Here is a 142,835-nt window from a genome sequence, read left to right on the forward strand (position 1 = left end):
GCCGGCCCCTTCCCGGGAGAGCAGCCTGCTGCGGCCCCCTCCGCTCCCTTTACCCACCCTCTGGGCACCCACTGCTGCTGGCCTGGCTGTCCCTCCTGTCTCCACTCCCAGGGTCAGCTCCATGAGGTCATCAAAGTCCCCGAGCAACAGCACGTACCTGACAAACCCCATGGGAGGGCCGTGCAGACAGAGACCACGGCTGCCTCTGGGGACAGCTTGGCGCTGGTGGGGAGAAGGTGGACTCTTCCTACCTACCTCTAACACCCCTTCATCTCACACCACGGACATACATGACTAAGAACATAAAAAACTGTTTAAGAATATGTCAGTAGCGAATTATGCACATGAAAAGCATGGCAATCACCCTCTAAATCAAAGTTATATGGAAAGACATGCTATCAAATACACTACCTGTTTTTTTGCTTTTTTTTTTTTTTCAGAAAACGTATGTACAAAGTTAATGTGATGAAGACCAACGACTGATTTAAGCAGCAACACAGATGCCTGGGTTGGTGGGAAAACGAGGGGCAGAAGGATGGAAAGAGCCCCACCTCCTTCTGTTAGCGCAGCAAGCAGTTAACCACTGAGGTGAAATGATGCAAAAGCATAATTTACTCAATAAAATACTTAAGATGGAGGCAATTCCAGAAAAAAAAGAAAAAAAAAGGTAAGAGAATTGTTTCGAGGGCCATGATCACAAAAATCTAAAAACTGGATTTTTTATTAATTTATTTGGCTGCACTGGGTCTTGGTTGTGGATTGCAGGATCTTAGTTCCCTGCCCGGGGATCAAACCCAGGCCTCTGCATTGGGGGCACAGTCTTCACCACTGGACCACCAGGGAAGTCCCCCCTTTTTTTTACACAAGCCTTTTGGTACTGCTTACTTTTTCAACCACCCACAGAACGGCTACTTAAACGTTAACAAGCAGGAAGCACCAGTAGCCAGGCCCAGCCTGGCCGCCGCGCCCCCCACGCCTGCTCCCTCTGCGGCCGGCCACTCCCACCCGGCGGCGGGTGGTGCGGAGAACAAAGAGCAGGCAGCACGTCCTGCTCCTCGTGGAGGCGAGACCTGACCCTTACAGCTGAGGAAGGCCGGTGTGCTGCTGGCGGGAAGCACTCTCCCTGGAAACCTGTAGGGGTGCTTTTCCTCAGAGCTGAGCAAGACTGGACGTGCTCAGACAGTCGAGACACAGCCGCGCGGCCCGGCACACGCGTGCCAGCAGGCTTCCCGGCTGCTGGCCCGGCTGACCCGCGGAGGCCCAGGGCAGCGCCGGCCAGGCCCCAGTTTACAGAAGTCCTCCCCGCGCCGACGCGGGATGGCTTCCGAGTCCTCCACATGAGCTCCTGGTCACGAGCCCACCATCGGACCAAACCCAAGTGCTTCTCGTGTTTTCTCACCAGCCGCGAGCTGTCTCCCTGGAAGCCCCACTCAGGAGGACCCTTTCTCCTACCCGCCCGCTGGCCGGTCCAGACCTTCCCTCCAGCTGGTCACACCCGCCTGAGAACTAACTCAGATCTCGCTGGCTGCTGCCTTTACAGCAGCTCTGCTTTGCTGCTCAGCCTCTCATAAAAGTCACGGCAGACAGATGGGGAAACAATGCAAACAGTGACAGACTTTATTTTGGGGGCTCTAAAATCACTGCAGATGGTGACTGCAGCCATGAAATTAAAAGATGCTTGCTCCTTGGAAGAAAAGCTATGACCAACCTAGACAGCATATTAAAGAGCAGAGACATTACTCTGTCAACAAAGGAAGCTCTAGTCAAGGCTATGGTTCTTCCAGTGGTCACGTATGGATGTGAGAGTTAGACTATAAACAAAGCTGAGCTCCGGGAGTTGGTGATGCACAGGGAGGCCTGGAGTGCTGCAGTCCATGGGGTTGCAAAGAGTCAGACACGACTGAGTGACTGAACTGAACACTGCTTTATCATTTTTATAAATCTGGATTATTATTTTTAAGAACAAAATATATTTTAATCTCCTCTGACTAAAACTGTCAGAAACAAACTCGGTCTAATACTTTTATTAGATATGCCAGTGACCAGGTGATCTCTCTCATTTCCAAAACGTGGAGTAAGAATTGTAACTTAAGGAAAAACCTGAGATACACAAAACGGAAGTATTTTTACCGAAATTAGATATTTCCCCTCACGGAAAAAAGTCAGAAAAGGTCACATGGTTTTGGAAAAGGACACCCAGCTTTCCCCTTGTCATCAGCTGGGAGCACTGGTCTCCCTGGGCCCAGGCATTTAAACCACGGCAAGAACGCGGAACACACGCTGGATCCAGAACCTCACACCCAACACTACCTATGGATATCTAACAACAGAGCAAAAGAGAACCTTTTTCCAAATGAAGTCTTCCTTCAGAACAATTTTTCCCAAAATGTTTAATACAGTGATTTTCTGTTTCTAGAGAAGACCAGCCTTTTCCCAGTTCTTCCCACATGAACAGAAACACCACCCTCCAGCCCCCAGCAGCGCGCGGCTCGCAGGGGCAGGGCGCCCGCCCTCTAGGAGCTGAGCACGATCAGCTTGTGGAGCTGGTACAGGAAGGTGTTCTTGCCCCTGCTGCTCTCCCGGTCCGCCTGCTCCATCACCAGCTTCGGATCGACCTGTTGGGGCAAAAGGGCCAGTCAGGCTCTGCAACAGCGCTTTTCTAGACATAAAGTAAAACAAAGTTACAACACACACAGACCTTGTGTGTGTGTGTGTGTGTACAGAGAGGGCAGAAGCACTCCTTCAATGTCCCAAGAATATTTATAGAATGCTTCTCTACTCTCACAACACCAAATACTATACATCTGCTGTGCCATCTTTCAATTCGTCTTAACAGTACAGTAACCTTTACTCAGACATCTCCCATGCATTCTTTTACGTAAACATGAACAGTAACTTCACAGAGGCATTAGAGCACGTGTAAGTTTTCTGAAACCCACCAACCCCAGAGTGAACCTCGGCTTCCTCACACCCCCCATGGAGGCTGTGGGAGAGGTGGCCGGCGCACCCTCCACGCCCCTCCCCGAGGGCAGAGCTCGTGCACGTGACGGAGCAGCTCCAGTGACTGGTGCTCAGCGCTCTATCAAGGGACCCCGTCACGGAGCACACGGACCGCAGGAACGCTGCAGCGGAAGTGACTGTCAGACTTGGAGTAGGAAACACCGTCTCCAGGGGCAGCGTCTCCCTCCCCCTGCCACAGGGATGAGGAACCAGTGCCCCAGCTGGTTTATTTATAAAGACAGCCCTGGCTCTAGGATTGTTGCTGTTCAATCACTAAGTCATGTCCGACTCTTCGCGACCCCATGGACTGCAGCACGCAGGCTCCTCTGTTCTCCACTATCTCCGGGAGTTTGCTCAAAGTCACATCCATTAAGTCAGCGATGCCATCCAACCATCTCATCCTCTGCCGTCTCCTTCTCCTCCTGCCCTCAATCTTTCCCAGCATCAGGGTCTTTTCCAATGAGTCAGCTCTTCAAATCAGGTGGCCAAAGTACTAGAGAGAGATTCAGCATCAATCCTTCCAATAAATATTCAGGGTTGATCTCCTTTAGGATGGACTGGTTTGATCTCCTTGCAGTCCAGGTACCTTCTCCAGCACAATTCAAAAGTCTGAGTGCTTCCTTAAGTCTCACATCCATAGATGACTACTGGAAAAACCATAGCTTTGACTAGATGGACCTTTGCTGTCAAAGTGGTATCTCTGCTTTTTAATAAGCTGTCTAGGTTGGTCACAGCTTTTCTTCCAAGGAGCAAGTGTCTTTTAATTTCATGGCTGCAGTCACCATCTGCAGCGATTTGGGAGCCCAAGAAAATAAAGTCTCTCCCTGTTTCCATTTTTCCTCCATCTATTGGCCATGAAGTGTTGGGACCAGATACCATGATCTTAGTTTTCTGAATGTTGAGTTTTAAATCAGATTTTTCACCTTCCTTTCACTTTCATCAAAAGGCTCTTTAGTTCTTCTTTGCTTTCTGCCATAAGGGTAGTGGTCATTTGCATTTCTGAAGTTGTTGATATTTCTCTTGGCAATCTTGATTTCAGCTTGTGCTTTACCCAGCCTAGCATTTCTCATGATGTACTCTGCATATAAGTTAAATAAGCAGGGTGACAATATACAGCCTCGACGTACTCCTTACCCAATCTGGAACAAGTCCGTTATTCATGTCCAGTTCTAACTGTTGCTTCTTGACCTGCATACAGGTTTCTCAGGAGACAGATAAGGTGGTCTGGTATTCCCATCTCTTTAAGAATTTTCCATAGTGTGTTGTGATCCACGCAGCCAAGGGCTTCCCTTGTGGCTCAGCCGGTAAAGAATCCACCTATGATGTGGGAGACCTGGGTTTGACCCCTGGGTTGGGAAGATCTCCGAAAAGGGAAAGGCTACCCATTCCAGTATTCTGGCCTGGAGAATTCCATGGACTGTATAGTCCACGGGGTTGCAAAGAGTCAGACACGACTGAGTGACTTACACTTCACTTCACACAAAGGCTTTAGCGTAGTCAATGAGGAAGTAGATGTTTTCTGGAATTCCCTTGCTTTTTCTATGATCCAACAGATGTTGGCATTTTGATCTCTGGTTCGTCTGCCTTTTCTAAATCTAGCTTGTGCATCTGGAAGTTCTCGGTTCACATACTGTTGAAGCCTAGTTTGGAGAATTTTGAGCATTACTTTGCTAGCGTGTGAGATGAGTACAATTGTGCGGTAGTTTAAGCATTCTCTGGCATTGTCTTTCTTTGGGATTGGAATGAAAACTGACCTTTTCCAGTCCTGTGGCCACTGCTGAGTTTTCCACATTTGCTGGCATATTGAGTGCAGCACTTTCACAGCATCATCTTTTAGGATTTGAAATAATTCAGCTAGTATTCCATCCCCTCCACTAGCTTTGTTCATAGTGATGCTTCCTAAGGCCCACATTCCAGGATGTCGGGCTCTAGGTTAGTGGTCACACCATCCTGGTTATCTAGGTCACTAAGATCTTTTTTGTACAGTTCTGTGTATTCCTGCTACCTCTTCTTAATATCTTCTACTTCTGTTAGGTCCATACTATTTCTGTCCATTTATTGTGTCCATCTTTGCATGAAATGTTTCCTTCATATCTTTAATTTTCCTGACGAGATCTCTAGTCCTTCCCATTCTATTGTTTTCCTCTATTTCTTTGCACTGTTCACTTAAGAAGACCTTAGGTCTCCTTGCTATTCTCTGAAACTCTGCAGTCAGCTGGGTGTTTCTTCCCCTTTTCCTTTGCCTTTGATGTCTCTTCTTTTCTCTTGGCTCTAGGATTAGAGCTTACGATTCCTCCCTGGGCTCCTTTCCTGCAATCACATTTTATTCTCTTCTCTAAATCTCATGGGCAGGAAATGTCACGGTGCCCGGTGTGGGCCCTGCCACACTTCACAAATGCTGTGGGCCTAACCGTGCCATCCAGACCCCCAGGGTCACAGTATTAGGAGGCAGGCCTTTGGGCAGTAGTCGGGTTAGACGGAGGTGCGGGGGAGGCTCTCACGATGCATTAGTGCCCTTACAGGAAGAGACCCCAGAGAGTGTGCCGCCCACTCTCTGCCACGCAAGGGCACAGTGAGAAGGTGGATGTCTCCAAGCAGGAGGGCCCTCGGCAGAACCCCACCGCGCTGGCACCCGCAGCGCCACATCCAGCCTCTATCGCTGTCACAGAATAAACTGCTGCTGCTTTGGCCACCCCGTGGATGGCACATCGCCACGACAGCCAACAACTAAAGCAACAGCAAGCCCCAAGCGCTCGCCCACACACCCGCACCTGCGTTATCTAGAAGTAAAGGATGATCAGCCTGGGGCCTAACTTTTCACATACAATGTACTATCCAGAGGGCTACCGGTGGCTCAGCGGTAAAGAATCCACCTGCCAATGCAGGAGACTCGAGTTCAATCCCTGGGTCAGGAAGACCCTTGGAAGAGAAATGGCAACCCACTCCAGTATTTTGTTGGGAAAATTCCACGGACAGAGGAGCCTGGAGGGCCACAGTTCATGGGGTTGCAAAGAGTCAGACACACCGGAGCGACCGAGCAATGCACTATTCAGAAGTGGCAGGCTGCCTGCGGGCGCCGCCCGCTCCTCCGTGCGCCTCTCTCTGCTCTCCCGCATCCTCCACCCTGAGCCCCTCTGAGTCTCTCCTGAGCCCCTCCGAGTCTCTCCATTAAGCCCCTGTGAGTCCCTCCCTGAGCCCCTCTGAGTCTCTCCCTGAGCCCCTCCGAGTCTCTCTGCTCTCCCGCATCCTCCTCCCTGAGCCCCTCTGAGTCTCTCCCTGAGCCCCTCTGAAGCTCCTCCCAGTCCGTCCTGGGGGCAGGCGGCCCACACCGCCTCCGGTTTCTCACTTACCTGATTCCACTCGTACGGCTTCTCGTACCACTTAGGAACAACCTTCTCTCTTGGTTTCAACTGACAGAACAAACTAAAATTTTAAAAAAGAGAGTTTAAGTCATCTTAATTATATGTTAGTAACTGAAAACACTACTACGATATTTAAAGAGATTTAAATTCTATGTACTTTCGCTCAGGATTATAACGCCAGTAAGTTTTTTAAAGGTCAAAATTTATGTAATTGTGATCAGAAAATATTTTAATCCACTATACATTCAAAAGAGCTTCCCTGATAGTTCAGTTGGTAAAGAATCTGCCAGCAATGCAGGAGACCCAGGTTTAATTCCTGGGTCAGGAAGATCAGCTGGAGAAGGGATAGGCTACCCACTCCAGTATTCTTGGGCTTCCCTTGTGGCTCAGCTGGTAAAGAATCTGCTCCCAATGTGAGAGACCTGGGTTTGAGCCCTGGGTTGGGAAGATCCCCTGGAAAAGGGAAAGGCTACACAGTATTCTGGTCTGGACAATTCCATGGACTATACAGTCCATGGGATCACAAAGAGTCGGACACAACTGAGTGACTGACTTTCACTTTCATACATTCAAAAGCAGGAAAAGAATGGAGTGATGCGGTCTCGAAGGCTGACCGCTGTGGTCTGTGTTCCCCTGGCAACCAGTGGAGGCAGCTCCATTACCGAACATCCCTGCATCACTGAGTCAAGTTCTGGGAAATGTAACAGGAACTGTTATACCATTTACTCTTAAGCAGCTGTGACAAGCTGGAAATGTCAAAAGGCTGAGATAGAGAATTCTAGCAATAAGAGAATAAAGTTTGCAAATCTTCTTGCACCTCCTTCCTCCCCAACAAGTATAAAACTGGACACGATTGTCCAAGGAACACATATGAAGGCTCTGGATGTTAACCAAAAGCAAACAAGTTCAGAAGCATTCATCCAAGAAAAACTGCTGAACTCTAGGCAGCAAGACTGGAGTCTGCGGAGTTCAAACCTGGGGCTGCTCCCCGCCACACTCACACCCACCCCAGCAGCTTGACCTGGCACTCCAGAGCTCCAGGGGAGCTGGCTGTGAGAACAGGCATGCTTGTGGCCAGACTGCGTTCACTTGGTGTGCAGCAGAGGGTGAAGCCTCACGCCTGGCAGCACAGTCAGACGAGTCCAGGAGGAATCGAAGGGAGAAAGCCTCCAGCTCTGCGAGCCTTTGGCCTTGGTCCTGCTTGGGGCCAGTGCAGACCAGCAGACTCCCCGGAAATGCCCGAGGGAGACCCTGGGGCTGAGAGCGGCAGAGGCCAGCGGGGCTCCCAGACGACCCCAGGGTGATGGAGAAGCTGCACACACAGGTGCAGAGGAGCCCTACGAAGGCCCCCAGGCTGCCACAGGGCCCTGGCAAAAAATACAAGCCAGGAAAGAGTTTAACACTGCCTGAACCCTAGAGGTACTGTCAACCCCCACACGGACCCACCAGCACAGGGTGGAAAACTTAATGATTCAGAGGTCCAAGCACAACTTCTGATCCATCAATGGCTGAGCACTGAGCAATGCAGACACAAGGACAACCCCTAACCAGCCAGGCTGAAAAATAAAAGGAGAATTAAAAAAAAAAAAAGGTACCAGCAGCCTTACAACATGGTAGGGAAACCCATTCTGCAGAATTCTGCAGGGAAGAATCAAAACCCTACATTAATATACTACATTACCTAAAATACTCAATCTTTAGCAAAATATATGAGAAACAGAAATGCGTGACCCATACTCAGGAATAAAAAGGAGAGCAGGCAACAGAGGCTGAGTGGGTGGGCTCGGACGTGGGTTTAGCAGGTAAAACTTCAAAGAGGTCCCTGCAAGCACACACAGAGACTTAAAGCAAACCGTGTGTAAAGAGATAGAGGAAAACACGATGACAATGACTCAAAGGAAATCTCACTAAAAGTTTAAAACTATACACGAGAACCAAAGAGAAATTTTAGAATTGAAAGGTACAGTAACTAAAATGAAGAAGTCCTTATAGGAATCTGTCGGTGTGAGATGGACGAACAGAGAGTCAGTGAACTTAAGGACAGAGCAACGGACGTTCCCTAACTGAACAGCAGGGAGAAGGAGGAGGAAGAAAAAATGGCAGAGCCTCCGAGACCAGCGGGACGACGTCAGTTGTACCAAACACCATACAGTGGAGTCCCCAGGGAGGAGAGAGCACGGCAGGGCAGAAAGAAGGCTTTCAAAGATGCAAAGATGCAGGTGCCCTTTCAACTAAAAGGGCGGGAAAAGATACGTCATGAAAACAGTAAGCAAACAGTAACCAAACCAAGCAGAACAGCTATGTCAGACAAACCAGACTTTTAAATAAGATTATCAGAATAGAGATTTCATAATGGTAAAAGGGCTAACACCTCAGGAAGATACGACACTTATAAATGTACACGTGTCTAACAGAGCCCCCAAAAGACAGAAACGGAAAACTGACAGAGAAGAGAAATACTTCTATCTCAATAATTAGAAACTGTAATGTCCCAGTTTTGATTTTCATAGAACTAGAAAGAAAATCAGCAAGCATAGTGAATCCTAGGCCACCACCCACCATGGACCCACCAAGCATCTACAGAGCACCCCACCCAACAACACATGTATTCTTCTCAAGTGAACAAGGAACACTTTCCAGGAAAGACTGTGTGCCAGGCCACAGAGCAAGTCCCAGTACATGTGAGAAGGGATTATGAAAGACTGGGGTCATTCATTTCTGTGTAATGCCTACAATGGAAATGCATTATATAGTAACAACATAGAATATTTGGAAAATCTCAAAAAATATTTGAAAATTAAACAATATGCACCTCAATAATGCATCAAAGAAGAAATCACAAGGGAAACTAGACAGTACTTTTAAAAGAATTAAAATCAAAATACCACTGATCAGAAAGTATGGGACGCAGCAAAAACAGTAATGGAGGGAATTTTACAGGTTTAAATGTCTGTAACAGAAAAGTTCTCAAAATAATAAAGCTTCTAAGTTAGGAAATTGGAAAAGGAGCAAGTTAGGCCCAATGCAACCAGAAGTAAGGGAATAATTACAATGAGATAAACATTGCTACTGCTAAGTCACTTCAGTCGTGTCCAACTCTGTGCGACCCCATAGACGGCAGCCCACCAGGCTCCCGTCCCCAGGATTCTCCAGGCAAAAACACTGGAGGGGGTTGCCATTTCCTTCTCCAATGCATGAAAGCGAAAAGTGAAAGTGAAGTCGCTCAGTCGTGTCCGACTCTTGGCGACCCCATGGACTGCAGCCCACCAGGCTCCTCCATCCATGGGATTTTCCAGGCAGAGATAAACATCAACGAAACAGAAAAGATAAACATTAGGGGGAAAAAAATCAACAAAACCAAACATTAGTTCTTCGAAGAGATCACTAGAATTGATAAACTTTAGCTAAGCTAACCCAGAAAAAAGAGAGGCAATACACACAAAATCCAAAGCAAGAAAGGGGGACGTGACTTCTGACTATACAGAGGAAAGGGTTCCTGGAGAAGATTCTGAACAACTGTATGCCAACTAGTTCATTTACACGAACTGAGCAAAATTCTTAGAAAGACACAAATTATCAAAACTGACTTAAAAAGAAATAGAAACTCTGAATCGACCTAAAACACAAGAAATTGAAGTAGTAATTTAAAATCTCCCCACAAAGAGAAGTCCAAGTTCAGATGATTTCATTGGTAAACTCAATCAAATATTTAAAGAGATAATATCAATCCTATACAAACTCTTTCTGAAAACAGAGTGGCAGGAAACTCTTCCTAAACTCGTTCTGTGAAGCCAGTGCCGCTCTGATACCAAATTTGACAAAGAGATCACAGGAAACTTCAGACCAGTGAGTGAGCCTCAGAAACACAGAGGGAAAACCCTAACAACAGAAACAGCAAACGAGTTTATCAAAAGAATTACACACTAAGTGGAACTCACCCCAAGAACGCAAAGCTAGTTATAACATCCAAAAAGCAATTAATGCACTATATAAATTTAAAAACACAATTTTCTCACAGACACAAAAAAAGGCATTGGCAAAATGTGACATCCTTCCCCAATCAAAGCTGCCAGCACACTAGGGACAGAAAGGAGCCCCTTCAACCGGACGGAGGGCCTCTGCTGCTGCTGCTGCTAAGCCTCTGCTGAACGCCTCCAGCCACCCCCACACTCAGCGAGTGACAAGGCTTCTCCCTGAAACTGGGGCCGAGGCAAGGACATGTGCTCTCATCACCTCTGTTTAACAACATATTGAGGGTTCTAACCAGCAGAATAAAACGGGAAAAATTACGAGCATACAGATTGGAAAGGAAGAAGTAAAACTGTCTTTACTCATAGATAGAACCCTGTATGTAGGAAATCCTAAAGGATCTATAAGAACTACTAGCACTAACCATATAGTAAGGTCACGGGTAAAAGACCAGCATATAAAAATCAATTGTTCATTTGTAGCAATGAACAATGCAAAAATAAAGAAAATTATTTAAACTCGCAATAGCATCAAAAAGAGAAAAATATTTAGAAATAATTTAACCAAAGTGCAAGCACTGCACACCAAAACCGCAGAAAGTGTCAGGGGAACTGAAGGCCACCTAACAGGCATTCCATCCTGGTGGCCGGACAGCTCAGTACTGTTAAGATGGCCATTCTCCTCACACTCATCTGCAGATTCACCGCATCCCCATCACGATTCCTGCAAGGTTTCCTGTATATATTGACAAGCTGAGCCTAACTTGCATATGGAGAGGAAAAGGATCTAGAAAAGTAAAAGCAACACTGAAAAAGAAGAACGAAACACAAGGACTCACTGCTCAATTTCAAGAATTACTATTAAAACACACGTAAGTCAATAGAACAAAATAGGAAGTTCACAAATAAACCTTCACACTCATGGCCAGTTTATTTTTGACAGGTGCCACTGTAATTCAATGAGGGAAAAGAAAGTTCTTCAGCAAATTATGTGATAACATATAACAAGTGGATGTTCGCATGTGAAAAAACGAACTTCCAAGCCTCTTACTGTCACACCACATTCAAGTATCACCTCAAAATGGATCAAAACCTGAACACAAGAAGGCGCTGCAGCGGTAAAGAGCCGCCTGCGGACGCGGGAGACGCAGGAGACACAGGTGCCGCCCCCAGGCCAGGAAGACGCCCTGGAGAAGGAAATGGCCACCCACTCGCTCTCTTGCCTGGAAAAGCCCACGGACAGAGGAGCCTGTCCATGAGGTCACAACGAGTTGGACATGACTGAGCAACTGAGCACAAACATGAGAGAGGGAAACAGAGGAGAACACTTTTGTGACACTGGATAGAACACCAAAAGCATACGCCACACCAAAGATGAAGCAGACATCATCAACATTAAGTCTGTGTGTTCTTCAGAATATGAAAATAAAAGGGAAAACGAAAAGACAAACTACATGACGGGGAAAGTATCTGCAAATTACATCTTCATAAGAGACTTTCAGCAAGCATTTAGAAAGAATGCCTACAACTCAGTAATGAGATGACAATCAACCCAATTAAAAAAATGTGAAAGATCTGAAACATCGATAACCTCAGATGTGCAGATGATAACAACCCTTACGGCAGAAAGCAAAGAGGAATTAAAGAGCCTCTTGATGAAGGTGAAAAAGAGTGAAAAAGCTGGCTCAAAACTCAACATTCAAAAAACAAAGATCATGGCATTGGGTCCCATCACTTCACGGCAAACAGATGGGGAAACGATGGAAACAGTGACAGACTTCACTTTCTTGGGCTCCAAATCACTGTAGATGGTGACTGCAGCCACGAAATTAAAAGACGCTTGCTCCTTGGAAGAAAAGCTATGACCAACTTAGCATATTAAAAAGCAGAGACGCTGCCGACAAAGGTCCGTCTTATCGAGGCTATGGTTCTGCCAGTAGTCATGAATGGATGTGACAGTTGGACTGTGAAGAAACTGAAGGCTAAAGAATTGACGCTTTTGAACTGTGGTGTTGGAGGAGACTCCTGAGAGTCCCTTGGACTGCAAGAAGATCCAACCAGTCCATCCTAAAGGAGATCAGTCCTGAATGTTCACTGGAAGGACTGCTGCTGAAGCTGAAGCTCCACTACTTTGGCCACCTGATGCAAAGAACCGACTCACTGGAAAAGACCCTGATGCTACCAAAGACTGAGGGTAGGAAGAGAAGGGGATGACAGAGAATGAGACGGTTGGATGGCATCACCAACTCGATAGATATGAGTTTGGGCACACTCTGGGAGTTGGTGATGGACAGGGAAGCCTGGTGTGCTGCAGTCCATGGGGTCGCAAAGAGTTAGACACGACTAAGATACTGAACTGCGCTGTCAGGCCACTAGATTAACTACAATAGAAAACCCACAACCAAGCGCAGGCAACGATGGAGAAAAGGAAACGGCCACACGTTGCTGGCGGGGATGTGATATGGGAGTCAGCTTGAAAACCAGTTTGTCCATTTCTTAAAAAATTAACAAATTTACCATACAACCTACCACTTCCACTCCTAGATATCTACCCAAGAGAGAAGAAGATACACATCCATTCAAAGGCTGCGTGCCTTTCCAGAGCAGCATTACTCAAAAAGCCTAATACTGCAAACAAGCCAAGCATTTCAACAACCAGTGGATGGGCGGACGAAGCGCGACATACGCACACGGAGGAGCACCAGTCATTAAAGAGGATAAACACATCACAACACGGATGAGCCTCAAAATACACTCGGCTGAACAAACGAAGCCAGGTTTTTAAAGTCATTAGGCCAATTATAAATAATTTTCAGAGAAGAAAAATCTATGGAGACCGTAAGAGGCCAGTGGTTGCCTGGAGTTTGGGCGGGGACAGGAGATGCTGACAAGTGCACAGAAGCACTGCTGCTTCTAAACCAGCTTTTTTGAGGTCATTATAGACCATAAACTAGTTACTCCTAAGTATGCAATTTAATAATTTTAGTAGATTTACAGCATTGTGTGACTATCCCCACAATTCTGTTCTAAGGTTATTTATAAGTAAGCTTTGGGGATGACTGAAACATTGGAACAGAGTTGTGTAGTGCTTAGCACAACTCCACAGGCTTACTAACAACCACTGAACTGCACCCGACCTCCCTCCCTCCATGCGGAGCCCAGCACGTCAGGACCGGCTGCCCGCCCTGGGGGTGGGGAGGTGCCCTCAGGACACGCAGGGCAGAGCACAGCTGCAGCGGGACAGTCCCGGGGCCTCCGCCACGTGGGGACGTGCCGTTCCTCCACGCGGATCTTGCTGGGGGTCTCTCAGCTTTATGAGGACCTCCAGTGTTTTACAGCACGGCGTCACTCCGCTGCTGACCACGTGGTGCATCCGCCGGGGCGCACACACTGAGACGGCCTCTGTGCTGCGTGTGTGTGAACTTTGATGTAAAGCGCACCTCAGCCTCTGTCGCGGTTGCCCTGCTGCTCGCTGTCCTCAGCTGGCTCCCGGCGGCCCAGGCCACCGTCCCGGGCCGGGCAAGGGGTGAGGCCAGCAGGGAGAGAGGCTGAGAGTGGCTCGTGGGACCCCACGTGCCGAGGGCCTCTGTCTTCTCCTCCCCACCGTGTCCTTCCCCCTCGGCCTCCTCTGAGCCCTCCAGGCTGACCTGACCTCACGGGCGGGCTGCCCCAGTGAGGGCCCTGGTCGCAGGGCTTCTGGCTGGCCTTGGTCAACGGGGAGTCCAGCAAGTGGCAAGCCTGAGCCAGCTGGGAAGCTCACAAGAGGGGCCCAACTCCTGTGAGGTGGTCCTCAAGCCTGGGGCCCCTCATCTCTCTGCCCTCAAGGTGCCCACTGTGGACTCCCTCTGCCCTGCCGGTGCTGTTTGAAGGGCTCTCTTTATTACACTGTTTTCAAACCACCCTGCTTCCTGCCCGGCTCCCAGTGGCCACCCAGGACACAGCCTGCTGCTCCCAGGAAGCTGAGGCCTCTGTCCCGGCACTTTGGAGACACGTCCCCACTTCAGAGCCTTAACCCAGCACACTGCATCGTGTCACAGACAATGAAAGACACCCATGGTCCAGACGGCTAAGAAGGAAGCCCGCGTGGCCACACAGCTCACCCTAAAAGTTTCTGGCGACTGTTATCCTGTAACTGCGCGATCCTTTCTGGCCCAAGACACTTTGATCCATTCGGTCCATCGCACACAAGCTTGTTGACAGCAGCTCTGAGAATATTAATCTGTAAATAAACAGCAAGGTACATGCTCACACCGTTCTACCATGACTGAATCTCAATCCACATTTAAGTAATTCATAGACATTCAACTTAATATTTTCACAATTATCGTCGGTATGGTTTCTGGAACAAACGATCAAGGCAAAAATGACACCAGTGAAGTGAGTGTTGGCCCCTCAGTCGTGTCAGACTCTTGACGACCCCGTGGACGGTGGCCCTGGACTGGGCTCCTCTGTCCATGGGATTTCCAGCAAGAACATTGGAGTGAGTTGCTATTTCCTTCTCCACGGGATCTTCCCAACCCAGCTATTGAACCCGGGTCTCCTGCACTGCAGGCAGATTCTTACTGTCTGAGCCACCAACTATCATAATTTAAGAAACAATGACAAAAGGGAAAAAAAAACCAGTAAGGAGGGTTCAGACTTTTCCGTTTAAGCACACTCTTTAAACTTCTGTTCTAGAATGTAATAGTTTAGCCCATGGGGCTATACTGTTCAAAACCTACTTGTATCTTCTACACAGGAAGCCCCTATATCTGTGAATTCAACAAATCTTGGATCAAAAACACTCAGGAAAAAAAAAAAAAAACTCCACAAAGTTCCAAAAAGCAGAACTTGAATTTACTGAACACTGGCAACTATCTCCAGAGCATTTACACTGTGTTAGGTGTTACGGGGGAGAAGGCAGTGGCACCCCACTCCAGCACTCTTGCCTGGAAAATCCCATGGACAGAGGGGCCTGGTGCGCTGCAGTCCATGGGGTCGCTAGGAGTTGGACATGACTGCGCGACTTCACTTTCACTTTTCTCTTTCATGTATCGGAGAAGGAAATGGCAGCCCACTCCAGTACTCTTGCCTGGAGAACCCCATGGGCAGAGGAGCCTGGTGGGCTGCAGTCCATAGGGTCGCGAAGAGTCGGACATGACTGAGCAACTTCACTTTCACTTTTCACTTTCATGCATTGGAGAAGGAAATGGCAACCCACTCCAGTGTTCTTGCCTGGAGAATCCCAGGGATGGGGCCTGGTGGGCTGCCGTCTATGGGGTCGCACAGAGTCGGACACGACTGAAGCGACTTAGCAGCAGCAGCAGCAGCAGGTGTTACAGGTAACCTAGAGACGACATAGAGCACTGGGCTGGCTGGGAGGCTCGCTCATTCGCGGCGGCGCTGGGTCTTCACTGCTGTCTCGGGCTCTCTCTAGTCGTGGCGCGGGGTGCCTCTTGGTTGCGACGCCCAGACTTCTCATCGCCATGCTTCTCTCGCTATGGCGAGAAGGCCCCAGAAGCTGCGGCACGTGGGCTCGGCTGCTCCGAGGCATGTGGGATCTTCCCAGGCCAGGGGCTGACCCCGAGTCCCCTGCACTGGCAGAGCGATTCTTACCCACTGCGCCACCAGGGACGTCCCTTTGTTTTCTAAGTAAAAATAAAAGACACCTTTTTCATTTTCACCAAGAACTTTGTTCAGTGTATTCACTGTTCTGTTCCACTGCCTTCTGTGATTTTTTAGGCAACTTCGTAACTCCGTCTTTCCAAAAACTTTTTATCTTTTTGAGAAAAGAACTGTTCCAGGCGCCTTTTACAGTCTTAGAGGGAACTGAAATTTTTCCCACTAAGAGAATTCTGTAAAGACCAAAATAAATGGACATCCAATGGTGCAATGTCTGCCAAATACGGTGGATGAACTGGAACTTCCCAGCCAAGCTGTAACAGCTTTTGCCCGACCACCAAAGAAACATACTGTCTGTGTTATCGTGATGGAAGATTAAAGGTTTTCTGTTGACTAATTCTGGATGCTTTCGTCAAGTGTTGCCTTCCCTTGGTCTAACTGGAACCAGTACTTGCTGGAATTAATTGTTTGGTTTTCCAGAGGGAGCTCATAATAGAGGATGCCCTTCCAATCCCACCATAAATACACCATCGCCTTCTCTGGGTGAAGACCGGCCTTTGGTGTGGTTGGTGATGGTTCATTTCGCTTGCCCCATAATCTTTTCTGTTCCACATTAATGCACAGGAGTCACTTTTCAGAGCCCATCACAATTTGTTTTAAAAACAGAATGGTTTTGTTATGTCTAAGTAAAGAATCACATGCAGTAATACAATCAAGGTCTTCTTCACTTACATGGAACCCAAATATCGTAGTCATTAACATAACCAAGCTGGTGCAAGTGACTTTCAATGCTTGATTTGGATATTTTGAGTATGTCAGCTATCTCCTGCATGGTATTACGTTGATTCTTCTCCATTAAGGTCTCAATTTGATCACCATCAACTTCAACTGATCTACCTGACATGGAGCACATCCAGAGACGAGTCTCCAGCACAAGACTTTGCAGGCCACTTTTGCCACATTCGCTCGGCCACAGCACCTTCTCCATGTGCTGCACAAATTTTGTTTGCATTTCAGTTGCATTTACTTTTCTCGAAATAAAGCATAATGCACCAAAAATGTTGCTTTCTTTTCCATCTTCAGTATTAAAACGGCTACACAAAAATTAACCAACTTTGATAAGCTTTTTTTAAAAATGAATGCTGATACTGACAGCCGTCACAACACAATCTAACAAAACTGTTTTGGATCAAGTCAAGGCAACGCACTGCTACTGGAGCCACCTTACAGAAAAACCTAAACGAACTCCTGCGCCCCCCACCACCCCCGCGCCACGCCCCCGCGGCCCACCAGTCACAGCCAAGGACTGACCTGAGCACTACACTGTTAACTAGACACCGGGCTCTGACAGGCTTCTCCACTGGCGTCCTCTTCCCATTCCTGGACCCAATCCACGGCACCTGCAGTCACGTCTCCCCCGCCTCCTCCTGCTCCCAGGCAGATTCTCAGGCTTTTCCTGTCTTTTGAGACCTTGACAGTCCTGAGGAGTCAGGTATCTTGGGAGATGCCCCCCAGTTTGGGCCTACGTGATGCTTCTTGCATGACTAGGTTGGGGTGGTGAATTTGGGGGAGAAGCCCACAGACACGGGGGCCCTTCTCACTCCATCACATCAGGATGTGCGTGCCATCACGACGGGTCACCAGCGAGGCTGGCCTTGGCCACTGAGCCCAGGCAGTCTCTGCCAGGCTTAGTGAAAGCCGGTCACTAAGTCTAGTCCACTCCTAAAGCAGGGGGAGGGGGAAGGGGAGGTTTCAGCTGCACCTCTCGAGTGCTGTTGGGAATCCTCCAGGACAGAAGATTGGTCTCTTCTCCTCATTTGTTTATTCAATCACTGGTTTATATCCCTGGACACTCTTGGGTTATCATCCAACACAACACCATTTATTCTGTGGCTCTAACAGCTCCGGCCCTGGCACCGGTGGGCCCTTGTTTCCTGAGGGCATCTTCACTTCCCGGCACTACAAGAAGCCCCGGGCTCACGTACTTCCTCTGCCCATTTCTTTGGGGAACCCCAGATCCTCTTACTGGAAAATCCTATCAGAAACTACCGTCAGGCCCTGGGTTTGTTCATGGCTGACTACTGGCTGCCTTTGTTTCTGGCTCTCAGAGCGCTGGGGAATTCAGGCACAAGTTTGAGATCAAGTACTGTGGCTCAGCTGGTAAAGAATCTGCCTGAAATGTGGGAGACCTGGATTCAATCTCTGGGTTGGGAAGATCCCCTGGAGAAGGGAAAGGCTTCCCATTCCAGTAGTCTGGCCTGGAGAATTCCATAGGCTGTATAATCCATGGGGTCGCAAAGAGTCAGACACGACTGAGCGACTTCCACTTTTCATGAACATGTAACTCACCTGCATGCAGTTAGACACGAATACCCTGGAACCATGCCTCTCAGTCATCCTGCTTCACAGGGTGTGCCCAGCCTTCCTCTCCTGCCCACCTCCAGGCCCTGTCCCACAGTAAGAAACTGGTGCCCACATCCCTCACTCACCTGTTCAACTCCAGTAACATGCTGAGCCATTTCAGAACTTGCACTCCTTGAGAATAACTTTACCAAGGAGAAAAGTGTTGTGCATTTTCTTTTCATCTATAGCCTAACTGTTGCCAGTCAAGCACTGTTTTCCAAAATTCCTTTTCCCTCACCTGCTTCAATGCAATTATCCCCCAAACCCTAGTTGGTGTGTGTACGGGCACACGTGCTCACTTCCTCAGATCAGATCAGATCAGATCAGTCGCTCAGTCGTGTCCGACTCTGTGACCCCATGAATTGCAGCACGCCAGGCCCCCCTGTCCATCACCAACTCCCGGAGTTCACTGAGACTCATGTCCATCGAGTCAGTGATGCCATCCAGCCATCTCATCCTCTGTCGTCCCCTTCGCCTCCTGCCCCCAATCCCTCCCAGCATCAGAGTCTTTTCCAGTGAGTCAACTCTTCGCATGAGGTGGCCAAAGTACTGGAGTTTCAGCTTTAGCATCATTCCTTCCAAAGAAATCCCAGGGCTGATCTCCTTCAGAATGGACTGGTTGGATCTCCTTGCAGTCCAAGGGACTCTCAAGAGTCTTCTCCAACACCACAGTTCAAAAGCATCAATTCTCATGTCCAAATCTTTGCGACCCCATGGACTGTGGCCCGCCATGCTCCTGTCCACAGGATTCTCCAGGCAAGAATACTGGAGTGGGTTGCCATGCCCTTCTCCAGGGAACCCTCCCGACCCTGGGATTGGGCCCACGACACTTATGTCTCCTGCACCGGCAGGCAGGTTCTTTACCACTGAGCCACCTTTCTGATCCTCATGGAGCTCAGTACAGTCTGTGAAAAGGTTCTCATCACAGAGAGACCAGAGGTATAAGCCTGTGTTAACAGCACCATGTCAGACACAGCGTGTTGAACGGCTGTACAAGCAAAACCGGAGTGAGGAGGAGCTCCCACACCATGATAACCGCAGCCTTACCTCCACAATATCCTCCACGCTGAACTGCACATCAAACGCAAGCTCCATGTCATGTTCTGGCAGGACTGGGGCCCCTGTGGTCGGATTGCACCCCAAGCCACACAGGACGCCAGTATAGCATCTGCCGTCTTGATCGACTCTACACAAAGTTTTGAGAAAAGTTAATTGTTAAGCTACTCGATTTTTTGTTTTCAAGAGGTAACCTGAGTTTATTTTATATATATATGCACATATATAAAATATTTATTTATTGAAGTATAGTTGACTTATAATGTCAAGTTAGTTTTAGGGGTATGGCAGTGATTCAGGCACACACACACACACACACCTGAATATATGGATATACAGAATATATATATTCCTCTTCAGATTCTTTTCCCTTACCGAGGTTATTAGAGCACTCTGCTGAGCTGAGTCCCCTGCGCTGTTCAGTCCCCTGGTGCTCGTCTATTTTGTATCTGGGAGTGTGATATGTTAATCCCACCCCCCTAACTTATTGCTCTTCCTCCTTTCCCCTTAACCATGTTTGTTTTCTGTATCTGTGAGTCTGTTTTGTAAATAAGTGGCATATTTCTCCATCTATTTGTGTCATCTTTGATCTCCTTCATCAGTGTTTTATAGTTTTCTATATAGGTCTTTTGTTTCTTTAGGTAGATTTATTCCTAAGTATTTTATTCTTTTCCTCGCAATGGTGAATGGAATTGTTTCCTTAATTTCTCTGTTTTTCTCATTGTTACGTGTATAGGAATGCAAGGGATTTATTTCTCTGTGTTAATTTTATATCCTGAAACTTTACTATATTCATTAGCTCTAGTAATTTTCCGGTGGTGTCTTTAGGCTTTTCTATGTAGAGGATCATGTCATCTGCAAACAGTAAGAGTTTTACTTCTTCTTTTCCAATCTGGATTCCTTTTCTTTTTCTTCTCTGATTACTGTGGCTAAAACTTCCAAAACTATGTTGAATAGTAGCAGTGAGAGTGGGCACCCTTGTCTTGTTCCTGACTTTAGGGGAAATGCTTTCACTTTTTCACCACTGAGGATAATGTTTACTGTGGGTTTATCATATATGGCTTTTATTATGTTCCTTCTATGCTTGCTTTCTGGAGAGCTTTTATCATAAATGGATGTTGGATTTTGTCAAAGGCTTTCTCTGCATCTATTGAGATAATCATATGGTTTTTATCTTTCAATTTGTTAATGTGGTGTATCACATTGATTGATTTGCAAATACTGAAGAATCCTTGCATCCCTGAGATAAAGCCCACTTGGTCATGATGTATGATCTTTTTAATACGTTGTTGGATTGTGTTTGCTAGAATTTTGTAGAGGATTTCTGCATCTATGTTCATCAGTGATACTGACCTGTATAGTTTTCTTTTTTATGGCCTGGTTGTCTGATTTTGGTATTAGGGTGATGGTGGCCTCATAGAATGAGTTTGGCAGTTTACCTTCCTCTGCAATTTTCTGAGTTTGAGTAGGATTGGTGTTAGCTCTTCTCTAAATTTTTGGTAGAATTCACCTGTGAAGCCATCTAGTCCTGGGCTTTTGTCTGTTGGAAGATTTTTTTATTACAGTTTCAATTTCCGTGCTGTGATGGGTCTGTTAAGATTTTCTATTTCTTCCTTGGTTCAGTTTTGGAAGGTTATACTTTTCTAAGAATTCATCCATTTCTTCCAAGTTGTCCATTTTATTGGCATATAGTTGCTGACAGTACTCTCTTATGATCCTTTGTATTTGTGTTGTCTCTCGTGATTTCTCCATTTCCATTTCTAATTTTGCTGATTTGATTCTTCTCCCTTTTTTTCTTGATGAGTCTGGCTAATGGTTCGTCTATTTTATTTATCTTCTCAAAGAACCAGCTTTTAGTTTTGTTGATTTTTGCTATAGTCTCCTTTGTTTCTTTTTCACTTATTTCTGCCCTAATTTTTATGATTTCTTTCCTTCTACTAACTCTGGGGTTCATTTCTTTTTTTTTCTAGTTGCTTTAGCTGTAAAGTTAGGTTATTTGATTTTTTTCTTATTTTTTGAGGTAAGCTTGTATTGCTATGAACCTTCCCCTTAGCACTGCTTTTACTGAATCCCATAGGTTTTGGGTTATTGTATTTTCATTTTCATTAGTTTCTATGCATATTTTGATTTCTTTTTTATTTCTTCTGTGATTTTTTGGTTATTCAGAAGCATGTTGTTTAGCCTGCATGTTTGGATTTTTAATAGTTTTTTTTCCTGTACCTGACATCTAATCTTACCACATTGTGATTAGAAAAGATGCTTGGAATGATTTCAATTTTTTTTAATTTACCAAGGCTAGATTTATGGCCCAGGATGTGATCTATCCTGGAGAATGTTCCGTGTGCACTTGAGAAAAAAGGTCAAATTCATTGTTTGGGGGTGAAATCTCCTACAGATATCAATTAGGTCTAACTGGTCCATTGTATCATTTGAAGTTTGTGTTTCCTTGCTAATTATCTGTTTGGTTGATCTATCCACAGGTGTGAGTGGGGTAGTAAAGCCTCCCACTACTATTGTGTTACTGTTAGTTTCCCGTTTCATACTTGCTAGCATTTGCCTTACACACTGCAGCGCTACCGTTTTGGGTGCATATGTATGTATGACTGTCACGTCTTCTTCTTGGATTGATCCCTCGATCGTTACGCAGTGTACTTCGTCTCTTTTCACGGCCTTTATTTCAAAGTCTATTTTTTCTGACGTGAGTATTGCTACTCCTGATTTCTTTTGGTCTCCATTTGTATGAAATATCTTTTTCCAGCCCTTCAGTCTTTATGTGTCTCTTGGTTTGAGGTGGGTCCCTTGTAGAAAGCATATGTAGGGGTCTTGTTTTTGTATCCAGTCAGCCAATCTTTGTCTTTTAGTTGGGGCATTCGACCCATTTACATTTAAGGTAATTATTGATAAGTATGATCCCATTGCCATTTACTTTGTTGTTCTGGGTTTGAGTTTATAAACCTTTTCTCTGTTTCCTGTCTAGAGAAGATCCTTTAGCATTTGTTGGAGAGCTGGTGTGGTGGTGCTGAATTCTCTTAGCTTTTGCTTGTCTGTAAAGCTTTTGATTTCTCCTTCATATTTGATTGAGATCCTTGCTGGGTACAGTAATCTGGGTTGTAGGTTTTTCTCTTTCATCACTTTAAGTATATCCTGCCATTCCCTCCTGGCCTGAAGTTTCCATTGAAAGATCAGCTGTTGTCCTTATGGATCCTTATGGATCCCCTTATGTGATATTTCTTGCTTTTTCCTTGCTGCTTTTAATATTTGCTCTTTGTGCTTGATCTTCATTAATTTGATTAATACGTGTCTTTGGGTGTTTCGCCTTGGGTTTATCCTATTTGGGACTCTCTGGGTTTCTTGGACTTGGGTGGCTATTTCCTTCCCCATTTTAGGGAAGTTTTCAACTATTATCTCAAGCATTTTCTCATGCCCTTTCTGTCTGGTTCTTCTGGGACTCCTATGATTCAAATGTTGGGGCATTTAACATTGTCCCAGAGGTCTCTGAGGTTGTCCTTATTTTTCTTTTTTCCTCTCTACCTCATTTACTTCCACCGTTCTACCTTCCACCTCACGTATCCTCTCTTCTGCCTCGGTTATTCTTCTGTTGGTTCCCTCCAGAGTGCTTTTGATCTCAGTTATTGCATTATTCATTACTGACTTTTTTATTTCTTCTAGGTCCTTGTTAAACATTTCTCACATCTTCTCAACCCTTGTTGCCAGTCTACTTATCTGTAACTCCATTTTGTTTTTAAGACTTTGGATCATTTTTACTATCATTATTCTGAATGCTTTTTCAGGTAGACTCCCTATCTCCCCCTCTTTTGTTTGGTTTCGTGGGCATTTATCATGTTCCTTTACCTGCTGAGTATTTCTCTGCCTTTTCATTTTATTTAAATTGCTGTGTTTGGGGTGCCCTTTCTGTAGGCTGGAAGTCTGTGGTTCCTCTTTATTGTGGAGCTCGCTCCCTGTGGATGGGGTTGGACTAGCAGCTTGTGAAGGTTTCCTGGTTAGGGGAGCTTGCATCTATGTTCTGGTGGATGGAGCTGGATCTCTTCTCTCTGGAGTGCAATGAAGTATCCAGTAGTGAGTTTTGGGGTATCTATGGGTTTGGCATGACTTTGGGCAGCCTGTCTTTTAATGCTCAGGGCTGTGTTCCTGAGTTGCTGGAGAATTAGTGTGGTATGTTTTGCTCTGGAACTTGTTGGCTCTTGGGTGGAGCTTGGTTTCAGTGTTAAGTATGGAGGCTTTGGGGTGAGCTCGTCTATTAATGTTCCCTGGAATCAGGAGTTCTCTGGTGTTCTCTCTGGCTTTCAGTCTTATTCTTACACTAGCCTCAAGACTTCTCCACCCATACAGCACAGATGATAAAACATCTAGGTTACTGGTGAAAAAATTCTCCACAGCAACAGACACCCAGAGAGGTTCACAGTTACATGGAGAAGAGAATAGGGAGATAGAGGTGAACAGGAGGAGAGGAGGGGGAGTCAAAACGGGAGACAGCAATCTAGCCAGTAATCAGTTCCCTCGGTGCTCTCCATAGTTTGAAACACCCAGAGAGGCTCACAGAGTTACATGGAAGGAGATAGAGAAGAGGAGGGAGGGAGATAGAGGTGACCAGGAGGAGAAGACAGGCAGTCAAAAGTGGAAAGACCAATCCAGCCAGTAATCAGTTCCCTAAGTGTTCTCCACAGCTCGGAATACCCAGAGAGATTCACAGAGATAAGTCAAGAAGAGAAGGTGGAGGGAGGAGACAGAGGTGACCTGGGGGAGAAAAGGGAGAGTCAAAAAGGGGAGAGAGCAATCAAGCCATTAATCACACCCCTAAGTGAAAATGAATACTAAAGATTCGATTCTTAAAGGTACAAAGTGTGTTAGTTGCTCAGTCGTGTCTAACTCTTTGCAACCCCATCGACTATACAGTCCATGGAATTCTCTAGGCCAGAATACTGGAGTGGGTAGCCTATCCCTTCTCCAGGGGATCTTCCCGACCCAGCAACTGAACTAGAGTCATCTCCTGCATTGCAGGTGGATTCTTTACTAACTGAGCTATCACAAAATTGATAACAAATATCAAAAAGCAAAGATTAAAAATCTAGAATACAGGTTAGACTCTCAAAAATATTAAAAATACAGAACAAAATCAATCACAAAAATGATAAAAAATATATATATGAAATTTGCTTTAAAAATAGGGTCTTTTTTTGCAAGGTAATAGGTTATAAAAATGAAAATTAAAGGAGTAATAAAGAACTTAAAAATTTTTTTTAATTTAAAAGTGATAATAGTAAAAATATATTTAGGAATTTCCCTGGGGCTGTTGTGCCAGCCCAGTATTTTGGATGATGTACTCTGCAGAGAAGTTAAATAACCAGGGTGACAATATACAGCCTTGATGTACTCCTTTCCCAATTGGGAACCAGTCCATTGTTCCCTGTCCAGTTCTAACTGTTTCTTCTTGACCTGCATACAGATTCTCAGGAGGCAGGTAAAGTGGTCTGGTATTTCCATCTCTTTAAGAATTTTCCACAGAGCATCTTCTTGACCCAGGGATTGAACCCTGGTCTCCTACATTGCAGGCAGATTCTTTACCGTCTGAGCCACCATGGAAGCCCATGGAAGTCTGTAAGCCCTGCTTGAATGTTAAAGGAAGTGACCAAGAAAATCCTAAATTCTGCCAACCCCTAAGGCAGCAACTAATTTCATTTTTGCATTTTCTCCTCCAGTTTTTATATCAAAAAGAATAGAGTATATCTAGTTATAAAAAGAGTAAAGTATTTTTACTAATCCATTACTTAGGTTTCTAATTCTCACTGCATGACAAGACAATGTAAAGAATATTTTATCACATATAGTTTTCCCCCTACTTTTGAATTCCCTCCCCAGTGAAGTCTTATAAGTGATATTTCTGGAGAAAGGGTTATAAACTCATGTGTGACCTGTGAAAGAAGTCTAGCACCCAGTAAAAGCTTCAAGATGTTTGTCCCACCTTCCCACTGCAGAACAATCACACACACCAAGAATACAGAGCCCTGCGTCCCCTTTGCACAAAAGCCTGCTGCTTCCCGCCGCTGCCGCCGCCGCCAGCTCCTGCCACTCCCATCTCCCAGAGCTCTCCTGAACCCACGCACCCTCTCCATCCCAACAGCCACCGCCTCGTCCAAAGCGCTGCCATCGCCCACTGGGCAGTCGGCTTCCGACCAATTTACCCCGCATCTATTCCTGCTTCCTCTAGTCTGTCTTTGCTGGCTTTTCACAACACGTCCGCTCATCTTGCGTCATGGCTCAAGGGCTCCCAGCGGTGTCCGCAGCATCCTGACAACCACCTCTGCAGGGCTCCATTGCATAGCATACTCCTGGCCAGGCCCCTGCTTCTCTGGCTTCCCAGAAGGAGGGGCTCAGGCTCCTCCAGCAGGAACCCTGTTCCCCCCGACACTCACACCCAGGACCCTCAACCCCAAGCTCCCTCGCATGTTACAGGCATTAGTTTAAAACACTACTGTCTCAGCCCATGACAGGCTCAACAGATTATCAAATGAATGAACATTTTGAAATACTGATATTATCAAATGAATAAAATATTTTTGACATTTTATTTTTAGTTGGAGAATAACTGCTTTATAATACTGTGTTGGGTGTTGCCATATACCGACATGAATCAGTCATAGGTATACATATATCCCCTCCGTCTTGAACCTCCCACCCCATCCCACCCGCTCCACGTTGTCCCAGAGCACCAGATTTGACTCCATGCATCATACAGCGAATGCCCACCAGCTGTCTGTTTTACACATGGTGGTGTACGCGCTCCCAGGCTGCTCTTTCCATCCATCCCACCCTCTCCTTCCCTGCCACCCCATGTCCACAAGGCTGTTCTGTCTGCGTCTCCACTGCTGCCCTGCAAACAGGTTCGCCAGCGCCATCTTTCTAGATTCCACGTATATGCATGCATGCTAAGTCACTTCAGTTGTGTCCAACTCTGTGCGACCCTCTGGACTGCAGCAGCCCGCCAGGCTCCTCTGCCCAGGAGATTCTCCAGGTAAGAACCCTGGAGTGGGTTGCCGTTTCCTCCTCCAGGGGACCTTCCCGCTCCAGGGACTGAACCAGCGTCTCTTACGTCTACCTGCATTGGCAGGTAGCCCAATGTATATGTGAGTATAAAATATCTGGTTTTCTCTTTCTCACTCACTTCACTATGCATAATAGGCCCTAGGTTCATCCACTTCATTAGAACTGACTCAAATGCATTCCTTCTTATGGTTGAGTAATACTCCATTATATATATGTAGCACAGTTTCTTTATCCATTTATTTGTTGGTGGACATCTAGTTGCTTCCATGTCCTGGCTACTGTAAATAGTGCTGCAATGAACACTGGGGTACGTGTGTCTTTTCAATTATGGTTTCCTCAAGGTATATGCGCAGTAGAGGAATCACTGGGTTATACAGTAGTTTTATCCTTAGTTTATTAAGGAAGCTCCATGCTGTTCTCCATAGTGGCTGTACCAATTCACATTCTCACAACAATGCAAGAGGGTTCCCTTTCTCCATACCCTCTCCAACATTTATTGTTTGTAGATTTTTTGATGATGGCCACTCTGACTCGTGTGAGGTGATATTTCATTGCAGTTTTGATTTGTGTTTCTCTAATAATGAGCAATGTTGAGCATCTTTTCCTGTGTTTATGAGCCACCTGTATGTTGTTTTCGGAGAGATGTCTGTTTAGATCTTCTCACTTTTTACAAATATTGATATTAAATACCTGTTAAAATATTTTGGTAATTTTATTTGACTCAATCAATGCAGACCTTTCCCATCATCTAGATCAGTGAAACTCTGAGGAAAACACTCCAGGCAGACAGGGTTCTTCTTGGTCCTAAACACATACGTTCACACACACACTTTTCCCATCGCTGTAATAAAAATGGAAGAGAATCACATTCTAAGTAAACTCAAAGAGACTCAGATTCACTTACACGTTAGATGTTGAGTACATGCTTTACACAACAGTCACCAGAATGTTTCCTTAAATGGCAAAGCTCACCCACATTTGTTTTTAATGAATGTAATTTATTATTTCAGTTTATACAAAACCTTTCCAAAACAGAATAACCAGGGCTCAGCACAGTGAAGGACGACAGCTTCATCACGGCTTCAACGAGGCATCACGTCGCCTGCATGTTCCTGCAGCTGTGACGAGACTGAAACTGACCGCCCGCCTGTGAGGACGCACAGCGTGAGAAGGGCGGGCCCAACACGCTCAGCCGGGAACCAACTCCCACTGGGGTAGCAACTCCATGCTCATCGACTCTAAATCTTAAATTAATAAAGGAAACCAAAGCACTGGGTTTTATTCCCTTCTAGGGATCCTAACACCCTATGCTAAGTCACTTCAGTCGTGTCCGACTCTGTGCGACCCCATAGATGGCAGCCCACCAGGCTCCCTCGTCCCTGGGATTCTCCAGGCAAGAACACTGGAGTGGCTTGCCATTTCCTTCTCCAATGCAGGAAAGTGAAAAGTGAAAGTGAAGTCGCTCAGTCATGCCCGACTCTTAGCGACCCCATGGACGGCAGCCTAACAGGCTCCTCCGCCCATGGGATTTTCTAGGCAAGAGTACTGGAGTGGGGTGCCAGTGCCTTTTCCGGTAAACACCCTATGCGCACCTAAGAAACAGTGATTAAGACCAAAAAAATACTTTTACTTCCTTTATGAAGCATGTTCTAGATTCAAACCGAAAACTGCAAAAATCAAGACAGGAACAAAAGCAAGTCCAGTCCTCATAGCATGCAGCAAGGGCACACTATGGAGGCCCCAGCCTGCAACAGAGCGCATGGAAGGAGCTTCAGTTCATCTGAGCATACCACAGCCATCTGTGCAAGGGCCGACTTCTCTAAACAAGGAGGTTTAAACTTACGTTGCAATATGTTAAAATGATGTTGAAACAGAGTTCCTGCGGGTGGAACTTTTCTTGCAAGCTAATATCCTAGAACTCCGCAAATGTGCCAGATAAGGAAATCAGTTCAGTTCAGTTGCTCAGCCGTGTCCAACTCTTTGAGACCCCCATGGACTGCAGCACGCCAGGCCTCCCTGTCCATCACCAACTCCTGGAGTTTACTGAAACTCATGTCCATTGAGTTGGTGATGCCAGCCAGCCATCTCATCCTCTGTCGTCCCCTTCTCCTCCTGCCCCCAACGCCTCCCAGCATCAAGTTCTTTCCCAATGAGTCAGTTCTTCACAACAGGTGCCAAAGTACTGGAGTTTCAGCTTCAGCATCAGTCCTTCCAATAAATATTTGGACTGATTACCTTTAGGATGGACTGGTTGGATCTCCTTGCAGTCCAAGGGACTCTCAAGAGTCTTCTCCAACATCACAGTTCAAAAGCATCAATTCTTTGGCGCTCAGCTTTCTTTATAGTCCAACTCTCACATCCATACATGACCACTGGAAAAGTCATAGCTTTGACTAGATGGACCTTAGTTGGGAACGTGATGTCTGCTTTTGAGCACGCTGTCTGGGCTGGTCACAGCTTTCCTTCCGGGAGCGCCTTTCAATGTCATGCTGCAGGCACCATCTGCAGCGATTCTGGAGCCCAAAAAATAAAGTCTGTCACTATTACCCCAACTATTTGCCATCAAGTGATGGGATCAGATGCCACGATCTTAGTTTTCTGAATGTTGAGTTTTAAGCCAACTTTTTCACTCTCCTCTATCACTTTCATCAAGAGGCTCTTCAGTTCTTCTTCACTTTCTGCCATAAGGGTGGTGTCATCTGAATATCTGAAGTTATTGGTATTTCTACAGGCAATCTTGATTCCAGCCTGTGCTTCATCCAGCCCAGAGCGTCTCATGATGTACTCTGCATGTAAGTTAAATAACCAGGATGAAAATATACAGCCTTGACATAGTCCTTTCCCAATTTGGACCCAGTCTGTTGTTCCATGTCCAATTCTAACTGTTGCTTCCTGACCTGCATACAGATTTCTCAAGAGGCAGGTCAAGTGGTCTGGTATTCTCATCTCTAAGAATTTTCCAGAGCTTGTTGAATAAGGAAATATATTTCCTCAAAAGGTAAATGTTAAATCAATCTGAAGCCTCCATAAAAAAAAAAACAACGCTGTTAAGTACTTTGTAATGCATATACTGTATTAACCTTCAAAGTGTTAAGAGCCTAACAGCATCTCCAAACGCTGCTCAGGCTGTCCTCTGCCCACCTCCCTGCTCTGCTGCCAGATGCGAGCAGCCAGGCCCTGAGTCACGGTGGGGGCTGAAGTGTCTGCGAGTCTCCTCCACTGTCCTGTGAGCCCAGGAGGGCCCCTATGACAGCTGGGGAAGCCCAGACTTCAGCGAGTGCCAGGCACGGCCAGAGAGCAAGCCCAAGTCCTTTTCTTAATGTATATTCTCAGCACCCAACCTGCTTCCAGTACTTGACAGGTCCCTGCTTTGGTCTCCTGTTTCCTAAGGCTTCTTTAAAATACGGGTACAAAAACAGTCCATGAATACATTGGTCAACAACAGAGACTGTCTGTGAGCACACAGGGTGGAGACATGAGCCGCTCCCCACTCCCGTGCTGCTCGTCCAGGGCAAGTGGGTGAGGATGCTCGCCTGGGGGGGTATGGAGCACTGGAGGTGATGGGGAGAGCTCCTCCACGGGAGGACAGGCGGCAGCGCAGCAAGACAGTGCGTGCCGGAGCTCCTCCTGCTCAGGCTCTGAGTGCCTCCAAATACCTCACTGTCCAGAATTCTTAAAGAGGAATTCATCCTGGGTAAAACAAAAATACACTGCATTACTCAAGTCCTCAAGAGGTTTATATTGAAAAAAGAGCTGAAGCAGGAGCCTGGATGGATGCAGCAATACACCCACCGCCTCAGAGCCCCGCCCCTGCCCCGCGTGGAGCTCTCTGGCTGCAGCGTCGCACCTGGTGTGTTAATTCCACAACTGCCTCCCCTACAAAGACCCAGGAGATGCCTTTATTCTAGAGATGTCTATCACACCATTATTACAAAACTAGAGAGAAACCAAATTCCAACATACAAAGGCATGTTAAATTCCTTCAGGGTCAGAGCAGGTCAGAAACAAACACAAATGTAAACACAACAGGGAAGAGTTGATAAAAGCCACTCTGTGTCCACTCAGCAGTGTGTGATGCAACGTGTACAGGGAGTATTTACAAAGATGCCGTCGTACTATGAAAATGCTTATAAAATGTAGTACGAAAAAATTTAAAAACAAAATAAAACGTGTACAACACTGTAAACCAACTATACTTCAATTTTTTAAGTGTATATATTTATCCAGGTGAACACTGAAAATAAATATACTGATAACGTTCGTTTTTTTTCCCATACAGTCTTTTTTTTCTAGGTAGCAAATGTTTTTATAGTAAGGGGAAGAGACATATACAATTATTATTATTTCTTAAAAGCACTGTGTATCTGAGACGTGACAGCAGATTCTAAGCAGCCCGCACAGAGGGCTGAGGCACGGCACAGGGCTACCCACCCTGAGCTCTACCAGCGAGGCTAGTCGACGGACCTGTGCGTGCTCCCAGGAGACGTGGACGGGGCACAAGCCACGGGCACAAGCCCTCCTCAAGCGCGCGCAGGCCCGCCCCAGTGTCTGGGGAGGCCGTCCATCTCACCCTCCAGAACGTGGGCTCCCGAAGGCCCAGCTGCATTCCTTTCTTGAGTTCCCCCCACCCCACAACCCGACAAAGCCCAAAAGGGCTGCCTCCTCGGTCGTGCCCTGCGAATCCTGCTATTCCAACACAAGCCATGCAAAGGGCGGTGTCTCGGGGCTGCCTGCTGTCTGGCTCGTCCTCACTCCACCCCAGGGGCTCCAGCTGCCTTCTCTGCTCGCAGCCCATAACGAGCGGGGACCCACCGGTGTCCACTGACTCCGATGCCAGGGAACCTGGCGTCGCCCCCTGGCTATGGATGCGCACCGCCACGGCACCGCTCTGAGCCTCCGCTCTCCCTCCCGAGTGCTTTCGCTGCACTGTCACCGGGCCCCCATGGGAGGCTGTGTGTCCTTGCCGGCCCGCTCACTGTCCTTATGAACAGGATCCAAGCGCAGCCCCACAAACCACCATAAACACTGAAGCTGGCAGGCTTGCCGGCAGGCAGACCCCAGGGCCGTTTCCATCAGCGCGCTCTCACATGAGGACGCCTGCTTCTCCCGCTGGTTCGCGTCTCACCTGCGAGCACTCCCTACCTGAGCTCCATGACGGGTGCGAACAGCATGCTGAGGAGCGCGGGGAGGCCTGGGATGTGCGGCATCAGGGAGGTCTCCCGAAGCAGCATGGTGGACCCTGCGGAAAGGCCCGGCAGGGGGGCAGGTGGTCACTGCGGGCGCCCCGCGCTCAGGCCTCCCGCCCTGCGTGCAGCCATCCCACAGACGCCCGGCAGGGCAGAGCTCCCCGGTGCGGGTCCCCCAGCCCCCCAAGGGAAGCCCACCGCCTAAGGCCCTGGCTTTGACCCTGTCCTGTTTGGTTACTCCTCCTCTCCTTCCTCCTCTGGCCAAGACCTGGGATTTGCCCTCCTGTCCGGCCAAGATAACGGAAAGCATGGACGGCAAAGGAGTCCATCCCTGCGCCCCTGCCCCTGCGCAGGGAGCGGGAAGGCTGGGACTCTCCGGCTCACAAACTCACACCTGCCGATGCACTCAGAAGAGAGTCCAGGAGCCGGGCCGCAGGCGTGTGGCTGCTCCCGACCTCAGGACAGACGTCCAGGCCCTGGAGTCAGGCGGGGAGCAGGGCGGTCGGCGCGGCCCCTCACTCACCGGTGGTGTTCACGGAGAGGGACGCAGCGACCAGCAGCCGCTGGTGTGCATCCTCGGGGCTGTCGCTGATGATGACCGAGTTGATGCTTTCCTTCTCGATCCAGACGTACCTGGAAGCAGAGCTCCTGGGAGAGGCGGCCCCTGTGTGAGGCAGCGCCCGACGCCAGGCCAGGAGGGGCCGCTGCAGAGACAGGCCGGCCGCAAACGCAGTGACCGACCGACCGCTGGGAGGCCGCGGCCCGTCTCCGCCAAGTCTCGGCCATGTCCAGACCCACGTGCTGCCCTGGCGCAAACCTCCACCTCCGCCGCCCGTGCTGCCCACCTGCAGCGGCTGCCGCCTGCGTCCCAGCAGGCTGTCCCTGACACCCGCCTGGGGGAAGCCCGGTCTAGCCCACCTGCCCCTGCTCACAGCAGCCCAGCAGGGCCCCCTCCACACCTGCTCCTCCCGAACCTTTGACTCTAATCGCAGGCCAGGCTATCAAGTCCACACCGAAAGCTCTCATGAGCTTTCTGCTCCTCCTACGGTAGACACAGTCCATGGTGACCCGCCTGGAGCGCAGAGGGAACGGCCTCCAGAGTCTCTCCTCTGTGTGGGTGGGCTCCACACCCTCTCAAGTGCTCACCAGGCACCTGCAGACCCTGGGGCTCTTGCTGCAAACCGGGGGCTGAGCTCTGCGTTTCTAACAGGCTCCTGGGGACATGTCTGCTGCTGGTTCTGGAGGAGACTCTGGCAAGCCAGGGTTTTTCCTCTGCAGCCCAAGCGATTAAGATGCACAAAATGAGGCTTCCCATGCTTCTCAGGAGGAAGCGACTTGTGAGGCTTGGCGACACACGCCTCCCAGCAGTCCTCCGCTCTCACTCCCCGTCCTCAGGGGAGCACTCACTCCAGACCCGGCCTGCACCCTCTGCTGCCAGGACCCTCCTGCAGCCTTCACCCTGCCAGCACGATGCTCCTGGTCTTCACTCCTCCGCACACTCCGGGTCTCAGACTTCTGAAACCCGACGGCCTTCCGAGTGTGGTCAGGGTGCTCTGAGACGCCTCCATGATGTTCCAGGAGCCCATCAGGAGCCGCAGCAACCCACCGTGAAGTCAGAGGCTTCCTCTGTCCTGCCGCTGTGCCCACTGGACCCATGATGTGGGGGCACACCACCTGTGCTGTGGACACTAGCGCTCTCCCTAAACCCCTCCCAGGACACAGCAGGCATGACAGACCTGCTGGACGAATGGCGATGATGCTGAGAACAGAAATGACGAGGGCCCTGATGAAGCCCAGGTCTCAGCAGAACGGCTTTCACCTAAGAGAGTGTGGGCACCTCAGGTCTACAGCAAGCGCAGAGGCCAGAGAACTTAGCAAAGGCAGCAGGTTCCGAGAGGTTAGACATAAAAAAGCTTAGTTTCTGATAAGCCCTGTGAACCGAGGAGCAGAGAAAGAAGCTCCATGGGAATCTTAATCATACCTGAACTTGGATGTCCTGGTCAGACTATGGCACTTCAGTTCGTAAGGGTTGAAAGGCCCGTGAAGTGCCGCCTGCACACAAAACACACAAAATGTTACCGATAAATAAAATGTCACTTCATTTTCATTTTAAAAATCCAAAAGTCAGCTCGCAGTTTAAAAGAAAGAAAAAAAGCTACGTCTTAGTCCTAAGGTCTTGAAGATTTAATGGGGAAAAAATGCCTTAAAAGAGGTATTCTCCTGGAATGTATCTGTTTCCATCAATGGAAACCTTCATATTTTGCATATAAAATATATCTACACACACACATATGTAAGATAGCCTTTGGTCAAGAAAAGGAAACACTGTCAAGCACTTCTGTGAAAGGCCTCTCCTCACTGCAGCAGCAGCCCAAGACCACACAGCCAGAGGCCAGGACAATGAAAGCCGAGTCCCTGCCTGGGGTGAGGGGGACACGTCCCAGCAAACCCTTCCCGCCAGATGCCACCAAGGGACGAAGCTAAGCCCTGCCGCTGGTCCTCCGACCCCGCAGCCGTGCTCCCCTCCATCTGACTAGCAAACACTGGTCACCGTGACTGGAAACGCAGCCTGCCACCCAACTGCCCGGCTTTGCTGCAAAGCTCCCGTCGTCTATCCTGCCTCCTCAGAACTGTCTGAGAGGCTGCCTCCCGGGCTTGAGTCCTCAGCAAGTCCGCCAAATATAATAAACATAACCCTCAGCTTTTAGGTTGTGCAATTTTTTCCACATGGTATCACCTCTGGAAAGGTTGGCTTAAAAAAGAACCACTCAAAAAAAAAAGAACTAGCCAAAAGCCCGTCTCTACACTAAATTCTAGGTTTTTCTCACATTAATACAGGCTCCACAGTGAGACAAGTAACAGCACTAAAAACCAAGAACAAAAAACCACTGTGACTTCCAGCTACAACGCAGCTTTTAGCTGCAGAGTGATTCAAAGTTCTTAACTGGACTGTAGAACACTCCTATAAATTACCTTGCAGTTTGGGTTACCCAGCTTATTGGAAGAAAAGCTCTCCAGCAAAATCCGGATCAGGTGCTTTTCGTCATCTTTCACAGGAGACGCCATGGACATGTCTGTCAGGTCTTCTACTGATTTGGAAAAGAGACCCTTGAGAACTTCGTGGCTTTGCTAAACAAAATAAGAAAAATTCATTTTGCTAAAAGAAAAACCAGTATTAAAAACATTTTATTCCAAAGTAATCAAAGCATTTCATAGGCACGACCTTATCATTAGGTTACCTTTAGATCATTAAGATGTCAAAAGATAATTTATTGATTCAAACAAAAGAAGAACTCACTAAAGGCTCAGCTCATTAGCCTTTACTAACTTTCAAACTGAAAGTCGCTCATTCGTGTCTGACTCTTTGCGACCCTTGACATACATAGTCCATGGAATTCTCCAGGCCAGAACACTGGAGTGGGTAGGCTTTCCCTTCTCCAGGGGATCTTCCCAACCCAGGGGTCGAACTCAGGACACCAACGTTGCAGGAGGACTCTTTACCAGCTGAGCCACCAGGGAAGCTCTCAGCCATCAGAGAATCGAAGAGTGACACAGGTTTTGTACACAGAATGTCAGCTTCATCCTGTGACTGTCACCAGGACCCCCGGTGCGTTTTCTCAAGTGGACACAATCCCAGCTGGCTCTGTGGTGACGTTTCCCTGCTGGTTTGCCGCCTGCCCAACCCAGTACCTCATCCCCAGCAGAAATTATAGAAGGGACCACCTTCAACATGAGCCTCAAAGTGGCATCTCAAACTTTCAGATCAAGAAAGGCAGCTTCAGAAATGGTTTTGAAATAAACAGTTGAAAGACATTTTGAAATGTTTCAAACGCTTGAAACAAATATCTTATAAAGGAATTATAAAATTCATTAGGGAGATAAATCTTGGAATCCATTTTTTAACAACTCCCCAAAGAGAGAACATTTTCACATTCAAGTTTCGTTCCAAGAACAACAGCAACAAAAAACCAACAGCCTCATAACCGGAAACCACAAGAACTGTACCTGGCCACCATGATTTGGTCTCAAAGAAACTAGAAGACATTTAGGAAGGAACCACAGATCTCAACACACCAATCACTGTCCGGCTCTGCAGCCCTTGAGATCCTGAGAGCGGGAAAGGCCCCCTCTGCCTCCCTCCCCACCCCGCCCACGGGCGCGCACACACGTGCTCCATCCACGGGCAGCACACACCTTGGACTCGTAGGGCTCCTCAGCTGGCTCGGCATAGCCCTGGCTGATAAGGATGCCCCGTACGCTGACTGTGTCCTGCAGCCCTGAGGGGAGGTAGGCATCCACGTGCAGGACGCTGTGCACCATGGAAAAGACCTTCACCAGGAGGGTGCGGCCGCCTACCAGAGAGGAGAAGCGCTGGCTGGCCCCGCCACTCCAGCGCTCGCCGCACACCAGGCACCTCGCCGATGGCCGCATCTTGCAGATCTTGAACTCCAGGGCCTGCAGGGCAGAGGGCAGGGCCAGACACTCAGCTCAGACACTACCCAAAGTAGACTTGGGCAGAGTCTGCACCAGGGACCATCACAGATCCTACTGGAAGCATGTCAGGGTGACCGAGGACGTCTCAGGTAAAATCACATGGTTCTGTCAGTCGATGACAAAAAAGCTTAGAATGACTTTTACAAAGCACAGGTGGAAAAGCATTATAAACTTCACTAAGTTTGAAACCCTCCATGTACTTTAACTTGCTCCAGAAGCACTATTAGCAAAACCATCTACAGCAATATATCTCAGGGAAAAAGCAGAAACCAGACTTGGGGAGCACAACAAAATGAATGCCTTTCTGCTCTGGGTCTTGGCCCATCTGCAAGCTGAGGGGCAAGCCCTGACCTCCAAGACCCCTCCAGCTTTACACTCTCAGGCCACAGCAGTGCGTCCCCCTCACCTGAAAGGGCAGCTCAAGGAACTGGCAGGGCATCTCCATGAGGACGCCCAGCGCCACGCGCGCTCTGTTCCCGTAGTCCACGAAGAACACCTAGAGGAGGCCGGGTGTGCGTCAGCGCAGGCCCGGCCAGGAGCCCAGACGCGGCCGCCCCAGCCCAGCCCGCTCCTCAGGACGACTCCCAGGACGGGGCGAGTCCTCAGGCCACTGAGGGAAGGGGCTTTCCGACTGCACCACTTCTCTAATTGTCACTATTTTATATTTAATTTCCACGTGAAAAGACAAAAGGCTTTCTGTCAACTGCTGTGAGTCTGCCTCATTTCCGTTTGCAAGATTTACTACAGAAAAACATACCTCGGCCGAATTTCCAGAAACATAGAGGACCTGAGCTCTGAAGTAGCTTTCTTTATCACTGTCGGCAAAGGGAGCCAGGCAGACCTGGTCGGGGTGGGGGTGGACAGGCAGGGGCACCAGCGTGAGGCGGTTTATCTCAGCGGTCAGACTCTTCAGAAACTCCCAGTTCTTCTCATCGGTCCTGTACCCCCAGAAGTGTCCCACTTCAACCACCTAGAGGGGAGGAGGAGGAGACGAACCCTGGAGAGGATCTCCGTCCAGAGGGACAGGCGCGCCCGCTGCAGGCCTGGCGTGCCCCGCTGCCGACCGCCGCAGGTCACAAGCTATATTCCCTGGTCCCTAAGGTCCTCCAGGCTTTGAGTCGGTGCTTATGAGAAAATGGGGGCTCCGGTCAAGTGAGGTGAGGGAGCGTGACGCACGCCAGCACTGCAGGCCCTGGGGCCACGTGAGGTCAGGGCTGTCCCATCCGACCAGCCCCCAGGACCGCCGAGCCCACAGAGCCCCCACGGAGCGGCCCCCACAGCAGCGCAGGGCGGAGTGCGGACGGCCTCGCCCGCTGCTGCCTCCACACGGCCCAGGCCGCGCCGCTGCGGCCCTCCAGGCGGCAGGAGGCCAGGCTGCTATGCAGTCTCCCAGGGAAGGGGACCATGCATTTGCCAGGAAGCCTGCGGCATTTTAACTGAGATTTTATTTTGAAGAAGTAAAAACTACACTCCAACGAATGCTGCTGCCAATGCTGCTCTGCTGATACCACCGAATTACAGGCAAACAGCGCCACGCCAGTGACGTTCTACCTGTGCCCGTTGCTAAACTGGTATTTTTCGGCATTTCAAAGGTGCTACCATTTTAAACATTACACTTTGATTCTAGGATGAACATCTGTGTTTCTTTTTCTGTTACAGCCACGTTTGAATTCGCCGAGTGAAAGTGACTTGAGCTCACCCAGACCGACTCCTGGTGGCCTTTAGCGATGCCCTTGATGACGCTGGTGTGCGCCGTGAGGGCCCCTCACCGGAAGCCTCCTCCACTGCAGGACACAGGACCACACGGTCCACGGCCGGTCGAATCTGAGGATGTGAGGAGCCATGGACAGAGGGCCGACCCTAAGTTATCCAAGGACTAACCCCTCGTTGCTCACGGGTCCAGCGTGGGTGACTAAGGTACACAGGCTGTCTGCGGCTGCATCTCCACGTCCACTGCCCCATGTATTCAATGGGACGACTCTAGACAAAGACGACAGAAGAGCTCGAACGCCTGGGTTGCACCGCTCTCACCTCTGTGACTTCGACTGTTAGGAGGAGGTCTGTGATGGTCCGCGATTTGTCCACCATGTTAAAGGAGACTTGCACGGGATCAACTGTCTTCTTCTGGAAGTCCACGTTCACCCTGTTAGACACCACTTATCTTAAAAGGCAACAGAGGTGTTACAAAGAACATGTGCATGCTTACATATGTGAGGTTATTGCTTGAACTAGTCCACAGTTACTACAAGAAAAGAAGGTTTTAATGAAATATAGCCAGTGATGGCAAACTGCATCTCATCTCACACAAGAGACTCTGCCGGTGTCCTGCGCTCCCTGGGGCAGGGGGTGCACCCCACAGTCACACACCACCCTCTACAAACACATGCTAATGCTCAAGATCATCACGGAATTCTGCTTTCAAGGATATAAATTCTAAATCTGGGAACTGCAAGGTCTCCTGACTTGTGGGTTCAGAGGTGAGTGACCCTGACCTTTAGAAAACCATAAGAATCCACGGCTGCATCATGTCACTAGGAAGTCCACACCTAGGTCATGAGGTCATGTCATTAGAAAACACATACGTGGTTTCTAAAACACCCAGTTATCATTCATCCCTTAAAGCAGCAACACAGCAAATGCTAAAATGTGAGGAGATACAACTCAAGGTTGAGAAAAGGTTTCCTTTTTTTCCTAGTGATTTTATTCTTCCGTGAAGAGGAAGGATGATGAGAGACCCTGACCCGCCTCTCTGCCCCGTCCGCAGACCCGTCTGGTAAGTAAGGTGCCCAGGCAGCCAGGCAGCGGGACGGGTACACTGCCCGTGGCCCCCGACTCAGCGCACCCAGCTGCCACCCTCAGAGTCAGGTCATCCCACACCAGCCACACTCGGGGCCACACTTCCCTTTCTCCCCACTCCTCGACTTCGGGTTGGGTGCCTCGGGGGCTTACAAGATGACTGAGAGGAAAGACACGGGACTGCAGCTCTGCGGGCACAACCGAAAGTGCTCCCACCGGGAACGCCGAGGGCATTCAGGTCGGTCTAAGGCACGCAGAGCCGCCAACCGCACGGCAGCGCTCTGGGCCGGGCGGGACCCCTGCACTGCCTGCCAGGAGCTCCCAAGGGCGCCGCCATTCGGTGCCGAGTCAGCTCCGCTGAGGACAAGGAAGACCCTCTTGTGCTTGAGAAAAGGAGCGACGGGAAGGAGGAAGAAAGGGGGCTGGCACCAGGCTCGGTCCCCTCGACTCAACTGAAAATGCCAGTGACTCCGCCCGCTGCCCGGCAGCCTTGGCAACAGGTGCCACAGCCCCCGCACGGACGCGAACGCTGAGGCTCAGAGAGGCCGAGAGAGCTGCGCGAGCGCACGCAGCCCCAGGCCAGCGCGAGCGCTGTCAACTTGAGCACAGCTAAGCAGCTGTTCAAAAGTGGTATTTGAGGATGTGTAGGCAGCAGGACAGAGTCGTGCCCACCAGCCTCCTGAGCCTACCTCGTGTTCCGGAGCTTGGACACGGCCCCTCCTGGCACCTTCGCTTCAATCTCCTCTGCAGAGTGAACACTGAGTTCAAGGGACACTTTGAGCTGAGACATCTTGATGGCCATGTACACGGCAGGGAGCGTTTTAAACCTCTCTGTTGGATTGCGTGAAAACTCCACAAAGGCTCTGCTCCACAAATACAGATAAAAAATAAGCTTATGAGGCGTCTGAAACAGAGGTAAGTGTATATTAATTTCTCTCAAGTTCAGATAAAAGATTTTCAGCTCCTCAAAACTACCTAATAACTAACTTCTCATCACAGGGTTAATCAAGAAGATGTATTTAAGAGGAAACTACTCACTCAAGAGCAATAAAAATTACAATGACATACCATTAAATTAAAAGCCAGTATCGTCCTCACGTATCATACAGTATAGTGTGAAATAAAGACCGACCTCACGTGGAATGTCCAGCTAAGAAATCTTAATTGTCATCATTGGAACAAAGTGATAGGTCTGGGTTTTGCTAGTTTATTGTAGAATAAAATGCAGAGAGAGAAAAGCACACAGCTGAGCAGCTCAGGGATCTTTCTGGCCCCCCTCAAACACCCAGTTTATCACAGTGACGCTAAGGCACGGCCTCCACCGCTCTGCTCCGCAGGGTCCTGCTAGCCCACCCCTCCCCAGGGGTAAGAATCAAACACACAGTGTGGGCACCCACCAGGCGCTCCCTGGTATAAATGGGAAAACCCTCTCGTTCATATTTGCTGGTGAATGAATGTCAAAACTGCCCAGGTCAAACATCACACTCAGAAACAGACTCGTGACCCTCCAGCTGCTGTCCCGGAGAGCGCAAGCCCGGGGGAGCCGGAGCCCTGAGCTGGTAAAAGCGGCCGGCTCCACTGTCCTTCTACCCCTAGTCCCCCTCCCCACTCCACTGTCCCACCTCAGCTCCCTTTCCGCCCCCTCCACTGACCCCCACCTGCCCGGGGCTCCCTTCATGCACGTCCATTCCACTCCCACCAGCTGTCTCTAGAAGGCGCCCAGGTCTCTCCTTAGAGATCATTTCTTTCGAAGACTCTAGACCACCATGATTCTCCTCTTCCCTGAGTGTTCCCAATTCAAGAGGTGGAACAAGCTGAGCCCACAACATCCCTCACCTGCCTCCCAGCCTCCTCCCATTCCCTACCCCCGTTGGCTCCTCGCTCTTTGTCCCCCAGGTTCTAATTGACTGAAGCAGACAAAGTCTCCTGGGGGCATTTCTGGCGGCTGGCCCACACGTGAAATCTCAGCCAGACACACCCCAGTGCAGTGCACCCCCCGAGCGTCAGCCCACACCCCTCACACTATGGAACACCCTGGGCATCAGACCCGGGACCACACAGCTCGGCTCCTTTAGGAGGAACTCGGCTGAGAGCAGACACACAGCTACGTGAACCGCAGCTGCGCTTTGAGAGCTGTCCACAGCGGCCCTCTGACGTGTGGGCCCATTCTCCCACACACCCAGTTTCAAGAACCGGCCCCTGTAAAAGTGAAAACCTCGCGGCTCTTTGGCAACTTCAGTGGATTACAAAAGCGCACCACTTACTTTGCACCGTCAAACACGATGGACTTGACTTGGCCACACTGTCTGAAGAGCGACTGCAGCTGTTGGTGGTAGAGAAATCCGTAGGGAGGGATATGCTTCAGCTGTAAAACACGGCAGGCATTAGCAGGGGCAGACCTGGAGCCCCCGAGAGTCACTGCGTTCACAGAGCAGAGCGCACCGTCTCTAACCAGAGAGGTGGACCCCACAGCAGGGCACAGAAGGACTAACAACCGCTATGGGTAATAACTAAGCTTTAATAACACACATTGGACAAAGGCCAATTCTTCCACATTGTTCAGTCACTCAGTCGTGCCTGACTCTCTGTGACCCCACAGGCTACAGCACAGTGGGCTTTCCTGTCCTTCACACCATCTCCCAGAGCTTGCTCAAACTCATGTCCATCAAGTAGGTGATGCCATCCAACCATCTCGTCCTCTGTTGTCCCCTTCTCCTCCTGACTTCAGTCTTTGCCAGCATCAGGGTCTTTTCTAAGAAGTCAGTTCTTTGCATCAGGAGGCCAAAATATCGGAGCTTCAGTTTCATCATCAATCCTTCTAATGAATATTCAGGGTTGATTTCCTTTAGGATTGACTGGTTTGATCTCCTTGCAGTCCAGGGACTCTCAAGAGTCTTCTCCAACACCAGAGTTCAAAAGCATCAATACTTTGATGCTCAGCCTTCCTTATGGTCCAACTCTCACATCCATACATGACTACTGGGAAAAACCAGAGCTTTGACTAGACAGACCTTTGTTGGTAAAGTAATGTCTCTGCTTTTTAATATGCTGTCTAGGTTGCTCATAGCTTTTCTTCTAAGGAGCAAGTGTCTTTTAATTTCATGGCTGCAATCACCACCTGCAGTGATTTTGGAGCCCCCAAAAATGAAGTCTCTCACTGTTTCCATTGTTTCCCCATCTATTTGCCATGAACTTCATTTTCTGAATGCTGGGTTTTAAGCCAGCTTTTTCACTCTCCTCTTTTACTTTTCATCAAGAGGCTCGTTAGTTCCTCTTCAATCCCTGCCATAAGGGTGGTGTCATCTGCATATCTGAGGTTATTGATATTTCTCCCGGCAATCTTGATTCCAGCTTGCGATTCCTCCAGCCCAGAGTTTCTCATGATGTACTCTACATATAAGTTAAATAAGGAGGGTGACAATATACAGCCTTGACGTACTCCTTTCCCAATTGGGAACCAGTCTGCTGTTCCATGTCCAGTTCTAACTGTTGCTTCTTGACCTGCATACAGACTTCTCAAGAGGCAGGTAAGGTGGTCTGGTATTCTCATTAAGAATTTTCCAGTTTGTTGTGATCCACACAGTCAAAGGCTTTAGCGTAGTCAATGAAGCAGATGTTTTTTTTCTGGAATTCTCTTGCTTTTTCTGTGATCCAATGGATGTTGGCAATTTTGATCTCTGGTTCCTCTGCCTTTTCTAAATCCAGCTTGTACATCTGGAAGTTCTCGGTTCACATACTGTTGAAGCCTAGCTTGGAGAATTTTGAGCATAATCTTGCTAGCATGTGAAACGAGTGCAATTGTGCAGTAGTTTAAACATTCTTTGGCATTGCCCTTAATTTGGGATTGGAATGAAAACTGATTCTTTCCTGTTAAAATAGTCCAAAAGTCCAATACACAAAAGACTTCATTTCACCTTAAAATAACAGAGTAGCCTATGTATCTTTACCAAACATGGTATGTCTACACAGGCAGTGGTGGGAATGCACCCTGAGAGGTGGGAGTGGGTCCTCACCCTGCAGGCGGCACCCAACCAGGAGGCGCTGGGCAACCCCTCCTTCCCTCTCCCCACTCCGCCCCCTCCCCACACCCACCCTGCCCTCCCCACAGGGCCATCTGGGTTCTGAGCTCTGACTCTGGTATGAAACCCGGAGCCCCTGCCCCACGCCCAGCACAGCTCCACAAGAGGCAGCAGGCAGTGAACAGCAAGGGCTGTGGATTCGGGTCTGAGTTCAAGTCCTGCCTTGTTCAGTCTCTTTAGGCAAGTCACAGAGCCACCCTTGGACCCCCCAGCCACGTCATGAATTAAGGGCGATGATCAATCTCTCACTCGAAGGGTGAAATGCAAAGAAAAATGAGTAAAAAGCAGCTAGCAAAGGCACCCTCAGAGGACAAGCAACACGTCCATACTAGCACGAGCTCAGCTGTTACAAAGCACACAGGGGGAAATTCTGGCCCGCAGAGCGCATGGTGAACAGGCTGCCTGGCGGCTGCAGGAGACAAACACAGTCTCACATCCAAAGAAGTGCGCCCTGGGGTCCTCCCCCAGTGCACAGGGGAGGAGAGGCCACTGCCAAGCGCACTTGGTCCACCACGGCCATCAGGAAGAGCAGAGGCCCAGCCAGGCTTCTCCACCGCGAGGCAGAGCCGATGAGCACCTCCGTGGGACAAAGCGCGGTGCTCCTCCGAGACAGCTCCCCACCCCCGCAGTGTGAACTCTGCTTCTTCACTAGCAGAGCACGGCCCCAGCCGGGGAGGAGAAGCCGCAGTGCTGTGGGCTCGCCACCGCCGGGAGCCTCGCCAGGTCTCCGCGCCCTTTAGCAGATGCAGGCTGAGGTCGCAGCACGAGCCCACGAAAGCCCGACTCCCAGATGCCAACCCTGAAGTCACCCTGGGCTCAGGTTTGATTAAACACAGAGTCCACCAACGTTGATCAGTGGTGAGTGCTGTGACTGACCATGCGATTCACCCAAAGCTCATGTTATTTAAACACTAATTTTCAGGCCACACTTCTAGTTCAGATTCTGTGGCACAGGGCCTCAAGTCTGAATTTCAAAATAAACAAACACTCTCTAGGCGATTCTGTTACGTGTGAATGGGGATCCGAGTTTAAATCGCAGTACAAAGTAGCCAACCAAATAACCCTTTACACTTTGCGTAAAATGAAGTTATTAACCATCTGCTCTTAAATTTATGGAGAAGTATGTTAAATCCTTCAAAACGAGATGGGGCAGGCAAGGTTAGCCTGACTACTGCACTCCACAAGGCTTTCTTTCTTCGGGCCCCGTCTGTGAGACAGGAGCCAGTGGAGGCATGTGAAAGGTCAGACAAGCCATGAAATTCACTTTAGGGGAAAAAACCCACTAAGCATTTACACAAACAGAGACAAAGGGGAAATAAAATGTTCCATACTGGCCACACTGGAATGATGCCTGCCTGAAAACCGAGTGCCCAGTCTCCCCCAGGGCCGCTGTCTCCCCACCTACCACGACGGTCGTCTTTGGGTCTTTGCCTGCCAGCTCCCTCGTGGCTATCTCTTCATCAGGCTGCCCGAAAGTAAAGTAATTTGGATAAAAAGCACCTGCCAACACAACCTGGGAGACAGATGTATTTTCATGAAGTAACAGCATGATTTTATCACATTGTCTCATTAATACACTAATCTCATCCCAGAATGACATCCATAATGTAAAAGATGAGTTAATATTTTTAAAAAACCTGGACCTTTAATCAATCAACTAGAAAGTCACGATTCTGGTTACTTCCCTGTAACAGAAACACATTCTATAAGATCATTGCTCCAAAGAGCCTGACTATTTCTCAGAATGAGGTTTAGGGACTTCCCTGGCAGTCCAGTAGTTAAGACTCCACTCTCCCAATCCAGGGTACACAGGTTCAATCCCTGGTTGGGGAACTAAGATCCCACAAGCCACACCGTGCAGCTAGAAAAAAGAATGAGGTTTAGAAAACAGTGGTGAGTTGAACAAGGACACGAATGAATGCACACACAGGGCCGTGGGGGCTAGCCAGCATTTTCTACCTTCTCCTCAACGTACTTTCTTCCATGGGTCAAGCCTTCTCCAAAATGTTCAGGTAAAGTTACAACTGGGGCAATGTAGACCCAGGGCAGCAGGCCTGCCTTCAATGCTCACTTCTAAAAAGCACTCTGCAAAGAGCCACTTCGTCAGTTAAAAACATGCCATTTGAAACCAACACCCAAGGAAGACTGTCCCAACCTTAAAGTAATTTGACATTGGTTTCCCAGCAGCCTCCAGGTTATAGGATCCCAACTCTGTATGCGTCAGCCAACACATGGGCACAGGACAAGACCTCCTCCTCCTCTGAGCCCTGAATTAGAAGCACTGGCTGCCTTTCCAGGATACACTTCCCTCTACACATGCCTAGAAGGCTCCATCCAACAAGGGAATCTGATAATGGCCTCCAAAGTTAAAATAACTTTTTGATGCAGGGTAAAAGCAACGTAATATTAACAGCAATTTTACTTTCTTAAAAGCCAAAATAGAAGGATCTCTCTGGAAGCAGTAAAGACAGCAGGCTTCAGAAACACACCTCCAGAGATCAGAACTGGGTCTGGATCACCAACTCAGTGACACAGAAACCTGAACGTAAGGGCGGAGTGTTTCCTGTTCTCCAGCACAGTGTGAGCACTGCGCATCTAAGATCTTCTGTGAGGCACAACTTGTACCAGAGAAGGGGAGCAAGCACTCTCACAACCGTGAGACCAGAGGAGTAGAAGGAACCAGGAAAAGACGTTCGGGTGCTCCCATGTACCTGCAGGATGAATCTCTGCTTGTATGTGTACTCCTGGTCCATGACAGGCCGCCGGGAATCAACATACATGTTGAACTGTGAGATCCTAGTCTTCAGTTCTTCATATAACTCGGCCACCTAAGAAGAACACAGTGACAGATGGTGTCTCCAGGTGACCATGCCATTCAGGGTAGTGGGAGCACCAGAAAAGCAGTCCACGCTGGGAAACATTGCTACGCCCGTGGGTGAAACCCCGCAGCTGCTGAGAGCCATGATACTAGAGGCTGATTAGCAAAGGATGGAAAAGACACACAGTGCGTGCGACAGACAACAGGACCCAAGCTGCACACGCTTCACAACCCCAGCCTACAAACTCTCAGGAAGCCACTGCAAACGCGCACCCAGGCAGCAGCCGCGTCCGAGCTCGCGGGCCTCCGTGGCCACAGCCCTTGCCTCAGGCCCTCGGAACACTCCCAGAGTCTCCTGCCAGAAGCATTTACTGCTGCTTTGTGATTAAAATCAACGGCTACACAGTCACCCTCAACAAAAAACACCTCTTTATAGTTTAAATAGAATCGTCTCACATAAAATTATTTCATCACACTTCAAATGTATACACACAAGAATACACAAATCCAAACACCTATGAACGCATCATAAATTAACTTACCACAAACTTATCTCCCAGGAAGCAACAGTTAGAACCGGACATGGAACAACAGACTGGTTCCAAATAGGGAAAGGAGTACGTCAAGGCTGTATATTATCACTGTTTATTCAACTTACATGCAGAGTACATCATGAGAAACGCTGGACTGGAAGAAACACAAGCTGGAATCAAGACTGCCAGGAGAAACATCAATAACCTCAGATATGCAGATGACACCACCCTTATGGCAGAAAGTGAAGAGGAACTCAAAAGCCTCTTGAGGAAGGTGAAAGTGGAAAGTGAAAAAGTTGGCTTAAAGCTCAACACTCAGAAAATGAAGATCATGGCATCCGGTCCCATCACTTCATGGCAAATAGATGGGGAAACAGTGGAAACAGTGTCAGACTTTATTTTTTGGGGCTCCAAAATCACTGCAGATGGTGACTGCAGCCATGAAATTAAAAGACGCTTACTCCTTGGAAGAAAAGTTGTGACCAACCTAGATAGCATATTCAAAAGCAGAGACATTACTTTGCCAACAAAGGTCCATCTAGTCAAGGCTATGGTTTTTCCTGTGGTCATGTATGGATGTGAGAGTTGGACTGTGAAGAAGGCTGAGCGCCGAAGAATTGATGCTTTTGAACTGTGGTGTTGGAGAAGACTCTTGAGAGTCCCCTGGACTGCAAGGAGATCCAACCAGTCCATTCTGAAGGAGATCAGCCCTGGGATTCCTATGGAGGGAATGATGCTGAAGCTGAAACTCCAGTACTTTGGCCACCTCATGCGAAGAGTTGACTCATTGGAAAAGACCCTGGTGCTGGGAGGGATTGGGGGCAGGAGGAGAAAGGGATGACAGAAGATGAGATGGCTGGATGGCATCACTGACTCGATGGACGTGAGTCTGAGTGAACTCCGGGAGTTGGTGATGGACAGGGAGGCCTCGAGTGCTGCGATTCATGGGGTCGCGAAGAGTCGGACACGACTGAGCGACTGAACTGAACTGAAGGAAAAAAACTATACAAGCCACAGTTGTAAAGGTAACTGGAAAAAGACTACAAAAAAGAAGGGTGAGAATGGAAACTCTTACAAGTCCTGACCTATGAGGAAAGGAGGAGAGCCTGGGGACACAGGAAGGGCCCAGCCTGGCCACTTCCACACTCACTACTGAAATCACCCAGAAGGCTGCAGGAAATACAGCCTGTCTAATTAAAAACCAATTTAAAATTATGCAAGTCACCTTTTCTGACCAAATGCAATAAAAATCAAAATATTAACAACAAAACAAGATACCTAAAGATATTTCTACCTAGAAACTCAAACACTCTTCTAAAAGACCCTGACTCAAGGAGAAAGCCAACAGTGAAAATAAGCCTCAGACAGGGATAGCAGTGAGCTCCCTATAGTGGGGAGGGAGCGTGCATCCCCACATGGGATGTCAAAGAGCAACGGACCCAAACTGCTCACAAGAAAACTCGCAGCTTTAACTACTTTTAATTAGAAAGACTGAAAGTGCATCCCACTCCAATATTCTTGCCTGGGAAATCCCATGGACAGAGGAGCCTGGCAGGCTACAGTCCATGGGATCTCAAAAGAGTCAGACATGACTTAGAAAGACTGAAAGTGATAGTAAGTTAAATTCTCATCTCAGTAACACTAAAAAAGTAAACCAGAGAAAAACTAAATTAATGGAAAAAAGCCAAAGTCAATCCATTGAAATCTTTTACCTTTCCTCTCCCACAAAACACCTGAACAGTAAAACTGTCAAATCAAACCAAGAGTAAGTTCTCTGAAAATACAATAAAACAGATACAGCATCTTGCAAACCGGTGCAGTAAAGGACTTGAGTCACCAGGCCCGGCTGTCCACGTCCTGGACATTCCAGAGGATGGTCTGGCTCTGAGCAGGTCAGCTCTGGGTCCCTGGTATACTGCCCCTAAGAGCGTCTTTGTTCAGCTGAGGCCTTGGTTCAGCATGAACGCAACAAGCAGTTCATGGAGCAAAGCAACATCGTGGGGGCGGGGGGCAAGAGGCCTGGGCCACATGGTATCCATGTGACCTTCAGAGGTGCTGAAAACCAAGCAAGTAAGGTCAACCAGGTGAGCACCCCCAACCATGTAACCAACCCTCAACACAAGCTTGCAGGCCAAGGCCTGGCGAGCCCCCCGGCCTGCAGTCTCCTGCTCAGCACCCATGCTGCCCGGAGGCCCTGCCGTGAGAGGCCGACTGCGGGCCGACGCTGGTCTCTCCTGGCCCCTCCCCGCCCGCCTGGCACCTCTGCTGGTCTCTCCTGGCCCCTCCCCGCCCGCCTGGCACCTCTGCTGGTCTCTCCTGGCCCCTCCCCGCCCGCCTGGCACCTCTGCTGGTCTCTCCTGGCCCCTCCCCGCCCGCCTGGCACCTCCGCTGGTCTCTCCTGGCCCCTCCCCGCCCGCCTGGCACCTCCGCTGGTCTCTCCTGGCCCCTCCCCGCCCGCCTGGCACCTCTGCTGGTCTCTCCTGGCCCCTCCCCGCCCGCCTGGCACCTCCGCTGGTCTCTCCTGGCCCCTCCCCGCCCGCCTGGCACCTCCGCTGGTCTCTCCTGGCCCCTCCCCGCCCGCCTGGCACCTCCGCTGGTCTCTCCTGGCCCCTCCCCGCCCGCCTGGCACCTCCGCTGGTCTCTCCTGGCCCCTCCCCGCCCGCCTGGCACCTCCGCTGGTCTCTCCTGGCCCCTCCCCGCCCGCCTGGCACCTCCGCTGGTCTCTCCTGGCCCTCCCGCCGCCGGCACTCCGGGTCTCTCTGGCCCCTCCCCGCCCGCCTGGCACCTCTGCTGGTCTCTCCTGGCCCCTCCCCGCCCGCCTGGCACCTCTGCTGGTCTCTCCTGGCCCCTCCCCGCCCGCCTGGCACCTCTGCTGGTCTCTCCTGGCCCCTCCCCGCCCGCCTGGCACCTCTGCTGGTCTCTCCTGTGTGCTTTCGCTGTAACAAACCGTAACTGTGCCCGCAACACATCGACTCTACTAACGCTGGACACAGGATGCACTTCCTGGAAGGCTCAGCGCTACCCACGGGGTTGCGAAGAGTCCCCCATGACTGAGCAACTAAGCACAGCACTGTACAGCAGCCTCGGCACTGCCGGTACTTGATAAACGTCACCTTTACTTGTGTTCAAAGAATATACAACTTACCTCTCTAATCCTCTTGATCTGAATGTAATTTAACCGTCCCCAGTCAAGTTCATCCTTTAAATGCACAAAAGCATAATATTCAATATTAATGTAACAAACCAGAACTGATACACCTATGATAATACATACATCTCACGAGGAAGAATATAAACCGACAGGAAAAACACTGGCTGGCTCTTTGTTCAGTCACACAGTCGTGTCCGACTCCTTGCAACCCGAAGGACTGCATCACCCCAGGCCTCCCTGTCCATCACCAACTCCTGCACTATGCTCAAACTCACATCCATCAAGTCGGTGATGCCATCCAACCATCTCGTCCTCTGCCGTCTCCTTCTCCTCCTGCCTTCAATCTTTCCCAGCATCAGGGTCTTTTTCAATGAGTCAGCTCTTTGCATCAGGTGCCAAAAGTATTGGAGTTTCATCTTTAGCATCAGTCCTTCCAATGAATATTCAGAACTGACCTCCTTTAGAATGGACTGGTTGGATTGCCATGCTGTCCAAGGGACTCTCAAGAGCCTTCTCCAACACTACAGTTCAAAAGCATCAATTCTTTAGTGCTCAGCTTTTTCTGTGGTCCAACTCTCACATCCATACATGACCACTGGAAAAACCACAGCTTTGATGATACAGACCTTTCTTGGTTATGTCTCTGCTTTTTAATATGCTATCTAGGTTGGTCATAGCTTTTCTTCCAAGGAGCAAGTGACTTTTAATTTCATGGCTGCAGTCACCATCTGCAGTGATTTTGGAGCCCAAGAAAATTAAGTCTGTCACTGTTTCCATTGTTTCCCCATCTGTTTGCCATGAAGTGATGGGACCAGATGCCCTGATCTTCATTTTTTGAATGTTAAGCTTTAAGCCAGCTTTTTTACTCTCCTCTTTCACCTTCATCAAGAGGTTCTTTAGTTCTTCTTCATTTTCTGCTATAAGGGTGATGTTATCTGCATATTTGAGGTTATTGGTATTTCTCCGGCAATCTTAATTCCAGCTTGTGATTCATCCCACCTGCATTTCTCATGATGTACTCTGCATGTAAGTTAAATAAGCAGGGTGACAATATACAGCCTTGACGTACTCCATTCCCGATTTGGAACCAGTCCAGGGTTCCATGTCCAGTTCTAACTGTTGCTTCTTGATCTGCATACAGATTTCTCAGGAGGTAACTAAGGTGCTCTGGTATTCTCATCTCTTTAAGAATTTTCCAGTTTGTTGTGATCTACACTGTCAAAGGCTTTAGTGTAGTCAATGAAACAGGTGATTTTCTGAAATTCTCTTGCTTTTTCTATGATCCAACAGATGTTGGCAATTTGATCTCTGGTTCCTCTACCTTGTCTAAATACAGCTTGTGCATCTGAAAGTTCTCAGTTCGTGTACTGTTGAAGCCTAGCTTGGAGAATTTTGAGCATTACTTAACTAGCGTGTGAGATGAGTGCAATTGTGTGATAGTTTGAACATTCTTTGGCATTGCCTTTCTTTGGGATTGGAATGAAAACTGCCCTTTTCCAGTCCTGTGTCCACCGCCAAGTTTTCCAAATTTGTTGACATATTGAGTGCTGCACTTTGACAGCATCATCGTTTAGGATTTGAAATAGCTCAGCTGGAATTCCATCACCTCCACTAGCTTTGTTCATAGTGATGCTTCCTAAGGCCCACTTGACTTCACATTCCAGGATGGCTGACTCTAGGTGAGTGATCACAGCATCATGGTTATCTGGATCATTAGATCTTTTTTGTACGTTTCTTCTGTGTATTCTAGCCACCTCTTCTCAATCTCTTTTGCTTCTGTTAGGTCCATACTGTTTCTGTCCTTTATTGTGCCCACCTTTGCAGGTCAGGAAGCAACAGTTAGAACTGGACATGGAACAACAGACTGGTTCCAAATAGGAAAAGGAGTACGTCAAGGCTGTATACTGTCACCCTGCTTATTGAACTTCTATGCAGAGGACATCAAGAGAAATGCTGGACTGGAAGAAACACAAGCTGGAATCAAGATTGCCGGGAGAAATGTCAATCACCTCAGATATGCAGATGACACCACCCTTATGGCAGAAAGTGAAGAGGAACTAAAAAGCTTCTTGATGAAAGTGAAAGTGGAGAGTGAAAAAAGTGGGCTTAAAGCTCAACATTCAGAAAACGAAGATCATGGCATCCGGTCCCATCACTTCATGGCAAATAGATGGGGAAACAGTGGAAACAGTGTCAGACTTTATTTTTTGGGGCTCCAAAATCACTGCAGATGGTGACTGCAGCCATGAAATTAAAAGACGCTTACTCCTTGGAAGGAAAGTTATGACCAACCTAGATAGCATATTCAAAAGCAGAGACATTACTTTGCCAACAAAGGTCCGTCTAGTCAAGGCTATGGTTTTTCCTGTGCTCATGTATGGATGTGAGAGTTGGACTGTGAGGAAGGCTGAGCACCGAAGAATTGATGCTTTTGAACTGTGGTGTTGGAGAAGACTCTTGAGAGTCCCTTGGACTGCAAGGAGATCCAACCAGTCCATTCTGAAGGAGATCAGCCCTGGGATTCCTATGGAGGGAATGATGCTGAAGCTGAAACTCCAGTACTTTGGCCACCTCATGCGAAGAGTTGACTCATTGGAAAAGACTCTGATGCTGGGAGGGATTGGGGGCAGGAGGAAAAGGGGACAACAGAGGATGAGATGGCTGGATGGCATCACTGACTCGATGGACGTGAGTCTGAGTGAACTCCGGGAGTTGGTGATGGACAGGGAGGCCTCGCGTGCTGCGATTCATGGGGTCTCGAAGAGTCGGACACGACTGAGCGACTGAACTGAACTGAACTTGCATGAAAAGTTCCCTTGGTATCTCTAATTTTTTTGAAGAGATCTCTAGTCCTTCCCATTCTATTGTTTTCCTCTATTTCTTTGCACTGATCACTTAGGAAAGCTTTCTTATCTCTCCTTGCTATTCTTTGGAACTCTGCATTCAGATGGATTTATCTTTTGTTTTGTCCTTTGCCTTTCGCTTCTCCTCTTCCTTCAGCTATTTCTAAGGCATACTCAGACAACCATTTTGCCTTTTTGCATTTATTCTTCTTGCGCTGACTGTCTACACAATGGCTTTCATGAGTAACTCAGACAGTTGCTCTAAGGATGCATCTGGGCACGGCAAATTTACACACACAGACCTACCAGCAACCTTTTGAACACACTCAGTTTAGAAGGAGAACAAAACCTGCCTGCGCCCACCCCAAACAACGAAGGCTAAAGGCTGGTTTTTCCAAGCCGACTATGGAGCACACGGCTGAAGCAGCAGACGGAAAGCCCTGAGCCCCTCCGCTCTTGAGCGGCAGCCCAGGCGTGGCCCTCAGGCCTGCGGTCCCGGCAGCTGCCGGGGCTCCTGACACTGAAGGGTCCCCGGTGTCGGAGGCGGGCGGCAGGCAGCACGGCCGCACACAGGCCCGCCACCTCCAGGAGCGGGCGCTGCCGGTTCGCATGCGGCGATGAGGCTGAGCGCGGGGGCCCAGGCAGCTCCTGCGGCGCCGGCAGTCACAACAGAGAGACTCGGGAATGGCCACTGACCTTCGGGTGCCGCAGCTCCCCTCTCTGTCTGCAGGTCTGCCATGCCTGCAAAGAAACCATCAGGGTCAAAACTCTCTCCTGACCACAGACAATTTACAGATTTGTTCTTTCTTTCTGAAAATTATCAAAGTTAACATATAGTTCTACTATATACTAAAATTATTCTTTTAAGTGGGTGAATTAGGATTTTCAGTTGGGAGGTTTTTTTCAAGTCAACTTCATAGACTCAGACTCCCATCCTGACATACTTCTCCCAACAGTTTCTTTAGTCTCAGGGGTCGGTAACACTAAAAATACTCCTGACAAAGACAGGCACAGGGTGTGAAAGTGTCCTGACACCCGCGGTAGCTGCTTTCGGAGCTGGACTTACTCTAAAGGCTTCAACAAGTGCGATGCAGTCGCTCCTGCTGCTGCCAGCGAAATTCACCTTGTTCCTAGAAACAGACAACAAAGGGCATCACCTGCTCCCAGTAAAACACAGCGGCTTAGAAGCATGAGAGTTAAATACCTGTATCCATCAAGATGCTGCCTGAAAGGCATTGCAAAAAAATTCTTCAAGGAAAGAGATGCCGCTATCAAGAGAATAAACAAAGACAATGTGAGATTCTCAGAAGGGCCTCGCCTTGCACCCTCCGTCACCGCCTGGCCGCTGCACACGCACCGATGATGAGACACTCGTCCAGACACCCGAAGACGTGTCCGAGGACTATGAGTTTGCCGAGCTGCTGACTGACAGGAAGCTGGGCTAGAACCCTTCCTAGGAAGGTCAGCTCACCGTCGTGGGGGTTGTCGTCTTCTCTCCGCCCGCTCACCGCAAGTGCTCCCACCTTCATGAAACAAAGCAGGGCCGTCAGCAAGCGCGGCTTTGCCCACGCCCTTCTTCCCTCAGGCAGGGAGTTTAAGACAGGGACCAGCTGTGGATGAGCAAGGTTCCACAGGGCCTCTGAGTCAGCTTACTAAAGACTGAGACTAAAGGTTTTTTTGAAGCCGAGAACGCCATTTCATTATTTCCACGTAATTCACAGGCTAACGAATGTGGCAGGCCCAATCCCAAATATCCAGCTGCCGCATCATTCACAGCCAGATGGAGCAGACCCCATGCGGAGAAAGATGTCCTCAACTGGATGGGGCGTGTTTTACGGACACCCAAGCAAGTACGAGAGGTACCCCAAGGCCGAGGGCCGGAAGCAGACACGCACAGCCTGCAGACGGGGGCGCCTGGCCAGGCTGCCCACCGCAGGGGCAGAGCCGGAGCCTACCGCAGGGGCAGAGCCGGAGCCCACCGCAGGGGCAGGGCCTCCAGCACCAGGAAGGAGAAGGCTGGCGGGGGCGAGGAGCAGGACTCGAGGGCAGGGGAGAGGGCTCCTGCGGCCGAAGCTGGGGAACAGGGCTGCACTGCGCCCAGCGGCCCTGCCAGGGCTTCTCAGCCTGACCAGCAAACAGCAAGCCTGGTGGGGGGTGGGTGACGGGTGGTGAAAGAGCAGGAGCGGCTAACAAAGCTGGTCTGAACTACTATATAAATCTGGGATCAACCATTAGTCATGAATGCCTAGCCAAGCAAACACTATTTACAACCATCAAAATACCTTAAAGATATCCACATTATGAAACCTATAAAATTCACCCAAAAATCTTAGCTTTTCCAGCACGAACAAGTATGAGAGGGTCCTACCTCCTTGAGCAGAAGGATGGTGCGTTCAATGTCACTCAGACTAGGTGGAGAAAGGGCCGTGGCCAGCAGAGCCCTGGGCTCACCCATGTCAAGTAACTTCAGCTTCAATATCGTGCTTCCTAACGGACAACGCTGAAAAGAAGAGAACTTGAGTTTAGAAACAGAAAAATCAGTAAATCAACTCGCCTACTCACATGACTAGTACTCCAGAGGAAGCAGTGCAAGAGAGGAGGTGAAGAGAATTAAGAAAGGAAAACAGAAAGAGGCAGAGGGCTGGGCGGAGGAGAGAGAGAGAGACCGGGGATGGAGAGACGCAGGAGAGGAGGAGCGGGAGACAGACGGAAGACGGATGATGGAGGGGGTCAGAGAGCGAGGAGGGGAGGGCGGGGGCAGCGGAGCGGCAGCGGCGACGGCGCGGACGGAAGGCGCGCACGGGGCGGCTGGGCACAGCGCTCCTCGGGCCAGCGCCTGGCGCGGCGCGGCCCCTCAGGGGCCCGGGCGGTAAAGCCAGTGCTGGCATTCAAGGCGGCTCTGGTCGCGAGAGGTGCTTCCAGGGCCAGAGTCATATGGCACTCAAAATGCACTCCTTAGACTGCTGGGTAAAACTGCCCATAAAAACCAACTATGAAGATGACCAAAGTTCGTTACCAACATCTCAGGGATGACATGGTTGGGGATGGAGTTGTCCCAGAAATCCTTGTGCACGAGTCTGTAACAGTATCCTTTAGACACCCGTCCAGCGCGGCCTTCAAAGGGGGAACATTCGAATGCTGGCATTAGTTACTTTAACATAAGCATAAAGACGTGTTTCAGAATAACCATTAAATACTAAGGAAAGCTCTGTTATCCTCTACCAAACCAGGTCAGTAAAAACTTCAGAATAGGTCAGTGTTAGAAGCAACCTTATACACAGAAATTAAGTGCTAACTTGTACTCAGTACAGTATCAAATGCACATTTCCAAAGACTACCACATTGGCCCCAGAATGCAACAGCAATCAGAACATTATAAACACCACACCTCTCCTGCAAACACATAGTTCACACTGATAATCGAGCTGACGAGAGAAGCCACGCTTCCCCCAGCGGATGGGCTGGCTGTGCCCTGTCCCCACACCCGTGCGGAAGCGTCCGCCCTTCATGACGACTTCACATGACCTGAGTGTGCAGAGCTCAGACGCAGGCCTGGCCCGTGGAAACTGGCCAATCAATGGCTTTTCTCTTGCGATGGTATCGCTTGTGCAATGAAAACTGCTTTATCCAAAAACAGGATAAAATCTGAGAGCGCGGAAGGCGGGGAGGGGGCTTCTTCATGAATACTCACTTTTAAAAAGTGGGGGCAGCCAGGGAGGTGCCTGTGGAGCCTGGACCCCTGCCCTTTCTGCCCCCCCAACCTGGGAATCCGCCCCCCTTGCCACCAGGAGACTGAGTGGAGTGTCCAGGGTTCTGCCTCCACCCCCACCCCACCCACGTATCTTCAGACAACAGGACTGCACGCAGGAAATCCCAAGGTAATGACAAAACCAAACGCACAACTCCTGGAACCAACGAGTGAAATTGGCGAGTCACCAGACTCAACAGCAGCACAGAAAATAAACCACGTCTATACACTAGAAACGAACGTGTGAAAACCCGAGTGAACACGCCCTCACAATCACTGCAATCCCGCCAATTAAACTGAATCCTTAGATACAGATCTAGCGAAATGGATTCCCTGGTGGCTCTGATGGTAAAAAATCCGCCTGCAATGCAAGAGACCCAGGCGCGATCCCTGCATCGGGAAGATCCCTGGGGAAGGAAATGGCAAACCACTCTGGTATTCTTGCCTAGAGAATTCCATGGACAGACAAGCCTGGCAGGCTATGGTCCATGAGATCACATGACATGACTGAGTGACTAACACTTTCTAGCAGATCACATGCAGAGTCTGTCTGCTGAAAATAACACAATGCTGGCTGACGTCAAAGACACCCTAATAAAGGGAGACACACACACTCAGCGATAGGCGGACTCAGGTCTCCATAAACTCGTGTTCAGGGTTAACCATGTCCTAGCAGCACCAGGGGCAGCTTCTGTGTATGTGTACACAACATCATTCTAAAGTCTACACAGAAAGGCAAAGCCTAACAGAACAGTTAGAACAACCTTGAGAATGAAGAATGGAGGGGTAGGAACCCATCTGCTTCATGTTAAGTTTCACTATGCAGCGATCAAGACAGTGTGTTCTTGGTGAAGGAAAAACAGACGAGAGAACGTAATGAAGAAGCAGAAACAGCCCCAGACAAGCGCAGCCCGTGGTGCGCGCAGAGGTGCGCACGCCCTTCACCAGGAGGAGGACGACGGCGTGGGGACACTGCGCCCAGACAAACCTCATGTCAGCGACGAGAACGGACTGCGTGGATCAGAGACACGGAGGCAAGAACCAGCCGATGCAACTCCAGAGGAAACACGCAGAAACACCTCACAGTCTAGGCTAGGCGAACTGCTCTTATCTGAATCTTAAGCATGATCCATAAAAAGAAAAGCTGATACAACCCAAACCACACCAAAATGTAACTTTTTCTCTATGAAATACCCTGTCAAGAGGAGTAAAGACAAAATACACTCTGGGGGAAACACAGGAAGTCCTCTACATACGACCCTTCAAGCTGCAAGCTTTCAAAGGTGAGAACGTGAGTGCCAGCTTTCGTACCCTGGCACTGTGAAAAGGTGACCACACGCTCCTGGCGGGCATGCCAACACACTCAGCTGCTCAGTGGAGAGGAGGGTCGGGCATGGAAACAGAGTCTGATGCTGTGAGATGCTGTTGCTTTATACGTAAAACTGGTTCCAATAAAGGTAATCTCTGATTAAGACTAAACATACAAAGAGCAAAAACCTTCAAAGGACCCCCCAGTGTGTCGCCAGGCCCCGGGGCTGTGCTGGAACACAAGCACCTTACCTTTCCTCTGCTCACAGCTGGTCTTAGAGGCCCAGCTCAGCCGCAGACTCTGGTAATTCGTGTCTTCATCACAAACCAGAGTTCTGGTCAAACAAAAATCTATAACTGTCATAAAAAAGGGAATGTAAATACCAGGCTAGCAAGAAATAACCGTGACAATCACAGTGCAGAGTGATAAGTCAACTTATGGAACACACAGCCTTTAGAACCGATGTACAAACAGCAGCCTCTGGAAAAGACCAGCCACTCCCGACTGCCCAGGACAGGGCAGTGGTGGTCATGCTCTCCTCCTACGGACTGGGCGTCCGGATGGAAAGAAGACTGCCAGTCAGAGCCCCCGCAGCACAGGGAGCCGGTGCGGGCTGCGCCCCAGCCTCCCAGGACTCGCGGCCACGCAGAAGCACAGCTGAGGCGGGGACAGTCAGGTCTCAGCCGTGTGTGTGTGTGTGTGTGTGTGTGTGCGTGTGTAAGTCAGGTCTCAGCTGTGTGTGTGTGTGTGTACAGTCAGGTCTCAGCCGTGTGTGTATGTGTACAGTCAGGTCTCAGCCCTGAGAGTGTGTGTGTGTATGTGTACAGCCGGGTCTCAGCCGTGTGTGTGTGTGTGTGTGTACAATCAGGTCTCAGCCCTGAGTGTGTGTGTGTGTGTGTGTACAGTCAGGTCTCAGCCCTGAGTGTGTGTGTGTGTGTGTGTGTATACAGTCGGGTCTCAGCCGTGTGTGTGTGTGTGTGTGTGTGTACAGCTGGGTCTCATACGCGTGTGTGTGTGTAGTCAGGTCTCAGCCCTGAGTGTGTGTGTGTGTGTGTGTGTGTGTACACTCAGGTCTCAGCTGTGTGTGTGTGTGTGTGTGTGTGTGTGTGTACAGTCAGGTCTCAGCCGCGTGTGTGTGTGCGCGCACGTGCGTGCATGCTGGGGGGCTGGGGGCGGCTGCTCCGTGTCTGTGTCAGGGTCCTCCCCTCTAACACCTGGGGACAGGGCCCGTGCCGCTCTCCCCATGCCCCAGGCCCAGCACAGAGCAGGCAGGCTCCGTGCAGGAAGAGGGTCTCTCCCCGCCGCACGTGCGCGCCCCTCCTCAGTGCCCCCCCCCACCTCTGGGAGACCCTCTTGCGCGTCCACGACACCACGTGCCCCCAGCCCGTCCTGATGGCTCCACCAGGCTCCAGACACTCCTCCCACCATCACCCGCGGGGACCTCCACTCCCAGACACGGGGCAGGCGGCATCCAGGACCCCGTCCTGTGCACATCCTGCACCCACCTCGCCTTCCGTGCCCCCACCCGACATCCCCTCAGGCTCCATCTCCAGCCTCTTCTCTGGAACTAGAGCCGCCCCCCCCCCCCCCCCCACCACCGTCTTGCAACCCTCCCCAGCAGCCCTTAATCCCCACACACGGACCCACGGTCTGTCCATCTGAGGAGCAGCTCCCTCCTGCCCCTCGTCTAACGACCTGCCCTTCCTGCTGACCAAGCACAGGCCCCCAGCCCCTCTGCCCGCTCCTCACCCTCCGGACACCCACAGCCCACAGGGCGGCACATGGTTACTCATCTCATCGCCCGTCTGTCAGTGCCCGCCCGCCCCCGCATCAGGAGAACAGAGTCACGCTGTGGTCGGCACTGTCTCCCTGCCCCGGGACGGCCTGCTGGCCTGGCCCCACGCCGGCGCCCTGCAGCTCCTCCACACGCGGGCACCCCCAAGTCAAGCCCCCCTCAGCTGTCACCGCTTCACAGAGGGGGCCCCCACGGCCCCAACCAAAAGGTCATTCCTCCCAATTAATGGTAACCCCTTTCTCTGGATGATTGTCCCACGTAACATCCACCTCGACCTGGAACCACACACTTTTTTACCTACCAACTGTCTCTCACCAGACAACACGTCTTGCCCATCCTGCAGGCCTCCCATCGAGAACACTGTCTGGCACGTGTCAGGCTCCCAAACTTTTTCTTGGCTGTGATGCTCCGCGTGCGGAATCTGGTTCCCCGACCAGGGACGCACCCCACACCCCCCGCACCGGGAGCACAATCTGAACCACTGGACCGCCAGGAAGTCCCTCTGGCTCCCAAACATGAACCCACAGCCTCACAGAGTCATCAAGGACACACACGTGGGCGCCCAGCCTGAGTGCCCTCACCCCTGCGCTGACTCGGGGTCCTTCTCAACCACCCTCAACAACGGGGAGGACTTGGGGTCCTCCCTCCAGTCACGATGTCCGGCGGGGCAGCCCCAACGCTCTACTGCCCACAAACCCCTGGCACGCCCCGGATCACTTCCTGTGTAAGTAACCATGCCCAGAGGCTGCCCACGTGAAAGGACGCACGTGCTCGGAGGCCAGCATGGAGCCTGCACCTCCAGAACAGGAGGAGACAGCGACGGGGAGGGGCCTCCCGAGGGATGCACAGGCCACGACTGCCCCGGCCACGCTGGGGGAGACGGGGACCTCACCGTACTTGACGTCTGGAACCGTGACGGAGCTCTCTGCAATGTTGGTGGACAGAATGATCTGGCAAACAAACAAAAAAGAGCAATCTGACTCACTCACACGTATGGGAAGGCATCAGGCAAAGCGAAAATAAAGCAACTCAGAATCACTGAAAGGCAAAAACACTGGACTCAAATTTTAAAATTAGCCATTTTTCTATTTTACACAAAAGTCCACAATCGGTCAAGGGTCTCGGGGTGAGGCGAGGAGGAGGAGTCAGTGCAGGGGGCTCTGCTCCACACCAGTGTGGGACCCTGGACCACTCACCTCATTCTTGTCGTCTGTAAAATGGAGATTACAGCAATACCCACTCGATTATTTGAGTTAATAAATACAGAATGCTCAGAACTGCTCCCGGCCTAAACCGAGCGCTCAGTCAACAGCAGCACGCCCTGCAGCACTGCCGTCTGGGCACTGAGCACCTCCCTGTGTCGGGCCGGCAGCACCACCACAATTCAAGGACAGACAGACATTATCATAAGTAACCTTCCTAACAGCTCTGCAAGGTGGTTTTATTGCCTCTACTTTCAAACAGTAAAATTAAGCCTGGGAGAAGCGAGGGGCCCAAAGGCACACACCTACAAGGGACAGAGCCTCGCGTCATCGGTCCAGTTCCACATGCACGCTCTTAACCCTTCACCTCTATGTAAAGGCACAGCTTTTCCTGGTGGACTCGCTCTCAGGGGTCCGGAGGAGTCCTCAACAGAAACCCAAGCTGCTGCACACAGCAGGCACACAAATGCAGTGGGCAAGCAACGGGGCAAAGACAGCTCTCCTGACCCCAGACTCCTAAGAGCCCTGAGTTGCCGGCAAGGCCTAGGCTGCCCCAGAGACACAGACCCTCTCCTGGAATCAAAGGGGCTGCGCTGCACGTTCGGGGCCCCTGATGACCTGAAGCCACACTCAAAGGGCTGTGATAATATAATCCCATCACCCACCCATAAAGGATGAAAGAAATGCTCTTAAGCAGGATCAAGAGTGTGGGCTCTGACCACAATCTCCAGGGCAGTGCCAGGGACAAGAGGCCCCGAGCCCACGAGAAACAACGCCCTGAGGCTGGGGAAATAACAAACCTTAGCAAACTGACTTACAAAACAAAGGCAAAATGAAATCATACACCTGGCTCATCGGCACGCATGCGTGTGGGTGACTAACCACCAGCTACAGAGCCCGCCACCCACTGGGCTACCACGCTCTCATCAGCAGGGTCTCTAAGGAGAGGGTAGAGTGCAGAACGGGTGCCCTGGCTGTCCCACCTTTCTGTACCCAGGCACTGGACTTAAAAACACGTTGTTCTGTTCCTCCAAAGTCACACTTGAATGGAGTGGATAGACTTGCAACCTAGAAAAGAAGTAAAACATCCACAAACGGAAAATATATACAAAAATTAGTAACTACTCACTAAGATAATTAAAACGATTTAGGGCAGAAACAACACAATGCTTTACAAGTAAAACTCTACAGGTTATCATTTTAAACACACCTTTTATGAACCATGTTTGTGAGAAGTTCGTGCATATAGTTTATTTCACCCAGACCTAGGGAAGATAGTGGAGGAGAAAAAAAGAGATTTGTATTCATTTCTAAAAAACAACCTTTAAGACGACATCTTTTTCAAAGATGGTACTAGCGATTCATTTTCATTGACTTTTTTATCCTCTTCACCTAAAAACATCAGCATTACAAGTGACAAGGGTGTGACGCTGTTTTTGTTGTCGTTCAGTCACGAAGTCGTGTCCAACTCTTTGCAACCCCGTGAGCTGCAGCACACCAGGCTCCCCTGTCCTTCACCATCTCCTGGAGCTTGCTCAAACTCACGTCCATTGAGTTGGTGATGCCAGCCAACCGTCTCATCCTCTGCCGCCCTCTTCTCCCCCTGCTCTCAATCTTTCTCAGCATCAGGGTCTTTTCCAATGAGTCGGCTCTACCAGTAACTCAAAACTATGAGAAGAACTGTATTCTTCCAATGTTTTCCTTTCCACAACAGCGGCTGCCTGTGAGTGCTGGCCCTATGAGTAACTTTACATTTCCTGCCCCCTCCACTGGTTTTCCAAATGCCTTACATTAATTATGCAAAAATCTTACAATCAAAAACTAATATTTAAAAAGTATTGGTCACAAAGATGTGCTACATCTTTTTTATTAGGTTCAGAAACGCTTGATATATACACAGCTTGCATGTGATTTGCCACACCCTGAGTTGTCAATATTTGAACCTCTATGGGTTGAACTGTGTCCCCCAAAGGACGTGGAAGTCCCAACCCCAGTCCCTCAGAATGAGACTTTATTTGCAAATAAAGCATCACTGCAGATCTAATTAGTTAAGAGGAGGTCACACTGGAGAAGACTGGGCCTTTATTTCAATAGGACTGTTCTCCTTGTAAGAAGACACACACGCAGAAAACACCGTGTAACAGTCAAGGCAGGAGGAGAAGTATCGCAGCCTCGAGACAAGGGGGGCCAAAGACTGCCTGCCAGGAGGAGCAGGGAGAGGCCGGGGAGGAGTCCAGCTGGAGCCTCGGGGGAGCAGGGCCCCGAGACACTTTGATTTTTTGCTTCCAGTCTCCATAACAGCCAGAGAATAAATGTCTGCCATTCTAAGCCTTCGTTACAGCAGCCCTAAAAGCTCTAACACAGAACCATTCCCAAAAGATCAATCAATGAAGTGAGCATACTGTCAGACCTGAACTCACATAAACATGTAACAGAAAGACAACAGACTCAACTGTGAGGTGTCACTCGCAGACACCTTGTTCCGGTGACGTTCAGCGGCGAGGAAGCACGCGCCTCGAGTCGGGTGTTCCAGGCGCGCGCTGCCCTGGCTCCACTCCGGCCCTTTCTTCCCACAATGTTACGCACACAGAAAGCTCTAACAAGTATTTATATGGGCAAATGCAGCTCCACACCACTGCCAGCCAACGGTTGTCTTCTGGATACAAAACTAATCAGTATCAACTTAAGCAAAACATGATCAGAGCTTTCAACCCACATGCTGTGTTCCAGAGTAAAATAAGTTACCTTTATTCATGCTTTTTGTTCTCCACCAAAACTAGCACAAATACCCATATGTTCTATATATTACTTTCCAACAACAAAAAAAATACATGAATTGTCATAAGGTTTCATCAAGCTATATCACTTGATTAAAAAAATCATTAAAAAACCATCATTTTGAAAAAGTACAATTTTAACATAAATTAATCTTGTCAAATTAATAAAAGATGCTTGCTCCTTGGAAGAAAAGCTATGACAAACCTAGACAGCATATTAAAAAGCAGAGACATTACTTTGCCAACAAAAGTCGATCTAGTCAAAGCTATGGTTTTTCTAGCAGTCATGTATGGATGTGAGAGTTGGACCATAAAGAAAGCTGAGCGCTGAAGGACTGATGCTTTTGAACTGTGGAGAAGTTCAAAACTGTCAGAGAAGACTCTTGAGGGTCCCCTGGACACCAAGGAGATCAAACCAGTCAATCCTAAAGGTTATCAACCCTGAATATTCATTGGAAGGATTGATGCTGAAGCTGAAGCTCCAATACTTTGGCCACCTGATGCCAAGAAATGACTCATTAGAAAAGACCCTGATGCTGCGAAAGATTGAAGGCAGCAGAAGGGGACGACAGATGATGAGATGGTTGGATGGCATCACCGACTCAATGAACATGAGTTTGAGCAAACTCTGGGAGTTGGTGTGAAGGATAGGGAAGTCTGGCATGCTGTAGTCCATGGGGTTGCAAAGAGTCAGACACAACTGAGGGACTGAACTGAACTGCATATTGTCAAGTATCTTAAACAGATTATTTTCTCAAATACTAAAGAGAAAAGAACTTGAGGACTACCTTGATTATTTTCATGGTATTACAATAATGACGTTATTATTAATAAACTTTAAATACAGTTCAGTTCAGTTGCTCAGTCGTGTCTGACTCTTTGCGACCCCATGAATCGCAGAACGCCAGGCCTCCCTGTCCATCACCAACTCCCAGACGGATGACAATTACTTCAAAAATAGCAAACTTAACATAGTCGATTTTTTCCCGAAGCGGGTCAGACTGCCCTCAAAAATAAGATTAAATTCATTATTAATGTTTTTAGAAACACAAAGGGTTATAGCAAGAAGTCAAACTAAGAACCCCATCCATTCCCATCCCCAGTGTCCCACAATAAACCTACTCTACAAATAACCATATTTCACCATATGTGCTAGACACAAACCAGCCTCCATCCTAAGCACAATTCCACATCATGGAAGGACGGCACTCACCTGGCAGAAACACCAGCACGCTGCTCCGCTCTGACAGAAACGGGCTGCCTGACTGGGTCTTGGCCCTGTTAACAGGTGAGGTGCACAAACATTAGTCAAGGTGAAGTAGCCATAGTTTTTTAGAGTCCTGGTAGTACAGGCTTCTAACCATGAGAGGCTCTTACCTCCAGGTCACCCACTGCAACATTCTGTCCTTTACATAAGACAACACAGGGGCCCCAGGACGGGAGACACAGCCCAAAGCCCCACAGGGAACCAAGAGGCCTCCAGCCTCCTGACTACTTTGTTCCATTAAAACTCATCATCAGCAAAAGTCTTTGATGTTTAGTTACTGTAATCTAGACCCTCAAAATACAAGAGATTTAGAAAAACTATTACAAACAAAACTTAAACTTATAAGGAATTGAAACAATTATCATTTTTATAGACCAAGATCTCAGACCATCCCCTTGCCTCCTGCCTCCATCAGCCCGTCCACTTCGTGTGAACTCAGAAGTCTGATTCCTCCACAAACCCCCGCGGCCCGCCCGGGTGCCAGGCGTCCCGCACGCGGGCCGGCACAGCAGCGAGACAGTCCGCTCCCTGCCCTGCTGACACCCCAGCTGGAGAGACCTACAAGAACAAGGAAGTGGGAACCTTCAGCTCCGCAATGAGAGCATGACGGGAACGGGCAGGGCCACAGAGCTGCAGCCACTGGGCTACCCCCTCACCCTGCCTCCTTCTCTGTGGCTACTATTCCCAGGAATGGCGGGGACTGTTGTTTCTTAGCTTTTCCAAGAATTAAAAAAAAAAAAAAAGATTAGAGTGGAAATTAATGAAATAGTGAAAGAAAAGCAACAGAAAAACAAAAACCTAGCTCTTTGAAAAGACAAACTGACAAATCTACCTACTTTGACCAAAGAAAACCAGAGTCCAATTACTACAATCGGAAATGAAAGAGGGGCTTCCCTGGTGGCGAGGTAGATAAGAGTCCATCTGCCAATGCACGGGACATACGTTTGATCTCTGGTGTTGGAGGATTCCACATGCCATGGGGTAGCTAAGCCCATGCGCCACGATGACTGGGCCCACGTGTGGCAGCTACTGAAGCCCATGTGCCTGGAGCCTGTGCTCCACAGCAAGAGAAGCCTGCACTCACAGGAGGAGCCGCGCTCCGCAACGAGAGACAGCCTCAGCACAGCCACTAAGACCCCCAGCCAAAATGAATAATTAATCAAACTACTTTCTGTTAAAAAATAAAATAAGGTGCTGCTATTAAAACAAAAGAAATGAAAGAGAAGACACCCCTGCTGACTTTACGGAAAGGAAAAGGACCTTAAAGGAGAACCACAAACAACCAAAAGCCAACAGATTAGAAACGGACATGAAATGGACACAGTCCTAAAAGACACAAACCACTGAAACTGATCAAAGGAAACAGGTAGCCTGCACAGCCGGCGGCACTGCAGGAGAGCTGGCGGCACCCAGCCTCCCCGCGCCCCAGAGCCGCACGTGGCTGCAGGGGAGGCGGCCGCAGCTCTTCAGGCAACCACACCGCACGGTGTCAAAGACCAGGACCGCAACTGAAGGTTAACCAGGCAAAGACACATTTACCTGCAAGCAACGGCTGAATCAAAAGGTTCTCACCAGAATAGGACAAGCCAGAAGATTATGGGAAAATATCATAAAATATCTGAGAGAACAATAAAAATGGGTGCATTTGATATATGTAAATTACATATCAATAAAGTTATTTAAACTAAAAAATTAGAAAAAGTACAAGTAAGGAGAGAAATAGCAACCAAATTTTACATGTAACAAAACTGTTTCGCAAATGTGACACATTTTTAGCCACATAAAAACTGAGAAGGTTTACCAGCAGACTCAAACTTTTGAAGGACATGCTTTGGGAAGAATGGAAACAATCTAAGAAAGTCTAAGATGAAAGAATGATGCATAAAATGACATGTATTTGAGTAAGTGTAAACACACTGATCATATAAAAATAACAAAAAACTGCGGGAGCTTAAAAACAGTTAAAGTAGTCCTCGTTTGCACGTAAGCTGTACTTTCCAACTCGGGTGCCAAGCACTGCTCAAGCCCCAGCGCACACGTGGTCCTGGCACACCCCTGGCCCTGTTGCCGGAGCAGCGGAGGAGTCCGGATCCAGACAGACGCAAGTGCAGTGTCGGCAGAAATCTATTCTGAAGGCACGGAACACGGCTGCCTCCCTCCACGGCAAGAGGGCAGGACAACAACACCTTGATGCTTACTGCACATTCACAGCACACAACCACCAACTAAAGAGAAGGCCTGTGCGTGCCTCGGGTCCACAGAGAACAGCCTTCCCAGAAGCCGAGGGCTGGCTACCATGAGGACGTGGCATCTATATTCTGCTTGCTGTTCCAATACATAAACGGTAAAAGTTTTTAATGCAGTGCAATATCGTGGAAGACTCTAACCACCCCTGTAACCTAAAACTGCCCTTAAGGGAAAATACCTTCTAGGTTTCAAAGAGCCAGTCAATGAACAAGCATGGGCGACTGCTTAGAATCAGGAATAGAGCTTTGAGATAAATGGAATCCAAGGCCAAGAAAGCGTTCGACAGCCTCTCCCACGGCGTCCTGAGAGTTTCACCTTGGGCGTGCAGGGCACGACCTCTGCATGTCTATCTTCAGCCTACTGTTTCCAGCTTGAAACCTGTCAGCCCTAAAACTGTACTTAGTATGGTTTTAGCTACTTTAAAATAGAAATTTCCAGTAAAACATTTGTTAGATACTAACTTTAATTTTAAAATATATAGAGTGACCACTGAAAAGATATCTACAGTTAATATTATAAAAACATTAAAATGCTTCATAATGAACAAAGACTTCCCAATCCCACTGAAGTTCACTGCCCACTGGAGGATCTCTTACCCACTCTCCTTCATGTCCAAGTCATCAAACATCTGAATCAGGGAGATGGCAACTTCATAGACAGCCCTGGTTATCACTGGCTCCTCCAGGAGGTGGGGAGAAAGCTAGAAAGAGGAAGAAGGGAAGCTGGAATACCAGACAGGCTCACCAAGGGAGCTCGTAACAAATGAACACGGTATTGCTGGCAGCCAGGATCCAGGCGCCTGCTAAACAACAAGCCCCCGACACACAGCCCCCACCAGCACTGCCCTGACCCGTCGCTGGGGCCGCGGAGCAGTCAGGGTGCACACAGGCGGACGTCAATCATCGGGCAGGACATCTGTTCTGAAGACATGGAAATGTCTTCATTTTCAATGCCCGCAGAGCCAAGAGGAGCCTCCCGTGCCCTCTGTCAACTGCCCTCGAGAGCCGAGGACTGAGCCCCCCGGGAAGCCAACCAGAGCCGGGAAAGGAAGCAGCCCGTCTGCACCTGCGACAGCAGCCACTGCACCCCAGGCACCAAGGCTCTGCGGGGCGACGCCTGCTCGCGGCTGCGTCAGCACCAGCCAGGGAGCCCAGGCACCAAGGCTCTGCGGGGCGACGCCTGCTCGCGGCTGCGTCAGCACCAGCCAGGGAGCCCAGGCACCAAGGCTCTGCGGGGCGATGTCTGCTCGCGGCTGCGTCAGCACCAGCCAGGGAGCCCAGGCACCAAGGCTCTGCGGGGCGATGTCTGCTCGCGGCTGCGTCAGCACCAGCCAGGGGGCCCAGGCACCAAGGCTCTGCAGGGCGATGTCTGCTCGCGGCTGCGTCAGCACCAGCCAGGGGGCCCAGGCACTTTAAAACTGCCCTTCAGGTAGCCTCTCCGCAACAATGGGGTTCAGCCACTCCCACCACCCCCGGTGAGGTCAGGACCACCGGTCTGAGCTGACAGCGTTCACATGGCAGAGGCCGTCACTGGGAACGCATCTCCCCAGAGTATCCACCATGACATCGTATCACAGTTTCCCTAAGATCTATTTTATAGCCATGCTGCAGTTTCTCACCAAGAATAAGAAGGCTTTTTTGTTTAACAATTTTACTTATCAAGTACTGTATAAAAGACATAGCATTTGTTTGTGTGCAGAACACATCAGAAAAAGACTTCAGAAGTTAGCTACAAATACAAACTTTTTTCCAATTTTTAGAGTAAATTAAGTCAGTTACTACTTAAATAATCTGTTTCATTATTACAATTCTACTAATGTAAGTATGACAAATTATCTTCTGTTTAGTCAATTAACTCTGAATAAACATTCTTGATGTTTAACCTTTACCTTAAGTGCTCTTCTACTTTATCCAGCCACCAGTACTTACCACACTGCTGCTGCTGCTAAGTCGCTTCAGTCATGTCCGACTCTGCGCGACCCCACAGACAGCCTCCTACCGGGCCCCTCTGTCCCTGGGATTCTCCAGGCAAGAACACTGGAGTGGGTTGCCATTTCCTTCTCCAATGCATGAAAGTGAAAAGTGAAAGTGAAGTCGCTCACTTGTGTCCGACTCTTAGCAACCCCATGGACTGCAGCCTACCAGCTCCGCCGTCCATGGGATTTTCCAGGCAAGAGTACTGGAGTGGGGCGCCGTTGCCTTCTCCATTTACCACATTACAGCCATACAAAGAAGGTACAGAGAAAAGGTACACTCTTCAAACCTCCAACAGTAACACCCACACCCGACTAGAGCTGCTTTCCTACAAACAAGCTGTGGGAAAAGCACAGCGCTGGCTGCCAAGGTCTCACTGAGCTCTAGAATCCAAGCCCAGAGAGCACCTCGTGAATGGGATCTCCAAGCCCATGTGACTCAGGTGCCAAGGACGCAAGCGGCAACCTCAGCCTCCGTTTGCACAAAGGAGACCCAAAGACGACACGGGCGCCGGGCCTCCCACTGCTGGCGAGCCTGGGGCAGGCAGGCAGGCAGGGCGCCCCGCAGAGAGCAGGACCCACCACACCCCAGTCAACAGTGTGGGAAGCAGCGGGCAGGAGCACAGAGGGAAGCGTGGATGCTCACACAGGTGCAGCCGGGGCGACTCCATCTGCCCCCCGCCCCACCGCATTCCCGGACCATGACCCTCGGCAGAGTGGGGCAGAAGCGCCCGTGTCTCTGTTCCCACCTGAGGTCCAGGACCCTGAGTGTCTGCCTCCATCTGAGACGGCCTCACCCAGGCCTAGGCAGCAACTTGAGGAGGAGAGCAGGGCTTCTATGAGTGAGAGACTGAGCAGGTGGGGGAATATGGATGGACGGGGGAGTACAATATGGACAGGGGAGGGTCCAATTTTATCCTGTCTCATGCCATCCTGCCAAAATGACCAAAACAACAGAATGATCTCTGTTCGTTTCCAAGGCAAATCATTCAGTATCACAGTAAACCAAGTCTACACCCCAACTGGTAATGCTGAAGAAGCTGAACGATTCCATGAGGAGCTATAAGCCATCCAGAACTAACACCAAAAAAAAAATAATGTCCTTTTCATCATCAGATCAGATCAGTCGCTCAGTCGTGTCCAACTCTTTGCGACCCCATGAATCGCAGCACACGAGGCCTCCCTGTCCATCACTAACTCCCGGAGTTCACTCAGACTCACGTCCATCGAGTCGGTGATGCCATCCAGCCATCTCATCCTCTGTTGTCCCCTTCTCCTCTTGCCCCCAATCCCCCCCAGCATCAGAGTCTTTTCCAATGAGTCAACTCTTCACATGAGGTGGCCAAAGTACTGGAGTTTCAGCTTTAGCATCATTCCTTCCAAAGAAATCCCAGGGCTGATCTCCTTCAGAACGGACTGGTTGGATCTCCTTGCAGTCCAAGGGACTCTCAAGAGTCTTCTCCAATACCACAGTTCAAAAGCATCAATTCTTCAGTGCTCAGCCTTCTTCACAGTCCAACTCTCACATCCATACATGACCACAGGAAAAACCATAGCCTTGACTAGACGGACCTTTGTTGGTGAAGTAATGTCTCTGCTTTTGAATATGCTACCTAGGTTGGTCATAACTTTCCTTCCAAGGAGTAGGCGTCTTTTAATTTCATGGCTACAGTTACCATCTGCAGTGATTTTGGAGCCCAGAAAAAAAAAGTCTGACACTGTTTCCCCATCTATTTGCCATGAAGTGATGGGACCAGATGCCATGATCTTCGTTTTCTGAATGTTGAGCCAACTTTTTCACTCTCCACTTTCACTTTCATCAAGAGGCTTTTGAGTTCCTCTTCACTTTCTGCCATAAGGGTGGTGTCATCTGCATATCTGAGGTTATTGATATTTCTCCTGGCAATCTTGATTCCAGCTTGTGTTTCTTCTAGTCCAGCATTTCTCATGATGTACCCTGCATAGAAGTTAAATAAACAGGGTGACAACAGACAGCCTTGACGAACTCCTTTTCCTATTTGGAACCAGTCTGTTGTTCCATGTCCAGTTCTAACTGTTTCGTCCTGACCTGCATACAAATTTCTCAAGAGGCAGATCAGGTGGTCTGGTATTCCCATCTCTTTCAGAATTTTCCACAGTTTATTGTGATCCACACAGTCAAAGGCTTTGGCATAGTCAATAAAGCAGCAATAGATGCTTTTCTGGAACTCTCTTGCTTTTTCCATGATCCAGTGGATGTTGGCAATTTGATCTCTGGTTCCTCTGCCTTTTCTAAAACCAGCTTGAACATGAGGAAGTTCACGGTTCACATATTGCTGAAGCCTGGCTTGGAAAATTTTGAGCATTACTTTACTAGCGTGTGAGATGAGTGCAATTGTGCGGTAGTTTGAGCATTCTTTGGCATTGCCTTTCTTTGGGATTGGAATGAAAACTGACCTTTTCCAGTCCTGTGGCCACTGCTGAGTTTTCCAAATTTGCTGGCATATTGAGTGCAGCACTTTCACAGCATCGTCTTTCAGGATTTGGAATAGCTCAACTGGAATTCCATCACCTCCACTAGCTTTGTTCATAGTGATGCTTTCTAAGGCCCACTTGACTTCACATTCCAGGATGTCTGGCTCTAGGTCAGTGATCACACCATCGTGATTATCTGGGTCGTGAAGATCTTTTTTGTACAGTTCTTCTGTGTATTCTTGCCACCTCTTCTTAACATCTTCTGCTTCTGTTAGGTCCATACCATTTCTGTCCTTTATCGAGCCCATCTTTGCATGAAATGTTCCTTTGGTATCTCTGATTTTCTTGAAGAGATCCCTAGTCTTTCCCATTCTGTTGTTTTCCTCTATTTCTTTGCATTGATCGCTGAAGAAGGCTTTCTTATCTCTTCTTGCTATTCTTTGGAACTCTGCATTCAGATGTTTATATCTTTCCTTTTCTCCTTTGCTTTTCACCTCTCTTCTTTTCACAGCTATTTGCAAGGCCTCCCCAGACAGCCGTTTTGCTGTTTTGCATTTCTTTTCCATGGGAATGGTCTTGATCCCTGTCTCCTGTACAATGTCACAAACCTCATTCTATAGTTCATCAGGCACTCTAAGAAGGAAGTCAAGAGATACCTGGAATAAGAGGCAAGTTTGAGCTTGGAGTACAAAATGAAGCAGGACAAAGGCTAACAGAGTTTTGCCAAGAGAACGCACTGGTCATAGCAAACACCATCCTCCAACAACACAAGAGATGACTCTACGCATGGACATGAATAGATAGTCAATACAGAAATCACATTGATTATATTCTTTGAGCTGAAGATGGAGAAGCTCTATACAGTCAGCAAAAACAAGACTGGGAGTTGACTGTGGCTCAGATCAGTTCAGTTCAGTTCAGTCGCTCAGTTGTGTCCGACTTTGTGACCCCATGAACCGCAGCACACCAGGCCTCCCTGTCCATCACCAACTGCCAGAGTCCACCCAAACCCATGTCCATCGAGTCGGTGATGCCATTCAACCATCTCATCCTCTGTTGTCCCCTTCTCCTCCTGCCTTAAACCTTTCCCAGCATCAGGATTTTTTCAAATGAGTCAGCTCTTCACATCAGGTGGCCAAAGTACTGGAGTTTCAGCTTCAACATCAGTCCTTCCAATGAACACCCAGGACTAATCTCCTCTAGGATGGACTGGTTGGATCTCCTTGCAGTCCAAGGGACTCGCAAGAGTCTTCTCGAACACAACAGTTCAAAAGCATCAATTCTTCAGCGCTCAGCTTTCTTTATAGTCCAACTCTCCCATCCATACATGACCACTGGAAAAACCATAGCCTTGAGTAGACGGACCTTTCTTGGCAAAGTAATGTCTCTGCTTTTGAATATGCTGTCTAGGTTGGTCATAACTTTCCTTCCAAGGAGTAAGCGTCTTTTAATTTCATGGCTGCGATCACCATTTGCAGTGATTTTGGAGCCCAGAAAAATAAAGTCAGACTCTGTTTCCACTGTTTCCCCATCTATTTGACATGAAGTGATGGGACCAGATTCCATGATCTTAGTTTTCTTAATGTTGAGCTTTAAGCCAACTTTTTCACTCTCCTCTTTCACTTTCATCAAGAGGCTCTTTAGTTCTTCTTCACTTTCTGCCATAAGGTGGTGTCATCTACATAGATCATGGACTCCTTATTGCCAAATTCAGACTTAAATTGAAGAAAGTAGGGAAAACCACTAGACCATTCAGATATGACCTAAATCAAATCCCTTACAATTATACAGTATACATGATAAATAGATTCAAGGGATCAGATCTGATAGACAGACTGCCTGAAGAATTATGGAAAAAGGTTTGTAATATTGTACAGGAGGCGTTGATCAAAACCATCCCCAAGAAAAAGAAATGCTAAAAGGCAAAATGGTTGTCTGAGGAGGCCTTACAAACAGCTGAGAAAAGAAGAGAAGCCAAACGCAAAGGAGAAAAGGAAAGATGTACCCATCTGAATGCAGAGTTCCAAAGAATAGCAAGAAGAGATAAGAAAGCCTTCCTAAGTGACAATGCAAAGAAATAGAGGAAAACAATAAAATGGGAAAGACCAGAAATCTCCTCAAGAAAATCAGAGACATCAAGGGAACATTACATGCAAAGATGGGCACAACAGAGGACAGAAATGGTATGGACCTAACAGAAGCAGAACACATTAAGAAGAGGTGGCAAGAATACACAGAAGAACTGTACAAAAAAGATCTTCACAACCCAGATAACCACTACGGTGTGGTCACTCTCCTAGAGCCAGACATTGAGGAGTGTGAAGGCAAGTGGGCCTTAGGAAGTATCACCAGGAACAAATGTAGTGGAGGTGATGGAATTCCAGCTGAGCTATTTCAAATCCTAAAAGCTGATGCTGTGAAAGTGCTGCACTCAATATGCCAGCAAATTTGGAAAACTCGGCAGTGGACACAGGACTGGAAAAGGTCAGTTTTCATTCCAATCCCAAAGAAAGGCATTGCCAAAGAATGTACAAACTATCACACAATTGCACTCATCTCACATGCTAGCAAAGTAATGCTCAAAATTCTTCAAGTGAGGCTTCAACAGTACGTGAACTGAGAACTTACAAATGTTCAAGTTGGATTTAGAAAAGGCAGAGGAACCCAAGATCAAATTGCCAACATCTGCTGGATCACAGAAAAAACAGGAGAATTTCAGGAAAATATCTAATTCTGCTTCATCGACTACACTAAAGCCTTTGACTGTTGTCAATGACAACAAATTGTGAAAATTCTTCAAGAGATGGGAACATGACACCACCTGACCTGCCTCCTGAGGAACCTGTGTGCAGGTCAAGAAGCAACAGTCAGAACTGGACATGGAACAACAGACGGGTTCCAAATTCAGAAGGGAGCACGTCAAGGCTGTATATTGTCACCCTGCTTATTTAACTTCTATGCAGAGTACATCTGGGCTGGGCTGGGCTGGGCTGGAAGAAGCACAAGCTGGAATCAAGATTGCAGGGAGAAATATCAATAACCTCAGATAACGCAGATGACACCACCCTTATGGCAGAAAGTGAAGAGGAACTAAAGAGCCTCTTGACAAAGGTAAAAGAGGAGAGTGAAAAAGCTGGCTTAAAACTCAACATTCAAAAAATGAAGATCACGGCATCTGGTCTCATCACTTCATGGCATATAGATGTGGAAATAGGGACAGTCTTTATTTTCCTGGGCTCCAATATCACTGCTGATGGTGACTGCAGCCATGAAATTAAAAGACGCTTGATCCTTGGAAGAAAAGCTATGACCAACCTAGACAGTGTATTAAAAAGCAGAGACATTACTTTGCCGACAAAGGTCTGTATAATCAAAGCTATGGTTTTTCCAGTAGTCATGTATGGACGTGAGAGTTTGGCCATAAAGAAAACTGAAAGCCAAAGAATTGATGCTTTTTAACTGTGATGTTGGAGAAGACTCTTGATAGTCCCTTGGACTGCAAGGAGATCCAACCCGTCCATCCTAAAGGAAATGAGTCGTGAATATTCACTGGAAGAACTGATGGTGAAACTCCAATAGCTTGGCAACCTGATGCAAGAGCTGACTCATTGAAAAAGACCCTGATGCTGGGAAAGATTGAAGGCGGGAGGAGAAGAGGACAACAGAGGATGAAATGGTTGGATGGCATCACTGACTCAATGAACGTGCGTGTGAGGAAGCTCGAGAGAGGGTGAAGAACAGGGAAGCCCAGCGTGCCGCAGTCCATGGAGTCGCAAAGAGTCAGACATGGCTGAGCGACTGAACAAGAAACACCCTCCTCCCAAATCCCCTCAATGGACTAAGCTGTGCTCCCGGGCGTGGGCCGTCCTCCAGAAGGAACCCACAGGCAGGCCCAGGGAGTGGGACCCACTCTACTTCCGGCCCAGGTGCAGGTCACGGTGGCCACAGCTCGTCTCAGGGCACGGTTACATTCGTGAACTTCCTGGGGCAGGGTTGTAAGCAGCCTTGGCAATTAAAACAAGCTGAAAATCAAGCACGAGAAAGACGCTTCAAAGGAGCCTGGAGGGAACCGCAGAGTTAGTCACAGAACAACCAGGAGGGCTCCACGGGCCACGGGACGGGTCCATTTCCAGACGCGTGGTGCCAACAGCATCAAGAATCGGGGCCGGCGACGCGGCCCGAGCGCCCCGGCCTCGCGAGGTGGCTGCTGCAGACGCAGGCCAGTCAGGCGTGGCGCCAAGCAAGCAGTGCGAGTTGGGTCTGGCGAAAGCTGTGAGCAGCAGGGCACCGAATCAGGGGTTCCTCAGGTGAGAGACTCAGGGCTCTTTAAATGTGGACAAGACGCTGGGAAAGGGGTGGGGAACAGGGCCGTGGATACGCTGAGGCCCCTGCGTAGGAGGTGGGAAGGGACGGGACTGACACGCGGAGGAGAGGCTGCCCCCCAGGAGGGTCTCGCGTAGACTGCACAGCGAGGGACCACGACAGCACCGGGCATCTCGGTGAGAAGACCGTGTTAACACAGGTCCTCTGAGTCCTAGGGTTAGGAGAGAAGCTACACGAAGCACGTAAAAATTAATCCAGAGCTACGTCTTGCGTGTCCATTCACTGAAAGAGTAACTGACAGCGACCGGGAGATGTAAACACAGCCGGGCCCGGCGTCCTCCCAAAGGAGCACGACCCAGCAGCCCGCCGGGGCTCACACCTGGGTCCAGGCCTGACCCCTCCTCAGCACGACCAGGAGGAATCGACAGGAGCTGGTGAGATTGTGGTCAGCAGAAGAGAGTGTAAAGCTTGTCTACTGGTATTCCAGAACGGGTCAGACAAGGCACGGTGCTCCAACATTATAAACATGGGCGTTTTCCCTCCATCCTGAATACGGGCTGCTTTAAGAGACTCGTGTCCAACCACAGACCAGCAAGGAGAGGGGAGAATGTCCCCCACTCTGTTCTACCTGGGGCTGGGGGTGACACACAAAAGCAAACCTAGTGTGCACACACACGCACACTCGGCCAGGAAAAGAGGACGAAGGAAAGGAGGGGAGAGGACGTTATGGGGAGCAGCCGGGAAGACCTCCTCAGCCAGGAGGTCCGGGTGCCCTCGGCAGTGGTGAGTCGCGCCCTGGTCGCCGTGTGGCGGCACGGCTCTTCTCCCTGCAGCCCTCTGCCCCGAGGCTCACGGTGAAGCCCGGTCTGCTGGGAAAAGCACCGAAAACCTCCAGCAGTGGGGGCTGTCAGACACCTGGCTGCTACTCCTACAACCGTCAAGGTCGTCAAAAACAAGAGAAGCCTGAGAAACTGCCACAGCCCAGTGGAGCCCAAGGAGACATGACAGCTACATAAACCCAATGTGGGATCCTGGCGCAGACAGAGAGCGTTGGGAAAACGAGTGAACTCCAAACAAGTCAAGTTCAGCTCACAGTGATCCACCGTGTCAGCTGTTTGTTCTGACAGGTTCAGGGTTTTTTTTGAAGTGGTACAAAGCAAATGTTATCTGTACACTCTAGGTAATGGATACACAGGTGCTCACTACAAAATTCTTTCAACTTTTCTGTTTTAAAATACTGTTGTTTTAAAAGTTGGAAGAAAAAAGAAGTGCTACATTCTAATGGTCATCACTAGCCTCCCTTTGACATAATCAGATTTGACAAAATATATCTTCAAACAGTAGATGAAGCCTAGTCTGCCAACTCACTGTATCGAGACTGCTTACTTTAACATTACAGACGCTTTTAATAGAAGTCAAACTCCTCTAGAGAGCGACTTGGCAGCATCCATCAAAATTCCAAATGCACACACGTCCTTTGAGCCACTTCCAGGAACCTGCACTGCAGGAGGGCTCATCCCACACAGGGCTCCTCAGAAGCAGTGCTTCACCCCCACCCCAGGGGTGTCTGGGTCCTCACAGAGGGTGGGGGTGGGAAGAGCCCTGGTGGGCCCACCTGCGCCTAGCGGGTCCAGGCCAGCAAACATCCTGCAAAGCAGCGGACAGCCCTCACCAGACAGCATTACCTGGCCCAAAATGTCACTTGTGCTGAGGCTAAGAAACCCTGGTCTACAAGATACACTTTCAGATGTGCAAAGATGCTCTCTTTGGCACTGTTTTTAATAAGAAAAGGTCAGAAACACTGGAAAGTACTTAAATGAAGATAATCTTTAATAAATGCACCTCAAGGTTCACAGCAGCACTACTCACAGGAGCCAAGACACGGAGGCTCCTGCGCGTCCACCAGCGGATGAAGCGGCAGAGAAGGCAGGGCGCGCACACGAGGGACTGCCGCTCGGGCACAGAGAAGAGACGGCGTCACTTTCAGCAACACGGATGAACCCAGAGATGATCACACTAAGCAAAGTAAGTCACAAAGAGAAAGACACGCATCGTGACATCACTTACAGGAATCTCAAGTGACATAAATGGACCTATTTATAACCCAGAAACCGACTCACAGACACAGAAGACAGCTTTATGGTTACCAAAGGGGGAAATGAGTGGGGGGATAAATTAGGAGTTTGGGATTAGCAGACACAAACTCCCACACACAAAGTAAAGCACGAGGCCCCCCGCGGAGCACAGGGAACTGCATGCGATATCCCGGAACAAACTATGATGGAAAGAATATAAATACACACACATATGTGTAGTGTTTGCATTCGCACGCACACATCTCTGCACATGTGAAAGTATATGTTATAGGCCAGGGTTTCTTTACAATATTGTGAATCAACTACACTTCAGGAAATAAAACAAATATTTATATTCACATAAAAGAATGTTATATAGCTCTAAAAATGGAATGAAGAAATCATACAATGATATGTAAAAAATGTGCAAAGTTAAGTGAGAAACAGCAAGACGCACATGGAGTGAAATCATTAAAAAGAAGAACGATAAAATTCTATAAAGAAGAGAAACGGTACATCCATACTTGCTTCCGTAGGCACAGAAATTTAATGGAAGGATCCAAAGAAACTGCTGACAGTTGCGTCCTCCTGTTGGCAGGGGAACTGGCAGACAGAAGACAGGAGGAGGAAGGAGCTCCTCCATACCTGCAGATACTTGCCAGTCTCCCGATCCTACGAACGTGTAACCCACGTGACAAGGAGCGCACCACGCCTGCGGCTTCTCGCAGGGACCGTGCTCGGTCCCCACAAGGCACTCTTCGTTTAGTTTACAGCAATACAACTTACACTAGAAATTTTAACTGAAATAAAGTTACCACCCACCCCCAGCTGAATCTACAGTTTTACAGTGAATCAAACTCCTACATTTTATTCTTCAACGAAGTGTAAAACCAGTCTGAATAATTTTCACCAGGATATACAATGCGAGGGTTTATTATGCTCACAGTTTATGACAACAAACCCAGGCGTTTCCTTCCTCTTATTCTTCTCCAGGCCCATTCCATACCATTGCCCTGCTCCAATTTTAAGCTCCAACAGAGGTTTGCAATTGTAGCTGATGAATGCAGATGTGATCAAATACAAAAGTACATTCTCTGTAAAAGAAACAACGCATTCCAACATACCCTGCTGTGATGAACGTGCTCCAAATCGTTAAGATAATACTCCTCAATTGAGAAGGGCTTTCCTTCCACTTCAAAAACGTAAGCTGGGCTCATCTTGTTCTGAACGGGAACAGCAAAGTAATCTGCAAGCTCTCTGCAGTTGATGGTGGCTGACATGAGGACAACCTAGAGGAGAGACCGTCAAGAGGACAGAGTGACGCCAACGGCGGCGGCGACCGGGAGGCTCGCTAGAAGGCCAGGCTTCTCTTCTTCCAGGAATTCTCAAAGCTTTAATTGAATACTCTGACTCATCTCCAGTGTAAAACAAATTATTACAATCTAAGAATGCTCAGAGATGTCAACTTCTACAATTTCTCTTCAATTACTTTATCAAGTGAGAAACTACACTTCTCCAATCAAGCTCAATCACAACCATTTACTTAAAGGGACACTTTGCATCAGAGAGCTAGTTTAGGACAGAACAAGCTCTAGACGGTGTGTTCCAGAAAGCTGAGGGAGCAGAGCAGCAAAGGGGAAGAGGACAGGGGAGCCAGGAAACCTTGATCCTAAGCGGAGAAACGGGAGGCGCCCAGCAACCAGTCCCAACCGAGTGGGATGGCAGAGGCTCGGGGACTCCCTGCAGGTTTCAGTTTTGCCAGAAAGCAAATCTGGGATGATACCCTGAAGAACTCAGCCGTGAGTGCCAGAAGCAGCACGCGCAGCCCGCCAGCTGTGCCCTGGAGACGGCGGCAGCGCTGCGCAGGGCCTCCACCGCCCGCCAGGCTCCAAAATGCTAAGCGGGAGGCAGACACAGCTGTCTGCTGACCATATTTCTGAAGCCTAAGTCTTTGCAGAAAAGTAAAAACTTTACACAGACATTATTAATACATTTACTGGGGAGACAGAAAGTCTGTATTTCCCCTCTGGTGTCAGATCAAAAGGTCAAAACCCCACTGACCAAGCTCACTCAGAAGCCAGGCTCTGTGAGGCACTGTGGGTGCTATGAGTGGCCCCCAGGGCGCACCTGTCCCAGCAGAGGACTAACGCGTGTGCCGGAGCCGCCAGGCTGGGGCGCTCCAGGGCTTCTGTCCACCTGAGCGCAAATGGGCTCACAGCCCACTGCTCACAGCCACGGCCGGCCCAGGCTGCCCCCGCCTCCCCGCCCTGCACCCTCCCTGCGGCTCTCCGCTCGTCCCCACAGACTCTGCTCAGCAGCCTGCCCTGACACCTGCTTGTCCGGGGGGCCCGGGCTGAGTCTGTGCAGCCAGCGGCGACAGCAGGGTCTGCAGGCGGGGGACGGCACAAAGCCGGGCCCTCTGGACAGCTGGGTGCGGGGCGGCAGCGGGCCCGGGAGGCCCATCTGCCCAGGCTCCTCCTGCATCTAAGGCCCCCACGGCAGCTCTCTTTTTAAAAAGGAGTAAGGGAGGAAGTTTCCAGAGTTTCTAAACACTTACTACAAAGCCATACAGAACTTGCCTTCTAGCTCCTTAGCCCAACTACATACACCATCACCAGGCTCTATATTCAGCAAGCACATGCTTCATATGTTGTTTAATAAACCACGAAAGCACTGACACGGACAAGCCGTTCCCACTGCGCATGTGCCCACTGCGCATGTGCCCACTGCGCATGTGCCCACTGCGCATGTGCCCACTGCGCATGTGCCCACTGCGCATGTGCCCACTGCGCATGTGCCCAGCGCCAAACTCCGAGCACCGTTTTCAACAGTGTGGTAGCCTTTTTTAAATTCACCAACACTCTTAACCCTTAAAAAGTAAAAAAAAAAAACTGTAATCGAGTTATTATCTTACAGTAAAAAATCAGTCTTAAAATGACAATCACGGGTTTCCCTGGTGGCTCAGTCATGAAGAACCCGCCTGCCAATGCAGGAGACACGGGGTTCAATCCCTGATCCAGGAAGATTCCACATGCCGTGGAGCCACTAAGCCTGTGGGCCCAACTACTGAGCCTGTGCTCCAGAGCCCAGAACTGCAATCACTGAAGCCTGAGCACCCCAGAGCCCGCACTCCCCAACAAGAGACGCCACCACAGGGAGGTCCGCATGCCGCAACTAGAGAGCAGCCCCTTCTCGTGGCAACTAGACAAAGGCCACACACCACGGAGGCCCAGCACAGCCAAACGTAAACAGATAAATAAAATTATATTAAAAAGTGACTGTCGAGAAAGGTCTGCTTCTGTTGATTCTCTCCATCATGTGAAGGTCCTCTTAAGCAGGGAAAGTGAGAGTCTCTCAGTCGTGTCTGACTCTTTGCGAAGTCCATGGGATTCTCCAGGCCAGAATACTGGAGTGGGTAGCCTTTCCCTTCCCCAGGAAATCTTCCCAACCCAGGAATCAAACCCAGGTCTTCTGCATTGCAGGCGGATTCTTTACCAGCTGAGCCACCAGGGAAGCCCCAGAATACTGGAGTGGGTAGCCGATCCCTTCTCCGGGGATCTTCCGGACCCAGGAATCGAACCAGGGTCTCCTGCATTGCAGGCGGATTCTTTATCAGCTGAGATATCGGGGAAGCCTCTTAGGCACTAAGTCAACCTCCTGCAAACCTTGGGTTCTACTTCCTCAGCACCCACCAGGTGAGATTGTGACCCTCCCAAGGCTGACGTCCCCACCCTGGAAGGTGGGGAGGGAGGAAAGTCTCCCTAAGCCGAGAGATGGGACACGTGCAGACGAGGTACCGCACGGTCTAGCGGGCGCCCGCCTTCCAGAGACAGCAAGTCCTCCCACAGCCCTTCCCATGGTGAAGGACCGTGCCAGCCACCACCGCTCCGGGAGACTCCCGCATAGCAGAGCTGGGCTGACCTGTGTCTAGACTGTGTAATAATTATAAACCCTCTGCTACTCTGGTCAAGTTCACGTCCTCATTCTTCCTGTTCAGATAAAATGTAAATAACATTGGCCATTCCCACAGACTTTTGGTTAGCTCCCAACATAAGTCTCCTATAAAAGCAGGGCACATAACCACTAACCTCAGTGCGACTCAGTGCTGCTTATAGAACGGAGATGACAGAGTCACACTCCCTCGAGCTCTGGTGTTTATTCAGCCCAAAGTTGTGCTCTAACACCCAGCATTTCATTATTTTCTGAAGCCTGGAGAATATTTTACAATTTAATGCAACATAACAACCAAAAACTCTTCCACAGTCTGATCCTGAGAGAAGGTCCTCTGGCCAGCTTCCTAGCAAGATCTGGAGGACTACAGAGACAATGATTTTAAGAGTCACTGCTTTCAACCGTTTCTACTGAACAAAACTGCATGATAAATCTTAACCCTGAATATTTCAGTTACTCATGAAACCAACTTTACCTTCACAAAACGTGAATTTGTTCTTAAAAGTTTGCGGACAACTAGCAACAGGAAATCCATTTCTTCAGTTCGCTCGTGTACCTACAAAATAAGAAGGGAGGCCCCCACGGGGGGAGGCACCTGTCAGTGCGGAAGGGGGAAGGGGCTCACCGCCGCGCCCAGGGCCGGCGTCAAGGCTCCGCGATGGACGTAGCCATTCAGCCCCCAAACCAGGACGTGCAGGAGAGGCGTGTGGGTCACTGTCCCCCCTCCACCCTCAGGGTTCCCAGTAGGGCCCAACTGGCATCCAGGCAGGGGCACATCTAGCACTCTCAGCCCCGCCCGCTCAATGCCAACAGCGCCCCCGGTCCCGGAGACAACACAGAGCAGCCGCCCGCAGCCCACGGCCCCTGCCCCGGGCCCATCTGCACTGCGACCGGAGCAGGGGTGCGGGGCAGCAGGCCGCCTGCCTGGCAGGGCGGGAATTGACAGGAGGCCTGGGAAGAGCTGGCTTGGCAGGAGCAGGCAGGGCAGGGCTGGGGAGGAGCAGAGGGCAGCAGGGAGCCCTGCAGGAGCATCTGGGACATGCGGCTGCGGGGCCCCAGGGGAAACTGCTCCACACAGCCCCGCTCAGACAGCGGCCTTCCAGCCGAATCCCCCCACCCCGGGGCCTGCCCATCCTAGCTGTGCCCACCCCCACCAGCTAATGCCAAGGGCTGAGTCACGTGTGGGGCATCTCAGACTGAGCCAGGCTGCCCCGGGCACAGGGCACAGGGGATTCCTCCCTGGGCCATGTCTCTGCTGACGCGGAGAGACGAGCTCCTGAGTTTCAAAGAGGGAGCCCCCTTCTCCACAGGGCGAGAGGCTGCACTGCTGCTCCTCTGGCCGCACACCTCAGCAGCCTAACTCTCGCTCTCTCACCAAACTCAGTGTGGAGAGCAGCGCCTCAACACGAACATGCTGCCTTGACTTGAGAAGCAAAAACAAAAGGCTCAGTGAAGAGCCCCAAGGGGGCCCTCCTCAGTACCGAGGCCCCTGGCCCCCACGCCATCCTGACGAGCCCCCACAGCTCAGACTTCACATGACCGCTTCTCCCGCTGCTGAAGGCCGGGCTGCCCCTCCAGCCCGAGGACCCACTTGGCCCTCCACCCCAGGGTCCTCTCCCCAACACTGGCCTTCCTCCGTCCACATAACCACACCTCAGCAGACATCTGTGCCCCCAGCAGAGAGGTTAAGAGCAGAAACTACAGCTTCTCCAACTTTATGACCTCAGCACCTAATGAGGCAGGTACTCTACAGATGTTTATTGAATGAATGATTCACCTGAAGTGAGTTTATTCTCTTTCCAGAGCTAAGAAGTTAAGGACATGACCATTCCATTCCCTGCTTATTTAACTTATATGCCGAGTCATTATGCGAAATGCTGGACTGGATGAAGCACAAGCTTGAATCAAGACTGCCAGGAGAAATTATCAATAACTTCAGATATGCAAATGATACCATCCTTATGGCAGAAAGGAAAACTAAACAACCTCTTGATGATGGCAAAACAGGAGAGTGAAAAAGCTTGCTTAACACTCAACATTCAAAAAATGAAGATCATGACATCCAGTCCCATCACGTCATGGCAAATAAATCAGGAAAAATGGAAACAGTGACAGACCTTATTTTCTTGGGCTCCAAAATCACTGCAGATGGTGACTGAAGCCATGAAATCAAAAGATGCTTGGTCCTTGGAAGAAAAGCTAGGACAAACCTAGACAGAGTATTAAAAAGCAGAGACATCAATTTGCCAACAAAGGTCCATCTAGTCAAAGCTATGGTTTTTCCAGTAGTCATGTACAGATATGAGAGTTGGACCTTAAAGAAGGCTGAGTGCCAAAGAATTGATGCCTTCTAACTATGGTGCTGGAGAAGACTCTTGGGAGTCCCCTGGACTGCAAGCAGATCAAACCAGTCAATCATAAAGGAAATCAACCCTGAATATTCACTGGAAGGACTGATGCTGAAGCTTCAATACTTTGGCCACCTAATGCAAAAGAGCCAACTCACTGGAAAAGACCCTGATGCTGGCAAAGACTGAAGGCAGAAGAAGGGGATAACAGGATGAGATGGTTGGATGGCATCATCGACTCAATGGACATGAGTTTGAGCCAACTCTGGGAGATGCTGAAGGACAGGAAAGCCTGGAGTGCCGCAGTCTATGGAGCTGCAGAGTCGGACGGACCGAACAGCGGCAGCATTCCATCTCCAGCCGCCTGGCTGTCATTCAAATCATCCCACACAACACGAACAATATTCTTTGTAAACATAAAACCTCAGGCCTATCCAAACCTGTTCATTCTTTAAGCAAAGTTATCACAGTACCAAGTGACAAGATGCTCCCGTGGGGGCAAGTTCCCGCAGAGTGCAGCTGACGTGTTCAGCTACCATCACGCAGCTTCAGGAGAGAATGAAGCCAATACCACAGTGCACACAGGCTTGCCCACATCACTCAGGTGTGCGTGTGCAGAAACACCTCCTTACACAGTCAGAAAGATGCTGGATCTACAGAGATAAACAGAAGCGTGAGCAGCAGAGGCTCTGGAGTAGGTTACCCAGGGTGAGCCTTGCCATGCCACCTGGAAGCCTGAGTGAAAGGCTCAGTGACTAACGGCGGCTCCTGTGAACTTTACCATACTGACACCACCTTTGGGCACACTGCCTAAGTTTGATTTCATCACCACCTAAAGACACTCAGAACTGCCAAAAGTCGTGAAGAACGTATGAACCACACTGTACTGCAAAGAACAACAGATGTCCCGCATTTCGCTGTCCCAAACACCCGAGAGTGCCGCCCAACAAGCAGGCGGACACGACCTGGGAAATGCACCCACTCAGCTTTACTCGCAGTAACAACAGAAGAAATTCTCACAGGCTGCGGTGTGGGGAAGTCACTGTGGCTTATACATGACATGGCTTGGACTTCACACTAATTAGAGCAGCCGTGTTTTGTGGCCTGGAACAAAGGCTTTGTGTATCTTCTTTGTCCACTAACAAAGAGGATGCATTTGAAAGTCAAAACGGAGTAACTGCAGTTCAGTCATCCAGGGTGGAGCAGGGTGGCCACTGCGGACACGAATCCAGACTGGCCCTGGAGCCCCAAGGACCCGCATGTCCTTGACTGTACCAGACTCCAGGCCTCCACCCGCTTTCTCAGATGCTGTCTGCCAGCAGCAACCCCATGGCCTCAGGTCTCCGCTAACTCTGCAGCCGTCTAACCCCAAGCACCCTCTAGCACCCTTCCTTCTCCCCAGCTCCAATCCTAACTCTTGACAACAGCTTGCGTTACGTTTCTGTTTTTTGCCTTTCCAGGCCCCCACCTTGTAGCCCAGAACACAACTCAAGTACCTCATGAATCTGGGTCTCCCAGGCAATCGACGTCAGTTTGGCTCAAAGAGCACCCTTCTCTATTCCTGTTATAGACTATTTACTCATGATTCCTGCTGACAGCACGTTTCGGTTCCATGCTGATCACACACACACCAGGAGAGTGGGGAGACCTGCCCGAGAGGGCCGCGCAAGGGACCTCACTCCAGCCTCCGCCAGGCGCTCCAGCGCCACCTCACAGCCTCCCACAGATCCCACTTACCTGCTGTTTCCAAGGCCTCAAGAAACCAGTGAAGCTTCTCGAGGCATAACTACTGCTGAGGTTTAAAACTCCAGAGTCTAGGGGGAGTTACTTCCAGAGCTCGTGGCACAACTGTTTGAACACAACATCACTTCACCTCAAAAAACCCTTGTTTAACATATAAACAAAATTGGGAATCCCCTGGAGGTCCAGTGGATAGGACTCAACGGTCAATGCAGAGGGCACAGGTTCAATCCCTGGTTGGGGAACTAAGATTCCCCACAAGCCCCACGGCACGGCTAAAAGACAGAATAAAGTCAAATCAAATTAAAACCAATTAAAATATTCTATTCTTACGGAGGAAAGTTGAGACAGCTAAGACTGGCACAAAGAAAGGGTTCACAGTACATTATTAGGGATTTTTTTTTAGAAAAGTGAATAGATTAATATCATCTATTCATTTTCTTAAAAGATGTTCTTATTGTTCTTGTTTTATTAGATGGAAAGTATCTGTAAGGTGCTGAAAACACCTACAGACAAGTAAAGTTCATTTAATTGTCTGATGTGGCTAATACTCCAAACCAGGGTCAGCAGGCCTTCCCTGTAAAAGGCCAGAGGGCAAATACATCCAGCTTCACAGAACATATGGCCCCGTCCCAACTACCCATCTCTTCTGCAGTAGCCTCACAGCACTCATAAATGGAGCAAAACTGTGTGCCAACAAAATTTTATTTACAGAAATGGGCCAAATTTGGGGTGAGGGCTGCAGTCTGCCAACCCCTGGTCTAAACAAGGAATCTCTGCATTCTCCTCAACCTCCTCACCCGTGTTTTGGAAGTAAGAGCAAAGGATAAAAAGAGCCAATCAACTTGCATGGGTAGAATAAGCCGATACAAGTAACTTGCACTGTGTCCTCATCAAATGAAAACAGAGCGTAAGAGCAGAGCACTTACTTCATCAATGAAGATGTGTGTGAACTCCACCAAGCTCTTGGCACTCACTATCTTCTGGAGCAGGACTCCCGTTGTCATATAAATTAACTTGGTGTCTTCTGTCGCTATTTTTTCCAACCCTACCTAAAATTGGGGAAGGAAAAAAGAGAGAATTTTCTATTTAAATGATTTACATTTAACTACAAAGAAAGCAATGTTAATTTCATAATGAAGGTAAGAAAGGGAACAAAAAATTATCATATACTGCAAAAAACACAGGGTCTGAACTAACAAATTCTCAAATTGATTTTTCTTCTTCTTCTTTGGTGATGAGGGGAGAGACTGGCTTATCTAGTCATACTGCCCATATCATTTTGATGTTGAGATGACTATATATGAAGACCTCTTCAACATAAAGATATAATTAAAGATAAAATTATAAAAGCCATAAGTCTGAGAATTCTCACTTCTTTTCTATTCAACTGAGAAAGAAGTTAAGCTATTTTCAAGAACTTCTGATTGTCACTATTTTCGAAATTATGCCGTAATTCTGCTCCATAAGCAACTGATTGCATCTTCTCTCCCAGCAGAAAATAAACCACATCCTATCATCGACTTACATAAAAGACAAAATGAACAAGGAGAGATGCTCACCTGGTAGCCCACCAATCCACCCAAAACCCAGCCACGCTCTCTGCTGATCCAGCGGGCGATGCTGCTGGCCCCGATCTTGCGCGGCTGGGTGACCACGATGTTGCAGTAGGTGGAGCGCTGCAGGTAGTGGTCGAGGACGTACTGCGGGAGCTGCGTGCTCTTGCCACTGCCCGTGGCGCCGTGTATGATCACCACGGAATTGCTTTCGATCAAAGAGATGACCTGGAATGGTACAAGAGTTCCTTCAAAACTGCCACAGATTTAACAATGATGCAAAGTGCTACCTATGAACCGAAAGCTTAATCTCAGAAGACTTTCAGGATTTCTTTTCTTTTCACCCTTACAAGTTAAATCCTTAACCTAACCACCTAAACCTCACAAAAGGGACACAGGTTAGTAGTGGTTACTGCACTTGAAACGATCTGACCACTGTGAGCAGAAACGAATGGCTACAGAAATCCAGGCCAAGTTCACTGCCCCCCGGGTCTCAGCTTCTTCATCCATAAAAAGGAAAACACCAAATTGAATTTCTATAGCTCTTGTTAAGTCTAAATTTCTATTATTTTTAAATTGTGTGATGAGCCTCCATCTAATTCTACTGAGAAACATGAAAACACAGCTGTTGTTACACATAACAAATGTACACTCGGTTCGCATTTGAAATTCTTCAGACACACTTTAAAACAAGTAACTTCCACTGCTCCACAGACTGTATGTGCAAGGCTACAGCGCTAATCCAGTTATCCACCCCTCCCTAACCCCCACCCAAAATACCATTCAGTTATCACTCTAGTCATCAAAATGGTCAGGGGATGCAAATTAATTTTAATGTTGGCCTCTTAAAATTAATAAAGCATATATACTCTACACAAGTTGCATGATTCAATCTAAGACAAAGCAAAAATGAATTTAGAACATTTACAGTTTACTGTCATCTATAACCATTTCTTCCATTAGTACAGTTAATTACAATTTCAATACATCTACTTTTAACCAGGTTTATGCCCTGCTAAGTCATTTCAGTTGTGTTTGACTCTTTGTGACCCCACGGACTGTAGCCAGCCAGGCTGCTGTGTCCATGGGATTCTCCAGGCAAGAATACTGCAGTGGGCTGCCAGGCCGTCCTCCAGGGGATCGTCCAGGCCCAGAGATCAAACGGGCGTTTCTTACATCTCCTGCATTGGCAGCCAGATTCTTTACCACTAGCGCCACCTGGGAAGCCCAACCAGGTCTAGTAACACATAACTAATTAAAAATGCAATCATCTTCCTGCTGTATTGCCTGACATTGTTCATAAAATGATGTATCAAGGACTGATCAATAACCAGGCAACACAAACAGCCAGTGTGTAAAGGAACCCCAGTGGAATGCTAGAGGCGGCTGTGGCCAGGGGCAGGCAGTATCCGCTTTCAAAAAGGTCTGGGCAGCGGGACTTGAGGGCAGCAGCTCCCTGGGCCCACAGGTGTCCACTCACATCTACTTCAGAGCAGGGGAGACGGGACGAAGGATTAAACAGGAGAAGGTGAGCTCGGGGGAAGCTGAACGAGTGACGCGTGGCGGGAGGAAAGCCCTCTGCGCAGTCACTGCACAGAGCCCCCTCCCGCTGCCCACCTGGCCTCTCATCCCTTTCAGACTAGAAACCAAGGGCTGGGTCACTGGCATGCAAACAACAAAACTACATCATGAGAAAAATACCGTTACCTCTTCCTTACACCGGCTTACAGGCAAATCAGGATATTCATAGGCTGTCTCTGGGATGTGTACCACGTTGCTGGGTCTAGCTGAAGGTGGCCTTGGACCTGGATTCAGACCAAACAGACAAATACAATGGTATTTCTTATGTGAAAAAGGCAAGATAAACAACCCCACGTTTATCTAGTCTATATATACAGCACACACAGAGCAAGCTGCACACACACGCAAACACACGTTCACCGGCCAACACTGTGAGCAGGGTCATCAGCGACGACGGGGCGGGCGCTAGTGGAGCGCCCGCCACTAGCGACGCACAGGAGCGGGGCGCCCCCTCCCCGTCCGTCGCGGCCATCCGTGCTGTAGGCTAGTGCCACCTCTAAGACAAGAGGCCTGCAGAGCGCCAAGCTCATCACTTGCAAACAGCACAAAAATGACTAGCTGAAAGAACTAACTCTGATGTGAAAAGTCACATCAGTTTGTTAAGTGTTCACTCCTCGATACTGGAACAAATCGGCGGTAGACAGCCACACACCACCCTGTGAGCAGGGGTCCTGAGAGGGGCCGAGGACCGCCTTTGCTCTGACAAAGACTCACCAGGGGAGCTCTGCCCAGTCCTACGAATGAATAAAAGTGTTAGCTGCTCAGTCGTGTCTGACTCTTCAGGATCCCATGGACTGTAGCCTGACAGGCTCCTCTGTCCTGGGGATTCTCCAGGCAAGAATACTGGAGCGGGTTGCCATGCCCTCCTCCAGGGGATCTTCTCGACCCAGGGGTGGAACCGGGGTCTCCTGCGTGGCAGGTGGATTCTTTAGCCCTGAGCCACCAGGGAAGCCCAGTGAATGTTCTCTTGTAAATATACACGCTCCTCTCCGGCAATGCCACAAATTCTTGACAAATTGACAATCATCAAAAGTCTCAGCATACAAACTTATATTGGGAAATAATTTTATTTCCAAAGTAAACTCTGGAGCGTCCCTGTCTCTCCCAGCCTCAGCACGGGGCTGGCCCTCCTGGGTCCTTCTCTGCTGCTCCTCCCAGACCTGTGCTGCTCTGCCCCGTCTCTCCCTCTGCCCGGCCGCCGCTGTTCCTGCCCGACACACACGTGTCCCTGCTTCTCTTTTGTTCTCCTACATGTTCCCCTACACATACCCTCAGTTTCAAAACTGGCCTAGCTATATAATTACAACATGGCTATTTTCCTGCAGTTGAACCAACAACTTGTTCCGAACCTGAAGAGCAAAGGAGCCAGCTCCTCTTTCCTCCCAGGAAGCCAGGCACTGACTTCAGGAGGCTGTTCTCCAAGTCCTGCCCCGGACAGCTTTCTGACCGTCTAGCCACCTCACTGCTGACGCTGCTCTCAGAAGCCTGCGCTTCCCAGCCCCTCTCATCCCTCTCTCCTCCCCTTCCCCCTCGAGGCTTTTACAAGTCACGGTCTGTGCCGCTGTCCCATACTTTCACTGGTGCACTTCCTCCCAGTCTCACCCCTTCTAGAAGCACTCAGCTAAAAAGCCTTTAAATTAACCACGCTATCTTCAAAACACTGAGCAAAATTCAGAGTGTGAACAGTTCCTAATTTATAAATGGTTCCAACATTTTATTAAATTATTTGGAATTCTAAAAATGATGGCTGGGTACCCAGACCGCTCTACAAATGCAAGAACTGAGATAATGCAAGCCTAAATAGGGAAAACATCTGGCCCTTCCCTCTCTTGGGGCCGGCAGGCTTATCCATCAAGAATCGGCCTTTCCAGCACAAACGGAAGGGCTGAGGCTCCACAGCCGAGGGAGCCCCGAAAGACGGCGTAGGGACGTGGTGACAGAGGGAGGGACACCTTGAGCGCCCGGGCTTGCCAGGGCCACGATGCGACACGGGCTCGCCACAGGGACCAAAGGCTGGCAGCCGTGCTTCTTGCTCAGAGACCGGAGCCGCGGCTCCCGGAGCCGCTGAACCAGCCATCACGTTAACCACACTAACGTGACCCACACTTCTTGATGACATGCATTTTGAAGGCTGCTACTTGAAGACAGAAATGCTACAAGAAAAAATTCCGAAAGGCCTAATTGTATTGTCTAAACCGCAGCCCTTCCTCTGTTTAACACGAAACACGGGCTGACGTTTTCAGGTCACTGGCTGGGGCCGACCCAGCACGAGTCGAGTCCAGCCTCCGCGTCCACCGCCAGAGGGAGGACCGGGAACCAAGAGAGGTCCCGGCGGCGCACCTCGGGCATCTGCGCGTGCGCAGCCCAGCCAGAGGCGGGGCCCAGGCCATCACCGCGAGCCGCGCTCGGAGAAAGGACGCGGCCAGCCAGGGCGAGGCGCCAACTGCGCACAGCCAAGCCTGCACTCAAAAGTGATGCAGGACACACCCCGCTCAAAATTCGCTGTTTTTATTTTCCTGTTTTCTCTTTATTCTAGGTTATTAACATTAAAGCATTTCACTTGAACTGGAAAAAACAGGAAACCATGAAAATTGCTAGTTTCTCTTTACCAAGTCACCCCGTTCTTTTCGCATCAACCAAATCTAAAATCTAACCCCAAAATTCAGCAGTTCAGGGCTCCAAATAGTATACAATGGGCATGAGGATTTTATCGAAAAATCTATTACACGCTGCACACTGTAAAAAAGAAGCTCAATCACTACACTACTGATTTAACCATGAAATTCAATCTTCAAAACAAATAACCACATATCACTTTCTCCAAGTAAGGGCTGGTATTCCAAATACAAAATTAAACTTAATTTGACTGTTTCCTTCTTCAGTTATTAAGAACTCCATAAAGGGCATTCTTTTAAACCCAGAAGAAAAGTTCTGAGAGGGATGGAAATCACCAACAGAAATATCACCGAGCAAGAGGGAGGCCGTGCTATGACCTTCCGTCACAACTACAGACACAGCTCAGGACGAGTTCAAAGCTGCTGTGTGAAGACCGCAGAACCCGGCAGGGCCACAGTCTGGAAGCAGGCTGTTCAGAAATGCTATTAAATGCCAACTTTGAAAAAATGATTTACCTTTAATTATGCAAAATAATTCTAATGTTACTCACAGAAATTTAGTGAATGTGCGTTCTTGGATTTCTACTTAGAAATAATTTTTAAGAAGAGTTATATAGAAGAAATACCACCCACATCACACCAAAAGCAAAAGTACTCTGTATCTGGACATGACAAAATGCTCACTCTGAAACCTTGGTGCTGGACCAGAATCAGGGGTACTGGCGCGATCTTATGGTTTTAATGCAGACAGACAGACAGAACAGGGATAGAAGCTGCTGTGCGCCGTGTGTGCGCTGTGCACACAGGCACGCACACACACGCGCGCACGCACGCACACACACCCGAGAGAACCGCCTCTCTGCCCTCACAGGCACTGCCACACTTCAGAAGCCCGAGTGTGAGCCCCGCCACGCGCCACGGCCCCGTCCCCATGCCCCGAGTCCCGCCCGGCTGGCCCCGGACCCGCTCCCCGCTCCCCGCTCCCCACCATCACCAGCCAGTGCTGCCTGGACTTCTCAGGTCCACACCAGCCCCTCCGATCCAGTCCCTCCGGTATGAGCAGAGTGGTCTCCTCAAAACACTCCTCACTCGACACTCCTCCCCTCAGACTCACCCAGGATAAACCTAGAACCTTCAGCCCACCGCTGCTCTGAGCACTAGGACCAGAGTTCTCCGCCCCAGGCTGGCCTCGCCAGCAGCTGCATCTCCCCCACGAACGCGCTCAGCTTCCCCGCTCCTGCGACAAGGACCCTGAGCCTCGCACTCACACCGCACACCTTGCCTCTCCCACAGCTCTGAGCATCCGAGGCCCACAGCAGTCTGGCTGGCTCCTTCTGCAGGCTCTGGGGAGGACCGTCCCCACACCTTTTCAGCTTCCGGAGGGCCTGCGTCCCCTGGCTCCCTGCCCCTTACTCGAATCACGCAGCCCATGGCGCCTGCGGTCACATCCACTACTGACTCTGGGAAGAGCCCTGTGCTTACACCGGGCCCACCCGGCAGCACCCCCACCTCAAGCTCCTTAACGTCGTTGGAGCTGCAAAGCTCCTTCTACCCTGGACGCAGCACAGGCACCACCGCTCTGAAGATGAAGGCGTGGGCCTCTCGGGAGGGCTGTGACTCAGTCCCCCACTGCCCCCGCCCAGGCCCCCCACACCCAGCAATGCCGGCCCTCTCCCAGGGCTGGTGGCTTCCCTGGTGGCTCACCTGGTACAGAATCCGCCTGCAATGCGGGAGGCCTGGGTTCAGTCCCTGGGTTGGGAAGATCCCCTGGAGAAGGGAAAGGCTACCCACTCCAGTCTTCTGACCTGGAGAACTCCACGGACTGTACAGTCCATGGGGCACAAAGAGTCAGACACGAATGAGCGCCTTGCGTGCTTCCAAGTTGGAGCCTCAGACTCTCCCCCGTTACAGCCCTTGGCACACATTGCCCTCTCCCTGATCCCCATGCTGCCTAGGTAACTTCTAAAACTTCTACTCATCCTTCAGCTCCAGTCCCGATTATGACTTTCCTGAACCCCAGCTCAAGTCACAATCCTTGTCCCAGGTCCGCAGAGAGCTACGTTCCAGAGCATTCACCTCTAAAGCCCCGCTTCGTGTAACTGTGTGGTCACATGATGGCCTCTCTAAAAGCAGAGGCCAGGCCTTTTCAACTTCTGCTGTCACTGCTCCCCACGGTCCCTGGCTCACATCTTGATAAACACTGGTCTTGGAGTGAATCTTCCAAGTGCAGCCAAAGCTGTATGACTCCCTAGTGAAAATTTCCAAATATATTGAAGGTGCCACGGACAGAGATTGCAAATAGTTTCAAATATGAACCCGAATCAAAAGTTCCAAGAGCAGACATTGGGACTCGCAGGCATCCCTCTGCAGTCTAGTGGCTTCCGCACTGGGGCCAGCAGGTGCGTGCCAGGCGCTGAGTACGCAGGGGCAACGGGAAGGGCCCTGGTACCAAGCACCGTCTTAAAACTAACACACCTCCCCATGAGACGACGACGACGGCCGTCTGTCCACGTAACACACAGCTGTGGCGGGCTTCTAGCAACGTCTGCAAACTCCCTTACACAGGTCAAATCACCAGTCCTCACCTACGGCTGATTCATAACAAAATTCTGTAAAGCAATTATCCTTCAATTAAAAAAATAAATAAATATTTTAAAAATCGCCAGTCTTCTGTTCACTGACACTGAAGAGACTCGAAAGGCGCCCCGTACATAAGCAATGTCACAATGGCTGTTCTTACATGTACGGCGTTGTGCTTTTCTTAGCACAAGTAAACATCAGATCAAAGGACACACATGATCACTTTGAACGATCACTTCTGGTAATAAGGTACTGCATTGTTCAGACAAATATTCCCCCTTAGGACAACTAAAGATGCCAGATTAAATATACAAACACCATCTTTAAAAATCCAAAAGTTTGGTGAGAGAGAGGAAAACACCAGGGCAAAGTCTCTAACCAGGCAGGGACACAGAGGCGGAAACAAAGAACTCACAGCTGCTTCTGCCTCAGGAGAAAGACCAACAAGGAGAAAGTAACCAGCAGACAGCAGGGCGACCAAAAAATGAAAAATGCAAACTGAACGAGGGTGGGGGTCGCCGAGATAACAGCTCAGAATGTTTCAGAATTGATGAAAGGTATCAGTATTTTATATTATCAAGAAGTCCAAATGAAGACCGTTAAAAGGACTGATATACTTTTATATATGGGCTGTATGCTGAAATTTTCAAAAAGGCTGAAAAGGAAAACATGACTCGAATCCCAGCTTCTATCTCTACATCAGAGCATGAGCACACAAGGCAGAAGGGAAGGGTGTAGAACTTCCTGGCTGGCCGGTAGGAAGCTTGTGAGGGATAAGCGTTTGCAAAGCAAAAGAATAAAATCTTACTTCTACCATATGAATCAGGCCTAATGCTAACAAGAAAACCCACGCAGAAAAAGAGTGCACTCTCACAGAAAGTGACGAGCTTAATGTAAACTCTGAACAGCTGCACCCATGGGAGGAGGAGTGTATTCTTTAAAATTTTGTTTTTACACATTTATGTATTCTTTAAAATTTTGTTTTAATACAGTTATTCTTAAAACTATAATAATTTTTTAACTGTTTAATGATACAGATGATTTTTAAAAATAAAACAGAAAACTCACATTTATAGGCTAATGAACATCATTAAATTTCTACATGTGAGTAGATAAATTTGTTTATCTGTCATGCATCTGAAATACTCTTTGACTTTCATTTTTGAAAAATATTTTTGCTGGGTACTTTTTAATATGCTGTCTAGGTTGGTCATAACTTTCCTTCCAAGGAGTAAGCATCTTTTAATTTCATGGCTGCAGTCACCATCTGTAGTGATTTTGGAGCCCCCCAAAAATAAAGTCTGACACTGTTTCCACTGTTTCCCCATCTATTTGCCATGAAGTGATGGGACCAGATACCATGATGTTCATTTTCTGAATGTTGAGCTTTAAGCCAACTTTTTCACTCTCCTCTTTCACTTTCATCAAGAGGCTTTTTAGTTCCTCTCCATTTTCTGCCATAAGGGTGGTGTTATCTGCATATCTGAGGTTATTGATATTTCTCCCAACAATCTTGATTCTAGCTTGCACTTCTTCCAGCCCAGCGTTTCATAGTCTCTATTGCTATGCCTTCTAGTAGTTTCTTTTGCAAAATCTAATCTATTGCTTTTTTTTTTTTTTTTTTTGCTGCAGGACATGTAGGATCTCAGTTCCCTGACCGGGGATCAAACCCGTGCCCCCTGCAGTGGAAGCAAGGAATCTTAACCACTGGACTAACACAGATGTCTCCAGAGTTCTTTTTATCTCATATGCAAGAGCTTCCATCTCTAGAAGTTTAATTTGGGTCTTTAAAAAAATCTTTCAGGTCTCTCTATTTAACTTTTTTTACATATGACATGTAGTTATAAAAACTACATATCAATAAATGTTTTTATCTAATATGAACACCTGTGTCAGTTCTGGGTGAATTTTGATTGATTGATTGATTCTTCTCTTAATCAAGGATATATTTTCCTGCTTCTTTGCATACCTGTTGTTTCCAATTGAATTTTCATCAAGATATGTTTTATATACTATAAAACCCAGCTTTTTAAAGTGGATAACTGGTTATAGTATATTCACAAACTCACACAGTTATTGTTGTTATTGCTGTTTAGTCACTCGGTTGTGTCTAACTCTTTTGTGACCTCATGGACAGAGAAGCCTGGCTCCTCTGTCCATGGGATTTCCCAGACAAGAAGACTGGAGTGGGTTGCCATTTCCTTCTCCATATAATAACTTTAATAACAATTTCAAGTATTTCAAATTAACAGTAAGGTAAGGGACCATCAGTAGTCTTCCAAAAGGCAGACTATTTAGACACTATACTTAAAAGAGAAAAAAATGAGCAACTTACAACCTATCACACACTGACAATTTATAATCTATCATACACTCACTCCCCTAAAAATCCTGAATTAACAAGCAACATGGATTCTTCATTGATCAAAATAATACTACATTTTTAAAGACGTTTAAGAACTTAATGTTGTGAACAACTCACACATATTTTATGATATTTAAAGATACCTGTTTTATCTGACCCGCTGATTAAGTGATCAAGGAAATACAGATAAAATTCTTGTGCTTCAAGTTGTCTGTATTTGTCAATATACTCCGTTTCTGCGCTCTTTTCACCCAGGAGCCTGCAAAGAATATTAAAAGTTACTATACTGTTTACAAAAGGCCTATAAAAAGTATACTGTTTATAAAAAGCTAAGAAATTTCCATATGCTAGGAGAATTCTTGAATAGATAACTTTTACATTAAGCCCTACAAGAAAAATTGCAAATCATCAATAAACAAATGAAAATACAATCAAATTCTCAGTCACCAAAGAGATGCAAATTAAAGCAATGAGAAAGTTTTTTCATCCTTCAAATTGGCCAAAAGAACAAATGGTCTCAGATCCTGAGGAGAGGGCAGTCAACGGACACAGCCACTTACTCTGCAGGGCAATCGGCCAGTGTCTGCTGCAACGCCCTCCGTGCCTCCCCGAGAGCAGGGCTGCGCCTGCAGACAGGGAGCGTGTGCAGAGTCGCGCATGGAGGCTGCAGGGTGTCAGAACGAGCCTCCGCAGCTCACTTTTGCACGAGGATCCTTTTGAACTAAAGGCAGTCAAGACTACAGGTTCAGAGAGAACAAAGGCAAAACATTCTCTGACATAGCATAGCAATGTTTTCTTAGGTCAGTCTCCCAAGGCAACAGAAATAAAACAATATATATTTTGTTTGCAGCAAAATTTTTTTTTTTTTGTATGCAGCAAAAATAAACAAATGGGACCTAATCAAACTTGCAAGCTTTTGCAAAGGAGATGAAACCAAGAAAAGACAGTTAACAGAATGCGAGAAAATATTTGCAAATAATTCAACCAACAAGGGCTTAATTGCCAAACTATACAAACAGCTCACACAGCTCAATTAAAAAAAAAAACAAAAAAAAAAACAGTAAAAAAAAAAAAAGGGCAAAAGACCTGAATAAACATTTCTCCAAAGACAATATCCAGATGGCCAACAAGCACATGAAAAGGTCTCAACACTGATAATTATGAGAGAAATGCAAGTCAAAACAACAGTAAGTGCCACTTCACACCAGTCAGAACGGCCGTCATCAAAGAGTCTACAATGCTAGGGAGAGCTCTGGCAGTCCAGTGGTTAAGACTCTGCCTTCCAGTGCAGGGACACGAGTTCGATGCCTCAGCTACTGAGCCTGCGTGCCACAACTAAGACCTGACAAAGCCAAATCATTTCCTTCTCAAGTCCACGTGCAACGAACGCGGGAGGGTATGGGAGAAGGGCCCCTCCTACCCTGTCGGTGGGAATGCAAAACGGTGCAGCCACTGCGGACAACAGTCTGAGGCTTCTTTACAAACAGGAGTTACTGTATGATCCTGCAATCCCACTCCTGGGCACATACCCAGAAAAGAACTCTAATTTGAAAAAAATACATGCACCCCAGTATTTACAATAACCAGGACACTACTTTGCTGACAAAAGTCCATCTAGTCAAAGCTATGGTTTTTCCAATAGTCACATATGGATGTGAGAGTTGGACCACAAAGAAGGCTGAGAGTCAAAGTATTGATGCTTTTGAACTGTGGTGCTGGAGAAGACTCTTCAGAGTCCCTTGGACTGCAAGGAGATCAAACCAGTCAATCCTAAAGGAAATCAGTCCTGAATATTCATTGGAAGGACTAATGCTGAAGCTGAAGCTCCGATACTTTGGCCACCTGATGTAAAGAGCCAACTCACTGGAGAAGAGCCTGATGCTGGGAAATACTGAAGGCAAAAGGATATGGGGATGACAGAGGAAGAGATGGTTGGCTGGCATCACCGACTCAACAGACATGAGTCGACAGACATAAGCAAGCTCTGGAAGTTGGTGATGGACAGGGAAGCCTGGCGTGCTGCAGTCCATGGGGTTGCCAAGAGTCAGACATGACTGAGTGACTGAACTGAACTGAAGACATGGAAGCAACCCAAATGACCATCAACAGAAGAATGGATAAAGAAAATGTGGGGGGGGTGTGGGTATAAAATACACAGGGGAACACTCAGGCAAAGACCAGACAGAAACGAAGGCTGGGCAGCTCTCTGAGGGAGGCAGTCAGGAAAGCAGGAGCCCTGAGGCCAAAGTGCCAGGAAGGTGGGCAAGAGGCCCATGTGGCTCCAGCAGAGAAAGCCTGGTTTGGTGGGGGTAGAGGTACAGAAGAGCCAGGGATTCGGGCGGAGGAGAACCAGGGGACTGGCAGGGGCTAATCCTAAAGATTTTGGCCTTTTCTCTGAGTGGGTTGAGTTTGGCACACAGACAGTGAAATAACAATACCTGGCTCCTATTTTAACAGGATGGCTCTGATCAGGTAAAGTGGGGTGGAATGATGGGGGCTCAGACACAGCAGAAAAGCAGGGAGACCACCTAACAGAGCACCATATAACCAAGGCCAGAGACGACATCGCTCAGACCAGAGGGGCAGCAGTAAAAGTGGAGCCAGAAGAATATGCTGTCATTATTGGACCCGGCGTATGTAAAATAACCAGCTTCCCTGGTGGCTCAGATGGTAAAGAATCCTCCTGCAATGCAGGAGACCTGGGTTGGGAAGATCCCCTGGAGGAGGGCAGGATAACCCACTCCAGTATTCTTGCCTGCAGAATCCCACAGACAGAGGAGCCTGACAGGCTACAGTCCATGGGGTCACAAAGAGTCAGACACGACTGAGTGACAGAGGAGTCAAGAATGAGTTCATTTTGATATATGGCAAAACCAATACAATATTGTAAAGTTAAAAAATAAAATAAAATTTTAAAAAATAAAAAAATAAAAAAGAATTAGTTCAAGGCTCCAGCTTCCAGTTAGATGGGTAAGCACACCGCACCCACACAGAAGGGAGCTGTGACTCCCGGCAGAATGCCTCCGCAGCTGCTGCGGGACGCTGACCAATAAGCGGTACCGGGCAGACGAGGGAGAGACGAGAATGCAGAGCGCTCACCAGGCACAGTGCATCCTGTTTAGCTCTGGCAGCCCCTGGCCTGAACTCCCCACACTACAAAATGCACGTGGGCCCTGGCACAGGCAGAGGTGTAGGGGCACTGATTTCCTTTAGGATGGACTGGTTTGCAGTCCATGGGACTCTCAGGTCTTCTCCAGGACCACAATTCGAAATCAATTCTTTGGCACTCAGCTTTCTTTATGGTCCAGCTCTCACATCCATACATGACTACAGGAAAAACCACCACTTTGACTACATGGACCCTTGTCGGCAGCACAAACTCTCATGGCCCTTTTTCTTAATCTATCCACTGCTCGGCCTAGAGGGCAGAGGCTGCTGCAGGAAGTGCTTGGCAGAACAGGACAAGAAAGCCCCGGCTTCCAGCCAGAGGACCGGGAGAGGGAGGCCCTGGGCGGGACAGCACGTGGGACGCTGCAGACCCCCGGGAACCTCTAGGAACTGCTGTGCTCACCCGGGCTGGGCGCACGGCACCAAGCCCAGACAGCCCGGCACAGACTTGGAGAACTGAGGACAGATCCAGACAGCCCTGCCGAGGCTCGGAGGCCCCAATGGGCCTCGGATCGCTGCCCACAGGAGGCTGGGTGGAACCTGCAGCCCCACAGGGTGTGACAAGACCCAGGGCCCATGATATGAGGATACTCCAAGCGCCCAGGGCACGCCCACAGGGACTGCACTAGGAGTCAGGAGCGCTGCTGGGCGAAGCGACAACCACTGACTTTGGATAATGGCTATCCAACCTGGGGACCCCCCACCTCACACCAACCGCTAATCAACTCCAAACCAACTACACCCAGGGGGTACTTATTTTTTAAGCCTAAAACGCTGATCTTTCCCTATGTCATAACTTTGGAGTAAAGAAGGCTTTAAACAAGAACACAAAAAAGGAAAATATTAATGAACGAGTTATAAAACTGTGAACACGTCTACCAAGGTCAAGGGCAAGAACAGAGGCCACCTGAGAGCTGCACCTACCTGGGCACACGCTGTGAGTTTCTCCCGCCAGGGAGACACGAGCGCAGCCCGATGAAAACGCAGGTTTTAGTGTGAGACGTCTTATGGAGGGAATAATACTGGGAAAGGAAATTCAACATCAGTTTCTCAAATGGTGACTGCATCTTTAACAGACAAAAAAAAAAAAAGAACCAACAATCCAGAACTTTGAGATCAGTAGCAAAGGAATTAAAAACAGGAAGACAGTAGTCTCCTTACAATGAAAACCCTGCCTCTAATTGCAACAGAAAGCTGCTGAGAACTGTGTAAGGCGGCCCTCGTCGTAAACATACAAAATCTGCTTATACACAACCTGGCTCCTTAGCCTGCCCTTCAGGATTCCAAAGTTTTGTCTTTTTAGACTTAAATTTAAGTACTTCCTTATACATCTTACACTTTTACACACACACACACACACACACACACTAGGGATGATATGATCCTATCTCACGTTGTCTTATAAAATGTTCTACAATTCAGCCAAGATGTAGCCTAGAAAACCATGACAGTGACCAAAAAGGAATTAACCTGCTTCACAGTTCAAGTTTTATGTCTTCCACACAAAACAGCTTCATGAGGTTACAATTAATTAGAAAAAATTCACTTATTCAACTTACTAAAATGTTTGATGAATAAAATCCAACATTATTCTGATTATACTCTGATGAACAGGCAGGATTAATGCAAAAGTACTTCCTTACCTGGATCTACAAATACTTCTGTTCTCTATCTACATTACAGTAGGGGAACTGCTATAATCAGAGAATGACATTTGGGCTCTATTTCAATCTAATGACCTCAGGAGCGAGGACAGAAAAAACAAAATTTGTAATACTACAGGCGGCACACCCTAAGTATTAGAAAAACTGGCTTATCCGAGGAAGATCAAAGGAAAACGTACTGAATGTGAGTCCAGGTGGTAGGAAACGTTCTGTCAAGGTCAGACTTGGGCAAGCCTCGATAGCCAGCTAGGTGCTAACAGGTCAAGGGGAGGCGGGAGACCGCCCCTCGAGAAGTTCTCTGTGTGGCTTGCTCAGTGACCCTTAGGTCTCTGCTCCAAGGACAGCCCGTCCCCAGGAAGGCCTTCCCCAACCCCCGCAGCCAACCAGGGAGGCCCGAGTGTGCCAGGACCAGCACACTGACCCTCGGGGGCTCGGGTTCGTCTGCCCACGGGGCCCGCAGGGCAGGGAACGCTCAATCTGTCCACCGCTGCCTCCCATGGCCCCCCAGTCCCCGACATGCACCCGGGCCTGGCACAGTCGGGCACAGTCAAGGGTACCCGCTGAGATAAGGAGAGCCGCAACCCCAGCGGGGGCAGAACAGACCTGGGCTCAAAGGACGGTAGTACAGCAGTGGAGAGAAATGCGACCAGAGCTCGAGCAAACAGGGGTCAACGGGAAATGATGTTTTTCCCTCAGACCGAAGAAAAAATTAGCTGGTATTTAAAACGGGCCCTGAAAAAGAGTTACAGCGTAGGTACACGGAAAAGTAAGACAAGCCCCTCAGCAGAGCCAGTGTGAGCGCAGCTGAAGGGTCACGCTGGGACAGACACCGGTATGCAAGCAAGGCAGCCCGGGACAGAAACGCGGGTCATCTTCCAACCCAATACAGCTCTGACGCTTCAGAGGCAAACGTGAAGAACCAAAGCAACGACAAGGAGGTTATTTAGAGGGAGAAGCTGCGTGGTTCACGGTGCTGTCAGGAGGAAATCCGAGAGGACAGCTCTGTCACGAGAAACTTTCCTCCCGTCCTTTGCACGGCGCTATACACGATGCAATGTGAAAACCTGCTCGTTACAGATAATGAATCCTGACATCTGGGTTTTCTAACATGTGAGTAACAGGAGCTGCAGGGTGACCACACGCATCCCTCTTTATCGTGCGTGACATGCAGGTCTGATGTGGATGAATGAGGTCTACTCGTCACAGTTCAGTTGAAGGAAAGAGCAACACAAGAAACACATATTATAAAAGGGAAGCGCTGTGCAGTCATTTAACACAGACCTAGAGAGTCAAGAACCTGTCCACACTTGAAGGAAAGACACACAGGCTCTCGGACAGAACGCCCTCACAAGGGCCTTACACGCCGGCACCACCCAACAGCAAGTGCACGCTTCACTCTCAGCTCCAGAAGAAAACACAGAAACTATTTTCTTTAATGAACTGTAAGATTTTGTTTTCAACTTTGTATGTTCTTATGTCTCTTTTTTTTTTCTGACCTTAATCAGTAGATTGCCTTATCACCATGCTTCTAGAGATGACAAAGTATAAAGTTATCTACTTCAGTGTATGTAATATATGTAATGCATTGCAACTTGTTTAAATATACAAATTTAAATACTATTTAGAAAAAAAACCAAAATGTGTACAGAATGTAACATTTGCTAAATATTTCACAGGACTAATATCTAGCATTCTTTGCCTATTTTGCACAACCGTAATGCGTTTTCTCAGAATGTATATCGTGTGTATATTGTGCGAAGAGTCAAGTCCGATCCCTTTCCCATGCTTTCATTAGCGGGGACAGTGACCTGACTTCCAAATGGCCTGAAAGTTAAGCTGAAGAATAAAAGCAACATGGTTATTTTTAGAGCTCTACAGGCATAAAAATACAGCACTAAACTGTGACCTGCAGCTACGCACACAGAGCATCACATCATGCGGCAGCCTTCACTTTAGCTGGGAGCGCATCTGTGGTGCTTCAGACGACCTTTCTTCATCTCTTCACCGAAGATATGTCTAAATGCATTTAGGACCAGAATCCGTGGCTGCCGGCATCTTTTTCAAAGAGACAGCTACATTCAGAAGGCAAAGCGTTATATAATTTGTAAAGATTAAATAGTGAGTTATTTTTGTCCTTTCTTCTAGGTTACTTACAAGGTGGATTAAGGAGCATTCTCTCCAAACGAAGACATCACGGCCTCATTCCTAACACAGAAAGTTATTTATTTTGAAGACGGTTTCAGTGGGGAAAGGAGGCAGCTCATTCTCTCAACAGGGGACCCATCCAGGAGGAGGAGACGTGCCTGTGTGAAGCACAGGTCCATCACCAATTCAAGTGAACTCTTTAGCAACAGGCCACGCTGGACCCAGCAACTTCACAGGTAACCTTTAAACCTTTTCTGTATAAAAGCTAAGTCAGAAGTCTGTTTGCAGACAGCACTTTCCTATATGTTAATATTACAGAGCCTCCTAAGAACTTTTAATAGCAGGTGTTAGTGTTATTTTCAGAAAGTGTTCGGTCTGTAGATTATCTCTGACTGTATTTCATTCCTGCTTAGCTACATAAAAGTATTTCGAAAGCCTGGTTTTTGGCACTGACCTAGTTAGAAATAATCCATTCTAATCTTATTCTGACCTGTATATCTAACCATGAAAAATTCATGCACTTTTCTGGCAAATTTACTGTAAAGAAACAAATATTTGCTGATCAGAACCATAACATTTTATGCAAGTAAACAAGTGAAAGCTTTTCCACAGGCTTAAAATGCCATTTTTTGGCTGGATGAAATGGCCAAAATATGATTCCTACAAATCCACACACTACCCTGACTCAGATGTAGTGACAAAGACTCTGCTTCGGGAATTAAAATGGCATCTGAAGGAACGGGAGAGACTGATGCAAGAGATCGAAAATGAGCAAAAAGTGAAAAAAACAGGTGTGGATTACAACTGGCTGAGAAGCTACCAGCATCCCCACACAGCCATTCCAGCTACTGAACAAAGACAACTCGAAGTTCTCTGCTCACAGGTTCAACCGTGCCAAACGGGAACTGTTCTCAGCAGGTACAACTCTACACTCTCTTCTCCTGATGTCTGCTGTCAGCTCTCAGCTCCTCTTACACTTAGAGTGGAGATCATTATTTATCATATAAGTCCTTTAATCTTGTGTATCAAATGCTCAGCAACCAAAATCCCTAAGAATGAGCTGGACAAGAAAAAAAAAATCTGTTGATATCTCCCTGGCTAGGAAATGTTTTAAAGTCACTTTCAAAATTTCTTCACTAGAAGCATAATTTTAAAGAAATGTGCAGTTTACACGGCTGCTGCTGCTAAGTCACTTCAGTCGTGTCCGACTCTGTGTGATCCCCTAGACGGCAGCCCACCAGGCTCCCTCATCCCTGGGATTCTCCAGGCAAAAACACTGGAGTGGGTTGCCATTTCCTTCTATAATGCATGAAAGTGAAAAGTGAAAGTGACGTCGCTCAGTCGTGTCCGACTCTTAGCGACCTCATGGATTGCAGCCTACCAGGCTCCTCCGTCCATGGGGTTTTCCAGGCAAGAGAACTGGAGTGGGACGCCATTGCCTTCTCCAGCAGTTTACGCTAAAGATGGATAACTACTATATGAGCACATTATTTAAGCTGAATTTTTGAGATAAAGGGTTATGACAAAAGATTTTCTGAACTGAATACTCACAAGTGTTTTGCCTCTAGATTTCGAGAAGTTCTGGCAGAAAATGATGTACTGCCATGGGAAATCGTCTACATCTTCAAGCAAGTTCTGAGAGACTTCCTGAGCAGCGCTGATGGGGGCAGTCAGCAGGAGTGCCTGGAAGGGTCCCAGAGCGCAGCCTGCCCTGTGCGCTCCGTGACCCCAGGGGGCAGCTCCGAGGGTCCAGAGAAAGATGAAATCCCCACCATCTCAAGTTATGTAGACAGAAACACAAAGAACAGGTTCCCAACATTCTCACATCGAATATGGAACCTACCGTACTACTACCCATCAAGTTAAGTTACCTATACCCAGAGAGAAGAGTTTTTTGGTGACCATCTTAGCATCAGAACTCTTAACATTAAGAGAAAGTGATGTGACTTGATGTTACTCTTTGTTGCAAGATCAGAAGCTAAAATTTCTGTGATGTAGCTGTTATTTGAAATAGTGTTCCTTTTCTAGCCACTTTTAAAATGCAATGTTTTCACTGAACAGTATGCTTTTAACTAAAATATTTCCTAAATATTTTGAAAAACTGTTTGAAGTATTTTCTTATACCTCAAACACAACTCACAGGAACTAAGTTTTATTCTGAAATTTGAAATATGAAATTTATATTAAAGTATGAAGTATAAAATTTGACAAATTAACTTTGACTTTTATTCTAAAAGGAAGCTATGTATTGAATAAAATAAATGATTGATGTGAATCTTACCTTTACAATATAAGACTGAGTCAATCATTCTCTGTGGGGGAAGGCGGCAGGGAGGGAGAAAACTATGTGTGGTCTGCAAGCAAAGCAGTGCTTTATCTCAACACTCAGATTCATCTTTAATCTCAACCAACATTAAGAGAAGTATAAAAACACAGATCTATACTATGAGTAAAAAGAAATGAACTGGTTTAACAACACTGGTAACTGCTACTCTCAAAGATAAACAATCAATGCTGATCTATACTTTAAACCAATACTGTGTTAGTCGCTCAGCCATGTCCGACTCTTTGCAACCCCACGGGCTGTAGCCTGCCAGGCTCCTCCATCCGTGGAATTCTCCAGGCAAGAATACTGGAGTGGGCAGCCATTGCCATCTCCAGGCCATCCTGGTGTCAACACGACCAGGGTTTAATAAGACAAGGTAAATGGAAACACACCCCAAGCAGACTTAAAGTAAAGACACCTTTCACTCCTGTTCCCTTTCTGTTTGGTTTTCAGAACATAACTATGGCTCTTTCCATCACTGTAAGAGTTCTCACAGAGTGAGAACTCTTTGTGGGAGAGAGAAATGCTCCCCAAAGTGCACAGCTGCTCATTGAGCAGTGAATGCAGGAAGCAGAAAAAAGAGGTCCGACACTGCATCAACGATGGAAACAGGGTTTTAAGTAATTTTTATGGGAGTCTCGTTGATTTACGATGCTGTGTTGGTTTCTGCTATACAGCAAACGGAATCAGTTACACATATACACAGACCCACCCTTTTTTGGATTATTTTCCCATAAAGACCATTACAGAGTATTGAGTAGATTTCCCTATGCTATATGGTAGGTCCTCACAGAATTTTTGTTTTAATAGAATTTGGAGTTTGTCTATGAAATTCAGTACTAGAACCGGCAGCCTCAGCATGTGTATCAGAAAATACACACCATGAAGAGGCTTAAAACATTTTCCTCCCACAAGGCACCTCAAACAGCCACTGCACAAAAGAAATGACCAAGTCTACAGCACTTTCAAGAAAGGGCAATCCTCTCTGTCCAGAAGGGAAGAAAATAAAGTTTTAAATATAGTTCGTATCAAAAAGCTTACAGTGACTGAAGAGGCTGTAGACGGTAGGTCATCCCAGCAGCCCAGGAAGAAGACGGACCCCCACCACTGAGTCGCCCATAAGGCACAAACCAGCTGTACACCCAGACCCGGCATGGGGTGGGAAACGCGCTGTCCTCGGCATTCTCAGCCTCCACCTCCCACTTTCGTCTTCGGCAATAACCCAATAACCACGTTTCCCGTGTCAGTATCAACGTATATAACTTAAAACTAGAGTTGTTTCTTAAAAACTGACAAATCAAGTAGAAAGTGTAACACAAGTAACTTCCTGAAATATTACTAGATGCACACATTTATACACGGGGCTATTTATAGTACTTTAAATCGGCAAAAGAATGAGGATTAAAAACATAAGTGGGTACAAACGCAGGGAGGAAAGCTTCAGGTACAGTTTACAAAGATGAAGTATCGGCACAGCAGCTAACAGTCTGAGCTTGGGAACAGTAAGGAATACACACACTAATCCACTAACAGGACTCTGGTAGCCTGACACACGGCCAGCTCTCGAAAGGCGGCACTGTTCCCCAGCTCGGCCCACCTAGGAACAGGCGGCCATGCCTCTCCACGCAGGCACTGCGCTGAGCACCGCATGCGTGTCCCACTCAGTCCTGAACTCGAAAGCAGGTGACGCTGTTCCCATCGGACAGATGAGCAGATGGCCTCACGCCTGTTCAAGGGCTCCCCAACAGCCTAGCGATGCTGCCTGGCAGAGCGGGGATGCACGCGAGCCGGGCAGGCCCCTCCAGCCCCAAATGCACACAGCCGGTTGCCTACCTGACACCTCCTCTTGGAGGCCCACGGGCAACTTAAAATCAACATGCTCTAAACCAAATCACAGAGGTTCGCTAACAGGATAAGTAAAATGCAGGAAAGGAACAGAGGAATCCAAACAGCACGCTTCACAGGCTAAGAGCGTAACTCAGCACTCCACCCAGTGTTTTCCAGTCGCTTCTCAGGAAATGACACTACTACCCATCCATCCAGTTTTACAAGCAGACATCTCAGAATCGTTCTGATCCCCTTGCTATGGTGCAGGAGCCAAAAAACACATCACAAACAAGACTGTGTGCGACAGCATACACCGTGAAACACACTCACTCTGGAAATACTTTATGGTTCAGTTGCCAGGGTATTACACACGCCCCGCCCCAACCTGAGGGAAATCAGCTCTGGTCAAAGGAGTGAAGACAGATTTCAGGCTTTATTGAAGACAGGAGCAAATGAGGAAGCAACTCTCATCGTTTTTAGAATAAAAATAACTGGGACCCACAAAGACAATTCATTCCCTCGGACACCTGAGTTCCCACTACATGCCAGGTACTGTGCTGAGGTGGAGACTCACTGAAAATCTCCACCCTCAAGGAGTTATGTGGGGAAAGCAACACAAAATAATTCCTTGAGAGCACTAAGAAATACACACTCAGGACACCAAGCACACGCTGCGTAAACAGGCTTCCCGCTGCCTTTCCTTGGCCCCGCTGGTGTCCCTCCTCAGCCGCCTTTGCACGTTTTATCTCACAACCTAAATGACCACGTGCTCCAGGCTCGGGGCTCCCTCACCCAGAGCCTTAAACTCCCACTGGTCCAGCCCCACAGCGAGCTTCTCTCGACTCCAGACCACCTGCACTTACCGTTATCTAATAGGAATTTCAAAGTTAGCTTGTTCGAGGTCAAGCTCCTGGTATTCCCCCCACGCCAGTTCTTCCTGCGGCCCGGCCTTCCTCAGCAGGTCCCAACAGCTTCCAAGGGCTCGGCCAGAAACCCGATGTCACCCATGCCTGCTTCCCCACTCCCATTAGGTATCTGATCTGGCTACAGAGTTCCAGCCTCTTAATAACACATCCTGAATCCCACCGTCGCTCACCACCTCCACTGCCACTGTCCTGGTCTATACCCCTGTCCTCTCTCCTGCTTGGATGATGTGTTACTGAGGACCCTCCAGAGAAACAGAGCCAACAGGATACGCGTTGATAAAAGTTGATACCTGACCTCCCTGTTTCTGCCCCAGCCCCATTCAATTCATTCAACTAGCAGCCATCCTGCTGGAGTGGGAACCATACAGGCGGCCACGCACAAAGCCTCCAGGCGCCCTCCAGTGACCCCGGACGTCTCGGGTGGGGCAGCTTCTCACTGAGACCGCAGACGGAACCCGTGACCCGGCGCCTGCAGCTGCACATGGAAGACACAGACACTCAAGTACTTTCCCAATGAATGGGGAAATTACCTACTAACTTATATCCATTAAATAGAAGGTTTTTAAAAAACAGGGACTTCGTGGGTGAAGAGAAAACAGAACTCCTTAGACGGTAACACAAGCAAACACTAACATCTATGCGAGGCCTGGACACGGAAAGGCAGGGCCAAAAGCAAAAGGTCGTATGCTGTGGAGTCAAACACACCCACTGTCCAGCCTATCAGATACCCGCGCTGGGAGCAGCTTCCCAACGCAGCTGAGGAAGCCCAGGGGCAGCTGTAAGACAGGACCAGCCTCGTCTGTCAGAAGGACGGACTGCTTGCGTGGCCTGTGTCACGTGCAAAATGCCCAACGCAGCAGGCACTCAACCGACAGAACAGCACACCAGGAAGGAAATGGGAAACCAAGAGAAAAGGAAACTGGATAAAGGCACCAGACGGTGGCCATCTGAAAGCTTCCGTAGAGGCGTCTCTGGGATCAAGCACGCCTTAAGGTGCTGAAGAGTCAAGAGATAAAAGTGGGAGCTGAGCGAGCTGGGAGTGAGCCAGGAGTCTGAGCTTTGCAGACAGACCAGCCCTGGGCAGAGGATGGGGTGGCCAGCTCCCAGCCTCAAGCTGAGGGCCAGGCCCTGAGTTCCAAAGGAAAGCCCGCAGACAACCGTGGAAGAAAACGCTCGAAATGCCTAACACAGTCACAAAGTATTTCCTTTTTCACATGCCAAGGTGAAGAAAGAGAATGTAAAAATAAAAGAAAACATACCCCACAATCAGCACCAAGGAGCAAAAACACAATACCATGTGGGAAACAAGACAGGAGGAAATCCACATCACTGAGCGCATCATCTGCAAACCACTCACCCTCCCAACTCGGGGCCATCTCTGGCCGCTCACCACAGGGCCTCAGGCGCGGCTTCCTTCCAGAAGGAAACGCACAGTGTGACTGTACTCACCACCCAGACATGCATCCATCTTACAGAGCAACTCTTGTCTGAACTATCGTGATGCATACTGGAATTTTCTGTTGCTCCGTTTTTAAATGCTAGTGGTCATGACTCTTGCGGCTCATTGAACTGACTGAGCAGCACCCACAGACTAGACTCCAATGACTCATGCGCGCTACTCTTCCCACCTTAGGGACTGATCCCCTCTAGTAAGGCTTCACTGTGTGATACCCTACACTGATAAAGCCTGTCTTCCTCTGCATCAAATGTTTTCTCCCAACATCGACACTCTCCTGCACAGAGAAGACATCAGTCAGAAGCCTCTGCGCGGCCGCCATACCAGGCGACAGCTTCTCGTGTCTGAATCCCAGCTCCACCCCTCTGTCAGCTTCCGGCCGCTGCCACAGTCAGCACGAGCACTCAGTTTAGAACAGCACACACATGTTACTCTCAGTTTCTGTGAGCCACGCGTCCAGGTGGACCCAACCGGGCCCTCTGCTTTGTTGTGGTTGTTCAGTCATCAAGTCATGTCTGACTTGTTGCGACCCCATGAACTGACGCAAACCAGGCTTCCCTGTCCTTCACCATCTCCCAGAGCTTGCTCAAACTCATGTCCACTGAGTCAGTGATGCCATCCAACCATCTCATCCTCTGTCTCTCCCTTCTCCTCCTGTCCTCAATCTTTTCCAGCATCAGGGTCTTTTCCAATGAATCAGCTCTTCACATCAGATGGCCAAAGTATTGAAGCTTCAGCATCAGTCCTTCCAATGAACATTCAGGGTTCCCTTTAGGATTGACTGGTCTCATCTCCTTGCTGTCCAAAGGACTCTCAGAGTGTTCTCCAACACAATTCAAAAGTATCAAGTCTCTGGCACTCCAGCGATGACAAACTTAGTGTACTGAAAAGCAGAGGCATCACTTTGCCAACAACAGTGCCTTCAGTCAAAGCTACGGTCTCCCAGTAGCCACGTGCGGCTGTGAGAACTGCACTGCACTATGGTTTGCCTTGGAAATGAACTGAGATCGTTCTGTCATTTGTGAGAGTGCACCCAAGTACTGCATTTCAAACTCTTTTGTTGACTATGAGGGCTACTCCACTTCTAAGGGATTCTTGCCCACAGTAGTAGATATTATGGTCATGTGAATTAAATTCACCCATTCCCATCCATTTTTAGTTCACTAATTCCTAAAATGTCAATTTTCACCTAAATGTTGCCATCTCCTGTTTGACCACTTCCAATTTACTTTGATTTACAGACCTAACATTCCAGGTTCCTATGCAATACTGTTCTTTACAGCATCAGACTTTAGTTTCACCACCAGACACATCCACAACTGGGCATAGTTTCCACTTTGGCTCAGCCTCTTCATTCTTTCTGGAGCTACGTCACTCTTAGGCATACTGAACACCTACTGACCTGGGGAGGGGGGTTCATCTTTCAGTGTCATAATTTTTTGCCTTTTCACTGGTGGTAGGCAAACATCTGGAGAAGGCAATGGCAGCCCACTCCAGTACTCTTGCCTGGAAAATCCCATGGACGGAGGAGCCTGGTAGGCTGCAGTCCATGGGGTCGCGCAGAGTTGGACACGACTGAAGCGACTTAGCAGCAGCAGCAGCAGGCAAACATCTACTGCATTTACAAAATAATTTTACATGCTGATTGTAATAATTTTAAAAATGGGACTTACATTTTATCTTTTTTCATTTTATTACTCTGAAAATTCATTTTTATTGACTTTACAATAGTCTTAGCCCATGAAGAATTGAAAATTTTTAAAACTGGTCCTTAGCAGTTAAAAGGACATTTAAATCCGTGCTTGTCATTTCTGACAAAGTCAGTCATAATTTACTTCAACAACCAGTTATTTGAAAGTGATACCGTCCTGTCCATCAAGTCTAGGGAGCACAGGGCAGAGCAGAGCGGCGGGTGGGCCGAGGGTGGGCCCGACAGACCTTGATGCATTCAGACAATGGAATCATTTGCCACAGCAATTCAGGGAAACAAAATGTGTGAAAATGAAACAGAACAGCAACTCAAAAGCTGTATCACAGTTTCTTTGTCCCCTCCCTGCCCCCAAGAAACAAATTTACCAAAGATCCCAAGTCCCACTTGGCTTTACAAAGGCTGGAAACAGCCCATGAGACCCTGACTCAGGCTCGAGTCCATCCACTAGATCAAAGGGTAGGGGTGAGGGGCAATGAACAAGAATAGCTTTAAGAAGTTTTAAAAACAAAACCACCATCTCAACTGTAAAGGGGGTTGAACTTGAGGGGAAGGGGCCAAGCAGTGCTACAGATTCCCCAGGTGCGAAGAGGTGCTTCCACTCTGCTTTTCTTTAAAGAGCAAGCAGGTGTTTCTACTGACCAGATCTGCCTCTGCTGCTGCTGCTAAGTCGCTTCCATCGTGCCCGACTCTGTGCGACCCTATAGACGGCAGCCCCGCCTGGGATTCTCCAGGCAAGAACACTGGAGTGGGTTGCCATTTCCTTCTCCAATGCATGAAAGTGAAAAGTGAAAGTGAAGTCGCTCAGTCATGCCCGACTCTTAGCGACCCCATGGACTGCAGCCTACCAGGCTCCTCCATCCATGGGATTTTCCAGGCAAGAGTACTGGAGTGGGGTGCCACTGCCTTCTCCAACTGACCAGATGTAGGTCTCCTCAAAACGCAGGCGTCCTCTTGCTTTATTTCCACCAAGATCACGTGAACAGATTTCACTGCACTCCCGCGGAAGAGAAATGGGAGAAGGAGCACTAACGAAACTGCACAAGATGCAGCACTGCTGCTCCTGGGCACTTACCCGGCGAGCTGACGCTTCCGAGCCCACAAAACCTGCACAAGAACGTTTGCAGCAGCATCATTCACGACTGCCAAAACTGGGATCCACCAAGATATTGTTCAGTGGTGATCCGACAGACCATGGTGCGGTCAGACAATGGAATATTACTCAGCACTTAAAAAGAAATGAGTAATCAAGCCCTGGAAAGACATGTCAGAACTTTAAGTGCATAATACTAAGTGCAAGAAGCCAATCTGAAAAGGTCACATACAGCAGGATAACAACGATTGTTTAGTTGCTCGGTCGTATCTGACTCTTTTGCAACCCCATGGACTGTAGCCCGCCAGACTCTGTCCATGGGATTTCCCAGGCAAGAATACTGGAGTGGGTTGCTAATTCCTTCTCCAGAGGAATCTTCCCCTCCCAGGGATCAAACCTGGGTCTCCTGCATTGGCAGGCAGATTCTTTACCACTGGGCCACCACAGGGAAGCAACTATAAGGCAGTGTGAAAAACGCAAAACTAGAAACAAGAAAAAGATTAGTGGCTGCCTACCCACTGGGGATGGGGAGTGGGGCAAAGAGGGATGAGCAGGCAGAACACGGGATTTTTTTCAGCAGGGGAACTACTGTTTTGATAGTAATGGTGGATACATATTGTCATGCTTTGTCCAAACCCACAGACTGTACACCACCAAGAATGAATCCTCTGTCTTATCTATGGATTTAGTTAATAATGATGTATCTATTGGAGAAGGAAACGGCAACCCACTCCAGTATTCATGCCTGGAAAATCCCATGGACTGAGGAGCCTGGTGGGCTACAATCCATGGGGTCGCAAAGAGTCGGGCACGACTGAGCGACTTGTGTGTTTGTGTGTGTGTGTGTGTGTGTGTGTGTGTGTGTGTGTGTGTGATGTATCTATTGGTTTGCCAGCAAATAGATGAGGAAAATGGGGAAATAGGGTGAGATTTCATTTTCTTGGGCTCCAAAATAAATTCCAGTTGTAACAAACATACAAATATACCATACAAAAGCAAGATACTAACAATGAGGGAAACTGTTGGAGCAGCAGGAGATACTTGGGACTCTACTTTCTGTTCAATTTTCCTGTAAATTTAAACTGCTCTAAAAAATAATAATAAAGCCTATCAATAAAAAGATTTTTCACTGACCCTAACTCTGGGGAGGTTCCACTCCTGGTGGAGAAATTTAACCTGGTCCAGGCCACGGACTGGGGCTTGTCTGATGCCCTGTTACCTCACCAGAGGCCAAGGCCAGGGACGTGGTCTCACAGGGTGGGGAGGACCCAGGTCCTGGAAGCCCAGGCCCACAACTGCGCCCACCCGTCTCTCTCCTCCCCAGCCTCCTACCTCCATGGTAGTGCCTGCATGGCCTGGGCCTCGGCTGGAGCCTGCTCCTGGTCTTGGTTCTGGGCCTCGGCCTGGGCCTGGGCCAGGACCGGAGCCTCAGCTGGGGCCTCAGCCTGGCCCTCAGCCTCAGGGTCAGAGCTGAGGGCCGCATCCCTGCGCTGTGCCTCGTCCCGGGCAGCCTCGGCTGGGAAGGCAGGTGGCGAGCCGAGGAGCTCCACATTGGTCACCATCTTGCCGATGGTAAACCAATCATTGATTTGGTCGAGGGTGAGCTTGCGCAGCATGTTCGCAGCCGGGCCTGCGCGCCGCTCAACCGCCGGTCAGAGAAGCGTGAACAGGCGAGGCGGGAACCTGGCTGCACGACCAAGAGACGGCGAGCCCATGGCCCCGCCCCGCCGCAAGCCCTCCAATCAGAGCCCTCCACAAGGCACACTGCCTCAACCTCACGCAGCTGGCCCCACCCCACCACAAGCCCTCCAATCAGAGCCCTCCACGCACCGGGGCTGCTGGGAGCTTGTGGCGCCAAAGGACCCCGTGGCACCGACGCACTGCGCTAGGCATGTTGGGAGCGCTGCTCTTCCGCCCGCACAGAGGCTGCGTGACTCGGGGTTCGGCCGTCCATTACCAAAATTGGGGAAATGAGGCCTTCAGGGTCCCTCGGCCATGTGGAGGTGGGCCCAGCGTCAGGGGCCTGTAGATGTGCAAGACCAGCGCCCCCAGTGTCTCTCCAGCCTCCCCCTCGGGGCTACTCCATCTAAGGCCTGGCGATCTGGGCCGAGAAGGAACAGAAGTTTATTGCGGACCTCCTGTGCGCCTGGCCCAGTGCACGGTCGCAGTGATAGACCTCAGGGTGAGGAAGATGAAAGGCAAACCAGAGCCTGCTAACCTCAGACACCTTGCACCTAATTTGGGGAAAGGAGCAAGAAAGCTAGGGAAGGTTTCTTGGAGAAAAGGACACCTAAGTGGACACCTGGGGGAGAACCGATAACAAGCCGGGTGAAGGAGGACTTGGAGGGGAGGTAATCCGCTGATGAAGGCAGGGGGCTCTGGGAGCTGAGAGGATCTGGACGAAATTTAGCGTGGCCGGAACTTGACTGGCAGCAACTTGAGTTGCGTCTTCCTTGAGTGGTTTTTCCAGTGGTCATGTGTGGATGTGAGAGTTGGACTGTGAAGAAGGCTGAGCGCTGAAGAATTGATGCTTTTGAACCGTGGTGTTGGAGAAGACTCTTGAGAGTCCCTTGGACTGCAAGGAGATCAGCCCTGGGATTTCTTTGGAAGAAATGATGCTAAAGCTGAAAGTCCAGTACTTTGGCCACCTCATGCGAAGAGTTGATTCATTGGAAAAGACTCTGATGCTGGGAGGGATTGGGGGCAGGAGGAGAAGGGGATGACAGAGGATGAGATGGCTGGATGGCATCACTGACTCGACGGACGTGAGTCTGAGTGAACTCCGGGAGTTGGTGATGGACAGGGAGGCCTGGCGTGCTGTGATTCATGGGGTTGCAAAGAGTTGGACACGCCTGAGCGACTGAACCGAACTGAGTTCATCTTCCTTCCTAAATCCATTTCTCGGAGGCAGTGTCCTCCCCACAGCTGCACAGAAACAGGTGGTAAGAGGTTCACATTTGGAGATTATCAGCAAATGGATGGTGGTTAAAACCCTCAGAGCAGCTGAAAAGGTCCAGGCCAGAGCGAGAGGAAGTGGACAGAAGCTAGGAAACAGCCTGAAAGAAGAGGCAGAGAGGACAAAACCAGCAAAGATACTGACGTTACTGCCTGCCCACCTTAATATCATCAGTGCCCAGTGCAGTGTCGGGCACCATGTGGGCTCCCAGAAGCAGTGTGAAAGAGTGCCTGAGCAGCATGAAGAGCATGTACTGATCAACAGTGTGAGAGCCAATCAGTTCAGGACTGGGAAATACCCAATGAGTGGCAGTTAAGAGGTCAGCCTGAGAGCAGTGCAGGCAGAAGTCAGACTAGACGCGGTTGAACTACTGGTTTCTTACAAAAAATGAACCCAACATGGTACTGAGCTAGCAGTTCCAGGTCCTAACTTGGCCACACCACCAACATATTATGAGATCTGGGCCTTGGATTTTTGGCTGATCCAAATACTGAACCATCAAAAGTATGCCTCACACGTACACATTTGTGGGCAAGGGAAAGACAAGAAAATGTGATCATAAACTCATTGAGACTCTCTGTACGTCGTTCAACATTGATTGAAAAACACTACAAGTTTGGTGAAAGCTAGCACATGTTCGAATTTTGCAAGATAGGCTGTTGTTCAGTTGCTCAGTCATGTGCAACTCTGTGACCCCATGGACTGCAGCACACCAGGCTTCCCTGTCCTTCACTGTCTCCCAGAGTTTGCTCAAACTCCTGTCCATTGAGTAGGTGATGCCATCCAACCATGTCATCTTCTGTCATCCACTTCAATAACTGCAAATCCTATTTGTGTTCCCTAGTACATTATTAGTACATGACTACTACAAGGAGACGGAGAAGGCAATGGCACCCCACTCCAGTACTCTTGCCTGGAAAATCCCATGGATGGAGGAGCCTGGTAGGCTGCAGTCCATGGGGTTGCTAGGAGTCGGACACGACTGAACGACTTCACTTTCACTTTTCACTTTCATGCATTGGAGAAGGAAATGGCAATCCACTCCAGTGTTCTTGCCTGGAGAATCCCAGGGACAGGGGAGCCTGGTGGGCTGCCGTCTAAGGGGTCGCACAGAGTCGGACATGACTGAAGCGACTTAGCAGCAGCAGCAGTACAAGGAGATACAACCAGTCCATCCTCAAGGAAATCAGCCCTGAATGTTCATTGGAAGGACTGATGTTGAAGCTGAAACTCTAATACTTTGGCCACCTGATGCAAAGAACTAACTCATTTGAAAAGACCCTGATGCTGGGAAAGATTGAAGGCGAGAGGAGAAGGGGACAATAGAGGATGAGATGGTTGAATGGCATCACTGACTCAATGGACATGAGTTTGAGTAAACTCCAGGAGTTTACTGGAGACCAGAAGTCTCCAGGCTTCTCTGTCCATGGGATTTCTGAGGCAAGAAAACTGGAGCATGTTGCCATTTCCTTCTCCAGGGGATCTTCCCGACCCAGGGATCAAAACTGTGTCTCCTGCATTGGCAGGTAGGTTCTTTAACACTGAGACACCACGGAAGTCCAAAAACTGGATTAAGCACTACAGTATTTTATAACAACAGAAGGCAGCTGAAGATACTGCATGCAAACAGACAATATGATACATAACCCCTGGGGGAGGAGTCAGCAGGGCATGTGGCCGAGGTCACCTGTTTAGACTAAGAGCCTTTCAATGGACTGCTGGATAGATTGGATCTGCAGCTTCAGTTGTGAGCCTTCTTTGAGGATGACAGACAAGTGATGACAGGTCTGGAAATGCCACAGGCTTGCCCCAGGGCCTGCTTTGAGCCCCTTCCTTTCACTAGTAGTTCTTGGCCCTCTTTAGTCACTTGGCCCAGCTCATCCAGCATTCCTGCCCGAAGTCCAGAGTTCACAAGAGGCAGCTTGATAGTTCTGCATAGGCACGTGGACACCTAGGTCAGGGCACCTGGGAAGGCCCCAGAGTGGGCCTTGGTGGAGGTTTCACATATTTGCGTTCCCAGAGCTGGTGGGGCTGCAGGCCCAAAGGGAAAACAGCAGAAGACGGTTACAAATCATGTTGATGCCATGAGCAGGAGAAGCTTTGCCCAAAAGACTCCTATCTTCACTGACCCTCCTCAGCCACAAAATATAGCACTTTGTGCTTTGAATAAATCTGCTGGGATGGCCCATTCTTTAAACATTGTTTTCTTTGAACATGGGCCATGTTTCTTGCGGGCCATGTTGGATTAGCGACTAAAGACATTAAAATTCTGTTGATCTCAAGTGGAGTTTTAAGTTGAAATGATTTGTCTTGAAATAACTCCTTGAGGTTTTTCCTAAGTGCTTTTTGTCCTCTGCAGTTTTCTAACTCATTATAAGTCTAAAACATTCTTTTTCTAAGAGTGTTTTTCAAACTTTGTCTCAAGATTCCTTTACACGCTTAAAAATTGTTGAAGACCCTAGAGACCTTTTTGTGTGGGTTCTACCTACTTTTTCAGGGGTTACAACTGAGAAAGGTTTTATTTATTTTTAAATTAATTTTATAATATTAATAAAACTGTTTTGTGTTAAAGCAAATAATTAAGAAAAGTCACTGTGTTTGCCCCCCAATTTCTGTGTTTGAGAAGAGTGACACGTCTGCATTTCCACAGACCTCTCAATGCCTGCCTTAATGGCTGACAGCTGGTTCTTATTCTGTCGTGACACCACAAGTCATACAGCCTCTGGAGAACTCCACCACACACGTGTGAGAGGATTCTAATGGAAAGACAACATCGTACTATTAGTATGAATAACAGTTTTGACCCCTAAGGAGTCTTGAAAACCCCCAGACCACATTTTGAGCATCAATACTGTAAGATGACAGGCTTTCTGAGTTCGATGCACAGCTTCATTTAATTCTAAACTTTCTTCCCTTTGAAGAGGGTTCATTGCTGTTTCTCCTCCCTACTCTTCTTCCATCTGAACTCACTTTTCTTTTGCCTGAATAATGAACACCGATTTTTTTTTTAATCTGCAGATCTACTGCTGATTATTCCCTCAGTCTTAGTTGGTCCAAAATGTCATTTCACTTTCTTTATTGAATGCTAATTTCCTCACGCATAGAATTCTAGATTGGCAGTTATATTATGGTAGACTTTATTGCTGTTCCTCTTTTTTGTCTGTGTTCCTCAACGGTTTTTTCTAACCCAGCCTCCAGCGATTCTTCAACTGTCTAATCTGTTGCTATAAATCAATCAAATTTCTTTTTGGCTCTTTTTCAGTCAGTTAAGTGGCTTTTTTTTTTTTTACAATTTCCAGTTCTCTGCTTAATTTTTCAGCCTTGTGTTTCCTTGTGCATACTAAGCGTGGGTCTTTTTAAAACCTACGTTTTAAAACTCCAGTATCTTGAGTCCCTGTAGAAGTCTTTATTTATATTGTCTATTGTGTAGAATTACTATGCACGGAATTGATGCATAAAAACATGCAGACCGAGAATGTTGATATAAAGAGAAATGGCAAGAAACCCAGACGTGGGAGACTCGGCTTCTCGGCCATTAACACAGCAAGCAGAGACTCCCGATATCAGGTAGACCAACTCGTCCTCTTTGTCCAAGACCTTCCCTGTTGCAGCACAGGAAGTTCCACTCCCGGGCAAATCCAGGCTGTTGGTCACCTTATTATGACACAAAACCCCGCCACGTCCCCTCCCCCACCGCTCGTGCTGTCGGCCTCCATCCGGTCGAACCGCTGGGGGCGCTGTGGTGCGCAGGCGCGGTCAGGTAGGCGCTCTGGCCAGAGGCACCGTCGCTCCTTCCGCCGTCCCGGCAGGCCCCGCGCGGCGCCTGCGCGTTGAGTGACCTTTCCGAGTCGGCGGTTCTGAGTTGGGGCTTTCTGAGCCTCTGGTCCTTGGCCGAGGTGAGTGTGTGGCCGAGTCCGGCGCTTGGCGTGGGGCCACCGGGATGGTGAGGGCTGGACCGCGGGCGGCGGAGACCCGGGGCCCCGTGTGGTCCCCACGGCCGCGGGCAGGAGCTTCCCCGGCCCGCCCACAACCGCACCTCGACCCCCGCTGACCTTGGGGTCCAACCGCTCCCGCTGCCCACGCGCGTTTTCCCCCGTGGGCCCCCCACTGTAAAGGGAGGTCGTCTCGGGGTTCGCTGTGCTTGGCGAGTAACGCCGAGGCCGCGCTACGCCTTTTCCTTCGGCCATGAAAGTCAGCCACCTCCTCCGATATTACGGGGCTATTAAGTGATGGAGTCAGGATCCAAGCTGAGCACTTCGGCGCCACGTCTAGTGGCCTCTCGCCTTACCCCTCAGGTTTCCTCGCTGCTTACTGTTCCCGGAGCTACCCTGTACGTATGACAAGGCCATGGGAGGGGCGAGGCGGGGACCAGAAGGGGATCCGAGGTGGTGACTGCGGTTGCACGGACATTCAGCCTGTGAAGCCTGGTCCGGGCTCAACGGGCCGGACGTTTCCGGTCTTCAGTGTAGGTTCAGGTGACGGTTTGCTTAACGTAGCGCCAGAAACTGCAGACTGAGCCGGGCACAGTGGACTCCCGTCTGGCCTTTGACTAGGATGGGCCTTTGAAGGAAAGGGCGTTAATAAAACCCACGCAGAGCTGGGAAACGTGGCTGGAGAGTGGACTCAGGCAGAAGTAGGGGGCCTCCGGGGCACTCACTTGTCCGACCACGCGTGGAAGCCTTGAGCCACAGGCAGGTGGGAGGTGAGCATTTGCAGCGTACCTGCCCTGTAGCAGTCTCGGATCGTTTTAGGTGAGGAGAGAACGCCAGGGGCCTGGGCCTTGAACAAAAGATCCAGGAAACAGAAGGTTATTTTGGTCTGTTCTTAGGGCCTTTGACCTTCCTGGTTTGCTTTGCTCTTTGCTTGTAGGTCTTCATCTGGCCTTGCTCCAAGGCCTCTAATGGGCCTGGGCCTTGCCCTCATCTTCTTAAGCTTAAGTCCTCTGTAGAACCCCAGGAGCTTGGTACCATTGCAGCCAGCTAGCCTTCTGCAGAGGTTCCTTCTGAGCTTGTTGTGATCATTTACTGAGTTTTTATTCCTCACCAGGCAATAGGCCGGGCTTCCCTGGTGGGCTCAAACGGCAAAGAATGCGCCTGCAACGCTGGAGACCTGGGTTCAATCCCTGGGTGGGGAAGATCCCCTGGAGGAGGGCATGGCAACCCACTCCTGTATTATTGCCTGGAGAATCCCCATGGACAGAGGAGCCTGGCAGGCTACAGTCCATGGGGTCGCAAAGAGTCAAACATGACTGAGCGACTGCACAGGCAGGCCAGGGTCCTTTATGTTTTTTCCTGAAATTCCATTGAGAGCCCAGCGGGGCAGGTAGAGCTGTCTGTGCTTCACAGAAAGGGAAACCTCTGAAGTGACATCTTTCAGACTTGCCCAAGGTGGAGGGCAAAGCAGGCAGAACTCATGTAGGAACCCAAGGTTCATAGGCTTCCAACCCGCTGGTCTTCCTTCCCAGTCAGTGCTGGGCGCAGGGAGGAGGGGAGCACGCTCAGCGCCTCTGAGCTCCTCCCGTCTTCTCTGAGCCTCCGCACCCTGTGGCGCCCTCAGTGCCTCTTGAGGTGGCGCCGTTGGCCTCCTGGAGCCGTGTGTCCTGAGGGAGCGTCCCAGTACTGCCTGGGGACAGGGCGTGTGAGGGCACCGCCGCGACAGCCCCCAGGCCCCGGCCACACGGGGGCAAGCCCCCAGGACCAGGCCTCAGCCAGGGTCTGTGCTCTCCTGGGAAGAGCTGGGAGCCAGGCCTCAGAGCAGATCCAGCTGGGTGAGCTCGGGCAGCTTCCTCCTGGGGTGCAGGCGATAAGCGTGTAAAGTGCTTCACAAGTGTGTTGGGTTTGTGTGACAGTCTTAGGGTGAGAACCGCGCTTTCTGCTGCGGCCCCAAGGCCGTCCGCCGCCCCGAGTGCAGCTGTGACTCCGCGTGGACGCTTGCTGTAGCACAGCAGGTGTCGTGACAGCAGCACCCCTGTCTTCACGACAGCCCTCGGGGGGCGGTTTATCCCTGCTTTAGAGATGAAGAAACCGGGACAGTTCAAGTTAGCTGCCAAGAGGGACGGTCCAGGTGCGAGCCCCCGCAGCCGCCATGGCCTTCCCGAGGGCCCTCCCACTCCAGGCACGTCCTGACCGCAGGGTCTCGGCCCATGTGCTGCCTCTGCTGGCGACACTGTTCCCCCAGGAGCTCCTGGCTCTTCAGGAGCCCGTGTCTCAGCTCCGGAAACCGTGCCTGCCACCTCTTACATGCACACTTCACATCTGCTGAGTGACTGATGGCCACATGATACAGGTTTCACCTACGGAAAACCAGAGGAAACTGAAGTGAAATTTTGTGTAGCCAAGTAGACATGCAAAAGGAATGGGGCTGACCCTCGGTCAGCCTGGGGCTGGGACTGGGGCGGCCTTGCTGACTGAAGCCAGAGCAGTGCTTGCTAGTAAGATGAGAAGTACTTTGAAGTCGGTGTTCCTCACGATGGTTTGAGTGGCGATAGTTTAATAGATCACGTTGGATGTTGCAAAGCTTATTAAAATGAAAATGAGGGCACCTGATTTTAGAATCTGGTGAATTCTAAACATGAGCAAAAGCATCGCTTTGAGAACTGCACATAAAGGTGAGCTGTGTCAGTTCAGAATGTGATGGTTTTTCCTAATCAGATCCAGTAATAATTTTATTGATTAAATAAGTTATTACTGCGTCTCCTATGAAGTGATGGTGTTCTCTCATGCTCTCTGTATTTGTTAAAGTCTACTGTTAGTAGACCTCAAGACTGGGATGCATGCTGCACTCTGTAGGTCATAACACTGAATTGCATAGTTGAAGTGTGCTAAGAGAATAGAGCTGAAAGTTCTCTTAAAAAAAAAAGAGGTGATGGGTGTGTTTCTTAACTGGACGGGGGAAGTCCATCCACAAGGCGCACGTCCGTCGGCCACCTCTGCGGCGCGCCGTGAGCACCGCGCGGTTTATGTGTCGGGTGTGTCTCAGCACCGCTGAACCCAAACATGAGGAGCGCTGAGGCTCACTGGACGAGCGCGAGCCCGAGCCTGGTGTCACCGTCACAGGGAACTCACCATGCTCTTTTTCAGCAGCAAATGCCGACAACTCTTAACACGGTGATGCAGATGTACTAGTTTTAAAGTTTTAGAAGTGTGTGATTCTTGGCATAATTTGGGGACACCGTGGAGGGTAGCCTTCAGAGGCGGGCTGGCGATGGCAGTGCGGGCTGCGCGAGCTCTGGGCCTGGAGGAACGGGAAGTGGCAGAGTGCCCGGACGGCCAGGGTTGGGGGTGTTGCCGGTGTGTGGAGCTCAGAAAGCTGTTGAGAGCGGAGCCCCCATGTAGATGTTGGAATGGCTTTGGGGAGCAGGTCTGGCATAGAGGCTGCCGCCCATTGACTAGTTTGAGAAATACGGTCAAACTTAATAAAGGGAAACCTCTTAGCAGTTAGGTTTATTGAAACAGCAGTCATGGTAATACTTAACCACTGTGCTCCTTTTCAGATGCTTCAGAGTCTTATTAAGAAAGTTTGGATCCCCATGAAACCCTACTATACCCAAGCTTACCAGGAGATTTGGGTAGGAACGGGGTTGATGGCCTACATTGTTTATAAAATCAGGAGTGCTGGTAAGTTTCTTTGTTTGATTCATTAGAGGTCAGGAAGGAAATTCCTTTCAAAAGGAATCACAGTTCATATTGTAAATAAACTATGACCCTTAACCAGCAGGGCACACCAGAAACCCTGGTGGTCCTTTATTCAAACATGGGGAGTATAAGAGCTGTGTCAGCAATAAGAGAGATTTGAGCAAGACTTTGGCATCGGGGAATTGTGAATTTTCCTAGGTGTGGCAGTGTTCAGAGTGCATAGGCAACGTCCTTAGTTTTGAGATGTGCAGGTTAAAATACTTAGGGGTGAAGTGTCATGGTAAACAGTATTCTGCTGTACCTTTCCCACTGATCTGAATGAATATTTTCATAATAAAACTTGAGGCAGAGCATCCACTTGGTTCTCAGTAGAGCATAGATGAGGCCCAATTGTGTATGAATAAGAGAGAGTGAAGAAAGGAGAAAACTTTAAACTGCAGGGCTGGAGTTTGGGATGTGGTGGGGAGTGAAGAGTCCTGCAGATCATGAAGGGCTGTTTAACTGTTCAGAGAACATCTGTGGTAAAACTTTTTCCACTTTGTGGCTTTGAAGCACTACAGGATTACTATTTTCTGAAAGCTTCACTTAACAGCTTTACCTAAGGTATGAACTTTTCAGCCAGATGATGATTTTGACAATAAGTTGGCTAAAGGCAATTTTGCAAAGAATTGGTATGACCAATTTTTCTTTCCATTTATTTTAGATAAAAGAAGTAAAGCCTTGAAAGGTAAGATTTCTGCTTAAAATGGGTGGGGAATGAGGAACACCATCACACATTTCAGGACGAGGCGCCTCCTTATTGAGAATTGCAGCCGACAGCTGCTTCAGTGAGCGTCAGGCCCAGAGGGGACGTGTCGGAACGCAGAGCGCTGGTCTGCTGAGGCAGAGGCGCCAGATGTTCTGCTTCCTATAGACCGAGCTTAAAAACCATTGCTCGGCCCTGGCTGAGTGTAGCTCCCAGGAGTGAAGTGAGTTGATGAGAGCTAGCTGGTGCCTCCAGTGGGGACGCAGGAGTTACCTGTGCGAGCGGGCTGCCCTGGAAACGCACACTTGTACTCGGGTGCAGATATTTGCTCACTTCACTTGCACATGACAGCGAAACTCTAGCCATCTGAGTTCTAGACAAACGCAGGGCTGGCCCGTGAGCTTGGGAGGAGACATTTCCTGCCCTCGCTCTTTGTGTCCAGGTGGGCTCCACAGACCCTCCACGCACATTGCTGTAGAAATAGCCCTCTCTCTGCCTCCTGGTATTGCCTCCGGCTTGTCAGTGCGGGCTTGCGTGATGACTGCAGTTTGCTGTTCCCTCCCTCCTAAACTGTCTCTGCATTGTGCTTCTCTTCGGAAAGCTTCCAGCGCCACTCCGGCTCATGGTCATCATTAACCAGCTTTCCGCGGATGGGACATCGGCCTGGCTGTGCTCTGGGAACGTGGGACCCCGTGTTGAGATGCCGCTGCCCTCGAGCCTGAATAAACATACCTGTGAGACCCACGCTGTCTGCACCCGTGTCCCTCCCTGCGCCCCTCGCCCGCCCTGTGCCGGCCCCACCCCAAGCAGGTCTGCGTGGCAGGTGCGGCCATCCTCTGGGGCCCTGAGGGGCTGAGGGGTACGCACCCCAGTTAGTGCAGGAGTCGGGAGTCACATCTAGGCACTCGCGCTCCCAAGGTCTGTAACTGTTTGCTAAACAGATGATTCTGCTGCTTAGTACTCTGACCTCCCTGAGCCTCCCATTTCTCATCTGGAAAATGAACAGGGAAGTTCTAACAGGGTTACTGTGGAGCTCAGGAAGAGGAGGTGTGGGAAAGCGTGTGTTATTCAAACTGTAAAAGGCTTTAGAAGTAAGGCAGTGTTAAATCACATACTAGGTGGAATGAGAGACTCTGGGAGAAGATTTTCTCCAGAAGTCACTTATAAGGCAAGATACATAATAAAAAAAAAATCAATTGATATTTCTTTTAGCTTGACTGATATCAGATGAAGGCTGCATGATGTTTTTATCCATCTAAGACAATTACCAAAAGCCCTAGAATTGCTTTCAAAAAGTAGACCCTGCAGCGGTCGGCGCAGGGCGAAAGTGCGGGGCGGGGCCGGCCTGTGCGGGGCGGGGCCGGCCTGTGAGTAGACCTGTGGCCGCGCCCGGCTGGCCCCGGCCCCTCCCCTCCCCTGAGGGGCCGTCACGTCCCTGCTGGTCGGCGCAGGGCGGAAGTGCGGGGCGGGGCCGGCCTGCGAGTGGACCTGTGGCGCGGCCCGCTGGCCCCGGCCCCTCCCTCCCCTGAGGGCGGTCACGTCCCTGCTGAGGGCGGAAGTGCGGGGCGGGGCCGGCCTGTGAGGGGCGGGGCCGGCCTGCGAGTGGACCTGTGGCGCGGCCCGCTGGCCCCGGCCCCTCCCTCCCCTGAGGGCGGTCACGTCCCTGCTGCGTTTTGTTCTCCAGCACTAGTGTCAAGTCAGGCCCGCGGATGGTGCCTGGGAAACGGCCGCCGCTTCTGAGTGGGGTCTCTGAGCCTTGGTTTCTGTTGTAAAATGGGGATAAAACCCACTTTTCAGCCTCGCTGGCTCCGACAGGGACCTGGCGTGAAAGTGTCATACAGTCCCAGAGGGCCTTCGCATCGAAGCTGGGGGCAGGGTTCCGTTCTCTTGCAGGAATAGCATTTTGTCCGATAACTGCGTCCAGAGGATGAGTCAGCTCTGCAGTTCAGAAGGACCTCTTTTAAAATGTGCTCATCTGGGCCGTCTGTTCTGAGAAGGCATCCCCTGGAGGGCTGTCAGCAGGGACGAGCAAGCCCAGCATGTCCAGCTTCCTTCGGTGTAAGAAGAAGCCTGAGAACTTGTGTTTCTCACAGGTTCCCAGGACCACACTTTTGCTGATCCATACAAAAAACGCACCCACCACCAGCGTTCACCCACACTCCTCACCGTGCTGCCCATCAGCACGTTCAGTCCTGAGAACCGAGCGAGGTGGGGCTGTAGTCCCGTATTACAGAGGAGACTGAGGCTGAGAGAGGGGCAGTGATGTGCCGGGGGTTGGCTAGCCAGGGCTGGGACCAGGACTTGGACTCCGAGAGTCTGAGCTCTGTCTGGAGAAGAAGGCGAGGCCTGGGAACAGGCCCTGATGTCAGCAGAGGCGTTGGTGTGCGGACCCTGAGAGCAGGTCCCCTCTGCCGCGTGCAGGTTCCCGTAGTTACAGTCATGGGGAAACAGTCTGTAAAAGATGCTCACCACTCATCTAGGACCTGTGCAGAAAATGGGGTGAGGGGCTGTTGGGACCGTGGAAGTGGGCCCTGTGGCTCATGAGTGATGCACGGAGGAGGGACCCACCCTGAAGATAAACCAGCTGGTTTCTTTTAATTTATTTATTGAGTTTGTTACAATATTGTTTGTGTTACCTTTTTTTTTTTTTTTTTTGGTCATGTGGCAGCTGGAATCTTAGCTCCCTGACCAGGAATTGAACCTTCACACCCTGCATGGGAAGGTGCAGTCTTAACTGTTGGACCAGCAGGGAAGTCCCACCAGGGAGTTATTGTCCCTGCCTCCTAAGTGGAGTTAGGTTGTAGAAAGAAGCACTTTTATTGCTGCTCAGAACCCACTTGCTGTTTGGGCCCGAGGCAGCCTGTAGGGGGAGCTGGTGCTCCCTGCCAGTCTTCCTGTGGGCGCTGAGCACCGAGATGGGACCGCCTGGAGCGGTGCTGGGGGCGGGGAGGGGCCCTCCCCTGGGGAGTGTTTAGAGCAGCTCTCAGGAGGTGCTGACCAGAGAGGCTTCTGCAGAAGCAGAGAGGGCCTTGAGCTCAGCTGCGAGCGAAAGTGGCCAGTTTCTTTTTCAGACGGTGCCACAAGGGAGCCCTTTATCCTGAAGGCTACCTGCCACCCGTCCTCGTCTAGTACTCTGCTCTTCACCCTGAACTGTGGGGTATCCTGATGCAGGCGGGGGAGAACACAGCTCCAGCATCTGAAGGGCTGCGTTTGAACAATGTGTTTCAGCCTCGAAGCTTCTGGAAGGAGGCACATGTTTCTTACTTGTCATTGTATATCTCAGGGGTACATGCTCCCCAGCCGAGCTGTAAAGCAGCTGTAAGGTGACTGATCATAAAGTCCAGATTTATGGGAAGGACACTAACTCACCTCTTTCCACTTGGTATCTCATGTAGGACCAGGTGTTAGTATTAGGCACTCAGTGTAAGCAAAAGCTTGTACTTTGAGAAGATAAATAAAATGGACAAACCCTTTAGCTGGACTGGTAAAGAGAAAATACAAATAGTAACAAGAATGAGGGAGATGCCATTACTATAGATTCTAAGCTATTGAAAGGATAAGGAGGACTTCCCTGGTGGTCCACTGGATAGGAGTCCACCTGCCAATGCAGGAGACACGGTCCCACCCCTAATCCAGGAAGACCCTGTGTGCCACGGGGCAGCTGAGCCCTTGCGACGCCACGACGGAGCCTGTGTTCTAGAGCCCGCACGCCGCACCTGCTGAAGCCAGCACAGTGAAAAGCCCAAGCATCCCAACAAAAAGTAGCCCCCACTTGGCCACAACTACAGAAACCCCACGCACAGCAATGAAGACCCAGCCTAGCCAATAAATAAATAGGCTAAGAGAATATCACAAAAAGACCAGAAAATTCTACAGGGTGTATGAAGTAGACAAATTCCTTGTGAGATACAAACCACTAAAGCTCACTCGAGAAGAAATGGGAAAACTGAATAACACTATATCTCTTAAAAAAAGTTTAATCTGTAGTTGAAAACTAGAAACTCCAGGCTCAGATGGCTTCCCTGGTGAGTCACACCAAATTTTGAAGAAGAATGTAATAACCAACTGTACACAAATTCTTCCTTAATAGAACAGGGGGAAACACTGCCCAACTCATTCTGTGAGATGAGCACCAGCTGCTCTCAAGCAATGAAAAGTAGAATGACATTAAAAATTATAGACCAATATTCCTTGAATATAGATGTCAAAGCCTTCAACAAAATTTTAGCAAATTAAATCCCATCAAAAGTAAAAAAAATAATCATGACCAATGTTTAAAAAAGGTTTAAGATTCAAAACTAAATGGGACATGTAGGAATTCCCAGGTAGCTCAGCTGGTAAAGAATCTACCTGCAATGCAGGAGACCCCGATCCGATTCCTAGATTGGGAAATTTCGAGAAACCCTGACTAGGATTAGGCTTAAGGTTATGCGATCAGATCCCCCAAGAGAAGAATCTGGCAGACAGCAGAGAACCTACTGATCTTAAGAACAAAGACAGCACGGCCCTCAGCTGACTGCTAGTCGGTCTCCAACATGGTTTTCTCCAGGGAGTAGGAATCACTGGCATGCTCTTTAATAGGCGTGCTGACCTATATATTTTAATACATGTTACAATGCCCAAACTAAAGTAGTAGTGGGGGAGGGATGGCGTGGGAGGTTGAGGTTTGCAGATGTGAAAAGAATGTATATGGAAATTAGCATTGTAAATCAACTGTACATCAGTTGAAATTGCAGTTGTTTCTTAGGGTGGTATGCTGTTACGTGTAGCAGAAATAAGGTGTTCTTTGCTTAACTAAGGAAAAAACATAGCTCGTCATGTTACAATAACAAGGAAAAACAATACAATCATCTCAAGAGATGACAAAAGAATTAGACAAAACTAAGCGTCCATCCCTGTAAAGTTTCTCTAGATATCTAAGCAGGGATAGAAAGTGACGTCCACAATGTAAGTGTGTCTGTAAAAAACTTCCAGCGAAGGTCGTAAGACTGACTGCTTTCCCTTTACGATTGGGAAGATGGGGTGATCCGCTCTCATCACTCCTATTCAGTGTCGGGCTGGAAGTACAGGCCATTCCAGCAGAGCAAGATAAAGGCGTGAAAATGCATGGAGAATGGGATACAGTGAAACCGCACGGGCAGCATGATCGTATGGAGAAAGCCTTACGCCATCTTCCATAAAGCCGCCAGCCCTATGAAATAGTGTTTAGCAAGTCTGCAGGACCAAATGTCAAAATAGAAAATCAGTTGTGTTTCTCTGACAAACCTAGACAGCGTATTAAAAAGCAGAGACATCACTTTGCCGACAAAGGTCCACCTGGTGAAAGCTACGGTTTTCCCAGCAGTCACGCACTGCTAGGAGGCTCCTCGAAGCCCCAGCGCTGCCCCGCCCCAGTGAGTGACGCGCCAGGTCTGGGGCGGGGCCTGGGGACCTGCATTTCCCTCCGGTTCCCAGGCGCTGCCGCCACTGCGGGAGCCCCAGGACGCCATCCTGAGAGCTGCCGCTGTGGCCGAAGCCATTGCAGAGAGGACTCGTTTGCGGTCACTCCAAAGCTGCTCGCCTTCGGAAGGACCCGCAGCCCCGTCCAGTGCGAGTGCGCCGTCTCGCCTAGACGACGGGCTCCACGGTGCGGAGCTCGAGGGCAGGGGTCTGCAGAGGGAGGGCAGGGCCCCCCTTCCTTCCTGAAGGTGGGTGGGGGCCTCGAGGCAGTGCCGGGGGCTCAGGGCACCGCCGGCCTGTGGCAAGGGAGTCTGTAGGGATGGAGGCCCAGCGACGGAGGACCCCACCTCCACGGCCAGTGGCGCCTCGGCACGCGGGGTGGACTTCCGAGCGCTGCAGCTGCCCGGGGGGCGGCACCGGAGGCCTCGGTGCTGGTTTCACTGGAAAAGTCACTGGGTTTCGAGGCCACTGGGTTTCTGCGCTTTTCAAAAGGCAGAACGGCCGCACTTTGATGGCAGTGTCTGCTCTGAGTCCGGCATTGTTCACAGCAGGTAGACGTCGCCGGAGGCCAAACTGCTCCTCTCTGCGCCCGAGGTCCCCGCGGGAGCCCCTCTGCGGGCCTCCGCCAGGCTCCTGGACGCTTGAGGACGCTGGCAGGTCGTCATGATATCCCCAAGTCACGGGCTGGGCCGTCAGATCAGTTGAAGGAAGGTATTGTGAAGGTCGGGGAGAGCGTGGTGGCCAGGCCGAGGTCCCTGTGTGTGGGGCCTTGTCCTTGGCACCCCTGTGATTCCTGTCACAGTCTCCCGAAAGGTGTCAGGAGGCTCAGGCCGGCTTGTCAGAGGCCAACCCTGGGTAGGGACGCGGGTGCAGCTGGCTTCTTGAGGAAGTGTCCCAGGAGAGCCCGGGAGGTGGAAAGGAGCAGGCCTGGCATACAGTCTGGAGGAGGAAGAAGCCAACCCTCCGCCATGGCGGAGTGGCCGCTCTGGGGGTCATGCAGGCCCGGCACTCCTGGCCCTCCTAGGACCGGCCCCCAGAAGCAGCGTTGTGGGGGCTGCCCTGGGGTAGACGGGCAAAGCCAGGAGGGCGCTCGGCCGTGAGCGGACAGGGATCTGCGACAGTAGCGGCAGGCGCCGCCTCATCTGGGTCGTCCCCAGACCCTTCCAGCCGGGAAGGGAAGTGTCCTTGCAGTTACTCTTCCAAGAAATTCCTGTCATCTGCCAACAAAGATGTGTCATGATTTAAAGAGTGTAGTGGTAATGGAAAAGAATCTGAGAAAGATTGTCCGTGTATGTACAACTGAATCACTGTCTATATCCTTGAAACCAACCCAACATTGTAAGTTAATTATACTTCAACTTAAAAACATAAAAGAGCTTGGTGACACCAGAAGGGCGTATGCAAAAGAGCTTAGTGAGGCCAACGCTCACCATGAAGAAAAGAGAGAAGACCCAAGTAAACAAAACAAGAAATGAAAGAGGAGAAATCACAACTGATACCAAAGAAACACACACACAAAATAATACTATGAACTGAATCCAACACCACATAAAAAAGATACACCACAACCAAGCTGAACGCATCCCAGGGTGACAAGGATAATTCAGCATACCCAAATCAATCAATGTGATATATCACCTCACAAAAAAGAAGATAAAACCACATGATTGTTACTACAAACAAAGCTGGTGGAGGTGACGGAATTCCAGCTGAACCATTTCAAATCCTGTAAGATGATGCTGTTAGACTGGTGCACTCAATATACCAGCAAATTTGGAAAACTCAACAGGGGCCATGGGACTGGAAAAGCTTCATTCCAATCCCAAAGAAGGGTAATGCCAAAGAATGTTCAAACTACCATACAGTTCTGCTCATTTCACATGCTAGTAAGGTAATGCTCAAAACCCTTCAAGCTTGGCTTCAGTAGTGCTTCCAAGGACTTCCAGAACGTCCAGATGGACAAGCTGGGTTTAGAAAAGGCCGAGGAACCAGAGATCAAATTGTCAGCATCCACTGGATCGTACAGAAAGCAAGGGAATTCCAGAAAAGCATCAGCTTCATTGACTACAGTAAAGCCTTTGACTGTGTGGATCATAAACTGTGGAAAATTCTGAAAGAGATGGGAATACCAGACCATCTTACCTGCCTCCTGAGAAACCTGTATGCTGATCAAGAAGCAGCAGTTAGAACCAGACATGGAACAAGAGTCTGGTTCAAAATTGGGAAATGAGTATGTCAAGGGCTGTATATTGTCACCCTGTTTATTTAACTTCTATGCAGAGTACATCATGCAAAATGCTGGTCTGGATGACTTATGAGCTGTAATCAAGATTGCTGGGAGAAATATCAACAATCTCAGATATGCAGATGATACCACTTTAATGGCAGAAAATGAAAAGAAACTAAAAAGCCTCTTGATGAGGGTGAAAGAGGAGAGGGAAAAAGCTGGCTTAAAACTTAACATTCAAAAAATTAAGATCATGGCATCTGGTCCCATCACTTCATGGCAAATGGCTGGGGAAACAGTGAAAACAGAGACAGATTTTATGTTCTCAGGCTCCAACATCACTGCGGTGATGACTGCAGTCATGAAATTAAGACACTTGCTCCTTGGAAGGAAAGCTGTGACAAACATGGACAGTGTATTAAAAAGCAGAGACATCACTGCTGACAGAGGTCCGTCTAGTCAAAGCTATGGTTTTTCCAGTGGGCATATACAGATGGGAGAGTTGGACCGTAAAGGCTGAACACCAAAGAATTTATTCTTTCCAATTGTGGTGCTGGAGAAGACTCTTGAGAGTCCTTGGACAGCAAGGAGATCAAGCCAGTCAATCCTAAAGGAAATCAACCCTGAATATTCACTGGAAGGACTGATGCTGAAGCTGAAGCTTCAGTACTTTGGCCACCTGATGCGAAGAGCTGACTCATTGGAAAAGACCCTGATGCTGGGAAAGACCAAAGGTAAGAGGAGAAGAAGATGATTGGATGGCATCACTGAAACATTGGACATGAGTTTGAGCAAGCTCCAGGAGTTGGTGATGGACATGGAAGTCTGGCATGCTGTAGTCCATGGGGTCACAGAGTCAGATATGACTTAGCAACTGAACAACAGAGCAAGAAACAAGTGGAAATGAAGCATTTTTAAATGCCATTTATAATATTATTCTGGGGAAAGGCCATATGTGTGGGTACATTTGATAAGAGATGTGCAAGACCTGGAAAGTGAGAACTATGAAACATCACTGAGAGGAATGAAGACAGATAAATGGGGAGATGTAGTCGTGGATAGGGCTTCCCTGGCTTCCCAGATTGTTTCAGACAGTAAAGAATCTTCCTGTAATTGGGAAGACCCGAGTTCAGTCCCTGGGTCAGGAAGATCCCATGGAGTAGGGAATGGCAATCCACTCCAGTATTCTTGCTTGGGGAATCCCATGGACAGAGAAGCCTGGTAGGCTACATTCCATGGGGTCGCAAAGAGTCGGACACGACAGAAGCGACTAACACTTTCACACACTCATAGATAAGATTCAGTCTTGTTAAGATGTCATGCATTTGCAAAGTGACCTATAGATTCAAGACAATTGCAATCAAATCCCCAGGAGGCTTTTAGAGAAATTTCCAAGCAGATCCTTAAATGTATATTATACATGATTGTTCATAACAATTTCCTTAACCAAAAACTGGGAGGAGGGGAGATCAAATGTCCATCAGCAAATGAGTGATAAATTGGAATATCCATACAATGGATGATTCCTCAGCAGTGAAATCCATTATCAATACACACAACATGGGCCAGTCTCTGGACCTCTATGCTGAGTGACAAAAAAACTAGGAAAGAAGACATGTGGTGTGATTCCCCTTACAATCCGTTGCAGAAAACATGCACGAATGTGCAGCAACATGAAGGAGAGCAGAGGTTGCCTGCGGTGGGAGGGTGGAGCATGAAGGGCCGGAGGAGGCTGGAGCTGACGGAGGAGTTCATTTGCTTGATTATAGTGATGGTTTGATGAGTATATACATATGTCAAAACTCATAAATTGTACATTTTAAACATGAAGTTTATTGTACATCAATTATATCTCAATAAAGCTGTTACGGGCTTCCCAGGTGGCGCAGTGGTAAAGATTCTGCCTGCCAGTGCAGGAGACATAGGAGACTTGGGTTCAATCCCTGAGGTGGGAAGAACCCCTGCAGGAGGAAATGGTAACCCACTCCAGTATTCTTGCCTGGAAAATTCCACGGACAGGGGAGCCTGGTGGGCTATAGTCCATGGGGCCACAAAGAGTCCGACACGACTGAGCGCGCGTGCAAAGCTGTAAGAACGATTTTAAAATTTCTAGTCAGACCCCTTCAAAAAATAAAGATGTGGTTCAGTGAATGAACCGAAGAGGCTGGCATGCCAAATCCCATGAGTTCAGCCTCCACTCATCTTCACTTGAGCAAAGCGTGTCTCAGCAGATGGAGATGATGTGGGTTTTTCAGATGCAAAAGTAATATTAAAATACTTGAGGGGTCCTGAAATTTAAGTATACATGTGCATTTAGAAGTGCACATTCACAAAATAAATGAGGGGGTGATTGTACGTAATCCTTACCCAGTGATGCAAACTTAAGATACGTGTGAACTTGCAAACGGCGAAAGCTGGCAAGGCTGAGAAGTAAATGAGCTATCAATAAACCTAAAACATTTTATCAATTTTTCAGGACTAAAACTTCCTTTCTCTTCATTTCAGTGGGTAGGTTTCACTATAATCACAGGTTGAATTCAAAACAATTCACTTAGGGTTGACTCGGGAGCACAATGTGCAGAGTAAACACAGCGGAGTCTACAGCTGCCACACATGCACAGGGGCTCCTGTCACCATAGCGGCCGCTGGGGACGCAGCCCTGAGAAGTGCGCCCTCTGTTGGAGAGACAGTGACAGTGCCCACCATCCAGTTCAAGACTGAGTCCTCCAAGGGGAAAAGCTCTACGGAGTTTAACCCAGGGTGTCCCAGCTGCGTGAGACCTAGAGGCCCCTTCCTCCCGGAGCACGGGTAGGCATCGCCAGGTGTCCTGCCTAAATCTCTTCTCCGAGAGGCTTTGGCCCTGCAATCTTTTTTTTTTTAAGTTTTATTGAAGTATAGCTGATTTAAAGTGTTACTAATTTCTGCTCTACAGCAAAGTGCCTCTGTTATATATGCATTCTTTTTCGTATTCTCTCCACTACGGTTTATCACAGGATGCTGAACACTGCTCCCTGTGCTCTGCAGGAGGCCCTGTTGCTTTATCCATTCTCTGTGGGATAGTTTGCACCTGCTAATCCCAACCTCCCCCTCCTTTCCCCCCTCCCCCCACCACCACAAACAAGACTGTTCTGTGTCTGTGAGTCTGTTCCTGTTTCATACGTAAGTTCGTCTGGGTCATATTGTAAGTTCCACTATAGGTGATGTCATACGGTGCTTGTCTTCCTCTTTGTGACTTAGCTTAGTATGATGATCTCTAGGTCCATCCGTGGGTGTTTTTTTTTAATATTTATTTGGCTGCGCCAGGTCTTCGCTGTGGCTCATAGATCTTTTATTTGTGGCATGCGAACCCATAGTTGCAGCGTGTCGGATCTAGTTCCCTGACCAGGGGTTGAACCCGGGCCTCCTACACTAGGAGCACAGAGTTTTAGCCCCTGGACCAGCAGGGAAGTCCCCATAGACTCTCTGATGATGGCCATTCTGACTGATGTGAGGTTGGCACCGCATTGCAGTTTTTGTGTGCATTTCTCTAATAATTACCCGTGATGAGCAGCTTTTCATTGCCTATTGGCCATCTTGATGTCTTCTCTGGAGAAATGTCTATTTCCGTCTTCCATCCATTTTTCATTCTGTTGTTTGTTTTTGTTTGTTATTGAATTACAGGAGCTGTTTGTATATTTTGGAAATTAGGCCCTCGTCAGTTGCATCATTTGCAAATATTTTCTCCCAGTCCATAGGTTGTCTCTCTGTTTCATTGATGGTTTCATTCGCTATGTAAAAGCTTGTAAGTTTGATTAGGTCCCATTTACTTCTTCTTGCTTTTATTTCTGTTGCCTTGGAAGACTGGCCTAAGAAAATATTGGTATGATTTATGTCACAATGTTTTGCCTATGTCCTCTTCTTTATGGTGTCTTAGATTTAAGTCTTTACTATTTTGAGTTTATTTTTCTGTATGGTGTGAGAGAATGTTCTAACCTTATAGATGTAAATGCAACTGTCCCAACTTTCACAGCACCACTTGCTGAAGAGACTGTCTTTTCCCCATTGTGTATTCTTGCCTCCTTTATCAAAGATTAACTGACCATAGTGAGCGGGCTTACTTCTGAGCTGTCTGTTCTGTCCCACTGATCTGTACGTCTGTTTTTGTGCCGGTACCATGCTGTTTGGCCTTCCCACGTGGCTCAGGGGTAAAGAATCTGCCTGCCAATGCAGGAGATGTAGGTTCAATCCCTGGGTCGGGAAGATCCCCTGGAGAAGGAAGGCAACTCCAGTGTTCTTGCCTGGGAAATCCCATGGACAGAGGAGGCTACAGCCCATGGGGTCGCAAAAGAGGCAGACATGACTTAGCAGCTGAACAGCGGCCGCGCGGTTTTGGTTGCTGCAGCACTGGAGCCCCGTCTGGAGTCGGGGAGGCTGCCTGCGCCTCCGGCCGTGCTCCTCTTCCCGGGGCAGCTCTGGCGGTCCTGGGGCTTTTGTGTTGCTTTTGTTGTTCAGTCACTAAGTCATATTTGACTCTTTGCGACTCCACAGACTGCAACATGCCAGGCTTCCCTGTCTTAGGAGATTCTGACCACAGTCAGAATTTTCAAGGCCTTGGAAGGGCCCGCCTCTGAAGGAGGCCTGGAGCAGAGGCTGTGGCAGGGCCGCCCGCCACCCGCAGCTCTGCCCGGGCAGTGAGTCACAGCGGGCACACTGGGTTTCCTAACACGGGGCCCCTCCACTCAGCACCCAGATGTCCCCGGGGAGCAGCTGCAGGTCCGAGCATTTGTCCCCCTTCCCTCCCCTGCCCCCCATTCCTGGCCAAGGCTGGGAGCCGCACCGCCCCCCCCCCCCCAGTGCAGGGGCCGCAGTCAGTCTTGTGGCCCTAGACTCCATTTCTGGTGGCCTTGGGCCCAGTGTCGTCCCCCCTCCAGCCCCCAGTGCGTCCAGGCAGTAGGCTGGGCTGTCGTCTGCCTCCCAGCCCTGATTTGAGCATGAAGCTGGGCGTCAGAGGTCCTGCCTGGTTCCGTCCCCTCTGGAGACCAACTATCTTCCAGTCCCCGGTTTGTGGTCAAATACGCATATAACAAAGATGGAGCTAGGGTCGCTACTGACCAGCGCCTCCCGAGGTCCCTCCCGCCCGCGCGGTCTCTGTGCTTGCCAGAACCCTCTCACAGGTGGGCCACACCCAACACCCAACACTGACCGCCAGGCACCAGCGTCGCAGCAGGGAGAGCTGACCTGCGTTTCCCTGGAGGTGGGTGTTGGACCCACACTGGACCGGCCCAGAACTGCCCTCCCTTGTGGGGCCAGCCCAGCTCCACCCCTGCCCCTCCTGTAAACCCAGACAGGCTGGAAGGAGAGCAGGGCCAGGGTCCACAGATGTCCATCCCAAATGCTCTCACTGGGCCTGTCCACTCATGTCGGCCCAGGAGGGACAGGGTGTCCCTGGAAACCCCAGGAAAGCACAGGGGGCCCCTGGGCCTCCTGGAACCAGAACTGGCTCTGGGAGCTGGAAACTCTGCATCCCCCCAGGCCTCACAGCACGTCTTCCCCCTGGTGCCTGAGCTGCCCACTCCTCTCCTCTCGGCCTGACGACACGCCGTGATGCCATGAGGGGCCCATGTGACGCTTTTCCTGCATTGCCCTCCTCCGCGGGGCATCTCCCTCTCTTCCTGGTCCGGATGCCTGCGGGGGACACCCGACTGGCCCGCCCATCTTTCCGCACCAGGCCGCCAGGCACGGCCAGCCTGCACATGACCTGCCTTCACGTCGGGCGTCAAGCAGAGACTGGAAGTGGCTTTCCTTCACGACAGCTCTGGCCATCACCTCTCACTCCATCACTGAGGAGGCTTTGAAAATTTTGACTTGCAAATCCCCCAGTGGATGTGTCAAGTATGTCGACAGGCCCGTGACCTGGAAGCGCACGTTTGGGGGCGGCCGCTGTGGCTGTGGGCTGGGCGCTGGCGCCAGGAGCCAGCCTGGGCGTCTGCAGTGCCCCCTTCTCCGGCCAGGAGCCCAGGTCAGCTCGTATTCACTCCCAGTGGGAACTGAACAGACAGGTTTCTCACCTCCCAGAGGAAAAAAAGTTTGCTAAGCCTCTGGTTTCACTGCCTAGATACTGAGGACTCCCTGCTCATTTCTGCTCTCCTTCAGGGAAGGCTGAGGGTGGCCCACGCAGGACCGGGGTTCTGGGGGGAACTTGAGGCCCCGGGGACAGCCACGGCCAGCTTCTCTGACTACCACAGGGAGCGGTTAATAACCACCTGGGCTGGCGGAGGGCTACCTTTCTTCCAGGAAATTAGTTCAGGAGAGCTTGGTGGCCTGGATCAAGTCTCCTGTTAAAGAGTAACTTACACCCCATATTACATTCAAGTCCCGGGAGTAAATATCCAGGGGAAGTGTTTACTTTAACGGGGAACAAAGCAGCTTTTGTGGGCCAGCTCCGCCAGCGCCCGGACCTCCTTAGATAGGAGCTGGCTGGCGCAGTCCCCTGGGAACATGCAGCCTTGTGGCTGACCAGCTAACCTTTCTGAGTGGGTTTACACATTGCGGTCTTTGCTCTCCCTGAGAACAGGGTCAATAGGGCTGTCAGCAGCCCCTACAGGCCCCTCAGGTCCAAGTTGGACAGGATCCCTGTCCATGTGTGGTCTCTCCCCTCATCTGGACCACGCACCCTCTGAGTGGTCCGTCCAAACCCGGACACGCCATTTGGGCCTCACCTCTGGGGGCTCACGGTGTCGCCTGGCCTCTCCTGGAGGCAGCACCATAGATCTGCCAGCTCTGAGCACCCCCGCCCCCCACCAGCTGCATCTCCGTACCTCCCACGAGGGAGTGCTGCTAAAATACACTTTTTCTGGGCCCCAGCCTGGATGACTCAATTAAATTCCTAGGGGTGACAGTCTAGGACTTGTACTTGGAAAAAAAAAAAAAAGGGAAAGAAAAAACAACTTTCTTTGCCTGATTCAAAACAATGTAAGGAGAATTGTGCAGAGTATAAATAAAACAAGATGGGCATGAATTGAGTTGATCATTGATATGGGGATATGAATGTTCATTATAAATCCTGTCTCCTTCTGTAATAAGCCTGAGGGAAAATATTAACAATGTGTCACATGAGGAAAAACTTTTAAATGCTCTCCCAGGAGATTCCCTCTGCAGCCAGAATGAGAACACCGAAAGCGAGCCCCGTGGGACTCCATGGGGCTGAGAACCCCAAAAGCGAGCCCCGTGGGCCTCACCGGGACTGGGCCGGCGTGCTCAAGATGCAGACGGACCCAGCATGCTAGTAACCCCCAGCGCAGCGGCCTGCCGCCAGCCCGCCCGCTCCTTCTCAGCAGACTCCAGTCAGATCCAGGTAACAGCCCGTGAGACCGATCAGCCTCCGCTGTAGCTCAGGAGGCCTGCAGGGCCAGATGCAGCTGGTCAGTCATACAGCAAGCAGAGCAGGAGGGCCTGGGGCACACCCAACCTGCAGGCCAAGCCGAGGTCCTGTGGGGTGGGACGCTCCTCCCTGGGACCCCTTCACGAAGACCCGAGCGACAGCCTGCTGCCGGCGGTGCCCCTGGGCCGCTGGGCACAAGTGGCCTTGTGACCAGGGCGGTGGCCTCCCTGGAGATAGGCACAAGGTGGTCAGGTGGGGAAACCTGGCCGAGGACACACCCCGGCTGCACCCATGCCGCCCCAAGCCCTGGGGATCGCCCCGGCCTCTTTCAGCCAAACGCCTGGGAAGTGGGTCAGCCGGGGCAGGCCCATCCCGGGAGCACAGGGCAAGGTCCTTCAGCGGAGGTCTGGGGACTTCCGGCGGCCGGCGGGCAGGCCAGCAGTGAGTCAGGAGGACACAGCACCCGGGGGAGGCTGGAGGCCACTTCCCCGCGTCCTTCCGCCTTCAGGGGAAGCGCGCCCCAATTAGCACCTGGGCCTTCGCAGGAAGCTCCGCGGGCCACACCCGGGGGCCTGGCCTTCCCCGGCCCGACAGAGGCCACCCTGCGCTGGCGTCACAGGGCGTGGGGAGACCTGGGCCCACTGGCCCGGCTGAGGGTCCTGGAAGGCAGGGCTCCGCGGTCAGGGCCGCAGAGGGGAGGCTGCGGAGAGCAGAGCCGCAGGGAGAGCGGGCGGGGTGCGGGGCGAGGGACCCCTCGGCTTCCGGGCCGGAGGCCAACTTCCGAGACCCACCGAGACCCGCAGACTTCCGCCCTGGGCCCTGGCCCCGGTGTCCCCCTCAGCTGCCGCCGCTTTCCTTGTGCTCCACATTGAGCAGTCCCGCCCGCCCCTCTCCCAGCCCCTGACCCTCACACAGCTGGACGTGACCCGGGGCAGGTCACACAGCCTCCACAGGAGGAAGCCTCAACTTCCTCCTCCATAGACGGGCCGCTAACTCCTGTGGTGGCCATCGCTGCAGCCCGGGGCCCTCTGCAGCAGACGCAGGTTGTAAAGAAGACCTCTGCACACGGACCGGCTCTCCAGGATTTAGTCTGCTCAAGGCAAACGCAGGCCACAGGATAGCACATACAGAGCGACTCCGTTTGAGTTTCAACACGCCCACAGGCACAACACTCAAATTGTGCATTTATATAACCACTAGCTTGTACTAAGTTGACCAGAAAAGTTCGGTCGGGTTTTTCTGTAACATCTTCTGGAAAAAACCAAAAGAACTTTTTGGCCACCTCAATATACAAGGGATGAGATGCTTGTGGCTGCTCAGTCGTGTCCAGCTGTTTGCAACCCCATGGACTGTATCCCCCCAGGCTCCTCTGTCCATGGTATGTTCCTGGCAAGAATACTGGTGTCGGTTGCCATTTCATCCTCCAGGGGATCTTCGCGACCCAGTGATCGAACCCAAGTCTGCCGCGTTTCTTGCACTGGCAAGTGGATTCTTTGCCACCTGGGAAGCCACGTCTGCCAAAGTGGATGCCAAAACTAAGCAGCGAATATGCCGGGAGTCAGGGGCTTGATCAAGATGGACTTGGATTTTATTGGTAACACCTTGAATTTTATGAGACTGCTCAAGAATTACTGTGTGATCTCAAATAAAAATGTAAATTGCACGCTTCTTGCAAAGGCGTGGGGAGAATTATACCCTGAGAGCCTAGCACAGCGCTGCCCTCCTAAGCTGCTTCTCCTCAGCACCTGCGTTCCAGCAACCGGCCCAGAGCCAGGCCATTTATTCACTCAACAAGCTGGTGCTGCTCCCTCCTCTGCTGCCTCGGCCTGGACTCTGGGTCAGAGGCGGTTCCAAGGTGGGCCTGGCGTGGCATGGAGAGTCTCCCGACCCCAGGGGACATGGCAGGTGGACTTGATGCCCAGCCTGGCTTCCTAAATCCTGGTCTCCTAAATCTTTGGAGGTGCCAAAAAACCCAGCAATAGTATTTTTCATGCCAAACACCCATGAATAAACATTTTCTTCCAAAGAGACAATTTGTGGGACTTCCCTGGCAGTCCAGTGGTTAAGACACCGAGCTTCAACTGCAGGAGGAATGGGGTCAAACCGTGGTCAGGGAACTAAGACCCTGAGTGCCTCTCAGCATGACCAAAAAGTAGAGAAAAAGAAAATTTGTCAGACCAAGATTGATTAGCCAAACAGTTAAACACAACAAAACTAAAGTTTTTTTTCTGGAAAAACCCAAAAGAAGTTTTTGGCCAACTCAATATAGTAGTAAGGGATGGGATGTGTGTGTGCTCCGTCGTGTCCCAGCACCCAGAGCAGTGAAGTTACAGGACACAGGTGGCGTGGAGAGCTCTGTCAAGCGCCTGTAACACCCCGCAAGGTGTTCTGAACTTGAGACTCTTCTTGTTCTCTCCTGTTTAATTGCTATGTCGTGTCTGACTCTTTTGCAACCCCATGGACTATAGCCCACCAGGGTCCTCTGTCCATGAGAATTCCCAGGCAAGAATACTGGAGTGGGCTGCCGTTTCCTCCTCCAGGGAATCTTCCCCACCCAGGGATCAAACCTATGTCTCCTGATGGGCCGGCAGATCCTTTACCACTGAGCCACTGGAGATTCGGTTCCAGCAGAGGGCACCAGCATTGACTGCAGCGCGCCAGTGTTCCGCACTCGGCCCTCCCCCAGCCCACCACGGACCACCAGGCCCGTCTCGGCACCCCACCCCATTCCGAAACCCTTTCCCAGTCCCTCCTCTCAGCCCAAACCAGGCCCAGGCACCTCTAAACCAAGTGCACCCATGATCCACCTGTCCCCAGGGCATGGCTGACAAACACAGAAGGCCTGCTTGGCAGGGTCCTGGGGGCGCAGCATCCAAACACAAGCCCAGCGTCCCAGGTTGCCCAGGGGCTCCGGGAGGTTCCCCAGGTGTGGCCGCCCTTGCCTGAAGGGTCACAGCCAGGCCTGAAAAAATGTGCGTCAGATTCAGTGGAATGCAGTGCCCAGGAGGGCACCAGGAAAAACAAGTTCCAGAGCTGGCCTCCCAGGAAGTCACACCTGCTGCCTGGTCACCGCTGGGCTCCGGGAGCTCCTGCTTCCTGAAGATGGACGGCAGCATCGTGTCCACAGGATCCGGGCCTGGGGAGCCCAGTGTGGGTGGGGAGCTAGGAGAGCTTTGGACGTGCGGGCATCACCCCCAAGCCTCGCCTCCGTGCCTGTAAGATGGGGCTGTGCTGTTGCCACCAGCAGCTCTGGCGAGACTGCCGGGGAGTGAACAGAGGCGTCCTGTGAGCCTCGGGAGGGGATGGTCTGGGGTGGGGACAGGGCTTCTCCCTAAAATCGGGGCCACAGAAAGTCAGCTCAGAGCTCCTCCGCATGACCCCTGCCTCCAGGCTCCCCAGAGGAGCCTCACGCACACGGCCCAGGATAAGTCTTCAGGTGCCCACATATGACAGAAGGGGGTCAGCCCACGCCCACCAGCTCCCAGTGACCCCCCAACCCCCGGGAAGCACCCAAGCGTCAGAGCAGCCCTGCCCCGTCCTCCCCCAGCCCCAGACCCGGCAGCAGGAAGCAGCTGGAGAAGCAAGATGGACAGTCACCCCGTGGGCCCCCAGCAGCCAGGGGACCGTGCCAGCATCTGCTGTGAGACCCCCTGCCTCACCTCCCCAGGGTTGTGAAGAAAATACCCTCGGTTTGGTCAGCTTTTGGTTGGGAGGGTCCCTGTGCAGACCTTGTCTGTCTGCCAGCAAGCAGCCTTCCCCAGCTGGTCCCAGAGGACAGTGACTAAAGCCTTTTTGTCATCCTGCTGCTGATCCGATGAATTGCAAAGGGCAGCGTCACCTCCCCATTCGTGAACCGTGAACCGAGCTAATAACGCCACCCGCTCAGTGCTCACAGGTCTTTATC

General features: G+C 49.5%; 3 protein-coding genes across 9 annotated transcripts; 2 read left to right on the plus strand and 1 right to left on the minus strand.

Moving 5' to 3' along the window:
• Positions 1 to 2,373: 2,373 nt before the first annotated feature.
• Positions 2,374 to 114,317, minus strand: TDRD9 (tudor domain containing 9). Of its 7 annotated transcripts, none has more exons than XM_044932824.1 (36): positions 113,903 to 114,315; positions 96,401 to 96,516; positions 88,824 to 88,921; positions 87,123 to 87,344; positions 86,490 to 86,612; positions 81,948 to 82,028; positions 78,646 to 78,810; positions 67,294 to 67,397; positions 64,397 to 64,461; positions 61,617 to 61,671; positions 61,390 to 61,474; positions 60,097 to 60,154; positions 57,661 to 57,765; positions 55,369 to 55,466; positions 54,721 to 54,852; positions 53,710 to 53,875; positions 53,557 to 53,620; positions 53,419 to 53,482; positions 53,049 to 53,093; positions 49,504 to 49,557; positions 45,719 to 45,835; positions 44,413 to 44,520; positions 41,193 to 41,293; positions 39,618 to 39,791; positions 38,164 to 38,275; positions 36,890 to 37,102; positions 36,539 to 36,628; positions 35,995 to 36,093; positions 34,612 to 34,767; positions 33,620 to 33,690; positions 32,162 to 32,271; positions 31,595 to 31,691; positions 19,382 to 19,520; positions 14,431 to 14,549; positions 6,351 to 6,423; positions 2,374 to 2,615 (listed from the first exon to the last, which is right to left on the minus strand). In XM_044932824.1, exons 1-36 carry the CDS (start codon positions 114,184 to 114,186, stop codon positions 2,514 to 2,516), a joined length of 4,065 nt encoding a protein of 1,354 aa, XP_044788759.1. In that variant the 5' UTR covers positions 114,187 to 114,315; the 3' UTR covers positions 2,374 to 2,513. The 7 variants fall into 7 exon arrangements, with proteins under 7 accessions (XP_044788759.1, XP_025126891.1, XP_025126893.1 ...); XM_025271106.2 differs by having other exon boundaries at positions 35,833 to 36,093; XM_025271108.2 differs by lacking the exon at positions 44,413 to 44,520 and having other exon boundaries at positions 35,833 to 36,093.
• On the plus strand, positions 102,983 to 105,397 carry RD3L (RD3 like). Its single transcript, XM_006079018.3, has 3 exons — positions 102,983 to 103,470; positions 103,847 to 104,152; positions 104,803 to 105,397. The coding sequence occupies exons 2-3, from the start codon at positions 103,854 to 103,856 to the stop codon at positions 105,098 to 105,100; spliced, it is 597 nt and encodes a 198-aa protein (XP_006079080.1). The 5' UTR covers positions 102,983 to 103,470; positions 103,847 to 103,853; the 3' UTR covers positions 105,101 to 105,397.
• A 4,947-nt stretch (positions 114,318 to 119,264) lies between the features above and the next one.
• ATP5MJ (ATP synthase membrane subunit j) lies at positions 119,265 to 124,649 on the plus strand. Its single transcript, XM_006079019.3, has 4 exons — positions 119,265 to 119,422; positions 123,019 to 123,142; positions 123,864 to 123,887; positions 124,507 to 124,649. Exons 2-4 carry the CDS (start codon positions 123,019 to 123,021, stop codon positions 124,539 to 124,541), a joined length of 183 nt encoding a protein of 60 aa, XP_006079081.1. The 5' UTR covers positions 119,265 to 119,422; the 3' UTR covers positions 124,542 to 124,649.
• Positions 124,650 to 142,835: the final 18,186 nt, after the last annotated feature.

The sequence above is a fragment of the Bubalus bubalis genome, chromosome 20 (assembly GCF_019923935.1).
Source record: "Bubalus bubalis isolate 160015118507 breed Murrah chromosome 20, NDDB_SH_1, whole genome shotgun sequence".
Taxonomy (NCBI): domain Eukaryota; kingdom Metazoa; phylum Chordata; class Mammalia; order Artiodactyla; family Bovidae; genus Bubalus; species Bubalus bubalis.

Bases quoted from the DNA above. Each gene is read 5' to 3' on its own strand.
- RD3L (XM_006079018.3), top strand. From the start codon at position 103,854: ATGCCATTTTTTGGCTGGATGAAATGGCCAAAATATGATTCCTACAAA. The intron at 104,153-104,802 runs GTACAACTCTAC...TTTTGCCTCTAG, and splicing joins ACGGGAACTGTTCTCAGCAG to ATTTCGAGAAGTTCTGGCAG.
- TDRD9 (XM_025271106.2), bottom strand. From the start codon at position 114,186: ATGCTGCGCAAGCTCACCCTCGACCAAATCAATGATTGGTTTACCATC. The intron at 88,922-96,400 runs GTATCTTTAAAT...GTCTGAATCCAG, and splicing joins CAGCGGGTCAGATAAAACAG to GTCCAAGGCCACCTTCAGCT. The intron at 33,691-34,611 runs GTAATTTATAGG...TTTTGTGTGCAG, and splicing joins TGGGTAACCCAAACTGCAAG to GCGGCACTTCACGGGCCTTT.
- ATP5MJ (XM_006079019.3), top strand. From the start codon at position 123,019: ATGCTTCAGAGTCTTATTAAGAAAGTTTGGATCCCCATGAAACCCTAC. The intron at 123,143-123,863 runs GTAAGTTTCTTT...CATTTATTTTAG, and splicing joins TTATAAAATCAGGAGTGCTG to ATAAAAGAAGTAAAGCCTTG. The intron at 123,888-124,506 runs GTAAGATTTCTG...CTCTTCGGAAAG, and splicing joins AAGAAGTAAAGCCTTGAAAG to CTTCCAGCGCCACTCCGGCT.